The sequence below is a fragment of the Aulonocara stuartgranti genome (assembly GCF_965226115.1).
Source record: "Aulonocara stuartgranti genome assembly, chromosome: 6".
Lineage (NCBI taxonomy): Eukaryota > Metazoa > Chordata > Actinopteri > Cichliformes > Cichlidae > Aulonocara > Aulonocara stuartgranti.
The window spans coordinates 41,980,383-42,118,544 of NC_138944.1; the positions used below are offsets into that span (position 1 = coordinate 41,980,383).

The window sequence follows — 138,162 nt, forward strand, 5'->3', positions numbered from 1 at the left end:
CTGAGGAAAGACAATAAAAACAAAGCACAAATATAAATATCACACACGTCACTTATTGCATTGTATGATATTGTTATATCATTTAGTAACATTACAGCATGCTATATTATCATTGCATTTGATGGCTCACCTGGTCTTGCTCCACAATCGGTGTCCCCCTTATTCTCATGCAAAGCTCTGTAGTGCCTAAGCATGGATGAGGTGTTGTTGTTATATCCCAGCTCCCTGGCACATAGCAAACACCTCACCTTGTACAAAAGTACAGACAGCTTAACATAAATTGTATTGCACCATCAGTATTATGAAAATACATCTTCTGTGGAAATTTACATACCTTGTTGGGAGATATGAGCTCAAAATGTTCCCACACAGGGGAGGACATCCTCCTCTTCGTAGCTGGCTCCATTCTCTCCTGACTTTCTCTCCTCACTCTCCTAAACCTCCAAACTCTCTCCAAACTGTCTCCAACTCTCTCCAAACTGTCTCTAACTGTCTCCAAACTGTCTCTAACTGTCTCCAAACTGTCTCCAACTCTCTCCAAACTGTCTCCAACTCTCTCCAAACTGTCTCCAACTCTCTCCAAACTGTCTCTAACTCTCTCCAAATTGTCTCCAACTCTCTACAAACTGTCTCCAACTCTCTCCAAACTGTCTCTAACTCTCTCCAAACTGTCTCTAACTCTCTCCAAACTGTCTCTAACTCTCTCCAAACTGTCTCTCGCTCTCTCCAAACTGTCTCTAACTCTCTCCAAACTGTCTCTAACTCTCTCCAAACTGTCTCCAACTCTCTCCAAACTGTCTCCAACTCTCTCCAAACTGTCTCTAACTCTCTCCAAACTGTCTCCAACTCTCTCCAAACTGTCTCTAACTCTCTCCAAACTGTCTCTAACTCTCTCCAAACTGTCTCCAACTCTCTCCAAACTGTCTCCAACTCTCTCCAAACTGTCTCTAACTCTCTCCAAACTGTCTCTAACTCTCTACAAACTGTCTCCAACTCCCTCCAAACTGTCTCTAACTCTCTCCAAATTGTCTCCAACTCTCTACAAACTGTCTCCAACTCTCACTAACCGCAACTCTCCATCAAACACCCACATTTTGAATGAAGTCTGAGGGGTTTATATCGCTGTCATAGCTCGCGGCAAAGTTCGAACCGCTTCCTGAACCAGTCACGTGGTACAGCCGGGCAGCGAGGCTTCGGACGTCATCATTTTCAGCTCCTCCCATAAATGAAGCAAGCCTCGATACGCGCTTCGCGGAAACGCCCCCTCCATTACTCGACACACGTTTCGAAGCCTCGATGCAGAACGTCACATCACTACAAAATTGCAAAGCTTCTGAAGCGTGATCATCGAACAATCAAGCGTTTCATTCAAAATAGTCAACAGGGTCGCAAGAAGCGTGTGGAAAAACCAAGGCGCAAAATAACTGCCCATGAACTGAGAAAAGTCAAGCGTGCAGCTGCCAAGATGCCACTTGCCACCAGTTTGGCCATATTTCAGAGCTGCAACATCACTGGAGTGCCCAAAAGCACAAGGTGTGCAATACTCAGAGACATGGCCAAGGTAAGAAAGGCTGAAAGACGACCACCACTGAACAAGACACACAAGCTGAAACGTCAAGACTGGGCCAAGAAATATCTCAAGACTGGTTTTTCTAAGGTTTTATGGACTGATGAAATGAGAGTGAGTCTTGATGGGCCAGATGGATGGGCCCGTGGCTGGATTGGTAAAGGGCAGAGAGCTCCAGTCCCACTCAGACGCCAGCAAGGTGGAGGTGGAGTACTGGTTTGGGCTGGTATCATCAAAGATGAGCTTGTGGGGCCTTTTCAGGTTGAGGATGGAGTCAAGCTCAACTCCCAGTCCTACTGCCAGTTTCTGGAAGACACCTTCTTCAAGCAGTGGTACAGGAAGAAGTCTGCATCCTTCAAGAAAACATGATTTTCATGCAGGACAATGCTCCATCACACGCATCCAGTGTTGAGAAGGTTACTTTTAAAATGTATTCCATTACAGAATACAGAATACATGCCCCAAAATGTATTCTGTAACGTATTCCGTTCCGTTACTCAATGACAGTAACGTATTCTGAATACTTTGGATTACTTAATATATTATCATGCTTTTTACAACAACGTGAATGTACTATTGCTGTGTGATTTATTACTATTACTGAAGGTCCGCAACTCCGAACTGTAGTAAAGGGACCTCTGACTAATACGGCGGGGTCCCTGTCGGCTCGTAGCCGAAAAATAGCTTTACTTTGTTGTGTGGGTCAACTTTTCTTGCGAGAGACAGAGAGAGGCGTTGAAAGGCTGCTCCAACGGAACTTATTGTTTTCGGAGGAAAACACGAACACGGTGTACAGTCGAGTCTTAATAGCTTACTTACAACTGGGCTCGTCAGGCTCTCTTCTTGGCTGAAGTGGTTATTATTATATTTACATGCTTCCAGCTCCCGTTTTTCCTCGATGACAACTCATACCTTTCCACTCCCCTTTTTCTCCCTCCTCGCGCTCACAGACCCATAACGTGTATGGCAGTCCATTCTCCCTGCAGCACGGACTACACTGCCCATGATGCTACATTCTTTAGAGCTATGCTTGTAGCATTCTGCCTGTTAGCTTAGCACAACAACAACAACAACGAAAAGGCGCTCTCTCACCCAGGAAACACACAGTCGCAGAGAGAGAGAGCGTCGCCCTGTAACCATGGCAACCATAACGCTGCCGCCTGGAACAACAGAACGTAGCTGTCAAACAAAACCCAAACAGTCCTGACCCGCGACAAAATGAAACAGGAAAGTACCGCAGTGTAATCCATTTATTTCAACAAAGTAACTGTATTCTGAATACCACCTTTTTAAACGGTAACTGTAACGGAATACAGTTACTCATATTTTGTATTTTAAATACGTAACAGCGGTACATGTATTCCGTTACTCCCCAACACTGCACGCATCCAAGTACTCCACAGCGTGGCTGGCAAGAAAGGGTATAAAAGAAGAAAAACTAATGACATGGCCTCCTTGTTCACCTGATCTGAACCCCATTGAGAACCTGTGGTCCATCATCAAATGTGAGATTTACAAGGAGGGAAAACAGTACACCTCTCTGAACAGTGTCTGGGAGGCTGTGGTTGCTGCTGCACGCAATGTTGATGGTGAACAGATCAAAACACTGACAGAATCCATGGATGGCAGGCTTTTGAGTGTCCTTGCAAAGAAAGGTGGCTATATTGGTCGCTGATTTGGTTTTGTTTTGTTTTTGAATGTCAGAAATGTATATTTGTGAATGTGGAGATGTTATATTGGTGTCACTGGTAAAAATAAATAATTGAAATGGGTATATATTTGTTTTTTGTTAAGTTGCCTAATAATTATGCACAGTAATAGTCACCTGCACACACAGATATCCCCCTAAAATAGCTAAAGCTAAAAACTACTTCCAAAAACATTCAGCTTTGATATTAATGAGTTTTTTGGGTTCGTTGAGAACATGGTTGTTGTTCAATAATAGAATTATTCCTCAAAAATACAACTTGCCTAATAATTCTGCACTCCCTGTAGATGGTCAGTAGTCAATGGTCTGCTATTAATCACTGCCATGACTTCATACAGGAATGTCCTCAGAGAGGAGCTGTCGAGTTGTTTGGCTGATTGTTCCAGAATGGACGTGAGAACACTTCTTATGGTGCGAATATGTCTTTCCCAGACACCACTCATATGACTAGATGCTGGGGTGTTCATGAGAAACTCGCAGTCCAGTTTCCCTAGCTTGGTTTGATCCATTTCCTTAAATGCTTCAATAAACTCATTTCTAGTGCCGACAGAATTCATGCCTTGATCGCATCTTATCTGGCGAACTGTACCTCTGATAGCTATGAATGCACGCAAGGAGTTGATGAGGGAATCCGTAGAGAGATCGTCAAGCATTTCAAGATGCACTGCTCTAGAGCACATGCAAGTGATTAGCAAGTCATAACGCTTTAGCTCCTTGCGGCCTTCTTTGACATAAAAAGGACCAAAGCAGTCCATCCCACAGTAGGTGTATGGCGGTGTGGTCTCTATCCGATCCTCCGGGAGGTCTGCAATCTTCTGCTGCTCTGTGCGCCTTCTGAACCTTCTGCATTTTACACATTTATAGATGTAAGATGACACAATCTTGCTGCATCCAAGAATCCAGAATCCATTAGCTCGAAGTTCATTCATGGTGATCCCTCATCCTTTATGGTATGTCTTCTCGTGATAATGTTCGGCCAGTAGTGCCGACACGTGACTGTCTCTTGGCAGGATTGCTGGATGCTTGACATTGGGATGCAAAGCTGCATGTGTTAAGCGTCCGCCTACCCGAAGAATGCCTTGGTCATCAAGAAGTGGACATAAGAAGTGGACATAACTTGTGTAACTTGTTAATCTTGTCTTCAATCTGCATCACATTGTGGTGTTGCAAGGTTTTTATTTCCTGAACAAAGGCTGTTTCTTGAACCATCTTTATGATTGTTAACTCTGCTTCCTTTCTCTCTTGTAGACTACTGATGTCGTGTGATCTACTCTTGTGATCCATTGCTTCTTTCACATAGCGCTTGAGTCTAGCAACTGCCTTAATCATTCTCGACCAGGAAGATGGCCTCAACTGACCGAGTGCTCAGTGAATACCTCAGGCAGCAGAAACCCAAGAAAGAGGAGGAAGAGGAAGAACCATCATGGAAGGACAGGCCCCTGCACGGTATGTACCACCGGCAGATAGAGGAGGTGGCTGATATCCAGAAATCCTACCAGTGGCTGGACAAAGCTGGACTGAAAGACAGCACAGAGGCACTAATCATGGCAGCACAAGAACAAGCACTAAGCACAAGATCCATAGAGGCTGGGGTCTATCACACCAGGCAAGACCCCAGGTGCAGGCTGTGTAAAGATGCCCCAGAGACAATCCAGCACATAACAGCAGGGTGCAAGATGCTAGCAGGCAAGGCATACATGGAACGCCATAACCAAGTGGCCGGCATAGTGTACAGGAACATCTGTGCCGAGTATAACCTGGAAGTCCCGAGGTCAAAATGGGAGATGCCCCCAAGGGTGGTGGAGAATGACCGATCTAAGATCCTGTGGGACTTCCAGATACAGACGGACAAAATGGTGGTGGCTAACCAACCGGACATAGTGGTGGTAGACAAACAGAAGAAGACGGCCGTAGTGATCGATGTAGCGGTTCCGAATGACAGCAATATCAGGAAGAAGGAACGCGAGAAGCTGGAGAAATACCAAAGGCTCAGAGAAGAGCTCGAGAGGATGTGGAGGGTGAAGGTAACGGTGGTCCCCGTGGTAATCGGAGCACTAGGTGCGGTGACTCCCAAGCTAGGTGAGTGGCTCCAGCATCAGAGATCTCTGTCCAGAAGAGCGCAGTCCTGGGAACAGCTAAGATACTGCGCAGGACCCTCAAGCTCCCAGGCCTCTGGTAGAGGACCTGAGCTTGAAGGATAAACCGCCCGCAGGGGCGTGCTGGGTGTTTTTTTTTATATCAAATCAAAGCTAAATGTATCACCTCATCAGGAAATGTGGGGACACAGTGGGCAATGATAAGAATGCTGGCTGTTGCTGGGCCACGTGCACCCAATAAACTAACTGTGCTCCCTCAGATGAATTCTGAGTTACACTAATTCATATAATTTTGGTGCTGAAAAAACTCAAACACACTTGTTGCTGAGACATTATTCCAGTGCAAGTTCGGATAATTTTTTGAGTGAGTAGTTTTGTGTTTCTGTAGCACAGTTAGCTGTTCTAGTTAGAAAAGACCACTTCTACATTTGAAGAAAGCAGTCAGTTGGAGATAGTTGTCTCACTGGCCCTGGAGTTGGTTGTCACACAACTAAGTCCCTGAGTATAAGAAATGTTTTGCAGTTAGTCATGTAAAGGCTGTGATATTTTTTTTGTTTTGTTTTTGCCAGATTGGTTTGTGCTGAGCCATATAACGATAGCTGGCCCAAGGAACTATGGCATTCCTTGTGTTGTCAAAACTGATGTCACCAAGTACCCTTGGCAATCCATGGGTATACGTTTGTAATGACTGACTTGAGTGGCTGAGTAAGTTTCAGGGTTGCTAGATTAAGACTAAAAACTTTAAAATGGAAATCCCAAAAAGTTTTCATATTTAGATGATCAAGACTTAAAATGGAGAGGAGTTCAGTCACTTTGATATTGATGTGGTTCTTCTTTGTTCTCACATGTTTACACTGAATTGCTTATCATTGCTCGGGTTACCTCTTGGAAAATCTTGGACAAAATGAATTTTGGTAAATGCTAAATGAACTAATTTTGTTATGGCGCTTTTCTACTCTCCTGGAGCACTCATTCACACTCATCCATACAAGCCCTTTTTTATGCTTAAATGCTTTCATTTTAGCATCAGATATAAAAAACATCTGGCATATTTTTATGATATCAGTGATGCATCAATTCAAATTAGAGTCATCGAATGTGGATTCTGTTCTCAGTTGTTTTTATGGATCTAATAAAGCCTGATAAAGCTAACTGCAAAAATGTAAAGGATTCCCACTTTGAGCGAGTACATTAGGTTTTGACTATTGAACGATGAATCAATGATTAACAGTTCATGGAAGAATATGTGTCATAACCAGCCTGCTCTACCCTAATTATGGTATCAAGTAAGACTGGGAGGTATGTTATTTGTACTTCACCACCCTTCTCTGTCATTTGTAAAAAAAAAAAAAATGCTTGTTAACATGTTGACAATGTTTTTCAGCAAATGCCATAAAAAAGTTATAAAAATCAGTCCCTCAGCTTCTGATAAAAAAATCAGTGGCACAGCATTTCAAATTATGTGAAGCAAGCCAAATAAAAATTGGTGCTCAAAAGATAAATGAGAGAAGAGAGCAGACTTCAGCAAGGCCTCAAAGAGATGTTCTCATTGATGTCCAAAGGATGATGTTCTCATGGATGAGTAACTTGTCTTTGTGCTTTTGTAAAGGGCTCAAATACTGTTATGTTGAAAATACAGTATGCTCTCATGCTGTAAAATGTGTGTGATATAGAAGCTGGGAATTGTATAAACGAGTGTGCTTCTCTGGTGACTCTGTCTATTCAGTGGACTATACCTGTCTGTCTATACCTGTGGTTCACAGGCTTCTCTCTTGCTTTCCATGTTTACAGACATTTCAGTTTACTTTAAATTACTTTCCCAAAGCTCAATTGCTAAAGGGCTTATGGCAGCCTAATTGAAGAAAAAAGTGTAAGTTTATAGTATAAGTTAATAAACGTACCTTGTCCCCGATCACTGACTGGGGCTGATCAAAAGGTAGAATGATGTTATGTATATCACTGATTACTGCTGTAAGGTTTGGGGTGTTTTTGCACTTCCACAGTGAGCGAGTGAGTTTGCTTCAGTATGACGTTGCAGTAAGGGCCAATATAAAGCTTCAGGCAAAGAAACAAAGAGAGAAGCAATATTCCACCTAACTAAACCAAGGATTTCACATAGGGCAAACAGAGCTTTTGTTCCAACATGTAAAAAAAAAACTTGCCAGCTTTTGTTTGGTTCCCCTCTAAAATTTTATTTTGGACAGCTTATATTTTACAGCTTATATTTAGTGATAGCAGTGAGAACAGGCACTGCAGACATTGGTTTTCTTTTGTTCCACAGCAGGGTCAGTCCTGCTTCACGAAAATCTTCATGTGAAAAGTAGATAAGAGGATTCAGACCACAGTCTAGATATGACAAAATTGTGGACAATGTCCTTAAAAAATCTGGTGCCGGTGACAGGTCCATCTTAGCCAGCAGGATCAACTGAAGCAGAAGAAATATTCTGTCAGTGTTGATTTCAAGAACAACTGCTGTGAAAAAAATGTTTTCCACAAAGAAAATGAAAATAAAGTCACTTAAAGTTGTTTTGTAAGAACTGGAATTAGATAAGACAGTCTTAACCTGGGAATACACCAGGTGCATATAATTGAGCTGGTATCTCTGATACGATTTTGTATAGTCTTTCTCATGGCTTGAAACCACATTCGGAAAGACTACACAAAATCGGGCATTTAGTCTACACTTGTCTTTTAATTTAAAATTTACTGGATTCCCCGTGCTGCTGCAGCCGTTCACAATGTATGGTTAGTTAGGATTCTGTGATTCAGATGATGCAGCAGAACACGTGTACATGAATGCTTACTCCGTTAATTAAACCCCATCATAAATCTCTTTTTTTCAGTAGATATTTCCAGACCCTATTTTATTCCTAAAGTGTTATACTTTAGGGATACTAAAACTATGTAATCTGTATGTGAACAGCTATAGGTCCCAAATTTCAAAATTCATATGGCCTGGATCTGGCCCACACAGTGTGCTTTCACACAGTGTGAATGACGGCCCTTTGGTGGCCCAGACCTGGTTTCCCTGAGGTAGCCCGCACATGGGCCAGCACAAGGCCAGTTGCAGACACACTGGAGGTCCTTTGCTGGCCCATGTGTTACCTCTGGCAAACCTGACATGTATGACAGCAAAATAATTTCACATCCTTCTGCATGCTAGGCCAATAAAGATGGCGGCTGCATGTCTCCGAAGTACATCCTCACAGGTTTTACTCCTGTCAACAGATTGCACATCACTTTTATTTAATAGCGGATCGCAGAGGTCACTTAGAAAGTGGTTCACTTTTCCTTCTGGTTCCACAACTTTTTTGGCCCTAAGTAATCACACATGTCAGGAAAGCTTTAGGAAACTTTTTTATCTCAGGGAAGTCCACTGGGTAATCACTGGCTGACAGAGCAACTTTAAATCCACAAATTTTATTATGGACAATGATGTACCCATGTACACATTATCAAGGTAAAGCTTGTGTACCAGCAGAATCTCATCATCATATTTAAAAAAAAACAAAGAATTGCCACTGTACCTCAGACACAAAGAAGGGAGTGTAGCAGATCATACAACAGGACCCCAACAGAGGAGTAACTTTAGACAGATCTTCTGCTTCATTACTGACACGAAGAGAAAAATAAATTGGAGAGTGAAAAATGGTTAACCCATACCATGGGTATACCCCCCAAAAACCATAACAAAAACCAAATGTGTACCAAGGCCTAATCTTAGCTGAGAAGCAACAACATAAAGAAATAGTAGCACTTGTTTTGTTAATGTGCTAAACAATCTGTGGAAAAATTCAGTAAGTAAAATGTAAATTTTATCCTTGGATTTTAAGCTTTGTAATTTTGTAGCAAAAAAAACCCCCCTTCAATATACATTAACAAGTTTCATGCTTAAATGCAAAACGGAATAGATTATGACAAGTACATGAATATCAAATAAAATAAGCTATATTTACAATTTAAAGTATAAAGTATAAAATTAAATAAAAGCATTTTTATATTAGTCAGAGGCCAAAAATGGGTTCTGTCAGTACTGTACTTCCTGTATGAGATAGATTTGATGTTTGTTCATGTGTATCTGACAGGTGTGTTTCTGACTGAGTGAGCATGTGTGTCTGTAAGCCTTTAAAGGACCATGCAGTGGCTGCAGTGAGAAATAGTCAGCATATCAGCACTGTGAAGTTTTCCTTGTCTTTTGATGCAGCAATGGCAGTAATGAGTGGGCAATACTGTGGCCTCACAGCAGGACGGTCTTGGGTTCAAAGCCACCATTTGGGCCAGGCCTTTCTGTGTGCCTGTGTGGAGTTTTCTTGTTCTTCCCATGTCTGGGTGTGTTCTCTCTGGATATCCGGGCTTCCCTCTACAGTCCAAAGACATGCAGTTAGTGGGCCTAGGTCTGAATGTGAGAGTGAATGATTGTATGTCTGTCTGTGTTAGCCGTGCGACAGACCTGTCCAGGGTATATTGCCCTATGGTAGCCGGGATACACCCCCGTCCACACTAGCGTTTTCAGTCGTTTTCACAGAGTTGTGCGTCCAGATTGAAACGGCCGAAAACGCTTACGTTTCAGTACTGCGCATGCGTGAAGCGCAAGAAGATTCGCCCTGCCTCATTTCTGTCAGCCATTTATTTACTTTCCGGGTCGTTGAAATGTTGCGGCAAAATGTTGAAGAAAAGCATTTTTTAAATGGACTAACAATGAGGTGGGGTTGTTGCTGCGAGTAACACAAAAGTACAAAGTTGCCAAAGCAAGTGAGAATTAAATAATTTGAAGAAAAGCTATCTGGAGCATGTACAGACTGATATTAACCTTTAATAGGGCTGTCAGAATTGAGAGCAAACAAAACAACTGCTGCATAATGCCCTCCGCTATCTCTGTTTAATTGGTCACATGACTAAAATGCGTCATCGTTTTCAAGTGTCCACACTGCGACGGGACAGCTCCGTTTTGAAATGTCTGTGTTTTCGAGAGCGTTTTCAAAACGCTGCATTTTTCCTTGGGGAAAACGCCGTCTCAGTGTGGACGGGAGGCCGAAACGGAGAGAAAACGATGCGTTTTCAAATGAATGGTAAATGGCCTGTATTTGTATAGCGCTTTTACTAGTCCCGCCTAGGGACCCCAACGCACTTTACGCACCCAGTCATCCACCTATTCACACACTGGTGGAGGCAGCTACAGTTGTAGCCACAGCTGGGGCAGACTGACAGAAGCGAGGCTGCCATATCGCGCCATCGGCCCTTCTGGCCAACACCAGTAGGCGGTAGGTGAAGTGTCTTGCCCAAGGACACAACGACCGAGACTGCCCGAGCCGGGGCTCGAACCGGCAACCTTCCGATTACAAGGCGAACTCCCAACTCTTGAGCCACGGTCAATGATGAAAACACATTAGTGTGGACGTAGCCTCAGTCTGTTTTCTCCAGTCTCACCTGCCTGCCTCCCTGCCTTCACGGTCTGAAATCAAGGATCATTACTCCACTAGACTCACCCAGGCCTTGTTTCCTCGCTTCCCCCTTCCTGCATTACTCCACCTGCACTCAGTAAAAGGACCAGATGTTACAGTCCCTGATAGTGCATTGCTTTAAAAGGAGATAATCTTGGGGGATGGTTGTTATGTGAAAAGGCAGCCCAGAAACTTTACCAGCAGCACACATTGTTGTGTGGATTTTCTTTTGCACTCAACTTTCTCAGCTAGACACCTGAGGACCTGGCTGTGTCTCCATGTGTATCTGCCCTGAGTAAGGCTAGTCCTACAACCAACCAAGATGTGTTTGAGTGTGGCTGGGACTGTACACAGGGGGCAGGATGGGTCCTTTCAAAACCACAGCTGCAGATTTATTGGGGTAGGTAGCACATTGTATGTCACTCGGATTATGAAACTTAGTCTATTAGACTCCATTCCCCAGATTTCTCTCCATGAGGTTTCTGAGGTTTCCTCTTTTCCACACTCTCCCAATTCATCCAGCGACCCTGCTTGGCCAGCGCTACAGCTCTCAAACAAGTGAGACTGTTCAGACTGCCACTGTGGATTTCCTCTGTCATTACTCACCATCATCCAGTCTTGCACCACTGCCAAGCTCTGCCAGCCACGGTTCATGTTCCATCCCCTCTAGTGTGAAATACCATAGTCCATGTTCATAGCATTTTGCTACCGTAGTTTATGTTCATAGCTTTAAGCTCCTAGTCAGAGGACTCATAGTTCATATCCATGCATTCCAGCCTTGTTCTTAGTTTTAGCTTTTGCCTCCTCTGTATTTACCTTGTGCATGTAAATAAAGTTCTGTTCACTTCACTTTGAGCCTCCGCTTGAATCTGCTCCTGGGTCCACTTCTTGTTTCTGGGTCATAAGCCGTAACAGTTATTTGAAAAAGCCATGCCACTGCTTCCCTCCTCTCTCACACAGCTCAATCCACATGTACTGTCCATGGCACGTATGGGTCTTTCTGGAATGTGTAAGCAAACCTTGGAGCAGCTGGAGAACACTTCAGCTTACGTGGTTTATTGTTGGCATGGCTGTAAATCTTATACTTGCTACACTGAGGTCTGTAGTCATCAAGTGTTTTGAGTGCCTCAGCATATCAGAGACTGTCTACCCCCCTCCCAGAGCAAATTGGTCCATGAAGGATCACCATCGCCCTCCACAGAGCGCTGAGCCAAACAAACAAGCCAAACAAAGGCTTAGCACTGTAGGGCTTCGTTAGCATGTAGGACTCCAGAGGCAGCTGATGCACACTGGCAAGCAGAACATGACTCATGCAGTAGCTGAAACAAAGCCTCAAGTGTGGGAGGACTTTGGTGTGACCATGACTGGCAAACCATCATGCAGCTCTATATATCATAGAGATGTATGCCTATATTGCATGCCTTCAATATCATTTGAAGACATATGTAAGGCATTGACTGGAATAAATCACAGGGTGTCGCTGTTGAGCTGCATATACATTGTAGATTTAAGGTATTTTGACCATTTGTCCTCTGCAGGGGAAAGCTGCTGTCACGGCCAGGCGGATCAGCTGCACGCTGATCAGCTCTTTCTCTCGCCGGGGTGGAACTCATTGTGGGTTCACGCCCTCGACAGATGAGACACCTGGGTCTCATTAAGACGATCAGCATTTAAACCAGGAGGCGACTGCTGTTCATCACTGGATCGTTGTCTACCGCGCGTTAGTGAAGTCAAGCTACAGCAAGTCTAGTTAAGAGTATTTTCCTTTGTGCGTCGTACTTAACCCTGTCTACAGAGCTTCCTGGATTTTCCCCCGTGTGATTCCCGTGTGGCAGTGTCCCCATGGACTTCCCTGGAGACCCCTTCTTCCCTCACTCAGCTGTATATAGCACCCCCCCCCCCCCCCCCCCGCACCTTCTTGTATATACACCTGGTGAATTGTAAATAAATCCTTCTTGTGAGCATCAGAACCGGAGTCCTGTGCTTGAGTCCTCCTCCAAACCGTAACAGCTGCATCCCGCTGAGATGCCTTCTGCACAAGAAGCAGTCTGGGGGACGAGGAATAACTGGCCCATCTCTAGGGTAATGCCACTGAGGTAGCTAAACAGCTTCTTGTTGGCTGGAGCCCTGGGGTAAGCGAAGTTTTCCCTGAGTTCCTAAAGGCTTTAGATGTTGTAGGGCTATCTTGAATGACACATCTCTGCAACATTGCATGGAGATCTGGGGCAGTGCCTCTGGACCGGCAGACTGAGGTGGTGGTTCCCATCTTTAAGAAGGGAGAGAGGTGGATGTACACAAGAGGATCACACTCCTCAGTCTACCTGGGTAGGTAGGTCTATTCCACAGTACTGGTTGTTAAACTTCGGACACAGAGGAGCAATGGGGTTTCTGTCCTGGTCGTGGAACACTGGATCTGATCTTTATCCTCTCAAATATATTTGAGGGAGTGTGAGGGAGTTTGACCGACCAATCTACATCTGTTTTGCATTAAACAGCATCCCTCGGAGTGCCCTATGGAGGGGTGCTTCAGAAGTGTAGAGTGTCTGGTGTCCCATTTTCGTTGGGTTTTGGATTTCACCAGGACTGCCCTTTCTCACTGATTATGTTCATCATTTTTGTGGACAGAATTACTGGGATTAGCCAGGTGGCAGCAAGCTCCTACTTTGCTGGCCTCAGAATTTTATCTGTGCTTTTTTGCAGATGATGTGATTTTCTTGGCTTCATCACGTGGTGGCCTCCAGCTCGCATTAGAGCAGTTAACAGCAGAGTGTGAAGTGGCAGGAATGAAAATCAGCACCTCCAAATCTGTGGCCATGATTGTCAACCAGCAAAGGGTGGAGTGCCACCCTCGGTCAGAGAAGAGTTGTTACCACAAGTGGAGAAGTGGAGGTATCTCAGATTCTTGTTCACGAGTTAGGGGAGAGATTAAATAAAACCTTGATAGATGAAATGGTGGCCACAGCTGCAGTTATGCGGATAGCGTACCAGTCCATTGGGGTGACGAGAGAGCTAAGTGTAAAAGTGAAGCTCTCAATTTACCATTCAATCCATGTCCCTACCTTCATCTATGGTCTTAAGCTATGGGTTGTGACTCAAAGAGTAAGCTGGAGGATGTGGCTAGGGAAAAGGGGGGTCTGGGTTTCTCGGCTTAGGCTGCTGCCCCCGCAACCCAGCCGTGAATAAGTGGAAGACAATGGATGGGTGGATGGACAATTGTATTATTATTTATATCCGTACAATATTTTTTGGTAATGATGTAATAATGCAGCTTGATTTTTATCTTAAGGTGTGAAGAAAACGTTTTAAGAAGAGCAAATAGAAGAAGAACCAGGACAGTTGTGTCCTCCATCACAGATCGTGTGCCGACTGTGGTGAGTTAAGGGGTTTACCTGCAGGTTCAAGGTCACTGCATTCATAGAAGACTGTTCAAAGAAGTCCTACAATTAGTTAATGCTTCAATATTAAATATCTATCTATCTTAAAGATCAATCTGTCTCTATTAATTAGCTATATAACTCAGGCTTTTAAGGTGGCAGTAATTAGACTATTACTTAAAAAGTCATCCCCTGACCCAGCTGTCAGTCCATCTTAATTTCCCATCCCATTCCTATTTTATTGTCTATAATAAATGCGTAAGTCCATTTGGGTCCTCTCTCCATTTTTCCACAGACCTGATGTGACAGAAAGACCGGACCTGTGCCGCTATAATGGACCCAGTGGACCTCAAACTATACAAGCAGGAGCAAGCAGCGGTTTCCCTTCTGGAGGGGAAGCTGAGGTAGAAACCGTTGCTCAAACCCGAGTAGAAACACATTTTCAACAGGACTTGTCTGGCTCTGGGGTCCCTCAAAAGCTGCACTCCACCCCTGCCGCCCCACCTGCACCTGAGCCTCAGTAGTGGAAAGTGGGTGTCGCTCGCCAATCTTTGGCTGCCCCACTGCCTCCTCATCAACAAGGTCTTTCACCTTGACATGGCTCAGCAACTCTGCCTCCTGTCTTGGCATAACGGATGCTCCATAACTCAGCATCTCTTCTCTCTCCACGAGGCTCCTGCTGTCACTGCTGCTCTTCTCGTGCGGAGCAGTAGCCGGTGGTGAGTGAGACAGACTTTTTTCCTCTCTATCACCATAGGTCAACGGCTCCTGTTCACGCTGCTAAATAGCTAACGACTGTTTATGAACAACCTAAAGAACTGTTTTGCCCTCTGAGTGTATCACCAAGGACATTTACATCTTCAATCACTTCTCTCTTCCTGTGAACATGCCAGAACCTTTCTCTCCACCTCAGCTCCTGCATGACTGCTGGGCATGCTGCCGCCATCCAGAACTGTTTCGTCTCTATATATCATAGAGATGTATGCCTATATTGTATGCCTTCAATATCACTTGAAGACATATGTAAGGCAGTGACTGGAATAAGTCACAGGGTGTCGCTGTTGAGCTGCATCCTCTGCAGGACACCGTAGTTCAGGTTTCTCATTTCCGCCGGTGCCATCTTGGTTCAGTGTTCACTGTGGTTTGCAAAGGTAAGCACTGCCAGTGGCATACCACATTGGTTTTGTAGTGTTCTACTGTATGACATAGCATTTTTTTAATTAAACTAAGCATATAATGTGTTTATTAAGAGGTTCATGCACTTTCCGATTAGAGTGTGAGGAGTTTGTGTTTATGTTTCGTTTGGAAATATCTGCCACAATTTTGGGCTACATTTCTGCTTGTTAGCAGTGCACCTGCAAAGTAATGCAAGAAGGAGCACAGCTACTATTTGCTAGTTGTCCCGCTATGTTAATTTACCTGAACCCAAGGAAAGTTGTAAAGGTGCCTTCATCACATGAATACTTTTATGTAATGTGTTTTTTGTTGTTGTTGTTGGCTTTTGCTATGTGTTAATACTCACTGAGTGTTTACTGTGGTTTGCAAAGGGCCAGCAGCAGAGTTGGACTGGTTGAATGAATTTATTAATCTAGGCTGGGCTACTGTAATTCATTATTATCTGGCTGTCCAAAGAACTCCCTGAAAAGCCTTCAGTTAATCCAAAACGCAGCCGTGAGAGTACTGACAGGGACTAGAAAAAGACAGCATTTTTCCACATTGGTAAATCTAGAATCAAATGGGTAAATCCTTCCATTCACATAAAAGGTCTTGATTTCACTATTTATGTGCTTATAGATACACCACTCTTTAGTTCTCAGAATCAGAATCAGAGAGACTTTATTTATCTCCAAGGGGCAATTAAGATAACACACAGCCGCATGATGTTAAAGATAAGGACAACAAGAACAGGCAATAAGAGTGAGATAATAAATACACAGATAATCCAGTATATACAGTTTTAAAATTAAAGTGACTGAATAAGTGAATAAGTAACTGTAAGTGAATAAAGTGAATAAAGCGTCAGCAGTTTAAAAAAAGAGTGTAGAGTAGTTTATGTTTATGGATGTGGGAAATGGTCTGGAGTTAAAAAGCAGAGTGGCTTTGGCGATAAAGGTGGCTCTTCTCCTCTCGGTCCTGCATTTCCTGCAGGACTGAGCATTGACCAATGATTTTAGAGCACACTGATGCAGTGTGCTGCAGTCTGTTCCTGTATGAAGGCTGAGGGAGTGGAACCAGCAGGTGATGGAGGTCATGATGCTTTCCAGGAAGGCATAGTAAAAAGTCATCATGATGGGTGTGCTGACTCCAAAGCAGTTGAGTTATAAGGAGGTGTAGCCGTTGGTGGCACCTCCTGAGAATCTCCTCTGTGTTGGCAGAGAATTTCAGGTTGTCAAAGATGGTTCCCAGGTATTTGTACTCCTCAGCTACCTCCATTGGCTTCCCGTGGATGGTGGTGGTGACTGAAGCAGCCAGATCCCTCTGCCTACTGGAGAAGGTCACCACCATCTCTTTGGTTTTCCTCATGTTCAGTTCAAGTTTGGAGCTGTCACACCACTCTACAAACTCCTACAGAGCGGGCCCGTGGTGTTGTGAGGGGCCTGACAGCAGTGACAGGAGAACTGTGTCGTCAGCATATTTCACCAGGTGACAGTTGGGCTGTGTGGATCTGCAGTCATCGGTGTAGAGGATGAAGAGCAGGGGGGAGAGCATACAGCCCTGGGGGGAGCCAGTGGAGGTGGATCGGAGACCGGAAAGAGAGCTGTTGACCCGCAGTCCTGTTGGTCAAAAAGTCCAATATCCACAGGATCAGCTGATCATCCAGGTGAAATTGGGAGGAATGTTTAGTGGCCAGGATATGAGGCTGCAGAGTGATGCACGCTGATGAGAAATCAGCAAACAGAAGTCTGGCAGAGTCAGGGAGCTCCAGATGTTTGTGGATGGAGTCCAAGATGAAGATTTTTGCATCATCGACACCTCTGCGTGCACGGTAAGCAAACTGGAGTGGGTCCATCAGGGGGTCAGTTGCTCTTACGATGTGCTGTTTTATGATCTTCTCCATGGCCTTCATCACCAGGGAGGTGAGGGCCACGGGACGAAGATCATTCAGAGACTTTGTGTTGTTTCTTTTGGGGATGAGGATGACTGTGGAGTGTTTCCACAGCTGGGGGACGGTGTGACTGTCGACTGAGGGTTGAAATAGAGTCCAGAACACACTTCCTAGGTGCCCTGCACAGTGGCTCAGAGCTCGACTGCTGATGTTGTCAGGGCCGGGTGAGCTCCTCTCCCTGGTCCTTCTGAGGGCTCTCACCACGTCCTCAGTGCTGAAGGTGAGTGCAGAGCTGCCAGGTTTGACTGAGGATCTGGACTCCTCAAGCTCGGTGATATTGTCCATCTCAAACCTGGTGTAGAAAGCGTTGAGGTCATCAGGGAGGGAGGAGGGGTTGCTGCCCTCCACCTGGATGGTTCTGGGGGTGGTGACCACAGTATCCACAGAGGCCATGGTTTTGAGGCCCTGCCAGGCTGAGCAGAGGTCCCATGTGGGGAATTTGTTTTTCAACAGTGTTTTTGTACTCCATGACTTGTTCGTTGATGTCATCAGAGGGAGAAAGAATGCTGTCCCAGTCAGTGGCTTCGAAACATCCTTGTAGGATGAGGATACTTTCCGCTGTCCACTGCTTGATGTTTTTGGTGACCTTTTTAATCCTCTTGATGACTGGGGTGTAAGCAGGGGCCAGCAGCACGGTGTGGTGGTCTGCTGAGCCGAGAGGGCGGAGGAGTGGGGCTTTAAATGCATCTGGTACAGAGCCGTAGCATTTATCCAGAGTCTTCCCCTGATGTGTGCTGCATGTAACATACTGTTGGTATCCTTTAAGCGACTTGTCAGGGGAACAGTGGTTGAAATCACCCAGGATGAACTTGGGAGAGTCCGGTGATAACTGCTCCAGTTTGTACATATCCATGTGTTAGAACGGCCCAGTCAAAGTCCAGATCTAAATCCAATCGAGAATCTGTGGCAAGATCTGACAACTGCTGTTCACAAACGCTGTTCATCTGATCTGACTGAGCTGGAGCTGTTTTGCAAAGAAGAATGAGCAAAGATTTCAGGCTGTAGATGTGCAACGCTGGTAGAGACAGACCCTAAAAGACTGGCAGCTGGAACTGCAGCAAAAGCTGGTTCTACAAAGTATTGACTCAGGGGGCTGAATAATTATGCACACCCCACTTTGCAGTTATTTGTAAAAAATGTTTGGAATCATGTCTGATTTTCGTTTCACTTCTCACGTGTGCACCACTTTGTGTTGGTCTTTCATGTGGAAGTCCAATAAAATTTATTCATGTTCGTGGCTGTAATGTGACAAAATGTGGAAAAGTTCAAGGGGGCCGAATACTTTTGTAAGCCACTGTATATAGTCAGTCTCAGCTGACTGTCAGTTCACCTTAACTTAGTCTAGCCCAGGGGTCGGCAACCTGTGGCTCTGGAGCCGCATGCGGCTCTTTTGTCCTTATACTGCGGCTCTGGGTGGTTTGGGAAAATAAATTAGAAGTATTGAGCTGAAGTGTATTTTATTTGTGTTTAGTTCTGTTTTTTAACTTGTAGTTCTAAATTGGAAGATTATTGTGATTTTGAAATATAAAAATAAAATTATATCTTATTATTTTTTCATCGTCAAAATAAGCGTCACACTCGCAGAAGCCGGTGTACCCGTCGAAACGCCATGCATTTATCGAGACTTTCGACCCCAGGTAGGCCAATCGTGGATCTTCGGATCCACATTATGTCGGCAGCTGTTCTCCACCGTGAACTATGTTAAAAATAAACACCGCTCACGCCTCACAGATGACAGCTTACAGTCCTGCGTAAAGATGAAAGCCCCAATTTGCAGACGCTGTGCGCAGAGGTTCGGGACCATAAGTCTCATTGTAAACATATCACGGCAGACCCGACCATGTTTCCACGAACACGCTTTTCAGCATCTCTTTATTGACCACTTTTCACACACGGTTGCTGTACGCACACAGCCGGCTGTAGCTTTGCAGCTCACAGCCCGACACACACCAACACAACCAAGGTGCGCCCGCCTCCCCTTCAGCGGCGCTGCAGACCACGCCCCGCCACACACATTAACCAGGCAAAATACATATTTAGGCAGAATTTTGCAAATATCTATTTTTTTTTCAGCAGCATAGTGCTTTTTTTCCAATTATTTTTTAAAAGTCAGGTCAAGGCTCCAAAAGCCCAAAGGCGATATGAGGATGGCTCACAACAGTTTTTGTTTGCTGGATCATTTTAGTTCAGCTGGGTGTCTTTCCTTTTGTTATATTTCTTTAAGAGTTCAAAATGTGTTAATTACATAAATAAAATGTAATTTTCTCTGCAACTTCATGGATTTAAGCAACACACCTTAGTTGCTCTGTGGATTCTTTTAAAAAGCAGTTAAAAACTTTTCTGTTCAAACAAGCCTTTTGTTGATCCACGTATTTTATATTCTTTACATTCTTTACATTTGATCTTTTACATTCTGTATAATGTCTATTGATTGTATTGTTTATTTTAATATTTGTGTACAGTGCTTTGTGACTGCCTGTCTGTGAAAAGCACTTAATAAATAAACTTTACTTACTTTAGTTGTTCACACAAAGTATAAAGGTAAAAAACAATATGTACAGTGTTATCTTCATTTTAGATTTCAAAAAGTATTTGCGGCTCCCAGTGTTTTCTCTTGCATGGAAACCGGGTCCAAGTGGCTCTTTGGGTGTTAAAGGTTGCTGACCCCTGGTCTAGCCAGTACCACTAGCTTAAGATGAAATCTTAAACTCAACACAGATAGCTAAGAATCACATAAACCTCAGAACGCTCCTGATTAACTCATTCACACAGCTAAATGTCTCTACATAAGAAAGATATTCTCAACAAATCATTACATAGTCCTGAAACAAACAAAAGAAAACATTCCTATTGAAAAAACCCTTCTCTTAGTTTAGCCTGGTGATGTCAGACATGACATCATCAGCACTTTAAAAGTCAGGAAATGCTGGGCAGGCCCTTTCCAACACCTGAGCTACATGGAGACTCAGAACAAAGAAACAATGGTAAGAATGAACAAATAAGTTAAATGTGCAACATAATGAAAAAATAAAATAACTTGTGGCTATTTGAGGATTTCACAGCATGAAACCCAGAGGATTTATTGTTCCCAACTCACTGTAGATCACAAATAAAATTTCCTAGTTTTGCTCACTGCCATTGGATCGGAACTTAGATGAATTTTTGGGAACTTTGTAAGGAGGTTTGCCTCCTCAAAATGGATTATATCCTGCATGGGAGAAGAATTAAGCTATGACCAGGGTGTTCTCCACGTCCACAAAAATAAGCAAGCAAAACTGGTAGTAGATAAATAGCAACAGTTTAGATTTGATTATCTTAAGCTTTTAGTTTTTTCCTAAATTTTTTAAGAATTTGATTCTGTGATTATTTATTACTGACTGAGCTGTTTGTATGGGTATTAACATCCCCTCTTTTGAAGTTCTTATAGGTTACATTAACCTTTAAAATAAACAGATTCCTACTTTCCAGGCCACTAAAGTAAATCCTAGCAAATTTCCAAGTGCTATAGATCATTAAGGAATTAATGAATGTGGCTGTTGACTGTAAGCAAGCTTATTTATTTATTTATTTATTTATTTATTTATTTATTTATTTAGCACTTTTCACAGATAAAAATGACAAAGTGCTTCACAATAAAACCAGAAATAAAAATAAAATAATAATATCCATCCATCCATCCATCCATTCGCTTCCGCTTATCCTTTTCAGGGTCGCGGGGGGCACTGGAGCCTATCCCAGCTGTCATAGGGCGAGAGGCGGGGTACACCCTGGACAGGTCGCCAGTCTGTCGCAGGACCAACACACAGGGACAGACAACCATTCACACTCACATTCACTCGCACATTCACACCTAGTGGCAATTTGGATTATCCAATTAACCTATCCCCACAAGCTGCATGTCTTTGGACGGTGGGAGGAAGCCGGAGTACCCAGAGGGAACCCACGCAAACACGGGGAGAACATGCAAACTCCACACAGAAAGACCCCGGCCTGATGTTGGAATTGAACTCAGGACCTTCTTGCTGTGCGGCAACAGTGCTAACCACTGTGCCACCGTGCTGCCTAGAATAATAATATAAAACAATAAATTGAAAACATAAAACAACAAATGGATTAAAAACGTGTCTGTGTAGAAATATCTTCAGCTGCTTTTCAAAAGAGTCAGTGGAGAATGTACAGCGTAAAGACAATGGAAGAGAATCCCCACATGTTTGGATCCTAGTACATGGGGCCAACAGCAATCCCTGACCTGAAGACCCAAGAGCTGTAGAAGAAGCATGAGGTTATATCTGAGGTAATATCTTAGAAATTACCACATATCATGTTTCTATTTTCTGCCTTTTTACCCTACTGTTACCTTTTTATTACCAAGTTGTAATAGAAAGTGTTACCAAAGACTGTTACAGTAAACCACAAAAGAAGCAGTAAAAGCACGAATAATCATCTGAAGTTCCACCTGTGACACCAGTAGTCGGAGTTTAGAAATTTCTTAGGTCATCAAAACTATTCAGAACAAGTTGTTTGTGGTGGTTCGCAAAACGACCTTACCTGTCAAATATGACGCCCAAATTTCTGAGACTTTATTGAACAGAAGAGTCTAAGAAGCTGATTAATTCCTGAGATTATATGGCCAGGAGCAATAATCAAACGTTCTGTTTTATTTGTATCTAACTGGAGGAGGATGTCATTTAACCCTTGCTTGATTTCTGTCAGACAATTAATAAACTAGGCTTTGAAAGAATAGTATAACAGTATAACTGACAGTCATCAACGTCTGATAAGCAGTTGCTACTATTCAACATTGCCTCAAACTGTTTTTGCACTTCTTTCAGCTGGTTTACCTGTCACTGAAGTGGCAGCCAGTAGCCATTATTACAGAGCAGCCAAAGATGAGCAGTAAGGGGAAGAAGATGCAAATGGAGAAAGCACAGAGATTGTAGACCAGCATGTCTGAGGAGCTGCTCTCCCAGAACACAGTACAGAGAGTCTCAGCAGGATCGTACCTGGAAATCAAAGACGGTAAGACTGACATGGATATAAGAACAGAGAACTGCAAAGCACATGTGAAGGCTTTCAGTTAGCTACATACCTGATCCAAGCATAGACAACAGGGATGCTCCCAAAAACTACCCCTGTAACCCAAGAAGCCAAACATGCTGTCACCATGACAACAAAGATGGCGCCATCTATCGAATTGATGCCAATTGATCTCTGCACACATAGGACTGCTGTAAGATAAATAAAGTATATCTTAATTTACCTTAAAATGTTGTTACAATGGCCCAAACATGAAAAACAACCTAGATTCATGAAATAAAACAATACAAAGTCATTCTTATTGTGTTTTAAATGTTTTGCTAGCTCTGGTTTATTTGTATTAAAGCTTGTGTAAATTCAGAACTGTTTTAGCTTCACGAGTTTCAGAATATTCTGCCAGATTATGTTTCCCAAACCAAAAGATTGACTAATTGACCTAATTAAGTATCCTGACAAAAGGCTGTATAGGGCCAACTGGCCGTCATGGTGTGGTGTGGTGTGTGGCAGGAGCTTCAACTAGCAAGGCCTGTACGAAACGTGCAGGGTGTGTCAGAGATTGAAAGGGCAGGAGGGCGCTGGAGAGGAAGGTCTGGGAGCAGAGTCAGTGAGACTTGAGTGTGGGCTGGTAAAGTCTGGAGCTTGAGCTAAAAGCTGGAGCAATGCACCACAGCCTGTTGGATCCCTGTGTTGTGTCAAGTCAATATACACTGTGAGATCGGCATACGTGTAGCACAAACACAGCTGACGCTGTTAGTGATGCTGTTCCTTTCTCTTCAAAATCACAAGGGTCCAATGAGTAGTGTAAGTCAACTACTGGTAAGGACATAATAGAATGGGGGGCACATAGACCAATCACTGTATTGGACCGGGACTATAAAATGTATACTACCATTTGGCAAAAAGACTGGAAGTGATGTATTTTTTAATCAATGACCAGTCTGGAATCACCCAGTATAGGAAGACTCATGATAATATAGGAAGAGCTTTTCATCCCACTGAATGTGTAAACAGAGAAGAAGTGGGGGCTATGTTTGAGTCTGGCTGTAGAAAAGCAGCATTTGATTCAGTTGGATGGGAATTTCTTTATAAAGTTATGGAAAAGTTTGGTTTTCACAAGACGTTCACACACAATACAGCAAGCTTGCATGTTCGTTTGTGTATGTTTTGTTTTGTTTTTTTGTTTGTTTGCTTTTCATGTGTGTGGTTACAGGTTGCTGACCTGTTTTATTTTACTTCTGCTCTGTCATTTTATTTTTTACCTTTTCTTCTTGTTTCTCTTTAAAAAACCTCATTTAGATTTATTTATTATTATTACTACCTACAAATAGGTACTGTGTATTGATTTCAAAGGACAAACGTTATTTTTTATTAAATTAAAATTTTTTTTTTTTACTGGTTTAGTCTTAAAAGGGTAGACATTTGTACACAGCACTGAATGAAATAAAGCATGAAATAAAACTCAGTAAAAGTTTTCAGTTAAGTAGTTGTCTGGTTCAGTTATTTACCTCATAACATTTGAATGGAACATCTACCTTACATTAAACTCAGTGCCCATTATGTTTAGCCAAGCTCCATTTTCAAGGGTTTAAACACAGAACAGAGCCCTGTTGTCCTATGTGTATGAAGCTGTGTAGTACCTGTACTCCCTATAGATGAGCTGACAAGCACAAACTTTAGCAGGGTGACCACCTCACACCACGGGGACGTTTGACCTCCTGTGAGTATGGTCAGCATGGAGGACGAGATGAGGAGGAGGCAGGAGCCTTGACAACACAGTTCATTATCAGAAATGAGTTAGTTATCATGACACTGAGAAACCAACAAACAAAGAAAAGTATAAAAATGATTATAAATATTATTATTATTATTATTATTAATTAATCAGTAGTATTATTTATATTTATTTAGAACACCCTTTAAAAACGGCCAAAGCCAGCATACAATAAATGAACAAATGAAATAATGGATAGCCATTGGTGTTGGTGCATTTTTACCCAAGTCTGAGAGGGTTAGACTCATAAAAGGAAACCAGCAACGACAGCAGAACTTTCCTCGGCACTTAGAATCAATGACACAAGAGGAGGAGTGAACATACAGTCATCTTTAAAAAAGTGCTTACCAAATTAGAAGCTTATTAAAGAAAAACACACTGGTTGACATGTAAGTTAAACCAGTTGTTTTGATGCATAAACCACCTTGATTTTATATCAATATTTTTAAACAAGCTGTGGACATGGACATTTATTCAGCTGACAAACACCCTGATTATGCAACAGCACCGCCTACAACTGCAAAGCTCTCCAGCGAGTAGTGCGGTGCTCTGAACGGATAATTGGAGGTGAGCTTCCCTCCCTCCAAGACATCTACAGGAAGCGCTGCCTGAGGAAAGCGGGGAGGATCATCAAGGACTCCAGTCACCCCAGCCATAAACTGTTCAGACTGCTTCCATCAGGAAGGAGGTTCTGCAGCATCCGGTCCCGTACCAGCAGACTGAGAGACAGCTTTTTCCATCAGGCCATCAGACTGCTGAACACGTCATAGACACCTCAGCTTCACTACTGGAACTTTAACATTATGCACTCCATACTGTACAGTAATGCCACTGTTTTGCACATGTTCAACTCTGTATATTTTATATATTTTATTTTATTGTTTACTCTATTTAATTTGTAAAATATGTACACACACACACACACACACACACACACACACACACACACACACACACACGTAGAAAAATATTTAGTATACACATCCAGAAATGCATATACTATTATATATTGTACATATATTTATTAGTTTCAGATGTAGCCATTCTTGTATTTTGCTTGTTTACGTTCTTGTATTTTGCACAACTCTGTTGCTTGTGAAGCTCGCACACAAGAATTTCACTCACATGTGCTGTACCAATGTACCTGCACATGTGATGTGACAATAAAAGTGATTTGATTTGATTTGATTTAAAAGGATTATGCTGCCTCTTCATTTGTACATTGAAATGTTTTTTAGTCCCATTGCCACAGGTGCATAAAAGTAAGGGCCTAGCTCACTGAATTGAACTGAAGAGTTACAACTCTACAGACCTTAGTTAGCATGTTAAATGTAAAAGTTAATGACAGTGTCAGGATGAGGTCGTGGACGAAAGAAGGAGGACCCAAACGCTGGACTCACAGGTAGGTGAAGATTGGTGTTTTATTGTCAACGGAGTAAACAAACAGAACAGAAGTAGGAAACGGCTGGACGACTGACTGAATGGATGAATGAAAGACTGACTGACAACTGACCGGCTGACCTGACGGAACTGAACAGAGGACAACCTAACAGCGGCGAGAACAACATCACAATAACATCAATGACACGACATTGGACTGGTTGAACTGAGGGACATAAATACACAGGCTGAGTGATGAGAGATTAGAACCTGGTGAGTACACAGCTGAACATAATGACCTAATGATAAACGGGAAGAGGACGGAACATAATGCACATGGACCAAGGCTAACACAATAAAACAGGAGGTGAAGCAGACAGAATATAAACAGTGAACATGAACTAAGAATACTGGGTCAAAGACCCAGAAACCCTGACAGACAGTTCTATTAGAAAAAGACAGAACTGGTATGACTTGTTTGTCAGAAGAAAGCCTCTCCTCTTTAAAAGAGCATGGCAGCAGGTATTAGCTTTGCAAAGTTTCATCTTAACAAACCTCAAGATTTCTGGAACAGGAAAACATTTCTTGTTGATTAAGAACTTAATTTAAAATATTTAAATTAAAATCTGCTAATAATAGATAAGGTTTTACTAGCAGAAGGGTGTTTTCATAATGAGGCATTGCTTTTGATACAATAACACAATTGAATAACAATTAAACCACTGGTAATTGTCAGTTAATGGTAAATATTGATTTCTATAAGAATAACATTGATAAAACTTCCTCTAGTGGTTTGGTTTTCTACACACAAAGATATCTAAGATGAAACATCAGTGTGAGGAACAATCAAACCTCCTTACCAGAACTTTGACAAGCAGAGCTAAACTGTTTCCCATAACACCCATGGTCATCTCCAAGCCCAACACAGTCACCAGAACCCACTTTTCTGGATTTGACCATGGAGAGTCAATGAATGCAGTCCCATTAAGCAACCCAGTCACTGTCACACAAGAAATACACAATACAGCAGAGTTTGTTATAACATTCGTGCTTTTGCAGGAAAAAGTCAAGTTTACCTTTTGTTTTCTTTTGTGGTTGTTTTGTCTCAAGCAAGCAACTGGTTACCTTTATGGCAATAATGGACCAATTATTATAGTTATATATTGATAATTATAATAATTGAATTAATTATAATTGTTATAGTTACATTTACTATTATTACTTTGAAAAGGAAGGTTTAGATTTAACTTAGAAAGTAAATGTTTTGAAAGTATATTTTTCTAATATACAACGTTTATATTTAAGGGTTTATATCAAAACTCTTTCAAATTTTGACAGCAAATAGGCTGCACTTACTTGTATGATGAGTCCTGTGTCCACAGCCTTCAACACTGGTTACTGGGTAGTTTGTAATAAGTCAGCACTAGCGCTCAGATAAAAGTGTCATCAAAACCATTTTCAATTAAAATTCACATGCTTCATTAAGCTCATAGAGAATGGCTCTGATGCACTTTCTGTGTGTGCTTTAAATGATCTTCTACGAACACTAATATTACTACTAGTTAACACCATCATCACATAAGTGAAAACAACACAGTGGTAAAATGTTATGCCATAAAATAAATGTGGAATTTTTCCAAATGAACAGGGAATAAACATCACTGTAATAGCAAATGCAGACACTATATTCCCAAAAGTATTCACTCACCATCCAAATCATTTATTTCAGGTGTTCCAGTCACTTCCATGTTGTTTAAAATCAAGCATTAGACTGCTTCTGCACAAACATTGTGTAGAAGTGAATTCCAGCATGGCACTGTGATAGGAGGACACTTTTGAAACAAGTCCAGTCATAACATTTTCCCACTACTAAATATTCCACAGTCAAATGTTAGTGGTATTAAAACAACGTAGAAACAAATGGGAAGAGCAACTCAACGATGACGTTTTCAGCCATGTAAAATCAAAGAGTTCGGTCAGCAGGTGCTAAGATGCATAGTGTGCAGAGGTCTTTCTTTCTGCAGAGTCAAACGGTACAGACCCCAAACTTCATGTGGCCTTCACATTAACTCAAGAATAGTGCGTAGAGACATTCATGGAATGAGTTTCTAAGGCCGAGCAGCTGCATCCAATTCTCACATCACCAAGCACAATGCAAAGCATTGCCAATGGATTTGATAACCGTGGAGACGTGCTCTCTGGAGTGCTGGCTCACATGTGTCTGTCTGGGTATGATGGTTGCCAAGAGAATGGCACTTATTGTGCCAAGTATAATGTCTGGTGAATTATGGTGTGAGGTTGTTTCAAGAGTTGGGCTCTGTCCCTTGGTTCCATGAAAAGAACATTTCATGATTTAACATGCAAAGACATGCTTCCGACTTTGTGGCAAGATTTTGGTCACCACCCTCACAGTGACATGTGACGACTCTGTGCCAGGGTCTTTGTGTAGCCCAATTATCTGCAGATGTTTCATCTGTGGTGAAATGACTATAGCCAACTAAGCTTGTAGAAGATGAAGATGTTTGTGGGGATGGCCCCTAACTGTGCATATTCCTGATCCTAACCCGGTAGAACAGCTTTGGGATGAACTTCTGTGAGCAGACCTCATCCAATACCAGTATGTGATCTCACAAACGCTGATCTGGAAGAATGGTAAAAAAAAAATCCCATAAACATACTCCTCAACTCAAACCTTCCCAAAAGAGTTGAAGCTGTTATAGGGAATGTCGACATCATATTAAACCCTATCAATTATTAATGGGATTGCACTAAAGTTCATGTGCTTGTGGAGGCAGATGAGAAAATACTTTATGGAATACGTAACAATGATCCTTGAAAATAAATCTTATATCACTGCAAAGCCTGCCCTTAAATGGTGCAGCATTTGTAAACTTGGCCTTCAGTCTGGACATGGTAATGCACTATAGCTGGGTCCATGCTCACTGTGCTGCTAATCAGGCACCTGATGTGGGCTGGCATAAGCCTCCTTGGTGCGAGGAGAAAAATTGACTGACTGCCTGCAGTTAGCTGAGCTGAGCTCAGCAGTAACGCAAGGTCGTCGACTCTGTGGAGGAGGAAACGGCTTTCATGGGAGACTCCAGCAATTCAATCCACAGAAGATTTTACACTAGAACAACTTGTGACAACACTGATCAAAATCGTTGGTCACATGGATGCAGTGTTCACATTGCCATACTTTGTGATGATTAGGGACAATTTGCAACGATTTTATGTGCACGGCGCTCGAAAATCTGTCACATGTTTCAGTACGACTTTGCTGAGCTACGAAGCCGCACCGCTTGATGGATTGTGGGAGCGTTACGGCTATCGTAGGCGGAGCCTCGCGGAGTGATACGTACTGTGCTTCAACATAATGTTACCGTATTGTGTGTGTATAAGCTCTTTTTAAGTTTTGTGGCTATTATACATGGTTATGCTGAGGATGTGTCGGCCAGTTTCCACTGGAAATGCCTTTTGGTTAAACTGTCTGCGAGGAGTTTGCACTGTTACATTTTTATATAACTTTAATGCACATAAACAACAGCTGCTTGTTTAAGTGAAAATACATTGATGGGGTTTTGCACTAACAGTTGTGGAGTTGTAAAGTATTTTGTCTCGTGTCAGTTATATCTTTATCGCAAATTTTCAAATGTACATCGTGATAAATATTTTTGGTCATATCGCCCTGCTCTAGAGACAACTGTTTATAAAATTTATAGTCATACTCAAAAGGTCTCATCAAGTCCATATTCGATGTATGCTGTTATCAGTGTTTGAATGATAGCATGGCTGTGGTGTCATATCAGTGTATGCTCTCGATGTTTGCTGATATCAGACTGTGGTATGAGGACCACTGTAGGTAATCTTTGTAGTGATACTCAGAAGGTTTATCTTATAAAGTCCTTCTTTTGTTTTATTTAGACCTGGTTTAATTCTGGTATAGAACCAGTTGAATATTTGTATATAATCCCTGCAGCTGACTCTATAACAGTCACCAGGCTTTTTAAAACTAAGAGCTAGATCTGTGAACAGTCTGGTTCATCTTTAGTTATATGATAATAACAATTCTATCTTGATATGCTGTCTTATCACAGGTTCATTTTCAAAACAGGCCTGGGTCGTGTAGCAGCCAACAACTCCACAGAGGCTGTCCTGGTGAGGGCGATGGCCCACTTCTCAGCGGAGGGAGCAGCGTCTTGGCAGCCAAAAGAGCAGCCCATTTGAAGTCCCAGCGACTTCCCCACAACGGCTCTGAGCCACCCACAAACCTCTGAAGAGCTTTCCTGCCTTTTTAAAAAAATTCTTAATAAATGGAGCTTGCCTCCAAAATAACCTAACCTCTCTTTATTCTCTTAAATAACTGGCCTTCACTGTGTTCCTAGTATATTTTTTCATTAGTATAATATGAAATCAATTCTACATGTCAAGTTGTGTGCCAGTATTTGCGGTGTAGTAGAACTGAGACATTAGTCATTACAAAAATGTATTTGAAATAATATTAAACTTCTCAAACATTAAACATAAATATATCAAATATAACTATTTACAGAGAGACAGGAATAAGAATGGGGGGGAGAATGATTTTAAATTTAAACATTTTAAAGACAAAGCCCAGCTTTAAACCCAGCTGTATTCATTCAAGAAGTCAGATGACACAAACTAGTTAAAATAAATATATGTATTAAAGAGATGAAGAGTTGAATAATTTCCTGCTGCTCTCCTGTGGAACCAGCTGCTGGGGACTTGGACACCACTATTTTGACACTGGTGTTTAATTATGTAATTAATTATTAAATAATTAGACAAATAATAATTCATTAATCACTAATAAGTGTGTAATGATTAATCTTTGGCCCTCTCTATCAGAGTGTGTCCTGTCTCCCTCTGCTCTCTTTCCCCTCACCCCCACCCGGCCACAGCAGCTGGCTGCCCCTCCCTGAGCCTGGCTCTGCAGGAGGTTTCTTCCTGGGTCCATTTCCACCCTGGCAGTCAGCCGGCTGACTATATTTATTTATTGCTAATGCTCATATTCTCAGGGTGTTCCCTCCTGCTCACTCCCAGTATACACACTACTTTTGCTTTCTTCTCACGTGTCGCTCTGTTTTCATCGTTCCAGGTCGTCTGTCTTCTCACCGTCCTCCTGCATTTTCCTCCTCTGAATCAGTGCTTCGGTGTAACTGGAGACTCAAGCTTTGACTTGTGACCCAGTACTTCCTGCCATCCTGCAAGAGAGGGATATCCCTGGAAGCTGCCACACTGACTGTCTACAAAGAAATTTTCCAGATAGTTAAATACCAGTTAAATTATGCAGACATGAAAACTGGGAATGCCAGATGTTTTATTTACCGTCATTGGAAAGCTGAGGCATATGTCTCAGTTTTATCCTGTTAGTTCTGTGTGATGATTTTTTTTTAACCCTTGTTACCTTAGTGGGAGAAACGAGGGAGGAATATATTTGGTCCTCTGGGTATGGATGTCTGAGTGAGGTAATAAAAGTTAATGTTGTGTGTGTGTGTGTGTGTGTGTGTGTGTGTGTGTGTGTGTGTGTGTGTGTAATGCTTAGGTGGGAGGGAGTGAAAAGGAGACAGAGCAGGGTCATAACACTTCAAACTGTGCTGCCTGCGAAGGGAAGAGTGTTCACTATTCACAGTTTAACTCCCTTGCTGTGAAATGTTTCAAGGTTAAATGTTTTGGACTTATTAGCTCTTCTACACTTTAGCTTTGGTCTGTCTTCCCTTACTTTAAACACCTCTAAGACTCTTTACCAGACTGTGACTCAGACAGAGTGCTCAGGAGATGCAGAAGACCGGCGGGAAGAAGCGAGTTCCAAGGACCAGCAGCAACCTCACAAAATCAGCTCCTTAGTGAGTAACAGACAAGAGTATCATGGATACTCAGGGATATTCTTATTAGTAAAATATAACAATTATACAGAAGGAAAAAGAAAATTTAATAGGGTGTAACTTAAACTTAAGAGGGGAATCTGGTTTAACAGCGTTGGGTGATTTATTCTTTATTTACAAAATGTTTCCATCTGGTGAAATACCTAGCGTTGTGTAGACTGTGTAGAAGGTTATTTCCCTTTTTTACCCAATACTACACGCATGTAAGCATGTATGCCTATTATATTTATATTATTGTTATATTTTTGTAAGTGATAATGTGATAATAGGAAACTCATACCTTCCAAGATGGTAGTGTACTAGTGATTCTGCCTGATCATATACACACATATGTCTCATATGCATCTCAGTCGGGTTTAGTTCAGCATCAGAGCACTTCCTCCCTCTGCTTGTTGGTCAGTTTATAGGGCCTGTTCTGTCTTTTTGTCCTGCTATGTTCAAATCAAACAGGATGTTACGTCAGAGAACAATGTTGTGGTTAAAATGTGTCTTCTGAATGAATGCTTGTCTACATGTGTCATGGTGTGAACAAAAAACATTTTGGGGCCTTTTTTGGGGCTTAAAACAAAAAAATTACATTTGGCATCAGACCAAAGTCAGAGCTTCACTGTCCTAATGTCTGTTCCTCGTTTTTCTTACTTTCCATCAGTAGTTGTTTCAGACCTCATTTCAGATTGTGAGGCTCTGACATCATCCTGTGTACATGAGAAAGTGAGATTTCTCTTTATTTAGCTGGGGACGTTTTGTCATATGGATTACTGCAGTAGTTGACTTACGCTACTTTGTTTTTGTTGTACAGCAATATTACCTTACCACAAGAAAACTGTTGATTTAAACATTAAGTAAGAGGCACTACTAACGCATTAGGATTTTTCTCTGTTTTGCTTTGACCATAGGAAGAACCACGCGTAATTATTGGATCATAAGCTGTTCTGTCCACTAACAACATCTTATAAAGAAAAGAAGACAAAGATGTTGGTATATAAAGACCGAAGTGTCAGAGCAGCGCCTTCATGAGTTTATTTTTGCTGTAAGAATTCACCCCTGTCTCTGGATGTGTTTTGATACCAGCATCAGTTAGACATATGCATCAATTTTAACTTCATATAAAGATAAAGCTCATTGTTAGCTGGAGATAAATAAACTGGTACGCTCACGTTAAGGTGAGGAAGGAAGTTGACAGCACGCTCTCCTCGTGATGCTGTTTAAAATGTAAATGGATGAATAACATGAGCCAACAAGAAAAGATGTCGAAACTTTGAAATGTTGTTAGAAAACAGAGTCTCTGCTCTTTCTGCCATTGTTGGTGAGATTTCTTAAACTGTGATAAAAATGCTGTATTCAGACAAGACTGGCTCACTTTATGTTTGCTTCGATTAGTGGCCGAGATTTGAACAACATCTGCACATGAAATGGATGATAACTAAAGGAATATGTTTCAGGTGTGAGGGTGTAACTAACTGCTGAAGGAACACCAGATTTCAGCACAAGACTTTGCTTCATGTCATGATGCATGTTCAGTCATCCGGGTAAGGAAATCCCAAAAGCTGATCCTGTTCATCTGGACGTTTTCAGTGGGAGAAATGTTTCATCACTCATCCAGGTGACTTCCTTAGTCTCAGCTGACTTCTAAACAGTACATCTGCACAATGACTGAAGCTATCGCAGTGATCGCAGCCACTCGTGGTCTTTTCAGTTCTCCCACTGAAAACGTCCAGATGAACAGAATCCATCTTTTGAATTTGCTTCACATTATTATGAAATATGGAGAAAGGTTTATTATACATACTTACTAATCTTATACTAGATTGTTTCGTGGTTCTGTAATCTTAAATAAGCTGCATTACTCCTGTTTCGTAAAGACATAGGCTTTGTGTTGGTGTCCACTTTTGAATAGCATGCCTAAAAAAACTACGACTGATCGGTATGTATATTTCACAACTACTAAAGCACGATAATCCAAGAGATAAAAGGTACACGTCTCTAATGTTTTTCTGTTAGCTGTCATCCCACGACTTCTGTAATTATATTTCAGACATGTGTGAAACACGATGTGCGATCCAACCCCTTCACTGGCTCGCAGTGATGACACGGTCTAGTGTTACATATCTTTTACTTCATCGCTGCCATCATTTCTATTTTTGGGTCGGGCATGTGCATTTGTACTGGGATACACTGGCTACGATATGGTGAATGCAGCCTTTCTACACTCTTTTTTCCAGAGACACTTTATGTGATAGTTTGTGCATGTAACATGTAACTTCCCTGTCTTTTGCAACACTGCTGAACACTTTTATTATCAGAGTAATGCCCATATGGTAGCTACGGCAGCTTCTGCTCAGGTCAAGCCTCAGTGCAGCCCAGTCCAGTTTAGATACCCTGAAGAGCCTTAATGACAAGTTTTTAACTGCTTGTGAAATTGTTAAGACTAGGGACAATAAATAAATAATAATACATAAAGTAATATATTTATAATAGCACACATATTCTGATATATAGGTTGATATGTTCTACTTGCAAAACATACAGAATCTGGCAATTTATGTGCAGTGATGGGAATAACGGCGTTACAAGTAACGGCGTTACTAACAGCGTTACGTTTTTCAGTAACGAGTAATCTAATTACTATTCCTATCGTTACAACGCCGTTACCGTTACTAACAAGAAACTGCGGCGCGGTCGCGTTACTATTTTACAGCAAACAGACGGTTGAAGCTGTCTGTAGTTTACAGCATCTTATATCAGCTGCACAGAAGTAGCTGTAAGTAATCTGGGCGCTGCAGCTTTAAGCAGCTGCGCTCCCGCGGACAGCGATCACTTTCTGCCCGACGATCACTTTTTGGCACAACACCTGGAGCTCAGGGGGCAAAACAATGGCATGAGTGCTGCTGTTTGACTGAGGAAGAATAAAGTAGTCGTGGTAAGCCGATCACATGACCACTTCAAGATGACAAAGCAACAAGGTGCCAGTTTTTAAATTGTGCTGATAGGCCACGTAAAACCAGACTCATGATAAACAATATATACGTGTGTTTACTGTCTGAGGACAGCGCAGCGAGACCTCTCTGCTAATGAGCAAAAAAGAAAAATCAAACCAAAATCAGCCCGTTCATGTTGGTGCAAAAATGCACCATGTTGATATGGCAACATGACATTTGGTTGTTTAGGAAGATTTAGGAGTGACGGCGAGAGAGAGAGAGAGTTTTGAGATGTGAGAGATGTTTGGAGTGTGTAGTTAATGTGTTGTCTTGTGTAGTTAGTGTGTAGTGTTGTGGATAGTGTTGTGTTGTGTGTCAGAACAATGAGGCGACTGCTGTCTCCAGGTAGAAACAGCAGTGACACACCTGCTGCTGTCAGACCTGCAGGTATCAGGCTGTGATGTTTCCTTTATAGTGGACAGAAATTATGTTTTTGAAGTGACACAAATAATTTGTGTGGCATCTTATTGAATTTTGTCTGATTTTAGATCAATTGTGTTAACACAGTAGTCAAAATGAAAACATAACTGTAAATTCAGACACGTGAGGTTGTGCTGAAAAGAATGACACCAAACAAGGCAAAGTAACTAGTGAAGGTGAAATGTAGAGGAAACATCAGAAGTAGTTAAAAATGGCCGATTATACCCTGGACCCCAGAGGGTTAAACACTTTTTTAAAGTAACACAATAGTAAACGCGTATGGCTGCATTCATGGGTGTAGATGTCCAAAAAGCCTATGGCCCATAATAATAATAATGGATTGGATTTATATAGTGCTTTTCAAAGCGCTTTACAATACCACTATTCATTCACTCTCACATTCACACACTGGTGGAGGCAGCTACAGTCGTAGCCACAGCTGCCCTGGGGCAGACTGACAGAAGCGAGGCTGCCATATCGCACCATCGGCCCCTCTGGCCAACACCAGTAGGCAAGTAGGGTAAAGTGTCTTGCCCAAGGACACAACGACCAGGACAGAGGGCCCAGGGATCGAACCGGCGACCTTCCGGTTACAGATGCGATTCCCAACCCCCTGAGCCACGGTCGCCCCCGATAACAATAATAAATCTGACTCGTCCTATATATTACACAAACACAGTGGACGTTGTTCAAAGTGCCATCACTTTCACTGTCTGATGAAGCCAATGTTGTTACTTCTCGCAGGTCTTAAGACAGTAATGCTGCTGTCAACACCACCTGAGACATGCATCGTGTGAGATCAGACACGTGTGTGTAGCACTTTTATTTAACTTTAAAAACAAATGTTCTTGGCACTATCAAATAATCAGGCATCGGTAAAGTTTCCTGCTGCTTGTTGCGTCTTATATAAAAGTCAAAGGCTACAGCAGACGCAGTTTGGCATTTAGAGTCCACAAGAGAGGAGCGGGCACCTTGTGATCCCCCTGCTGCTGCAATCACAGACAGCTTTACGACGAGCAGCCGCTTTGGTCCGTCCTGTCCAGACAGCTCTCGGACGCCGGTCACAAGACAGACAATATGGGAGCCATTTCCCTGGACACACAGACAGGGAGGGAGGGAGCACTTGAGCACATCCTTTCACGGTTTCTTGGACGGTCACGTACATGGAGACAATCACATCCAGTCTCAGCCTTTTTTGAATTACAGTTATTTTAGTGATGGCGTTTGAAGCTTCGCCATCTCTGACTAACTGCTTAATCTAATTTTTACAGACAGACAGACTCACACCACCCATATCAAAAATGATTTGTCCGTGATCATCAACCGTATCTAAACAGTGGACATGCACAGCTTCCAGTTCTGAAATGTGAAGCCAGCGCAAAAGCATCATAAACCTGCTGTCACAGTCTGGCAGAGGCAGACTGAATGGGGTGACAAAGAGGACTCTAAACGCACACACCAAGGAACGTGGAACAAAACTTGAATGTTAACAAAAGCGAGCCGTTTAATAAGGCTGAAAAAATAAAAAATAAAAACATTGCAAACCAAAAGGCACACGGACACCGGGGGGAAACTAACTCGAACTAAACTTGGAAAACTGAATGCTGATCAAAAATACAAAGAGCAAAACCATAAACATGGAGAAACATGGAAACATGACGAAGAAAAGCTGACGACCTGACAATGAATGAACAGACTAAATTCACACAAGGGTGGTTAGGGGAAATGGAAACAAATGGGGAAACAGCTGACACTAATCTGACATAACGAGACAAAGGAAGCAAAGCTGACTACACTGACATAGGACAAAGACTTTCAAAATAAATCAGGAGACATGACAACACAACTTCACGACATGGACAAGAAGATAAGAAACATGACAGACTAACACAGAAGATCTAAGAGAAACATAACTAATACCAAACTAGAAGCAGCCAAAAGACAATCCACACCTGCATTCTGTCTAAAGACCATCAGAAAGTGACTGCTGTCATTGCTTTGGGCCCATTGTTACATAACTTGTGCCATTTAAGCATGCTTTGAAGTCATGTCTAATCAATTTAACAATCAGTGGAACCATAACAGCTGAATGGGCTTATCAAAATGATCCATTCCTGTGAGTCTCTACAGTGAAACGGCACCTGAGGCCCACACAGGTCTGGATAGATGGTCGAGTTGAATTATCCCTAATCCTCACTGTGACTACATAAGTCATAAAAGTTAAAGACACACAGACAGACACTATTTGACCTTCAGACATCAAGGAAACTGACAACCATTTAAAGTAGAGAGTCATGGTTCTGCTGTCCAGCTCATGTGGTCCACAACTTTGTTCTTGTTTAGACAGACTCTTAAAATAGTTGTACTAGACTCACAGCTGTCACTGTAAAGTCAATACAGAGTGGAACATACCAGCCAAAGTCAAACTTGCAGTAAATTCATGAATTCAGTTCAATTCAATTCAATTTTATCTATATAGCACCAAATCACAACAAAAAAGGGAGGGGCGGGGCCAACTGGTTGGGGATGATGGGAGGAAGACAGAAAGACATGCTGGGGAAGGGAGCTAGAGGTTAATAATAACTATTAATTAAATGCAGATGGGTGTATAAACACATAGAAAAAGGTGATAGAAAAAATAACACCCAGTGCATCATGGGAATCCCCCGGCAGCCTACACCTACTGCAGCATAACTAAGGGAGGATTCAGGGTCACCTGGTCCAGCCCTAACTATATGCTTTAGCAAAAAGGAAAGTTTGAAGCCTAATCTTGAAAGCAGAGATAGTGTCTGTCTCCTGAATCCAAACTGGAAGCTGGTTCCACAGAAGAGGGGCCTGAAAACTGAAGGCTCTGCCTCCCATTCTACTTTTAAATACTCTAGGAACAACAAGTAGGCCTGCAGAGCGAGAGCGAAGTGCTCTAATAGGGTGATATGGTACTACAAGGTCATTGAGATAAAACAGGCCCCACTGCAGTGCAGTACCTGTAATACCTACAGCATGTTCTAATCGCTCTAATAGGATATTATGGTCGACAGTATCGAACGCTGCACTGAGGTCTAGCAGGACAAGCACAGAGATGAGTCCACTGTCAGAGGCCATAAGAAGATCATTTGTAACCTTCACTAAAGCTGTTTCTGTGCTGTGATGAGCTCTGAAACCTGACTGAAACTCTTCAAATAAACCTCTGCAGATGATCTGTTAGCTGTTTGACAACTACTCTTTCAAGGATGTTTGATATAAAGGAAGGTTAAAGATTGGCCTATAATTAGCTAAGACTGCTGGGTCTAGAGATGCTTTTTGAGTAAAGGTTTAACTACAGCCAGCTTGTCTTATTAAAGACTCACTCATTTAAAAAATTTAGTGACCACTGTTTGTTGTGGTGTATAGACTTTCTAATTAGGCTCTTTTAAACACACACACTTTTTATAAATACTTTATATGAACAAATGAGAGCAAACACAACACCAATGATTCAGTTAAATTCAGATAAACCCACCGTTAACTGCAGTCCAAAAAGGGAAACCCTAACCCTTCACTATAATGTAAAAAACTATAATATAAAATTACAAAGACTTTGAAGATCACTTTAAAAAAGATTCCAAGAATCTGGAGGAATCTCAAGGCTGAAAATCAACAGTGGGCCTCCGTGATCTTCAGGCTCTGCATTTAGAAACAAGCATGATTCTGTCGTGGGAACCACTGCATGGGCTCAGGAACAGCTCCACAAATCATTGCCTGTGAATACAGTACTGTGCCTTCCTGCAGGTTAAGATAAGATAAGATAAGATAAGATAAGATAGAACTTTATGAATCCCTCGGGTGGGTTCCTCTGGGAAATTTGACTTCCAAAAAGCACAGCAACGACCGAAGTTACAGTTACAGAATTGTTATATATATATATATATATATGTATATATATATATATATATATATATATATATATATATATATATATATATATATATATATATACACACACACACACACACACACACACATATATAAATACAGAGACAAATATAAATAAAATATACAAAGGGGATAAATAGAATAAAAGAATAAAAAATAAAAATACAAGTGAATTGCACATTTCAAGTATTGAGTCTATTGCACTGTTGACTATTTACAAAAGTATTGCACAAGGTATTGTACAGTGAGGTGCAGAGGCACTACAGCTTAGTTGTTCCCCCCTCCTTTGTCCTCCTGTCTCCCCTCCCTCTCCCCTCCAGAGAGGAGTTAAACAGTCTGATGGCGTGTGGGACAAAGGAGTTTTTAAGTCTGTTAGTTCTTGTCTTTGGGAGAAGCAACCTGTCACTGAACAGACTCTTCTGGTTGTTTATGGCCGTGTGCAGAGGATGCCCAGCATTGTCCATAATGTCCAGCAGTTTCTTTAATGTCCTTTTCTCTGCCACTGTCACCAGAGTGTCCAGCTTCATGCCGACCACAGAGCTAGCCCTCCTGATCAGTTTCTCCAGCCTGGATGAGTCCCTCTTTGCTGTGCTGCTCCCCCAGCACACCACAGCATAGAAAAGTACTCCAGCAACCACCGACTGGTAAAACATCCTCAGGAGCTTCCTGCAGATGTTAAAAGACCTCAGCCTCCTGAGGAAGTACAGTCGGCTTTGGGCTTTTTTATACAGGTGCTCTGTGTTGCATGACCAGTCCAGTTTATTGTCCACCCACAGCCCGAGGTACTTGTACTTGTTGACCACCTCCACCTCCTCCCCCTCTATCTGAACCGGCAGTGGACCTGCTCTAGACCTCCCGAAGTCCACAACCAGTTCCTTAGTCTTTGAGGTGTTGAGTTGCAGGTGGTTTGTGTGACTCCATGCGACAAAGTTCCTCACCAGACTTCTGTACTCCTCTTCCTGATCATCCCAGATACACCCCATGATGGCTGTGTCATCTGCAAACTTCTGAATGTGGCATAATTCAGAGTTGTAGCAGAAGTCAGAGGTGTACAGGGTGAAGAGAAGAGGGGACAGCACAGTTCCCTGTGGTGCTCCTGTGCTGCTGACCACAGTGTCAGACGTGATGTCCTTCAGCCTGACGTACTGTGGTCTGTCGGTGAGGTAGTCGGAGATCCAAGCCACCAGGCAGGGGTCCACCTCCATCCTGTTCAGTTTTTCCTGAAGCATACAGGGCCGGATGGTATTAAAGGCACTGGAAAAGTCAAGAAACAGGATCCTGACCGTGCCTTTTCCCCCATCCAGGTGTGAGTGGGCTCTGTGTAGGAGGTACAGGATGGCATCCTCCACTCCGACACCCACCTTGTATGCAAACTGTAGTGGGTCCTGGGCATGTTGTACCTGTGGTCGGAGGAAGTTTAGGAAGAGCCCTCAAAGCTAAAGGTTAAAGCTGCAGTGTGAAAAGAAGAAGCCACATGTGAACATTGCCGTCTGCGTCTCTGCACCAAAGCCCATTTAAAATGGACTGAATGTTCTGTGGACATGGAAGCTGCAGAGTATCGTCAGAACCAACTGACTGCAGCTAGAATCAGTCACTATGTCAGACCACAACTGAGCCATGTTGCTTTCCCAAAGTTAAGCAGCTACTGCTGTGAGATAGTGGATGTGTGTAAATACTGTGACTAGAGGAAAAGCTGGGAATATCCTGAATATTGCAGAGACAGAGTGACAACCCTTCTTGCTCACATTCACTGCTACAATCAGCTTAGATAAACACGCTTACATGCATGTTGTGACTGTGGGGAAAAGACTCTGTGGTACCACCAACTCAGAGAAACTGCACCACACTTCCAGCCTGTTCTGCTCCATTCAGGTGACCTAAACAGTGGTTGTTATTCCTGACAGCATATTAATCTACTCTCTACGCAAACACTCGATATGGATGCGCTAATTAAGTCATCTGGATGACTCAAGGCAGGAATCGTATCTGGGTGTAGATACAGGTATCGAGTTGAGTGGGAACATGAGGTCTAACTCCACAGCATGTGGCTCATCCTGAACAAGACTCCATGTGTCCAAGTATTCTCAGTGGTAGTGTTATTTAAGTCAGCAACTCAAATTCATCAAACTAATGGGAGTTATGTTGAAAGCTATAGTAAAATAGACAGAGCCCTGACGAGCTCGATTCAACCTCAAAACAAAGTGTGAGAGACATGACAGACAGAAACCTCAGTCACAGCAGACAAGAAGCCATAACGCATCGCCACAAGGCTAAAACACACACACACTCAGTGAACAGTTGCTGATAAAGTTCAACCCCTGACATTCAGTTTAAAATGAGCCAGCAGTGCAAACTCATTGCAGAAACAGATGACCACATTGCAGCCATTAGACTTGAGTCTCTCACATAACACATACGTTGCATAATTGAACTTGAGAGAGTTGTTTTGCTTTATTTTTAATGTCTGACTGCTCGACAAAGACTGCAGTCTATATACTCTATAGTGGTAAGATTCTAAATCAGCAAGAAGGCCTATTAATCATAGTGGCACTAACCAACAAGTCATCTATGAAATGTAGCTAGAGGGGAGTTTGCTACTCTGACATTTGAGTCAAATATTATCCAGAGGTGTGCTGGACACTCTAGTTTACAACTTCAAACTGCGCCTCAGAATTTGAAGTAAGAAAGAAATAGAACTTCTTAACACTAGGTGTCACGGTTCTGGGTCCGTTGGACCCAGTATTTTGAGTTCATTATGTTTTGGTACTTTTGCATCATGGATTTTCCTTTATGTTTCTCTGGTACTTGGTGTTTCAGTTATCTTGGTGTTTTTCTATATTATGATTTATGATCTGATACTGTTGTGATTATGATTATCATTTAGTAGCCTTTGGTCAGTGTCAAGTCTGTCTCTGTCTAGTCTGTGTCTTAGTAAAGTGTGTTTTGTTTCCTGTTTTACTTTGAAGGTTCTTGTTCCTGTCTGATGTTAGTATGTGCAGCTTTGTTCCCCCTGTCTCGTTAGCCCTGATCTCTCCCAGCTGTGTCTCCCTCCTGTTGCCGATTTCCCCGTTACTACCCTGTGTATATAAGCCCTGTGTTTTCCCATTCTCAGTGTCGCGTCGTACCATCAGTTTATGCCTGTGTGTTCTTGGTCTCAGTGTTCCGGCCTCACTTTATGTTTGTTTTCCTGCCAGCAATAAAGCTGAGGTTTTTTGAGTTACATTCCATTTTCCGAGTCCTGCATTTGGATCCTCATCTCTGCCTGCCCGCACACAGAGCCTTGACACTAGGTCTTTGAGTTTGGACTTTTTCATTCTTTGTAATCTAGATTTTCATTTGCTCTTGATCTGTTATCATGCCTCCTGTTTCAGGTGCTCTCCGACCTGTTGCTTGTTTTCTCCCTCGCTGTTCGATCCCTCTCAAAAGCTCAATTAACCATTATCTACACGGTGGCCCTCCTCAACTGAGTAACGAGTTCCACCACAGGAAATGGGATAGTGTTTTCTTTTCTGAAGAAGTGTGTGTGTGTCGGTCCGCAGTCATCCAGGTCATGGTAGTCTAAGGAGCTTGGAAAGAAAGCGACTGGACTTTTTTAAGTTGCTTGAAGACGTTTCACCTCTAATCCGAGAGGCTTCTTCAGGTCTAAAACCGAATGCTGGAGATTCCCAGGTATTTAAACCCTAGTGGGAGTTCCATTAGTATCTACTCGGATCGACTAGGTTCATTGACCCGCTATTGATCATCAACCGCACCACATGAGCCAAGGTGTGAAAATCAGCAGAGGTTTCGTGTGACACCTCCTGTGAGAGCTTGCCTAACCCAGTCATGTGACCTAGTGAGGTCACCTGACCCAAGATGTGCGTGGGAGGCTGTGGCACCTGGGAAGTCATCTCAAAACTGCATCATAAGTTGCAGACAGTTGTCGCAAGCCACACCCTATATTCAAAGATGGTCGTTTACGGCGTACATAAAGGACCTCTCTCAAACCGTCATGTCTGTCCAAAATGTGAACTATGGTGTTAGGTTTATGTTGGCACAAACCTATTGCTGGAACAGCCGAGACAATTCTACTACAATGGCAAAAGCAAGACACAAGTCACCAGAGCTCTTCGTGTGATCTCGTGCACGAGGGAGATGACTGAGACTGGGACAACTCCCACTAGGGTTTAAATACCTGGAAATCTCTACCACTTGGTTTTAAAACTAAGGAAACCTCTCGGATTAGAGCTGAAACGTCTTTAAGAAACTTAAAGAATTTAAATCGCTTTATTTCCAAGCTCCTTAGACTTTTTTTGATGAAGCTTTGTTCATTAAAGTTCCACTAAAGCTTGGGGGCGACCGTGGCTCAGGGGGTTGGGAAGCACATCTGTAACCAGAAGGTGGCCGGTTCGATTCCGGGCTCGTTGTGTCCTTGGGCAAGATACTTTACCCTACCGCCTACTGGTGTTGGCCAGAGGGCTGATGGCGCGATATGGCAGCCTCGCCTCTGTCAGTCTGCCCCAGGGCAGCTGTGGCTACAACCGTATCTTGCCTCCACCAGTGTGTGTGAATGTGAGAGTGAATGAATAGTGGGATTGTAAAGCACTTTGGGTGCCTTGAAAAGCGCTATATAAATCCAATCCATTATTATTATTAAAGTGCACACTTTGCCTCTCAGTAGCTGCAAATTGCATCTAGTCATTAAAGTACACTGTTTTTTTTTTCTGCCTGTCCCATTTGGTTCTTTAGCCATCAGAATTGTTGTCTGAAGACCAACAAGGATACCCAATGGATTTACTTGATATTTTGCCAAATGGATCATCGTGGCATTGCCGTATTGGTCCATTTGATCAACCTTTGTTTTTATTATTTATTTTATTTTATTTTCAGTTGTTACAGACGAGACAGATATGAGTGAGGGATAGCAAAGGGAGAGAGAAAGAGGAAGGAAAAGAAAAACAGAAGGGGAGAGGGACAGTGAGAAAGGGGAAAAAAATCTCCTGGATCACCTGTTGAGAGAAAAAGAATAGAAAACAAGCAAAAAAAAACAGAGCAACATACTAAACACAACACCATCGCATTAATCTAGCTAAGTGTAAAGAGCAGTAAATACTAAATATTGAATGTTGTTGTGCAGCACGCAGGACAGACAGCGCACAATGTGCTTTGAAGTAGCAGCCAAGAAAGGTGTAATTTAAGTCTATGAACAGTGAACACGCGTGTGCACACCTGTGTGGGTCAGCGCGCTTGTATTCAAAAGGTTTCCCCGTGTAATGGTCTGCTAGAGGGTCTAGAGAGCCATAGCCCCATCCCCCAGGGCACGAAGCAGGCATGGAGGAGATCCAGGACCCAGACATCCAGAGGCCCCAGAGTGCGAGAGCTCAAGGAGGACCACCGGAGGGGCATCCGTGCCACCCTCATGGGAAGGGCTGAGGATCCCCAGACGAGGGATCACCCAGTAGCCACCGAGCAGAGGCTAGAGGGGGCTGCACCGGCGTGCTGTTAAAAAAAATCTTTGAAAAACGGTCATATTCCAGCAGGGCGCCAAAATACTACCGTAAACTAACAGAAAATAACTTCCTCATGAAAATGCGGTTATTTTCAGTAATGTAAATAGGGTTTGTTGCGCTAATTTTACATGGGATTCTGCCTTTTCCAAGTGCTTTTAGACATTAAATTAGGAACATTTTAACATGATCAAACAATGAAATTACCTGTAAACAAGGTCACTGAATGTGGCAATATGAATCATAATACGTAAATGTACAGAAATATACAGTTAACGTAAATAATAATGGATTGCATGCCCTGGGACAGACCGACAGAGGCGAGGCCTCTTTATTGTGGTTTATTTATTTACAAAACTGTAAAATGCAGTAAAATACTTTCACATTAGGATTTTCCTACAGCGCAGCCATACCCGCGACCTTGTGGTTGTTAGTTCACATTCATTGGCCGATGCTTAGTGTCATGTTATTATGTGTCCCAACATCCAATGGCATGTCACATTGTTTTCATGGCCACACCCTCACCCCAGGTGCAGAGGCCTCTTTCTGTTCAGGAATGTTGGGAATACTTTGAGATTCATATTAATTGCAATTCCTACCTCTACATTTATTTTTTAAAATATATAATTAGCACAGCGTGGCCGTGCAATGTTTTATGTTTTTATTCCTATTAATTATATTTTCACTTGTTACCTCTGAATTATTGAATCAGACCTGGATGACATGAACTTTTCAGCAAACTTACAATTCAAATGCTCCTTTAATTATTGATTATTCTCATTAATTTTCGATCATTTTATATATTTTTCCATAGTATTACATTTGAATTTAACAGATCATTCTCTCACATAACAGACAAATATTTGTGAGATTATGATACATTTCTGAATGTATCTTTACAATCTAAATATGCACATGTACAAAAAATATATTTAAAAAACAAGTAAATTGTGTTTTGCTACACACTCAGAAATTAAAGTACAGAAATGTACCTATAAGGGTACAATGGCTTGTCACTGGGGTGGTACCCTCTAAGGTACCGTTCTGTACCCTAAACTGTGGGTACTGATTTGTACCCTTGTAATTTGTACCTTTTACACGTCAAACCTGTACTTTAAAGGGCAAAGTTGTACCCTTAGTATAAAGTACAAAAAAGAACCCTTAAAAGGAGTACAAAAATGTCTTTCTAAAGGTTCAGTATCTACACACAGATTTCCTATATTTTTCCTCTCAAGATTTGAAAAATTGAAGATACAAAGTCAAAAATACTTGTCACATTTATTACCTTCTTAAATACATTGCTTAACTGTTACATACAAACTGTTATCAACACAGTATGTGTCATAAGCTGCAACATCAATTTCCTGTCCAGGTTTTAGCAACGTCCATTCACTATCAACTCTAACACTGTATGAATGAAAATGGTTGTCATTTAACAGAGGAATGAGAATTTTTCCACAAAAGACCCACATTGTGTCAATATTAACACAACACCTGTTCTCTGTGTTTCCTATACACATGTCGTCTGAAAGATTCATATTTTTTGAAGGAAGAACAGCAGTCACTGAGTCCACAGGTTATATCAAAATTGGCATCACCTATGTGCTGAATAAGCTTTGTCAAACTAAAGGTTCTTCTGCCACATTTGGAGCACTGATATGGCTGAGGCATGGTGGTCAATACAGAAGATTTATTTGTCTGGTGACTGTGATTGGTAGAGGCCGGTCCTCACCCTCATCTATTTTCACAATGTACTTTTGGAGAAAAATCAGGGTGTTCTTCAGATGTTTTGGGTAAGCAAGGTTGAAGACAAAATACAAGCAGAAAGAAGAGATGATTGCTTCAAAAATACACGAGCTTCTGCACACTTCACTGCCATCCAACTTCACAATGTTTGGAGCGCTTCTGGAGAACACTGGTTTCCAGTCTTCATAAAGTAGCTGAACAGTTGGATAGGGGGTTTTAGGATAAACCTTTGAAGTCAAAAGAGAAGGTAGAGGAAAGCAATATCTTAGTCTCTTAACAAAAGATACATTTGTTTTCCTTTTATATAGACTAAATATTTTAATACACACACCTCTCCAAGTATGACAAAGAGATCCAGTTTCTCCTTGAAGACGTATGGCAGGAATAAAAGTGCAGCCCTTGTGTCAAGATCTGCCAAAAAAACAACAAAACACAAGATCACCCATGCATTTTATCTGGCATTTCCAGTTACCTATAAAAATTATATAAAATGGAAGCCTTGAAGTTAAAAAAAAAAAAAAAAAAGCAAATACCTGGTAGGTCATCAGTGAGAGCCTCCTCTCTTGCATCAAGGTAGAGCTGGTAGAGTGGGGTTTTCCCTCGTGTAACGTCAATCACCTTTGCTGCAACACATGAGAGCCCTTCACGAAATCGCTGGCTTACATTACCCGTTGTTGGTTAATTAATTTTCAGTACAAAATAACAGTGTATGAAAATGAAATAATCTAAAGTTGATATTAATTATGTATGGTGCTGCATAATTATTTTTTTATAGAATTTAACAACAATACTGTAAGAAGTTACATGAACATAAAAAAAAAGGAAAGAGGGACAGATGAAGAAAACAAGGTCAAGGGCAAATAAAATTTACTACTATAAACATGTTAAATGTGACAGCTATTTCCAAGTTCAATTCAGCTTTCTGACTTACACCAGTAGGCATCCCTAAGAAGGGGTACTTCTTCAACACATCCTCCACAGGCATACCATTTGCAATTTCTTTCTGCCGCCAAGCAAACGTTTGCTGCATATGGTTATGAACCACCATGGTATCTGGTTGCATCTTCTGATATTGGCACTGTAAGACCTTTAAGTGGGCGTCTATGGATAATAAATCCTCTCCTTGGACGCATGGTCCCTTGAAAGAAAGCAAGAGTGAGAAGAGAAAGTCAAAACAGATTAGAAACCCAACATAAGACTAAATATACAATTAGAGCTGACACGATCTGTGCATCACAAAGAACTCGTATCGGTTAAAGTCTCAAAGTATTTTCATTGCTGTGAAAACAGTTAAGTGTTTGTTTTTATTGCATGAATTGAAGTATAAAACACTACAGTAACAATACATATGGTAGAAACAATGATCATATTAACTAAATCCTAAAAGTGCATAACGGCCAACATGTATGTTTCAGACATACTAACTTCATTATAAATAAGAAAATACCTTATTGAAGTTGACGAAGTAGATGGTTGCCAGTCTTCTGGAGAGACAGTCTGTAGAGTCAGCGTCACTGAAGATTCCTTCATCCTTGACACAAATTGGTTGAATTTAACCTGCTTTTTGAAGGATCCTTGGAAAAGGTATGCAACCATAGTCTCAGTAAGACCGCAGTCAACTGTGTCACCATCAACCTCATTGTCTGCAAGATAAATGGTAGTACAAACTCTAAATTCCATGTAAGAATATTTATCACCACATTTTTACATGGGTAAAAACCGTATATCACACACATTAAAACCTTTTGTAATACTTCTTTCAGTTCAAAGAAATATTCATTAAAAAAATCAGTAAATTAAATAAAATAAACCAAATCTTTAGAGTGAATCCTCTCGATATGCAAAGTTTTCATTTTTAAATTTAGATGTTTGTTTGGGACTACTGGACACAGGAGAGCAGAGTCTGAGCATGCTTTTGTGCCCTTTCAAGTTTGGAAGAAAAAAAAAGACTAGAATGCTGTAATTTGTTAATATTCACTACTAAGGTGACTCCTTTCTCCAGATTTCCGACAGTTTCTGCCGTCTGTTCTTTCAGACCGATTACTTATAGCGATAACACCCGGAGGACCGTATTACAAGCTCAGATTACATGCTGAAAAAGTTCCCACATTGCTGAAAACGGGACTATCAAACCCCAGCTGCGACACCCTTGTTATATTTTAAACAAGTGCGGCGTCAAGATATTTCCTTTAAACGTTATATTCAGCCGCCCATGTGTGTTGATGGCCTTGGAATGGATGTAAAAACGTGATTTTATTAAACCATTAATACACTAACGGTAAACTGCATTCAGCTACCAGGGAATCAAATTTTGCGCCGTTCCGCTGCGCAGGGGTTACCGAACCTATAGACTGTGGCTGAACCACATATATAAGTTCAAACTTATACAAATACTATGTGTACACATTTTTCATTTTTCAGAACTGTGACCTCAACTTTACACATGAAACGTTTGTAAAAACGTTTGTAAAAAGACATAATTTGAGCTAAGAGAGTGCCGAAACTAGCTAAATTGCTAATATACGTTAAGCTAGGCTAAACCAATAATTAGTAATTATGCTACATTTTTCTTTAAATAAAACTTACCTCTGAAACGCTGAGCTTCAGCTTCAGTGACATCTAAGCCCCACTCTTGTATTTTTGTTAAGAGTTCCTCAGACAAGTTCGTAATTCATCTCCCTCCGTTGATAAAACAAAATGGCACCTGCTGCATTTACAGAAAGTTCTAGAATCCACCAGCTATTCGTTGAGTTTCTTCTTCTACTTTTTGTTTGATGTTGTGAGGATGGGCTCAACTCGCACTCCGAGTTCAATAAGGGTGCTTTTTTTTTAAGGGTGCTTTTTGTCAAAAATAATAAAAATAAAAAAACTCTAATCAAAAAGAGCTTAATCAACCTGTACTTTATCTTTTGAAAGAATGGGTACAAATAAGTACTTTTCACAATTAAGGAACATGTATGTACCTTTCAGACACTAAAAAAGGTACAGATAGTTACCCCGAGGTCCAATATTTGTCCTTAGACTGTATTAATGTCATTTTTGTACCTTGGGGCACAGTAATGTACCCCTTCCGTACCCCTATTTCTGACTGTGTATATTTACAGTGATGTTATTTTACCTTTGACATGTAAAGTCACAGTCTACTTATGTAAATGTAATGATATTCTAGAAAGACAAAACTGTAAAATATACAGTAAGATACTGTGACATTACTATTTTTTGGAACAGTGTAGCTACCAACATATTGTAATGAGTAGCCAGATAACAATGTAAATAGATGTAGTTTAATATTTTTCTACCATGTCAAGTTGAAATCCTCCCACAAAATTGTGGCAGCAGTATAAATGTATTAGGATCAGTTGTGAGGTAGAGATTATTATCTATAAGGATTAACTTGGTGAAGCAGATTTACTAAATTAAGGTTAACTTAGTAAATTGGATCGGCGTCTTTCAGTGTGTTTAATGATGTCTGAACATTTTCTAGTAATTTTTAAAAAATACAACTGTTCTGGAGTCCCAAGGAGCAGCCTATGTAAATGAAACTTCAATTATTATTTTCTATTCGTGCTAAATTGAAATGTCACAGAGTATCCAGGGGGACAGGCCCACTCTGTCGGTCGTTTTTAAGAAGGAAAACGTAGATGCAGTTGCTGCATTCATCAAACTGATGCTGAACTTTGATGTGACGACTGAAAGCCTTTTTCCTTCAATGCTCAAACAGTGGTAACAGTGTAAATTCAAACACAGTAAATTATTGTACATTAACTGTGTTTCCCTGATCATGAGAAGCATACATTTACTACATTAGAAAGTTTAAAAAAAATCTTTTCAACATAAACTCCGCTGTGTAAAGTAAGAAATCCCGAGCTATATCACTGCATCTGTCACATTACGGGACGAGCATGACTTGTGTTGCTGTCAACATCTATCAGAATCAGAATCAGAATCAGAAAGGGGTTTATTGCCAAATGTTGTGCAGGTTTACAACATTAGGAAATTGCTGCGGTGCTTCAGTGCAAACATACTGTCATAATTGCGATTAAATAGACATGAAAAAAATGATTCAGACATTTAAAACTGTGCTGACCGTCTCGCTCCAACAGTTACCAGGACTGGTTCTTTCATTTACTGTTTTTGACTGTTGTGCTTAAGTTAAATAAAGGATGGTACTAAGTGCACATACTAATATCAGTTTGACAATATAATACTAATGATTATAGTTACAACAGTAAAAACACACATTAGTGAGTCCTGAGGAACAACAACAAATAATAAGAAGGGTGTAGCTACAGAAAGGTCATCTCGAAACCAGACAAGGAGTCTGAACCCAAACACGGAGGGTCTGCCGCCCTACTCTTAGAAACTATAGGAACCAAATGTGCACTGTGAGAGTGAAGTGCTTCACTGGGATATTATACTATGAGGACTTTCATATTTCACGAGCATCATGTGACAAGAACATTTAAAGTTAATAGACATACTACGTAGAAAGTGTACGGCCATATTCCTCACAGTAACCCTTTCTGTCATGAGTTAAAGCAAACTAATCAGACTTTAAAAAGAAGTGTAAATGAAGACACTGCTGAGCAGGTTATCTTCTGCAGTTACTTAACTGTCCCACACGAAAGAGATCATTGGGTTTACAACAGTCCAAACATAAATTGCAAAGCTGATTTGTACAGAGGTTCATGAAGTCATTAGTGCTGAGAATTAAATGAATACGAGGCTCGACACTACGCTGTACAGTGTTTACAGGACTGAAAAGTAACCTGGGATTGTTTTCCTCTATAAATGATGAAAATATAGCTGCTTGTTCAGGGCACGTAGAAGAAAATGATAACAGAATGTATGTCCTATCTGAGCTCAGTGCATTTCCACAGCCTCGTGCATTTTGCATGATAACGTATTTAGATTCACGTTCTCCAGTGGCAACAACCCAGGAACTGTCGTCTCACACTTTTCACATACCTAGACTGTGCTAGTTGTTATTTCCATCCAGCCATTCTGTAGGTTTCTGTTTTCTTGTGTAAGGCCAACAGGCAAGTACCTGTGACAGGTGCTCCGTCTTTGCACATACTAATATCAGTTTGACAATTGTCGAGGAGGGAAATTATTTTACGGCTATTGTTAAATAATTGTCATTGCATTAATAATATAATCTGCAGCATGGATATTGCATTCCAAGGTTTAAACAGTGTCTCTTTCAGAAAGACTGAGTTGCAGGCTGACAGGAAGTTGTATGCAGAAAGAAGCAGGAAGTTATTTTGAGCCGCAGGCTAAGACGAGGCTTTAACAATGTAACAGATAGCTTTAAGAAGGCCTTAAGCAGCTATGACTATTTTATACACAATGCATATCTGTGCTTATTAAAGAGTTGGAGCTCGGTCAATTAATTGGGGGTCGGAAGCTTTGTTCGGCGCGATGTTCGGACAATCTATTGTGCAAGTGACTTGAAGCCATAGAAGGAATTGCAATACATGCTTACAAAACACTTATATATCAGATCATTTTATATTAAGGTTTTAGTAGAGGTTCTTGATTAAAACATTTATTTAGTAGAAGACATACACATAGTCTCAGTGAGCTTCTGGTCTGGTAAAAGGTCAGAAGTGCAACAGGTGAATTGAGAAAGAGCATTTGAGGACGAGACACAGACAGTAGGTGAAGAGGTGACACAAAGAGCATGTGAGGTCAACACACACACACACACACACACTTTAAATTAGATTTATTTAGAGGAGAGGTTAGTTATGTTTGGCTGTAACTGCAAAATTGTCTTGGTAAAAGAGGAACCGTTTCTTGGTGTCTCGGCAAGAAAGAGGAACAAGACAAGAACTGAAAGGTAGACAGGAAGGGCTAGCCATGAAAATAGAAGATGATTTTCTAGGTGAAAAGTCATGATGATGTTGATCTGATCTATGTATAAAATGTATCTGTGACGCATGAAGGGGCGTCAGTAAACAAACCCTGATGCTATAAAATATCTGTTCATGCTTTGATTAAGTCGAAGACTACTTCCTGTCTGCGTACAGAGTTGTCTTCCCACGCGTGTATTCATTAAAATCATCGTTTGACTACACCCGGCCGGATCGGTGTGGTTATTCTTCGATCACCTCTTGTACCCTTCCTCAATATTGAATCTTAACATTTGGGGGCTTCGTCCGGTTATTGAGGAGGGAGAGTTGGAGGTTTGGACGGAGAAATCCGGGGTCTTGGGTGGTCTGACGGGCAGACATGAATTCCAGTGGTCTAAGTGAGTGGGCATAAGCCGGCTTATCCAAAAGGTAAGGCACTACCTGTTGAATTATTTCCAAAGTGTGCCAAATTGGACATGATAAAATTTAAGTCTACTCACTGAAGTTACTGGTGGATGTCTGTTTTGATTTTGATGAAAATCTCATGAGTTGAAGCAGTTAGAGTTCTGCTAAGAAGAAATGAAAGTAGTTAAGAGTCTGATAAGAAAAGTTTAAATACTGGGTTGAAGTCCCAAAGAAATTGAGTTAGAGTCTCAAGTAGTTTGGTAGGGAATTGGTTATTGTGTTGGTTAGAGTCCAAATTTGGTCATAAGAGTGGACCTGAGTGGTCATTTTGTGAGTTGGAGTCTCCATTTGACCACTAGGTTGCACCTGCCTCAGTTATACACTTGTTTCGGGTGTTGATTGTTGTTTCAAAGTATTATAAATTATTCTAGAACGGCAGTTCGAGTCTGCTAGGAAGCGCAGTTCTCGGAGGTAACGCTCCCTCCCGGCCAAGGACGCTTGGCCCTGACCTATCGGCGAATAGGGTTAGTACGGTTGGCAACCGGGGAGAACTTGGGAACCTCCAAAATAGCTAGGAGTTAGAGTCTCCTTACCGTTTGAAACGGTATCTGCGCTTTTTTGGCCAGCAGAAGTGGATTTCGGGCGTGTAACTTTAACCTAAAACTTCAAAAAGTTTGGGTTGGTTGGACACTTTTAAATTGAGTTAGGGATTTTAGAGATGAGGCCAGAAACTGTTGGACAGATACTGGTTAATTGATCGTAAAAAACTCAGGGAGTTTATCGGTTAGACCGTTAACTTAAATTTTTCGAAATTCGGTAGGTGTTAAAAGGCATAAAATCTGTGCAGTTGTAAATATAAGACGTCTCTGTAATAAAAAAGATCTCTGTGGGTCGAGTCAGCAATGCACTGACTGCCTGCTGCTATTCTTAGATGAAGAGTGTGTGTGCATGCAAATGAGGCAGCTGATGCAGAGCGCATGAGAGGACTATGCTTTCGGTTTTGTGTGTCATTGAGCTCTATAACTATTGTTTGTAAATGTGGATAAATGTCTGTGATTAAAATGCTGGCTTAGTAAATAATAACATTGTAAATATATGAATGGTGACAGCGTTTCAAAATAGAATATAAGAATTGTTTGTGTTTAAAACCAACGTTTAGGTAAGAAGATTTAAGGTGGATTTGAAGGCATAAACAAAAAATAAAAGGGTTGTTAATGCATGAGCTGACTGGATGCAGAGTAAGTGGAGTGGTCATCCTGGGAGGATTGAATGATGCTCTAACTCTGTGGTCAAGTCAGACATAGGCTTTAAGCAACCATGAGCCACTAATAAGCGTGACAAATTAATGAGTATGTGTAAATTGAACTTGTTAAATAGTTTTGATAGAAGTAACTCAATGAGCACGCAATAAAGTGGACTTTTTAGGGGCAGTTTATCACTGACACAATAAAAAGCAACTTAATTAGTAGTTCAATAACAAATTGTAAAGATAACCTTGGTTATTTGATAAGAGAGAGAAAATTCAGGTTACATATAGTGAATAAATAAGGAAATGTTAATCTCTGCGTCATTCCACACTGAAATTTCAATTGTAGGGGATCATTTGGAGGTGAATTGTGTAGGACACGGGGAGACAGAAGAATCTCCCCATGAGTTTTCAGTGTGCATAGAAATTGAGGAGGCTGAACTGGAAGCCTGCCTGGGTCGTTGTTTTTGTTTATTTGAGGGTCTGCTGGAAGTTTGTGAAAACGACCACCTTGATATGTGGGAGCCTTCTCGGGCAGCGATTTTTTTGTTAAACCTGTGGCAGGCTGTGCAACATGGAGAAAGCTTTGACATAATGTCATAAAGGTGATTTCTTGGTTTTAGACTTATTAGTACGGGACAAGTTGAGGGACCCTTGAGGGTGTGTTGCTGTAAAGTATATAAGGGACGCGCAGCGCCGTTAATGGGTTTAAAATAAATGAAAAAACACTAATCCGAGGAACTATTGGAGAGGTAAGTATACGGAGGTGAGCGCGTTGCGCATAAGGGTTGCTGGTGTCATATATTAACACTTTGAGGGCGAATAATTTTGATTGAGTGTCAACGCTTGAGAACGCGAGGACAGCGTCTAAAGTGCTGGGTTAAACTTTGTGTATCACCGAGCAGGGGAAGAGGAGCCAGTGGTTGCGAGAACAGCGAGACGAAGATTGAAACCGAAAGTTAAGCGTGTCTGGGTGACCTAGACCAAGAAGGTGGAGTCGACCAACGCCATTGGAAGAGGTAAGTCTGTGTTTCAGAGAATGGCTGACAGCTCGGGTGCAACACCTAGTGGGAAAAGGGGATGCAAACCTCTGAAGGATCAGCTTGAACAGCTTAAGAAAGCTATTCGTTTGGCTTCACCTGGAGCACTAAAATCAGCAGAGAAAGAGTGCCAAGCGATGGAGGTTGAGGTAAGCAAACTTATTACATCCCAACAGAAAGGGCTGGGTGATAAAATACCTCTGAGCTTGGTGTTAAAAACTGAAGGAGAAGTGTATGGACAAATGCATGAGGCCCTACGTGCGTCCATAGAGGCATTAACGGCATTGGAGGTTATAAAACAGAGAGTAATGCAGGGAGGGCCAGAAGAGGAGAATGAAGACCGTGCGACGTCATCAGAAGAAGAGGATGATAAGGAGGACGAAGATGGAGGAGCTGAACCTCAACCAAGTACAAGCCTAATTTTGAGGAAAAGAAGTGTGAAGAGAGACCAAGCACAGAGACGGCCCATATTTAAGAGCTCAAAGAGTAGAAAAGTGAGTTTTGAACAAGGAGCTCCTGACCCTGGTTTAAGTCTGCCTCTGATAGCAGGTCCAAAGAACGAACCAGTTTATCGCGCCTATAAGGTGAGAGATTTGGAAGCATTGGTTAAACAACTTCCACCAATAACCAAAGGAGAACATTGGGAAGGAGAAGAATTAGCGCTGGGCGACTTTCGCACTTTGGCCGGACGTTGTATGCTGGGTGGTGGGTTAGCAGATGTAGAGCAGATAGCTCAAACAACTAGATATGCAAATGACCTGAAATATCATGAGGTGCAGAGTGACTTAGCAGATGCAGTTCGGGAGAAGGACCCAACTCCTAACTTTGGAGCCATTCCAAAAATTATTTGGGATCCTAAAAACACTCCCCCTTTTGTGTATATTTACAGTGATGTTATTTTACCTTTGACATGTAAAGTCACAGTCTACTTATGTAAATGTAATGATATTCTAGAAAGACAAAACTGTAAAATATACAGTAAGATACTGTGACATTACTATTTTTTGGAACAGTGTAGCTACCAACATATTGTAATGAGTAGCCAGATAACAATGTAAATAGATGTAGTTTAATATTTTTCTACCATGTCAAGTTGAAATCCTCCCACAAAATTGTGGCAGCAGTATAAATGTATTAGGATCAGTTGTGAGGTAGAGATTATTATCTATAAGGATTAACTTGGTGAAGCAGATTTACTAAATTAAGGTTAACTTAGTAAATTGGATCGGCGTCTTTCAGTGTGTTTAATGATGTCTGAACATTTTCTAGTAATTTTTAAAAAATACAACTGTTCTGGAGTCCCAAGGAGCAGCCTATGTAAATGAAACTTCAATTATTATTTTCTATTCGTGCTAAATTGAAATGTCACAGAGTATCCAGGGGGACAGGCCCACTCTGTCGGTCGTTTTTAAGAAGGAAAACGTAGATGCAGTTGCTGCATTCATCAAACTGATGCTGAACTTTGATGTGACGACTGAAAGCCTTTTTCCTTCAATGCTCAAACAGTGGTAACAGTGTAAATTCAAACACAGTAAATTATTGTACATTAACTGTGTTTCCCTGATCATGAGAAGCATACATTTACTACATTAGAAAGTTTAAAAAAAATCTTTTCAACATAAACTCCGCTGTGTAAAGTAAGAAATCCCGAGCTATATCACTGCATCTGTCACATTACGGGACGAGCATGACTTGTGTTGCTGTCAACATCTATCAGAATCAGAATCAGAATCAGAAAGGGGTTTATTGCCAAATGTTGTGCAGGTTTACAACATTAGGAAATTGCTGCGGTGCTTCAGTGCAAACATACTGTCATAATTGCGATTAAATAGACATGAAAAAAATGATTCAGACATTTAAAACTGTGCTGACCGTCTCGCTCCAACAGTTACCAGGACTGGTTCTTTCATTTACTGTTTTTGACTGTTGTGCTTAAGTTAAATAAAGGATGGTACTAAGTGCACATACTAATATCAGTTTGACAATATAATACTAATGATTATAGTTACAACAGTAAAAACACACATTAGTGAGTCCTGAGGAACAACAACAAATAATAAGAAGGGTGTAGCTACAGAAAGGTCATCTCGAAACCAGACAAGGAGTCTGAACCCAAACACGGAGGGTCTGCCGCCCTACTCTTAGAAACTATAGGAACCAAATGTGCACTGTGAGAGTGAAGTGCTTCACTGGGATATTATACTATGAGGACTTTCATATTTCACGAGCATCATGTGACAAGAACATTTAAAGTTAATAGACATACTACGTAGAAAGTGTACGGCCATATTCCTCACAGTAACCCTTTCTGTCATGAGTTAAAGCTATTAAACAAAAAGGCTGTGCTATTAAGGCAAACTAATCAGACTTTAAAAAGAAGTGTAAATGAAGACACTGCTGAGCAGGTTATCTTCTGCAGTTACTTAACTGTCCCACACGAAAGAGATCATTGGGTTTACAACAGTCCAAACATAAATTGCAAAGCTGATTTGTACAGAGGTTCATGAAGTCATTAGTGCTGAGAATTAAATGAATACGAGGCTCGACACTACGCTGTACAGTGTTTACAGGACTGAAAAGTAACCTGGGATTGTTTTCCTCTATAAATGATGAAAATATAGCTGCTTGTTCAGGGCACGTAGAAGAAAATGATAACAGAATGTATGTCCTATCTGAGCTCAGTGCATTTCCACAGCCTCGTGCATTTTGCATGATAACGTATTTAGATTCACGTTCTCCAGTGGCAACAACCCAGGAACTGTCGTCTCACACTTTTCACATACCTAGACTGTGCTAGTTGTTATTTCCATCCAGCCATTCTGTAGGTTTCTGTTTTCTTGTGTAAGGCCAACAGGCAAGTACCTGTGACAGGTGCTCCGTCTTTGCCTCAATTAATTAAAAAACACGTAATTCAAACTGTAGTATGAAAGAGGCTGTCCGGTTTGTGTTTATGAAGAAGAAAAGTAAATGGAGTCCAGTTTATGACTGACAAATGTTTCTCACACCTCTTTCATCACACCAGCTGAAAGCAAAGAGTGCTTTAACAGATGTGTGTGTGGGGGGACTTTACTGTCCCTACTGGTCTGAATGCGGCATTGCAGTTTATCAGCAACAATATTTTTGAGAAACACACTCGGTTTTGTTGCTTTTGGTGAGATACAGATTTAACACAATGCACCCAAATTACTATTATGAATATTTTTTGAAATATGGTTAGAGGTAAGGGTCAGGTTGCTTTTATTTTGAAAAACTACGGCGGAAGCGTTTCCCGTTGCAGCCGATGGCGGAACACGGGCAAACACCAACTGGCTGAAGAGGATTCACGGTTTTCGACAAAAACAAAGACTAACGTCAACTCACAGTGAAAGGTATTTATTCAGATGCAGGGGCGTGTTCTGGAAATTGTATCGGTGGTTGTTCGTGTGACGGAACTGCTAGCATGCTTTCCAGTAGCAGACGTTAGCAGGTCTGCTAGCTAAAAACCAGTTAAAGCCAAAATGGCTGGTATGTAGCGAGACTCAGTGTTTTCCCGATTTTCGTTAGCACAAATATAGTATTCCGTTTACTCCAGCGCAGCCTGTTGTATTCCATTTAGGGACTCGATTGATTGTACGTCTGCACCGGTGTGTAAGCGGTAACGCTAAGGGTAAATAAGGTAGCTGTCCCCGGTTCAGAACACCAGCACCTCCCTGTGTAGGCCCTGCAGCGCGAGCGGATTTCTGCGCACCGTGCAGAAAATTCACGAAGTCTCTGTGGGGTTGTGAAAACCAGAAACATTAGACTACAAGACAGACATAAGAAAACATGCTCGCCCTGTGCATTCTGCATGTGCGCAGTGCAAAGGCCACATTGTCGCACTTGAAGCTCTGACTGGACGTGTCCGGAGGATTGTGCGCTTTCAGTCCATCTGCACCTGAAATTGCGGATAGTTTCACTTTTAGATGGTCAGAAAAGGGTGCTGCGTGAAATGACGAGGCGTGGCTCCTGTCCGAAATATCAAGCTGAGATGTCGATTTCTCCCAAGATCTACATTTGTGGAATCAGCAGCAGCTGTAAAAATCCTTATAACATATCTGCTGTGGGTCCCACAGGATCTTAGCTCGGTGGTGGTGTCTCCGTACTCGGCACAGGTGTTTCTGTATACTATGACAACCACTTGGTTATGGCTTTCCATGTATGTCCTGCATGCTAGCATCTTGCACCCTGCTGTTATAAAGGATGAACACCCTACAATAATGCAAAGAAAGTATAGAAATCCCAACAATCATCATAATTTATTTATATAGCACTTAAAAAACACACAAGACCAAAGTGCTGAACAATAGAAGTATCAGAGATGCAATAAGAATAATAAATACGATAAAATAATAAACACAGTAAAAACACTAAAATATGTAAAAGCAGTACCCTGCCTCTCGCCCTATGACAGCTGGGATAGGCTCCAGCGCCCCCCGCGACCCTGAAAAGGATAAGCGGAAGCAAATGGATGGATGGATGTAAAAACAGTAGAATATAATAATCATATGACCCCCTGTGAGCAAGCGCTTTAGCAATAGTGGGAAGGAAAAAATGATTTTAACAGGAAGAAGCCTCCAGCAGAACCAGGCTCAGGATGAAATGTGTGGCTCGTTCTCTCCACGGACAGCACCCTGTAGCACAGAGGGTACCTTTTCATTATCTGGATTAATTTACACTGACGATGTTGATCACATGAATGAAGTGCTCCAGGCACATCTAACCAATCTGGGTGTTTCATAGATCACATGACTCTTCTTCCACAGAAGATTGGTCATATCTACTTCAGAGACAATATCAAAGGTTGATGAGAAGTCTGTAAAGACTTCAATTGAGTTTTATTCATATTGTGCCGAATCACAACTTGTAGTTATATGTGTAAAGTAAGACCATACAGTAACTGAGAGAAAACAGAGACAACCCCAACAGTCAGATATCCCCCTATGAGCAAGTGCGTTGGCAATAGTGGGAAGGAAAAACTCTTTATACAGGAACAAGCCTCTGGCAGAACCAGGCTCAGGCAGACTCTGCTGCAGCCGGTTGGCTCCCAGCAAAGTGAAAAGATTTGATGGTAGAGCAGGGCGATATGGCCAAAAATATTTATCACGATATATATTTGAAAATTTGTGGTAACGATATAACCGACGATATAATTGATGCGAGACAAAATACAACTCCACAACATTACTAGCGCAAAAAGACAACCTTCCATTTATTTTCACTTAAACAAGAAGCTGGTTTTTATGTACATTAAAGCTTCATAAAAATGTAACAGTGCAAATGCAAATTCCTTGCTGAAAGTTTAACCAAAAGGCATTTCCAGTAGAAATGGGCTGACATATCCTGAGCATAACCATGTATAATATCCACTGAAGTTAAAAAGAGGTGCTTTGCAACATTAAACTGCAGTGTGCAGTACGCATTTTTCGGACCATAAGGTGCACGGGATTATAAGGCACATTAAAGGAAACAAAGCAGTCAGATAAATCAAACTTTATTAAACTCATTCTTCTTGCTTCCTCCACTTCTGTACCATTGATTCATTAATGTTGAATTCTCTGGCAGCTGCTCTATTCCCATGTTGTTGCAGTATATTAATGACTAACCTCGTATAGTGGATGGATTATCTCAGTTCTCCTGACTGAAGTTTGGTCTGTTTACAGCATCCTGCCATGCGACTGCATTTGTCTCTAACCATGAGGAACCTTCACGTTAACTTTTATAAGTGGAAAAGTGTTAGTGTTCATCCTCCAGCTTCACTGTTTATGTTATGCTAACATAGCTGTGTCGCTAGCGATCACGTAGCACATCATTATATACCAGCTAGCCCAACTTCAGTAACCCTACAAACGTCACTGCTGTTTAGTTTCCTGTCTTCATTTATGTTGGAAGTGATAGCAGAGCTGTGCGTTTGATTTTTTTCAGAAATCTCTCAGTCAGAACATGCTACATCATGCTTAGGTAACTAGCGAGCTAACTTCCGCTAGCTTCCTGCTAACTTCTAACTCCGTTAAATGTAATAACTTTTGTTTTCATGGATGCCTGGAAGTTAAACTTCATAGTTACACCTGGTAAAGCAGCAATGCTGATCGTTTTATTAAAGATGAAAGAATTTAGACAGTTTTTAACGCTCAGTGATGCTGCAGTGTTGTTTGACCTGAAGCATACGGAGTTTAGGACCCAGATTACTCCCAGATTTAAGAGCATCTTAGTCCGACAAATACGACAATAACGACGGCCGCTTGCATGTTCTGCAAAAAAATGTGCTTTGTCGTGTATCTGACGGACAAACACCAAACCAGTTCCACATCACTGAAGTTGCACCATTTTTACAAACCAATTCTGGTTCATCTGTTTCACTCAACAATCGGCCATGTGCGTATGAAAACAAAGGCACTGCGCATGCGCGTTTTACTCCCATTCTATCGCGATATTTCATTTTCCTATCGTTGCCTAACATTATACCGGTATTACCGTGAACGGTATAATATGGCCCAGCCCTATTTGATGGATTGAACAGGTGTATTTCATCCTGTGTGAAAAACACTCATCGGCAGACTGGAGTCAAGTAGAACAATACTTTATCAATTGCTACACAAGTTAATGCACAGATATTTCCTGGAGAATGTGATACACAGTTTGTGTTTCACTCATTGGCTTCAGTAAGGTACAACACATCATATCTGTGTTTTTCATGTGAGAAGGGGTCCCCTTCACCAAAGGCGTGAAAACACAAAGGAAAGAGACAGTGCTACCTGTATCTGGATGTCATCCTTTTCCTCCTTAAGTCAGGGCTCTAACACACAAAATGGGCTTAAAAGGCTGATTTATTTACAGTATTGTTGTAGTTACTGTCAGCAGATAATACAGACCCTCCCGTCTCCAGACAGTGGACAACAAGCTGGCTAAACAACAACAGCCGATATTATGTCAGCTAATGTTAGGCTTGAGGGTCCTAAAACCCACATTTTGCTCTGATAAACAGTTTGATTACATTCTCACGTTGAGTTTATTTCCTAAGTGCCCAAGTCCATGATGCCACTAATGCTGGATAACAGCAGCTAATAGTGTGCTTCATGGAGTGTGTAGCACTTTATTGTGTCGGCACTGTTAGACAGACACTGTGTTGGTGTGCTGCTTAACAGTGACTACATGACACAGCAGCTGTATCGGTCACATGATTTCGCTTGCACTGGTGCAGGCTTGATACATATGGTACATATCAACTTTGATTCCATAATTTTATTTTTTAACTTGAGTATCTCAGGGTCGGTCTGATGCTTTTTACATTTTATTTTAAGCAGTCATCAATTCCACGGAAACGCCTTGGATTACTGCACCTCTTCTAGCTTTAGGGCATGTTTCATAAATCTAACGGTAACTTTGTGTGCAAACTAATTTTTTTGTGCAGGGTAAGAATATTTCCATGCAAATATGAGAAAATACAGACCCGTTACAAAAATTAGAGTATCATGGAAACATTCATTTATTTCTGTAATTCCATTCAAAATGTTAAACTTTCATAGATTATAGATTTAGGGCCCACAACTTAAATGATTTTAAGTACTTGGTTGTTTATTGGTACATAATTTGGGCTTCCAGGTCATAAAACCCACGAAAACAGAATTAAAAAAAAATTCCGTTGAGTTTGCTGGCCAGTCAAGCACTGTGATGGCATGGCCATCAAACCAGGTTTTGGTGCTTCTGGTGTTATGGGCAGGGGCCGGGTCCTGCTGGAAGATAAAATCTGCATCTCCATACAGATCCTCAGCAGACGGAATCATGAAGTCATCTAAAACACTCTGGTAGACTGTTGTGGTGACCTTGGATTTAAGAAAGCAGACTTTACCAACACCTGTACCGGACATTACACCCCAAATCAAGACTGACTGTGGATATTTCACACTGGACCTCAAGCAGCTTGGGTTGTAATCCTCACCCGTCTTCCTCCAAACCCTTGGACCTTGATTCCCGAATGAAAAGCACACTTTACCCGAGGAACCCAACAGTTGTAGCCCATCTCCTGCATGCGTCTGAATGTGGTGGTTTTCGAAGCTGTGACTCCAGCCTCGTTCCCCTCTCTCTGGATCTCTGCCAGATTCATGAATCTTCTCTGTTTGAATTAAAACATTCATGCCCTGTAAAATTTGCGTTGATGTCTTCACAGTGTTCTAATTTTTTGAATTCCTGTTTTCGTGGGTTTTATAAGCTGGAAGCCCAAATCATGTACAAATAAACAACAAGTACTTGAAATTGTTTAAGTTGTGGGCCCTGAATCTATAATCTATGAAAGTTTAACATATTGAATGGAATTAGAGAAATAAATCAACTTTTCCATGATACTCTATCTTTTTGGAAAGGGTCTGTATTTGGTCTAATGTCATACTGAAAAATGGAGTCTTGTTCCAGATAGATCTAATGGCACTTTTCTTCTTTCATAATTCCATCAGTTTTGATGAGATCCCCAATACCACTGGCTAAAGGGTTGTAGGCTCCCAATTTTTCTTTTGTTATTTACTTTTTTTGACTATTTCAAAATATGCTGCACATCAGCCGAGATACACCTTGTTGTGTAAAACTTATTTTATGCCTATTAAACTATGTTACATTTAGCATTTTTATAGATTCAATTTGAGAAAATGGAACCAAGTTATGGGTTTTGTGGCAGCGTTCTAGTAAAAAAGTGCAGTAAATTAAAATTAGGTTCTTTGTTGTTTATATGTAGGCACAACACTGGTTTGTTCCACTAGTTAAGAGCCTTTTTTTATATTTGTGTGATTCATGTCAGCATCACGTGGATTAACAAAGAAGATAACATTTCTCTGAAAATAGTCAGGTACAAGAATTGGACTGAAAATAAATGAAAAAGCAGCCAATGTCCAAAGAAGGACTTTGAAAGACCGACGTCAAGGTAGTCAGTAGGGCTGTTCGATATAACGATATATATCGGATGACGATATAAAAACATCTATCGTTTCATTTTATGCTATCGTTTGCTTCGTGGTGTCGCAAAATAAACTGTTTACAGCAATATTTTTTCATGGTTTTGATGGTCACTGCAGTGGCTACATTAATTTCTTAAAGTTCTCTCTTTCTCTTATATTTAATATAACCACACTACGGACGGACAAGCGCCTGTTTTTATGCGTTGTCGTTAGCAATAGGGCTGCTCGATTATGGCAAAAATGATAATCACGATTATTTTCACTGAAATTGAGATCACGATTATTTGACGATATTTATTTAACCCTTTAAGACCTACTATAGAACCAAGTCCACCAGAGCTTATATTATTTTTATTTATTTTTTTTACATGCTGTAGTGCCATTTGTGGGAGCATTTCAAGTTGCTATACATCAATACAACTGTTATAGCCCATATTTTAATAATATGTATGCATTAAGTCCATAGTAATTACATAAATTGCAAAAAAGTGCAATAAACTACAAAAAAAATTGAAAATCGCGTTTGTTTTGTTTACATATATTTCTACTTGGAGAAGTTTAAGAGGTTTATCCCTCAAAACTTTAAATACAATAAAGTTGCAAAAAATAGTTTCCCACCACAGGAAATTTATTTTGAGTGTCTTCATAGTTTTATTTTGGAGATACAGCAATTTTTATATACTGCAGGAAAAACAAAAAACAATCCTATGATGCAAATTTGCAAAGAAAACAGCATGTGCATCATTTCACTGTGGGAAGTGTTACGAACAGCTGATAGGATCGGCAAAGCGTGTTTCTGGAATATTATGTTTTTGTTCCTGCAAGCGCTTTTTATGCAGTTTTTGCAAAGCTAAATGTGGAAGGAAACCGTGACCGAGGACAAGCTGATGGCATCAGATGTAAGTACAACTCCTCCGGTTTCATATGCAAAACAAATTATTGCGCTAGCTTACACAGTTCAGGTTCTACAGGGATTTAAAAATAGTTACGCAAAACGGAGCGTGCTGCTCTGACCGGCTTTAAAGGGTTAACAATGACTTTAAAAAAATAATATAAAATAGTGTGCAACACCACTGAAGTTTTTTTTTTTAAACTCTTTTCAACCAACGGCAGTCACTCTCCAAATAACTTCTGCTTAGCTTTCCGAGCTTCCCTCGGGTCCTCTTAATCAGCGGTCTCCAACCTTTTTTGCGCCACGGACCGGTTTATGCCCGACAATATTTTCACGGACCGGCCTTTAAGGTGTCGCGGATAAATGAGGGAGGGGCTAATAATCGGCTCAGTCATTTTTAATGATCGTTGAAAGCCCAGATCGTAATCGTGATTAAAATTCGATTAATTGAGCAGCCCTAGTTAGCAACAACGGCGGTAACACCATCGCGTGTCCGCTTGTTTATGTTCCACATAAACTTTCACAATAAAACTCAAGATCCTGTTGAGACTTTTCAAAATAAGTCTGCATCCATGCTGTGTCATGTTTTGTGTCAGGGTGTCAGTGATGTTGCAAATGTGTCCAATCCAGCAGTAAGCTTTACTGTCACTTGATATCGGTGTATCCATTTTGTTTTGTTTGTTTGTTTTGACAACTCAAGTCTCTGTTAGAGATGGAAAAATGTTGCGTTTGAAGAGCCTAGATTAGGGCTGTTCGATATAACGATATATATCGGATGACGATATAAAAATGTCTATCGTTCCATTTTACGCTGTTGTTTGTTTCGTGGTGTCGCAAAATAAACTGTCTATATTAATTTCTTCAAGTTCTCTCTTTCTCTTATATTTAATATAACCACACTACAGACGGACAAGCACCTGTTTTTATGCGTTGTCGTTAGCAACAACGATGGTAAAATCATCGTGTGTCCGCTTGTTTATGTTCCACATAAACCTTTCACAATAAAGCTCAAGATCCTGTTGAGACTTTTCAAAATAAACTGAATCAAGTGAAAAAGTATGCAGAGTGTTTATGGATGAGAAGCAAAAAAGAGCCGTCAGGTGCTAAAAAATAAACCTTAGACTCAAACGTTAGATCAGGCTTTTCCCTGCAGCACGTCGTGTAATAAATACTCACAAAGAAAACGGCGGCCGTTACATTGTACGTCTAAAAATGTATCGTTTCATGCATCGGTTAAAACACTCGACTCCAGCTACACGATGCCCAGCTGGAAACACTTCAGCTACCCAAGATTCACAGGATTTACGGAAAATGTTAAATGTTTGTGATTTATATCGTTATCGGGACGATAGATGTCTTATATCGGGATAAGAGATTTTGGTCATATCGCACAGCCCTAGCCTAGATTACCTTTTAGTTTAAAAACTGCATTGCTTTTAAATAACAAATGCTCTCTCTGTCCCTCTCTCACACACACAATTTGGTTAAAGGTTCTTAAGATTCATTCAAAAACATTGACCTCAGACGCAGAAAATTTGGTCATGCTATTTACTATAAGGATCATTAAAGAACGCAATGCTTACTCATGCTGTTTAAAAATCCATTCAACCCGACTAGTCCATCTTGTTAAAGGAAGCATATTTAGTTTATTAGCTTTAATATATCGTGTTTGGATTTCTATAGTGCTTTTTCTAATCATACAGACTAATCAAAATGCTATACAAGTACGTTGTTGTTTCTGCTTGATCATGTTGACTCTTTCAGCAAATGGTAAGTGTTAATCCTAATTTCTAAATATTAGAATGGTGGGAGGTAAAACTGCATTATGCACTTGTAGGGTGATTTTGTTCTGTACATTTTACCCAGGAGATGACTGTCATTATAGCCACATTGCATTGTGTTTAATATATATATATAGGAGGGTAATGATTGGTGCTTTGGATGAAATGTTCAGGTTTTTACCTGTCAGGTTAGATTAACATGTGTAGTGTTTAATTTGGTTGTTTCGTTAGTATTTGCTGTTTGGGGCCATCATTCTCACTGTTAGTTGTTTGTGCATAATGTTGCTTTGCTTTTCCATGACAAAGGAAAAGCAGGATGGGCGACACGCTCCACTACTAGACTTAAAGCTGACCAAATTTCTTAAAGTTTTCAAGAAGGCACCGCAAACACAGCGAGGACTGGTAAACTTTTTCAAGTGCCTGGAAGATAAAACAGAGACTTTATTTAAAAGCTGCTGTTGAAATGAAAAATGAACTCTCGTTTATTTGTAATAGTATATTTCTGCTTTTCACCTCAGCCTCGCTGTCCGTACAGACAGTAATTCACATCTTACTCCTGTCCTTAATTTGGAGCCCAGTGCAACATTCAACATCGCCGACACTACCAGAGGGACCCATTTCATATTTGGGCCTACAGCTGGTCTTGCTGGAGTGATAGCTCTCCGATTGGCGCAGGTTGAGACCGAGGCACAGATTGCTCTTCGGCAGCTTGCTGCTTTAGCCACCATCACTTTCGGCAGCCAGTGTCACAGCAACTGGTTTACAGCAGCGCTACCTCCTCACCTGGCCCTCCTGACTCTTTTCAATCGACCTCAGGCTGTGGGGTACACAAGCTATAAAACCTACAGAAACACACGGCCTTGTCTGTCTGCTGCCATGTATCACCAACACCCACAGGGCTCACAGCCATTTTCTAATGGGGGCAGACCACCACCTCGTCAGCCACCTCCGAATCAACATCAGACTCGCTCTAATATGCAGGTGATGGGTTTCCAGTTTCCTCGTCCGACCCAACTACCTGATGAGCTTGAGTCTGCACTGGCAATCCGGGGTGCCAGGGACATGGACCACCGCCAGATTGATCACATGACCCAACCAGATCCACACCAGAACCAAGGTTCTGGGACCAGTCAGCATGGAAACTTTGGCTCTAACCCAGTATCCCTCCCCACTGACAGTCAGTCTGAACACCACCAGAGAGTAGATTGGTCAAGCTACCAACCTCCAGCTAAACTGTTTGCTGCTCCTCCACCTTCTTCAAGTCATCAGTCACAACAAGGGGCCCAACAGCCTCAGAACACCCAAGCAGGACCAAGACTCTCAATTTGGACTCCATCTGTATGTGAATCTCTTTCGAACCAAGTTCGGCATGTCCATGGTGCCAGTGGGGAGGGTCCGAGTTTATACACACCAGAGAGCGCAGGAAGTATCTTGGCTAGCTTTGGACTTTCAAATGAGGACTTGGAAGTCCTAAGTCACTACCCTGATGATCAGTTAACCCCAGACACCTTGCCGTTCATACTCCGTGATATCCAAATCAACAAGTCAGGGAAACAGAAGACTTCGGCTTCCACTAGCTCATCCTCATTTTCACACAGCGCCCATGACATGCCATTGCCTCCTTCCCACTCGTCTGCATTGGCATGTTCTCATTCTCCAGAAGTGCCCAGCCTCCTTACTGTTACACAGACAGCTGGTAAAGTCATTGACTATGGGCATGCCAGTCGCACCAAGGACGAAAGCACTAACATGGGGAACTTCAAAAGAGAACTACTGTCTAGTGAACGGACAGTTAAAATGTTCCCAGCCTTGTCCTCTTCATCAGCTACAAAAGTAGATAAAAGTGAAAGACGGCAGGTTCATTTGGAACACACTGAACCAAGCAAGCATGGAGACAGTGACTATCGCAGGACGAGCAGCCTCCAGCGCGAGAGCAGTCATTCACCAGGGAAAGAACTTTCTCTATCTCCTAGATCCCGTGATCTAGACAGAGACTACAGGCGTGATGGAACCAAACAAAGACTGCCATCCGAAACGAGGAGTGACGTTTCTTCGAAAAGGTCCCTGTCCTCTTCGTGTGGGTCAAAACCACACAGCAGCGGCAAGAAGTTACCTACACCCACCATGATAAGTGATTTCTCAGCTGTGTCTCCAAAGGTGTATCCCCATACCTGCTCCCTATGCCACATAGTGTGTGACCAGGAAAAGGTGAGTGCCCTCGTGAATGCCCATTTAACAATGTCCAACAGTTTTCCTAAAAGAGTACCTCTGAGTAATAAATTGTAGTCCGCAATCTTCACCAGACAATTGTCGAGATGTTGTCTTTTATATATTTTTGCATGGATGATGTTTCCTATACACAAAAAAGGCAGAAATCATCAATAATTAAGCCAGATATTTGTACTTCTGACAGCTACACGTGGCCGTCACTGTCTTGGATATAAGCTGTTGTCACAGCTGAAGTTCCCTTAAGTGTTGCTAACATACCCTACCACAGGGATAAAAAGAGAACTGTGGAGGTACAAGCATCAGTAGGTAGGACTTAACAAGCTTTAAATAAAATTCATTGGGACTTCATGTGTTTCCCCACTTTAAAGAAAGCAATCCCACACTTTCAAATTACTCCGTTATATTTAATTACTCTTAAATATCAATGGAGTGCAGTAAATGGTTATTTGAAAACATAATTTCCTTCCTTAGGGATGATTAAAGTATTGTAAATGTTGCCACATCCTGTGAACTTTGACTAAGATGCCTCTCACTGACCAACTTTTAGTCAACTATTTGGGGACAGGTAAAAAAAAAACATTGGTGATGGCAAAGCCTCATGGAGAATCCATGATGCTAAATCACAATAGTAATTAAATCGAGGTTTGTTTATTTTTTTTGTTTTTTGCTTGTTTGGTTCTTTGACTGTTTGGGAAATCAACTTGCTAAGATGGCAACAACTTAAAGACCTATTTTTCTTTACTTCCTTTTGTCTCGTAATGATTTCATTGATACTTTAGAACAACCATTAGAGGTGGGGGTTGATGTGTAGTCATCCGACAGCATCTGCGTATCCTCGCCCAAATTAGGAGGTGCTTCCACAAACAGAAGAGTCAGACGTTTGGTTTTTCCTCTTCAGAAACCTCAGGGTCTTGTCACTACCAGGTTTTCTTCAAGAGAAGAGGCAACTGTCTGGTGAAGTTAAATGATTTGAAAGCGTTGCCACTATGGCAGGAGAAATCGGCTGTTTCTTAACTGTGAAACATGTTACTCCGCAAACTTATCAAAAGGTTAAACCTGGAACTGCTTTTTCAAAAAGTACTCTCCCGATTAGCTGTTTTATATAAAACTCCATCGAGTTATTGCTTAAACAGGATACTACTTCTTGGTTTTTTAATAGCTGTAGTAATAAGCGTGTGTACTGAATAAATCCTTTTAAAAAGTTGTTAAAACTCAGGAAAATCAAGGATAATGAAATAATTCTTAAAATTACTACTGTTAAATAAACTCTTTTACTCAGTGCTTTAGTTTTTGGTTTTGTGGTGGGTATCCCTGTAGATTGTGTTTTCATTGAGACATCAAAGTTTGAAAATTGTTTGTACTCTGTCTTTCAAGCACCTCGAGGCAACTGTTGACATGATTTGGCGCTATATAAATAAAGTTGAATTGTCTGTAATCACCTATGTTTAGGCTTATAATTAATATAACTTTAAGAACCTGTATAGTTGCGAGACACAAAAACATTTCCCATATTTGACAGTTGGTTTAGCTTTTCTTAAAAAAAACACACAAAAAGACAGAATAAGTAAGGTGGAGACCATCTAATCACTTGGCATAATGACCTTTTTAAATGGTTGAATATATTCATTTTCATACATCCCAGGATCTAACAGGGATTCCACAGCATAGGAAAGTGATTGGTACATAAATAATGCTGTTCAGACCAATCCAGTGTCCGAAAAAGACATTGGATTGGTCTGAACAGCATTTGCCTTTTTCTCTGGCAGCGAGGAAACTTCTGTTAGTTTGAAGATGAGTAACTACACTTCAGATGATGGAAATAGAAGAGTGCAACCAGATAAACAAATGATGTCACTTCTGCCAGCATCTGTAACATGATGTGAGCAGAAAGACCAAATCACAGACACGGGCCTTTGCACACCATGCTGCCAGCTGACACAAAGATCCATTACGCAGAATTTACATTAAATTTCTTTGACTTTCTGTCTTTGATGAAGATTTGATGATTTTTTTTTTTCTTTTCCAGGACTGGGTTAAACATGTTAACACTGTCAACCACACAGCTGCCTGCAGAGATCTGCGCAACAAGTGAGGAATCTTTAATGTGTTCCTGAAACCTTCTACCTGCAGTGTAGCAGGATAAACAGTGATGACTGGCTCTCTGTTGTGCTTTTTTAGGTGTCAGAAAGTAAGAAATGCATGCAAAGTTACACACATATTGTTTGTGAATTACTTTGTGACAGATGAATACCGGGCCAATAAGTTAAATGCTCTGTCATGTAAGCTCTATTGGTGCTGGTGGTCAGGACAAAAAGAGCTGATACTATTAGAAAGGAAAGGCCAACAATCAGACGCTCCCCTATGACAGAGCATGTGGCAACAGCGGGAAGGAAAACTCCCTTTTAACAGGAAGTAACCTCTGACGGAACTAGGCTCCGGGAGGGGCGGGGCCATGTGCAGCGATCAGTTGGGGTGAGCACCAGTAGTGACCTTTCAGGGGAGAATACAGTTAGAGAGGGGAAGGGATGAGGCCAACAATGATTCAGCTGTCAAAATAATAATAATGGAGTGGATTTATATAGCACTTTTCAAGGCACCCAAAGCGCTTCACAATGCCACTATTCAGTCACTCTCACATTCACACACTGGTGGAGGCAGCTACGGTTGTAGCCACAGCTGCCCTGGGGCAGACTGACAGAAGCGAGGCTGCCATATCGCGCCATCGGCCCCTCTGGCCAACACCAGTAGGCAAGTAGGGTAAATTGTCTTGCCCAAGGACACAATGACCAGGACAGAGAGGCCAGGGATCGAACCGGCGACCTTCCGGTTACAGATGCGATTCCCAACCCCCTGAGCCACGATCAGGACAATGACCTTTTAAACAAATACCTTCCAGGCTATTGAAGGTATTTTTCCTCAGGATATGATCGTCTCATCATATACCAAGGAAAAAGACCTAGAGTCTTGTATTTGATAGGTTCCTGACTCTCTTGATAATCTCATCTTCTTGTTTTTCTCTAAAGGTACCCTGGCTGGAAACCAAATCTGCCAAGGTCAGTCAGACCTGTCCTCTAATGGTTCTGTTTTTAGCTGCACAACCGGTGGAAGTCACTTTAATCAGATGGCTTGAAAAGGTTTCACATAACTTGCTAGTGTTTAAAAAAGGAGAAATTACTTAGAAATCGTGTTGCTTATACATTTGAAGGTGGTTCTGAATTGTCTTGTTCCATAAATGAGTCCATATGTGATGGATGAGTAAAAGTAATCTTCACTACAGTTTGCTTCCTTGCATAGAATGTGCTTTATTGGTATTAACAGCTTTATCAAATTGTTATTGTTCAGTATGGGCACTTGAACACTCTGTAGGGTTAACTATACACAACAGTGGAACCAGTTATAAAAAATCACATGTCTGTGCAGTATTGGCTGCTGTTAAGAAATTGAGGACAAATAGAAAGAAACAGCAAACAGAATTTCATGAAGCTCCTCCTGCATCGCTCTCCTGATCCAGATATGTGTCCCATCATAGAGCCAAAGCCCCCTGCAGTTAGAAACAGGAGCCTGACCTTTGATTGGGTCTCTCCATAGTGTGAGACCTGGCTAAAACGAAGGGTCATTACAACTTAATGTCTTTTTTTTCTTTCTGTTTCTAGTCGGAGTGGACGATATGGCAGCCGTGCTCTGTGGGATCCCAAGGATGGCTCTCCATCCCGTTCCATGTCTCACTCCCTGTCTCGTTCTCCAAGTCCTCCTTCAAAAAAACGTCGGGTGGACAGCCACCCATTCAGGCCACAGAGGAGGCGTAATTCCCCTCAGCGTTACCCACAGCAGACGCATGACACAGGTACATCTCATGCCAGAAGGGAACATGATGTACACAGTTCACAATGTGTAACCACGCTGCACTCCTCTGAAATATAATTTTGTGCCATTTCAATTCAGTTTTTGTTATATACAGTGTTGGGACTAACGCGTTATTAAGTAACGCGTTACAGTAACTACGTTATTATTGTGGTAACGAGCACGGTAACTAGTTATTATGCCAAAATCAGGAACGCGTTACTCGTTACTGGGATTTAGATAGGGTCGTTACTCGTTACTTCGAGTGGTGGCTATCACGGAGCTTCCACAGATTCAGTAACATTAGTAAGTGGTGGAGGCCAGCAGGTGGATGAAGGAAAGGGGACCCGAGGCGGCCGCCGGTCCAAGTGTGAACTGAACCTCAGGTAAGAAGTTATGACCTGCAGTCTCTCTGGGTCAGATATGAACCAAGTTTAGGTGGAGTTTATTTTCGTTATTCTGACTTTTTCCTACTGCGTGCTAGCTAGCATGACGGAGTTTCTATACAGCTGGGTGGTGCTATGAAGTTAATGATGTTGAACTTTATTTTGTTCATAAGTTATTAGAGTTGCCAACCGTCCCGTCTGGTATTCAGAGAAATATTACGCGTTTCTTATTGAGGTGAAAAGGAACAGTTTGTCCCGTAATTCAGCTGCAATGAAAAAGACACAAAGCTGGAGTTATTCTGTGTTTACGCTGCACAGCTGCCTCTTCTTTCATTCTCCCCCCTCCCTCTCCCGTTTCTACTTCTACAATCATGAAACTGATCAATGATCAGCTGATCGGCTCTCTTGTTTGTTTATCGCCCACTTTGTGCCAGAAAGAGGAAACCAGCGGATGTCGCGCTAAACAACAGCAGCACGTTTAAGCTTGATCAGCTGTTGTTAGAATTTATTTAATATTAATTTCTAGTATCAGCTGATGTTTGCTGGAGCCACAGCTGTAAAGCTGCTGGTCATGATGTTGGTTTGGATATGTGGTGAGAGGGAAACATGAAGATGAAACCAGGAGATGTCCTTACTGAATCATCAGAGCTGAACAGGTGATGGAGAAACAGGTTTACCTTTTAGGTGACATGAATGAGTTGAAGTTATGAACTGTTTCTGAGAGACAAATAACACCAGGATCCTTTTCTAAGCAGCTGACAGCTGGTAACTGTGCAGGTGCGGATCTAGCAAAGTGTTGCCAGGGGGGCATGTAGGGCATTAACAGGGAGAGGGGGGCACAAAGAAATACTTTTCTTTCTTATTCTCATTTAAAATGTCTCGCTTTTAAAAAATAATTATCTGAATCTTACAACAAACGATTGATAGATTGATGCATATATACCATCAGAACAGTGAACATCACTGTCACAACAGTGTTTATTTTCATTCAAAGGCTTTATGATTTTTCCTATATTGGTGGGCCGGTCTCTAGTCAAAATGTCCGGGCCGATTTTCTGTCCCAGTCCAGCCCTGTATGCAGCTCATCTGCAGTCTGGTGTTACCTACATCTTCCTATTCAGAAGGCAGAATTTCTGAGTTCTGAGTACAATCGAAAGCACCACGACTGCAGTTTTTGTGTTGGATGTAAAAGGTGCACATGACTCTGTGACGTAGGCTAGAATCATGGCAGCAGTCAATGACGGTCCAGGCGTGGGATTTCTCTCGTGGAAATGTGCACATTATCTTTTCCTTTCTATTGGTCGGTGGCACAGTGCACTGTGGCAAGTAAGCAAGCTAGAAGACTGACAAAGTTATGGAAGCAACACATTAACAAGAGAATTCTGAGTAAAACCAAAGTTACTTTCCCTAGTAACTAGTTACTTTGAAAGTAACGAGTAACTTGAAGTAACTGAGTTACTTTTGAGAGAAGTAACTAGTAATGTAACTAAGTTACTATTTTAAAGTAACTTACCCAACACTGGTTATATAGCCCAAAATCACAACAGCAGTCACCTTTTAACAGCTCCCAAACTGAGTTCAGCTGTTCACTAATCAGTTTTTAGGTTTGGTTTTAAAGATGACTTTTGTTGCATTGAGCCGTAGTTTAAATGCATAGGCTCTAATTATATTGTATGGAGGCTTGGGGTGTTTATTTCCCACTAACAGGCAGCTTTTTATTTATCATGAGACCACTGAAGCACGGCCAAATGAAGAGAGGTGTAGTCTGTCTTAATTAGTGGATATATTTGGACTTGTTAGCCGCATAGTTAAACAAGTCAAATCTTTAATCACTTTTTAACTTTCTGGTAACAGTTAACAGGACCAGTAGCCTAATGAAATCCATTTACATAGATCAGATATGATGCAACCTGTGGCTTTTAAATAAGGTGTGCACTATGCTTTTGTTATGTATGAGGTGCTGTGCTGGAAAACCACTGACTTCACTCATCTTCATTTTTTGCATTTAGAACACAGGGATCGGTTGAAGTACCACCACACTGGCTCACGCAGTCCTTCTAATATGAACCGAACATTCAGACAGTACTGGAGCGCCAGGAGGGACAGGGTTTCAACAGGTTAGTACCCCTGTGTGGTGGGTTTTTGTTTGTTTTGGTCAGAAAACACCCAACATATGATATATAGGGATGGGTATCGTTTAGGTTTTATCCAATACCAGTACCAAACTGGTACTCTTGAAATGGTGCTGGTGCTCGAACCGGTGCTTGAACCGGTGCTTAAAGAATGGAGAACATAAAATTGGTCCAAAAACCTCTCATGTTCAGCTGTTTTTTTTTTTAAAAAGGTAACAATGTTAGCCTTTTCTGCAGCTATGGGGCATATATGGTATCACTCTTGGCTGGAAGCAGTGCTTAAACAATGGAAAAAACACAAACTTTGTCCAAAAACCTCTCATGTTCAGCTGTTTTCCACTTTTTCTTTGGTCATTTTAGCCTTTTTGGCCAGGGTGAAGGGAGTATCTGCCATCAAACAAGAAGACAGCCGCATGTAGCTACGACGGTGTTTGCTAGTTCACCTTACATGCATTAATGTAATAACGTGGTTAGCCTACTCAACATAAATTACACACGAACAACATTAAGCTACTCACGCAGAGAAGAACGGCTGCTGCTGCATCATCATCCTCATCATTTCTGCTACACTGGCAGGGCTAGGGGCCAGGACTCTCCTCTTCGGGTTTTTGGGGGATGTTGCTAACTCTGGGTCCCATAACAGGCACCACACCCGCAGTAGATGCGCTCGGTGTGAGGTCTCGCAGCAAGCTATCAAATACGGAGCATTTCTCGGCTTTTAAAAAAACGCTATGCGTCGCCAGGTGTTTCATCAGATTCGAGGTGTTGCCTCCTTTGACAGTATCACAGTATCAGCTTAAAGCACTTGTTGCTGCTGAGTTTGCATCTTTTGCTGTGAAGTACAGCCAGACTTTGACCGCTTCGCCTTGGTCATTTTTAATCTGTAGCTCTGCTCTAAAAGAACGTACGTACCTGGACCCGCCTACTACGCTTGCAAAGGTAAAATGATTGGCTGGAATCCAAAGTGTGTGACATCTCAGGAAAATAAAGCACCGAAATGTGCATCTCTAATATATACACTGGTGTAACTGTGTGTGTTTGCACATGAGAAACATCCTGGTTTGGTTCTGGTGTCCGTCCCACGTTTTCTACATTTACAGATCCTGACAGAACAGTTTGATATTATTATACATGCACTAGCTTGTAGTAATGAAACAAATACACGGTACAACATGCTGTCCTTTTGTTTTCCCGGCATATCCGTTTCAGCGAGTTTCTCTCGCGTTGCTGTGAAGCGTCCACGCGGTGACTCAACCAAGCACTACACTGACACTAGCCGAGATCGAGCCTCACGCTTGGGGGGTCACGGCTCCAAGCATGGGTCATCACAGCCCTCCACCAAAGGCCTTAAGGCTCTGAGCAAGCATGGACCTAAGACGGCTAAGATAGTAAGTGACAAAACTAACATCACCTTTAATATAGTTTATTTTAGTCTTGACAAAAGCCACAGTTCAGACACACCTCAGTCCACATTTTCAGTTTTAACTTGGTAACACTTGTTGGGTAAATGTTTAACTGATAAAAAGCAGAACAGATGGAGATGTTCTAGAAAACATTTAGATCATGTAATCCTTACGCTTACACTGCATCTCTGTAGCGTAATGTAGTGTCAGGCATGCGGTGCTGCCTACCCAGTTGTTCAGTCTGACGTCACTAGCCGTGTCTGGGCCTAAACTCCGCTGCAGGTCCATATATCAAACGATCACTGTGGCATTACTGAGAGTTAAAAACTGTCTAAAGTCTTTCATCTTTAATAAAATGATCAGCGTTCTGCTCTACCAGGTGTAACAATTGAGTTTAACATCCAGGCATCCATGAAAACGGAATTTATGACATTTAACGGAGTTAGAAGTTAGCAGGGAGTTAGCTCGCTAGCTTCTATCTAAATACAATATAGCATGTCCTGACTGCGGGGTTTTGGAAACAAATTCAAACGTACAGCTCTGCTATCACTTCCAGCATAAATGAAGACAGAAAACTAAACAGCAGTGACGTTTGTAGGGTTACTGAAGTTTGGCTAGCTGGTATATAATGATGTGCTACGTGACCGCTAGCGACACAGCTATGTTAGCATAATATAAACAAGCTAACTTTTTTTCCACTCGATAAAAGTTAACGTGAGTGTTCTCGGTGGTCAGGAACAAATGTAATCGCATGGCAGGATGCTGTAAAAGGACCAAACTTCAGCCAGGAGAACAACTGAGATAATCCATCCACAATACGAGGTTAGTCATTCATATACTGCTGCATGGGCTGGGCTGTAGTTACATCCTAAGGTTTTAAAAACTGAGCTTAAATAAATGATTAGCGGTAATAAAAGCCGAGGGAGGTCAACAGTGATCACTGACTGTTTTAGGAGCTTTTTGAGATTAAATAGAAGAAAATACAAAACATTAAACATGTTAACAACACAAAAGCCATATTAAACGCAGACTACTTTAGACCCGGAAGTAGGATTCGTCACGTCATCACTGAACAACCGGACAGTGGCAGCCGCTGGAAGAGCAAGGACTAGATTATTTAATTTGAGACAACACAATAAAAAAAGTTACCTTGGCAAAAAAGGTAACTAAGGCAGTAAAGGTGTGCTACAGGTTTCCCTCCTCACCTGTGTAATTTCATCCAGATCTTGTTCAACTGGCAACTATATTTCCAACTTAAACCTGTGTTCTTTAACCCATATTGACTGTCATGCTCATGTTTATCACAAACTGAGGTTAAACATGTGCTGTTGCTTTCTCTTTGGCAAGTCTGCCAAGCCTCCACCGGCCAAGAAGAAGAAGAAAACTGTGACTCCAGCCTCACAGGACTCTCAGTCTGTTGCCAATCGTCTGGTGTATCTGACGGGCATCCCAGAGGACGCCTCTGAACAGGAGGTCACCGATTTGGTCGGGGCCTTTGGAAAGATCAATAATGTCATCCTCATGCCGTGTTCAGAGGAGAGCGAGAAGGGCCAAGGACAGAAGGTGCGGTTGAAGTGTCAGATGTGGGTCAGTGGGCGGGGTGTTTCTGATAAGTAAAAATAAAAAGTGCGGTTGGTTTTTGTGTCATCTATCCTTTCTGTAAATGTGGTAATCTGTTAGTTTGCTGCATGTGTTCCTTCTTTCTGGCTCGTCTAATCTCTTTGCTGGTGTTTCAGGCCTCTGTATGTATGGTGAAGGCTGAAGACGCCCAGGCTCTGGCCACCTCCACAAACCTCTCCATCAGAGAGCAGCACATCACAGCTTCAGTAGCTAAGGTGTGAGAAATGTTTTTCCTGTTTTGAATCATGTCCGTGTAATAATCCAGACAATGCCGGCTTTCTGGCCTTGAGATGGTTCCAGAGCAAGATGATAATCTAGAACTTTCCTCAGTGAGGCTTAAAGCTGGAAAACAAGTGTTGTGACAGCTACAGAAGGTGTTCTGTGCCTCCCTCCTGTAGCCTGCTGATGCAAAGATGAAGAAGTGTTAATACACACCTGTTTTTCACTGCTCCGCCCTCTTTCTTACAGAAACCTGAAGGAGAACAGTCTGCTGATGCTAACAGGTTTGTCACAGTTATTGGCTCAACACTAGAACTACCAAACTTCATGTAATGTGTTTCTGTTTGCAGTCAGCTGTAGGCCCGGTGTTAGAATGTAGCCAGTCAGCTGTTCAGTCTGTCTCATCTTTATAACGAATGCCACACGTTGTCCAAAACTTCAGTGTTCTTCCTCTGTAATAATGACATTATTTAAATCTCTTATTTATTGAACCCTTTATTAGTTTCTTCTAATCTCTATTTTAACTTTATGAGAGGTAAAAAAAAACCCTCCAAACATGTACCTAAATACTTGTTTTGTCTTAATTAAAATGTAAAGAAGAATATGATTAAAAAATGAAAAACGTGACTGGACAGGGTCAGAATGACCCCTCCTGATGGTTCTTTTGAAATCCTGTTTTTCTTTAATCTTCATATCATTGGTCGCTGCTTTCATTCACAGCAAACCGTCCGTAGAACAGAACAAAGATGCAGCTGGAACGGACACAGGTAGGAAACATCTGCAGTACCGCCAAAGACATGAGTCATGGTTTACTTAACTACCAGCTACTGCCATAAATGTTAGTTTGTGTTTTTAAAAATTCAATTCAGTTTATTTACATTTTTATTTATACAGACCCAAATCACAGCAGGCACTTTATATTGTAAGGTAGGCCCTACAAATCATGTGACCCCCTATGAACAAGCACTTTGGCGACAGTGGGAAGGAAAAACTCCCTTTTAACAGGAAGAAACCTCCAGCTGAACCAGGCTCAGGGAGGGGCGGGGCCATCTGCTGTGATTGGTTGGGGTGAGAGAAGGAAGACAGGATAAAGACATGCTGTGGAAGAGAGACAGAGGTTAATGACAGATATGATTCAATGCAGAGAGGTCTGTTAACACATAGTGAGTGAGAAAGGTGACTGGAAAGGAAAAACTCAATGCATCATGGGAATCCCCCGGCAGCCTACGTCTATTGCAGCATAACTAAGGGAGGATTCAGGGTCACCTGGTCCAGCCCTAACTATATGCTTTAGCAAAAAGGAAAGTTTTAAGCCTAATCTTGAAAGTAGAGATAGTGTCTGTCTCCTGAATCCAAACTGGAGGAGAGAGACCTAATATTTAATAATCCACATTTCACTGTTTTACTCTTTGGTTCAGATGTGGATACTGTGTTGTTCTTTCTTAGGAGAGAAGCTGCAGAGAGGCGTGTAAGACTGCAACTCTGCTTCCTGGTCCCAACTCTGGTCATATTTTGGGGGGTTTAATAAATTCGTCCATATTTCTAGAAATGAGAGCTGCTCCATCCACATTGTTTTGGCAAACTTTTAATGTAGTCATAGTAACAGAAGATAAGACTCAGTCATCACTACATGATCCAAATACCTCACTTCAACAAAATCCAAACATCATGACTTCCACTGTCTGTCTTAGATGAATTAAACACCCAGCTGATGTGCAGATGTGTATTTCATGGCTGCTGCCTTTGTATCTGGAAGCTCTGTTTAACTCATGTTGTCGCCCTCTCACCTCAGCTGCAGAAGGCAACACTGACCAGAAGACATCTAGTGAGGTACATAATCTGTATACTGAAGCTTAGTTAGTGTAACATATTCCACTATGTCTGTCTGGGAAAAGTAGTAACGAGAAAGACATCGGTTAATACAAACAAGCCTGTCTCATACAGAAAGGCAGGCTGCTGATCACAGGACTTCCTGAGAGCGGCTGGTCAGAATGTGACATCATTAACTTGATCCAGCCCTTTGGGACTCCCTCTGACATCATCCTGGCAACACAAATGGGAAAGGTTAGTAATTAAACTTTGTTGTTTCTAATAGATGAAGAAGTGCTTTGACACAGCTGCACAGCGACGTGAGACAGACATCCTCACCTGAAAAGTCTCAGGTTAAGAGAAGTGTCGTCTCTCCCATCAGTTTGCTTTAGATAGTACATCTGTGCATATGACTGATGACGTCGAGGATGTCACGTTTCATCACCAAGCAGCAACTCACAAGTTTGTTTTATGCAGCTAGCAGCAGTGAGTCATGTGACCTGCTCTTATTAGTGACCATGCATGCACAGATTTCAACCAACTGAAAGCAGAGCTGACAGTTTCAGGTTCTTTTTTTACCTTTGTTGACTAAACCAACTCTTCCAGGCTAATGTTACACATACATGGGTTTGGCTTCTGTAGGTTAACTCTTAGACTAGCCTCAACTGTCTCTGTGGTTAGTTTCTCAATAAATGTCATAAATACAAAATGATATTTCTGCCTGGCTGCGGATCAGCTCGCACTAGGATGGTTAAAGCCAGTACCTGGAACTGGATCAGTGGGATTTCCCCCTTCGTCTTTTTGCATTAGTAAACACATTTCGTAAGAGTGTGTTTTCACTTTTAATAGTGTCCATAAGCAATATGTCTGCAGACTGTTTCCTGTATGGATTCCTTTTATATTGTTCAGTGTCCTTGTTCAGAAATGTTGAAAGTGGAAAATGATGATGCTGTTTGTGTAACAAATGACTTTCCTTTGGTGTGTTAGGCACTTGTGTCAGTGCCAGACATGGACGTTGTTCAGGAGATGGTAAAGGTCCACACGTTTGTGCCTGCCAAGGTGAAAGACTGTGAGGTTAAATTGACCCCCCTGAAACAACACATCAGCTTCAACACACCGGTACGACTGTGCTGTGGATTGTCTTTACTCCTCTGTTACTTCTAGTTTTCTGTGTCATGCATCTTAAGTTTGAAAGAAGTGATCTGGTTTCCTTAAACAACGATTGATTTAAAGACAACACTCTTCACGCAGGTGGCGCTCTACAATCTTCTGATGGGACCAGTGGATCCATTAGTGAGTACATCTTCATGTCCTTCATTCCAACATTATGAGGTCTTTTGAGTTTTCCCCCTGAGTCATGAAAGGCTGGTGGTGGTTTGTAAATCAGATAGCTCGAGAGCGAAGTGACGTAGGAGTTTAAATTAATACCAGAAGTGTGTCTACAAAAATCACAGTGACCTCCAGAGCAAAGGTCAGGCTTCCCGAAAGTCACCTGTTAACACCAGAGCTCTGTGTACTGTAAAAAGGACCATTTTGAATCTCAGTGACCTTGACTTCAAGGTCAGAGCAGGGGCGCATCTAGAGACCAAATCAGAGCCATTTATTTTACACTCATATGCAGGTGTTAGCTCTGTAATGTGCATTCAGTGTGGTTCAAATGCAGTAAGTACACACGTTCATATACATATAGTCTATAGCTTCATTTTCTGTAGCCCATATCTTTGGTGCCTATGTGGTATATTTAAGGTTTGTTGTAGCCATGCTAAAAGTGTTACTGTCAGCTTGCTTTAATAAACTGCACTGTCTGCACTGGAGTAGCTGTAGGGGGGGCACCCCTGTAGATCCCCGCTGAGTGACAGGTCATGTTTCTGAACATTGTGTGAATGCAGGAAGTTGAGAAAAAGGCGAAGGTGGATTTTGAAATTTTGAACACATTTTTTTCCATGTTCCATATATTTATTCATTATTTACTCGACCTAAATAAAATCTAATGACAAAAATACAGTTGAAGGAAATGAAGCAACAACCATATCCGGTGCTAGTTTGCAAGTCATTAAATGTTGCTGTGTGTTACAGAGTCGAGCTCCAGTCGTCTGGAACAGCCTGCTGGTTATTGGGAATGTTCCCGACACACCAAGCGGGTCCTCTGAAGTCGAGAAATTGGTGCGACGCTTTGGAACAGTCATCAAGACCCTCGTGCTCAGCAGCATGGTGAGAGCTATGCGTCTGTGCAGCTGTGCACCACTTTGTTCTCCAGGACTCGCACTCAGCTGCTCGGCTTTAAAAACCTGCGAGTCCATTCACCTCGAGGAATGTTGTAAAGACTGACATAGGACTCAACTTTATAGCATTAAACAGGTGTTTGCCCGTGTGTTGCAGACATACACTTTATGGATGCAGTTTGCTAACAAGCTTGTTTGTCTTTGTGGTTGAGAGTAAGCATTTAAAATGCAGTGGGTGACGTCCACATGAACCCCTCACAGTCCCGACAAATATTTTGCAAAACAAAGAAATCTCATGTGCTTAACGTCACGTTTTCTTTTCCTGCTCAGGTGATTTGTGAGATGGCCACTGCAGCCATGGCCCTGTCCGTGTACAAGCGCTTTCAGGCGTTTCCGTGTATAATCCAGAACAACCCGCTGTTCTTCTCCCGCAAGCCTGACCCCAAAGCCAGCACGCAGACCAAAGCCATCACTGCCCCTCACGATTCACCTGAGGTCACTACCACTGATATTTGGTTATAGTTAAGAGGGTCCATGTACATTTACTCATTTCTGGAGATTCAGCTTTTCTTAAATGCTTGTGTGTGTGTGTGTGTGTGTGTGTGTGTGTGTGTGTGTGCGTGCGCGCATCTGCAGGATACACCTGCGAATGGCCAAGCAAAGCAGACGTCTGCAGACAGAGAGGAAGCAGCACACCAAGACAGTTCAGAGTCTCCCGAGGAGAGGATTGAAAAACACTGTGATGGAGATGCTAATAAGATGACGGGCAGGGAGGAAACAGTTGAAGAGGTTTTAGAAGCGTGCAAAGACGGTAACGTGGAAAAAGACGAGCTCACGGTTTGTGACTCTGCACCGGAGAATCAATTAGAAGCAGACACAACGGGAACGTCAGGCATTGACATCAAGACGACAGAGGAGAGTAAAGTCAGTGCATCTGAAGCAGAACGTGAACAAACTCCTGCAGAAGAGTCACAGCCACCTCGCCTGGATGGCAAAGCAGATTCTGAGGAAGCAGCCGAGCTGCCCAAGGTGTGTACGCACAAAACGTGTGATTACATGCATACAAAATGATCTTTGACAATTAAAACAGTGTTTCTGCTGTAACGTCACCAGGTAACTCAAGCCATGGTTAATGCGCTGCTTGTGGAGTGCAGAACAGGACCCACCGGCCACTCCAGCAGCAGAGCAGCACCCCCCAGTGGAGAAAAGGGGGAAAACCAGACAGAGACTAAGCTGGGCCAAAAAACAACAGAGACTAAAGAGATGACCAAAAAACAGATGGGTGTGGAAGGTGAGGTGAAAAGGCAGGAGAAGGAGAAAAAGGACGCAAGAAAGGAGAAGGAGGTGAGGGAGAGAATGAAGAGGCAGCGGGAGAGGGACAGAAGGGGCTGGGAGAAGGAGGAGAGAGCTAAGAGGGAGTGGACTGAAAAATCCAGGAGGGAGAGGAGGGAGGAGGAACGAAGGGAGTGGGAGAGGAAGGAAAGGGAAAGAAGGGAGAGGAAGAGGGCCCACGGCAACGGTTTATCGGGGTCGAGGTTGTCCTCCAGGTCGGAGGGATCCAGGCAAAGCTACGGGAGGGATGAGCGCCACAGTATGGAGGCTGAAACCAAAGCGGTGAGGAGACGCAAAGGCTGAAGTTTAAAGCGTGTGGAGGGCATCGTTTTATTCGCAATTCTGTTTCTTTGTCCTTCCCTGAACGTAGGAGGAGGAGCTGGATGAGTTCCCGTTCGACATGAGTGACTTTGTCACAGTGGACGAAGTCGGAGATGTGGCCGAGCTTCCACTTGAAAGATCAGAAGAAGGGGAGACCCCGCCCACATGTGTCCCACAGGACACTCCACAGGTAGCTTCACCGTGGCTGTGTGCACATAGAGCTTGAAATCGACAGGTAGGGACTTTTTATTCTCCTGCGGTTATCACTTGTGATTAAGGACGTTTCAGCCGATGCTCTGTTCTCCTATTAGCCACTGGTGTTTTTATACTCGGTGAATTCTGAAGTCCAACCTGTCACTAGGTGTGGCAGTTCATTTAACCTTGAAATGACATGGAGGCTCTCGGGGATTATAAAGAAGAAATACCCAGAATATGTTTTTACCCCTCAGCTGTAAAGGCTGATGGGGTGCTTCCATCACCCTGCCAGGCGGGTGGCACGGACACCTGTGTGAATTAGGGCTGCCACGATTAGTCGACTAGTCACGATTACGTCGACTATCAAAATCATCGACGACTGATTTAATAGTCGACGCGTCGTTTGAAGCTTTGTAAGATCACAAAAGACGCAGGAATAAGTAGCAGGATTTAAGAGTGTAATAACGGACTGAAACAGAAGATGGCAGCACTGCATGTACAAGGATGCCAGCTGCTGTTAAACCCCGAAGAAGAAGAAACTGTGTCCCAGAATTCATAGCGCAGCCCAGCTCTGTTGTCAACAATGGCGGCAGCTAGTTAGTTTTAATATTACTCTTATTATTCTTTCCGGGTCACAAAATAAACGTTTAACATATTTTCAGGCGAGAATGTAGCTGTGTAAACCTCAAATATCTGCTCAGTTTATCAGGACACCACATATTTTCAAAAGCGCTCCGACGTTTTCAGAGACGTCTGTTACCCACTAGCTCGATAGCGAGCCGGGGGCTAGGCTAACTAGAGCCGTGAGAACACCGGACTCCCGGCAAATCGTTTTCAAACCCACCGCCGTCACTTAGCTTAAAATGTTATTGTTTGGCTTTTTTTAGTATTTTATTTGTTCCTGAGTAAATCTGCTTGGCTGAGATTAAAGTTATAGTTTTTACACAGCTGAATAAACGTCAAGCAGACAGCTGATTATCAGAAGTGTGAGAATTTACTCCGGTGTCCTGTTATATTTTAGATAGCAAGGAGTTTATTAAACTTCACCGAAACAATCTGCAAACTTCATTAAACTTTAATAAACTATCATCTTGTCTTTATTTTTAGTTAGCACAGACCTTAAACACTTCAAGCTGTAAGCTAATGATAGTTATATAAGAGCAGATGCTGCTGGTGCAATAAGCTGTAGTTTTACGTCCAATGGATGATGATGTGATTAGTCGACTAATCGCAAAAATAATCGGTGACTAGTCGACTATCAAAATAATCGTTTGTGGCAGCCCTAGTGTGAATGCAGTAACCAGAGAACGAGCTTTAGGAGCTTCCAATAGATACCACGGGTGTTTGTACTAGGAGGGTGACCGGTAACACCGCCATTATTTATTTATGGGTCTGTTTGGTTTCTTGTCACCACAGACCCTCCTGGTTTTAGCTGTCCACAGGCTGGTTGCCTGTCTCCATCACTCTATCCATGTTTACACTTTAAGTCTCCTAATCTTCATGACTCCACTGCTTCATCTGCACCCACAGACATCCAATAATAATAATGGAGTGGATTTATATAGCGCTTTTCAAGGCACCCAAAGCGCTTTACAATCCCACTATTCATTCACTCTCACACACTGGTGGAGGCAGCTACAGTTGTAGCCACAGCTGCCCTGGGGCAGACTGACAGAAGCGAGGCTGCCATATCGCACCATCGGCCCCTCTGGCCAACACCAGTAGGCAAGTAGGGTAAAGTGTCTTGTCCAAGGACACAACGACCAGGACAGAGAGCCCAGGGATCGAACCGGCGACCTTCCGGTTACAGATGTGCGTCCCCTGAGCCACGGTCGCCCCAGAATGGATGCTGCAGGCTTGTGGTAAAAACAAAGATCCTGTGTTTCAGTTCTTTAGTCAAACTGAAACTAAATCTACACCAGAGCTCAAAGAAGACTTTAAAAGCCTGATATGAAGCTGGAGTAAGGGCTGCTACAAATCTGGGAATTATTAAGCAGGCCATTCTTTCGGTCAGTAATTGCGATCTTAATGACTTTTTAATTATTCATACATATTTGATAAGAAGCAATCAAAAAGATCTGTTGGGGAGTCTTAGAACAACAGCTGCTAGTCTCTGGACTGCAGCCTGTTGTGTAGCAGCACAAGTGTTGTGTTATAGAGAGTCACAGAGAGCCAGCATGTCTAATCCACTCAGAGGCTCTCAACACTGAAGGAGTTTTATTTTTACAGAACTAAATTACAGAGACAGTCGCCTCACTGCATTTTTGTATTATAGGCTGGGACAATAATACAGAGAAACCCCACAGTGGGAAGCAAAAACTCCTTTATAACAGGAAAAGCCTCTGAAACTGGCTCCGCCTCCCAGTCTACTAACAGCAGTGTGAGAGCTCTGTGGGGCTGATGCAGCACCGTCTAGAAGATGAAATGGAGCCTGAAGATTCACTTGTATGTGAGGAGAAGGATTTTAAATTCAGTTCTGGATTTACTGCCACTGTGGGAGAAATAGTTCCTGCTGCAGTATTTTGGATCAGCTGAAGAGAGTTTTTAGGACGTCCTGATAATAATGAATTACAGTCGTCCAGCCTGGAAGTAATAAATGCAGGAACTAGTTTTTCAGCGTCACTCTGAGACAGGATATTTCTAACTTTAGAGATACTGAGAAAGTGATTTTAATGTGGGTTTGGTGTGTGCATTATTGATCCTTGTGTCATTGGTACATGAGGTGGACCTGAGTGTGAGTGAGAAACTTTACAGCAGCATGTGCCGCCTCTTGTTTTCTACTTCTAGGACGCAGCCATTGATGTCACAGCAGCTCCAGCGAAGTGTGAGCTCACACCTGAGGGGGATGTAACAGCTGATCTGCTTCCCAGTGCTGCTGTGTCCCCACCGCCAGCTTCACAAGCCAAGCCTGCACACAGCCCAGTGCATAAACCATCCGAGGCTGACATCACACCTCAGCCAGGTACTCTGAATAAACCATGTTTTTTTTCAGCCCTTTTGTATGTGGCATACTTGAACCTGAAGTCTGTCATTGCCCTTCAGATACCTCATTAACTGCTGAGTTCACCCCAGAGGACCAAAGTGTTCCCATCCCTGTCCCTGCAGCAGCTTCCTCCTTAGCAGCAGAAAGAAGCCAAGATGGCGATGAGGAGAATCCTCTGAAACCTCGTGAGTCTGTTGAAGAAGAGAAGATGGGATTGGTCAAGCAGGAGGAACACTTGAAGGTGCAGGATCAGGAGAACAAGGACAGGAGAGAGACAGCTGCAGAAACTGGTGAGGTGGATTCATTTAGCCTCTTACATTTAGCACCTTAAGAAGAAGAAGTGGTTGGCTGATGGTGCCATACACAGATTTGCCCCCCGAAGAAATCACTGGACTCTGTTTGAACAAACAGCACTGGTCACCTGGGATAAGATCGAGGGGTTGAGTTAAGCCCTGTTTTTGTCCGGTCTGTTGCAGGGAAACAGGAGCAATCTGAAAGAAACTCCAATGCTGAAGAGGAGAGCGAGAAGCCCAAATTAGAAATGGAAATTCCCAGAAAAACAGAACATTCCCTCCCTCCTTTTGACCCCAGCAACCCAGTTGGTAAGAAACTGTATTGTCTGTATTTGTTTAGCATGGCTCATTCACAGCTGTTTGGATGTCCTGACATCTGAATTTAAACTCTGAGTCAGCAGGATTTATGCATTACTGCTAAAATGCACCCCACAGTTAGACCAAGAGTCATTCTGTGTGTCCATCCACAGGTATGGAGTTCCTGGTCCCAAAGACGGGTTTTTTCTGTAAGGTGTGCGCTCGGTTCTTCAGCGGCTCCAAGGAGGCTGAAATCAGCCACTGCAAAACCCGCAAACACTACGAGACCCTGCAGGTAGCAACACGCAGTTATTAGTCTGGATGTATGACGATGGAGCTCAGTCTGGTTTTTGTTTCCTACTTATTACCAGTCTGAGTGCACCTTTAAATAAGTAGGACTTAAGTAGGCAAGAAGTTTGCTAACGTGACCAAAATAAAAGCCTTACAGGTAAAACACACCTGGCGTAGGTTAGATTCATCTTATACTTTAGGCTCTGATTGTAACAGACCATTTTACATGTCCACACATTTGTTTGATCACAAAGAACTTGTTCTGCTCTAATCGGTTTCTTATGGATTCTGTCCACGTTCTCCTAGAAATACTTGAAGACGTCCAAAACAACGAGCGAGACTGCCAAGCCCGACTCCAGCTGAATGTGCTCCTGATACTTTGGGTCCAGATTCTCATGTCGATGTAGATTTAGTTTGTGTCACATTTTAAACTTGAACGGTTAAGTTTTTTTTGTAATGTTTGAGGTTTCATTGATCACTTTAACTACTCGAGCTAATTCTAAAGACAGTGGCTGTTTGCTTCACGGCGGTCGCCACATCCAAATCTGATGTTTATTTTGGTTCTTGATGGGTGGGGGATGCTGAATTTTGATTGCATCTGATAGATAACATTAATGATGGAAACTGTGCGGCTGAAGATGAACTCCATCAGGAATCGTACACAATCGAAATGTTTTTAGTGAACTGTTGTTTTCCCCCTGAGTCTCATTTCAGTTGTGAAATAAAGATATCAATATTCTGAGCACCCACATCTGTAATATTTGATTGGCCAGATTTGTCCATCACAAGCTGTTATCCAATAAGCATGCAGCGTTTAGGTTTCACAGTCAGGGTAAAAAGTGTAAAAATGTTCTGCACACTGACTGGCGAGCGTTTGGAGCATCTACGTACATCTGAAGAGAGAAGGAGAACTCGCATTATAGAATAAGGGGAAATGCACAGTACAGCTGCTGATCAGTGCTGAGTAACAGAGTCATGGAATACTAGAAGCTCAGTTACCAAAACAAACTTGTTGGTCAGGCTGTACAGCTGTTACTGATCAGAGATTTCCATAACACAGCCTAGCATCACACACAGTCTGTGTTTGCAGGAATTGTTTGCCATGTTTGCAAACGATTCCCTTATCGATTCCAGTCGATTATCGATTCCAGAACGACGTCACCACGTTGCGGAGCGTCATTTACCTGGCAGGAAACATGGCGGCTCAAACGCTCAAAAGTTTGGTTATACTTCACGAGAACGGATGACAACAGGGCAACTTGCAATATTTGAAAAGTAGATATTTCATTTAAGGGAGGAAACACTACGAATATGCAAAAGCATTTGCTCACAAAACACGCGATGACCTTACATGAATGTCGTGTTTTTAATTCCGCTCCGGACTCGTGAATCTCAACCCAGCAGCAGCGGTAACGTTTGCACGTCCTCTCCCGTTAATGCGGCAGGTAAATAATCAACTAACAGTGCATATTATGTTAGCGCGATCTGCCTTATTACAAACCTGCCATTACTGTGCGTTTAGTGACCATGATGAGACAGAGTCTGGCTCAGATGCTGGCAGTTCTCGCTGCAGGCTGCCGGTAGCGTCTCCTTTCAGGCCAGGATAGACGAATGTCACCGAGCAGTGACTGTTTGTGGTCAAAGGCTTGCACCCATTTGCCACAGCAGGTGATTTTCAGTAAGTGAATGTGTTTAATTGTAGGCAGGGACATTACTGGATATTCTTGTGTAATTGCTACTGAAGAATATTCATTTTATTATTTTACATTTACAATGTTTTTCCTGGGGATCCTGTGACACCCCATTGAAGAGCCGTAGGCTGGATCTCTTAAGATCTCACTGTTGGGTTTGTAAGGCCATGTTACTCCTAAATGTCTATCGTGTTCAAAGAGAAGATATAAAACACAGTTCTAAGCTAATCGACCTTAGTGTTCTCCTTTTTTAAAAAGAATCGATAAAGAATCGAATCGTTAAACAGAATCGAAAATGGAATCGGAATCGTGAAAATCTTATCAATACCCATCCCTAGCAGCAAGAGTGAAACCAGTACAGTCTACAATAAACACAGTTAAATAAAAGTGCCTTATACTCTGAGATAATACAGAAATGTAAATATATAAAAAAGTGATAAAAGTTTAAATGAAGTTGGTTAAAAACAGTAAAATTAAGACTGATGTGTAGGAGAGAAGTGCAAATTGCTTTAAAGTCTTTTGCCTGACAGGCGTGTAAACCTGTCCCAGAATGAAGTTATTGTACAGCTTTATAGAGAGAGGTTTTCTAAAGTGTTCTTTATGGCAGCGAGGCTGAATCACTCTGCTGCCTCAGAGGTGTGGAGTGGGTGTGATGGGCTGTCTGTGATGGAGAGGGTAGGTTCAGTGACCTCCTGGCCCAAATTCTGACCAATGATGCTTCCGGCCTCGCAGAGTAGTTTGTTCATCCTGCTGGCATTTCTGGCACTGACGCTGCCCCCCAGCAGACAGCAGCAAACTAGATGGTACTCACTACCACAGAAGAAGATCTCCATCATCAAAGGATATGAGCTTCATTAGAAAGTACAGTGTGCTCATCCCCTTCTTGCTTGTATGAATGGGTGAGTAAGGCAATTGTATCAAGTACTTTGAGTGCTCAGGAAGAGTAGAAAAGCGTTGTAGATGAACATTTGCCATCAGCCACCTGGGAAATGATTTACTAACGGCTTTTTTGGCACCAATAACTGGTTGTGCTCTTCCTGTGAGTGAGTGTCGATAAAGTCCGTCCCTAATCATTTTTAAAAATGGGAAGCGCTACATCAGGGCGCAGCAAGACATTGACAGGTTGGTGAAAGTTAGGAGGTTTAAGAAACAGTGGAAGAAGGCATCAGAAATGGAAAGGAGAAAACTTGAAGCACTTCAGTGTGAGGTGGAGAACATAGTGAACCGTGCAGGCCTAAATGGGCATTCCTTATCGTCTCTGCAAGCTAAAAAAAGGTGGCTTGGAGAAAGAAATCATACCAGGACTTGTGGAACGGCAGTAGAGATCCTAATTCATCACACAGTTCAGTTAATCAGTCTTAGCTACACCCAGGTGCATGTAATGAAGCATCTCAAACAGACTTTATCTCTTTATTGCTTCAACTCCCAGAACAAACACGCATCATGACAGTGTGCAAAACTCTGATGTGGGCATCAAGTGTCCTGTATGATTTAACAGACAATGTGGAGATACAGAAATTCTTATATTGCTGCCATATAACCTGCATCATTATAACTGCATTGATAACATTCTTTACAGCATTATTCCATCTAATAATATTTCTCACAGTATTGATACTGCATTACAGCTGTTTATTGAAGATGTCCATTTGAGGATCCTTCCATTATGTTAACTTTTATTACAGGTACGGTTAGAAGTATTTTATACACATTGCATATCTGTGCTTATTTTGAGTTGATGTTCGGTTCATTAAGGGTCTTAAGCTTCACTGGCGTGACTGTCCAGGTGATCCATGCTGAGGGAAACTAGAACATAGAAGGATAGCTGCAATGCATGCTTACAATACATATAATCTAGGAATGTGTCAGACCTGAGGCCTTAACTCATTTGGTGTCTCACTATATTTTATTCTACTTGGTAACAGATGATCAGAGTCAATAATTAGCCTCAGAGACCCTGAGGGCTTGAAGTTTATTACCTTGTATGGAAGGTGTTATAGAAAAGAGAAGTTCTATGTCTGCTTATAGCTATTAAAGATGTACGATTGACTGTGACTAATGTCTGGAACCTATTTTAATCTGTCATTGATGCCATGGGGGGCGTGTACCCCACTGCTTTATAAGTATCCACAACATGTATGTTGGTCAGAAGACATATGTTGATGTTTTCTCCGGGCTGTTACAAACTCATCGTTTGATTGCACTTTTCTGGGGCCTCCGTGGTTTGTGACACTGCTCTACATTGATTGATTTCGCGACAGTTTCTTGAAATAAAAAGCATGGGCATTATCTAATTAGAGCTGTGTTTGCTAAAGAGCTGTGAGACAGAGTTGATCTAAAACAGCATACCTCTGCAGCTGCACCTGTCGAGCAGGTCTGTTTGGATAAATGTCGTGGGTGGGGTGGGGGGGTTAAGAGGAGGGATCAACAAAACAATGAAGGAAAAATGACACGAATGAGAAAAGTGAAATCCAGACTGACAGGAGCAAGAGAAGGAGAGGAACGAGCTACAGGGAACATCTCGTACAAACACTCAAATACAACCTCTCTGCTGAAACTGCAGGTAAGACATGTTCACTAACATGTGAACTGTGGACTCTGTTCCTGTTGTTAGTTGGTGTCTGAATAGGATCAGTTCACCCAGCAGCCTGTAGAGCGTCATCTGTCTGTGCACATGTCAAAGGAAGCTCTGTATATGCCTATATGTAACACAAGTACTGATATTTAATGTTATCATGCAGTGTGTGAAAGTGTGTAAAAACATGCAACAACACACGCTACCTGTTTATACTGCAGCTTTACAGCTTTAATATCAAAGCTAAATGATGTAACTTCAGGAAATGGTTGTGCAGGCAGGTGTTATCGAGCTGTGTGCCTGTACGGTCTGATACTCCAAATCTGTTTCATGACGACGTGAAAGAAATCAGCAGAGAAAGGCAGCCGTGGGTGTGGGTCGCTACGCCACATGAAACTTTATATAAGCCTTTGACACCAGTGTGCTCAACAGTTATACAGTCTGTTGTTGACATGTGTGCGCCGTCACGATACTTTTACCAAAGCTGGATTTATAAACCAAAAACATTAACAGAATCACAACGACAGTGATGGGTCATTGTCGGTCACACTGACTGTTGATCAGGTTCAAATTCAGCCTTTTGGTTTTATACCAGTGTTTCCCCCAAAGTCTCGTCAAAATGGTCAAATTTCACATGGTCTTTGTGTTCTTATTGGTCAACAGTGATTCTCTGTCATGATGGCCATTTTGGCACTTTTTCACATAGGACTGGGTAGGCGTGGCTAAATCACTATTTAAAAACCACGTTTTGTATTCAGTTCATCTTTGTCTGATAAAAAAAGTGATCATTAATCTCACACGTTTAATTGTGACCTATACTTTTTCTTAGCACTGAGGTTGTGAGAACAACACAAAACCTCACCTCCATCATAGGTTCACCAGTGTTAATATAAAGCACTGGTATAAAGTGGTGCACACAGATTTTACACATTACTTTTCATAAATGTTATCATCTTCTCTGAGGAAGCTTTCGGATACACGACAGCTCTGTGATGTCTTGCATATTTCAGTAATGACCACTGTCTTCGGATTGTTTACCACATGACTGAGTAATGGCTCAACAATGCTGGTGGTGCTTCCTGTACGGTGGCTGCTCGCACGTTTTCATGAGCCAGTAAATCTGTCTGTTATTTATTTTATTTTGCTTCTTTACTTTCCTAAAGCACTCATATATTGTGTTCCATCATTTTTTCCAGTGCTGTACAAAAAGCAGCTGATGTTTGGATTAGTGAAGCTTCCACTCTGCTAATTTCACACGACAGCACATTTCTGCCTGGTATGAAGAAACTAACAGAAAGATCGCTCTCATGAGGTCACTGTGACAGAAGCAGGCTTCCTTTCACTTCTCTTATTCATGAAATAACAGTTTATTGTTGAATGCTGGAGCGAGGTGCTTATACGACATAAATACATATTATCCTGCCAGTCAGAGTCAGCTGATCTCAGTACAGCACACACTAAAGAAACACGAATGACTTGCAGTATTTTTTCCTCATTGCCTCGTTTAACTCGGTAATGATGACGTCCTGGCCGAGAATATTCCAGCCGAGCCTGAATTTCTTGATCTTGCGCAACTACTCCTTTGTATATTTTCACTGTGTGTTTTAGCTTTAGTGTGTTTAAGTTAAGGAAGTGCACACTCACACTGAGAGTCTCATGCTGCCAGCAGCTCCAAAGAGCTTCTGAATCAGTTGATGGATTAGGCGAACAATGAATGTTTTAGAGTACACTTAGGTTACATGTTACCCAGCAAAAAGGGGCATGAATCCTCTCGGTACCTGTTTGTCCTTCACTTTTGGTTCTTGATGGATATTGCTGAAGTCGAGCTTTAGACCGGTGATAATGAGATCATTTTAATGATAGTAATATATGAGCTAAGACTGGGGCTGTTAGGCTGTATCAGAGTGCAGATATCCAGGCTGGACGAGTGAAACCAGCCTATCAGTCCAGCTCGTCCAGGTTTCAGGATGAAGCGAGTGTTTGCAGCACTACTGTCACTGTTCTGTATATTATTGTGTAACAGTGACTGTTCCTCGTCTGCGGTCATGAATTTTGAGTACGTTAGCTGGGCCAGGACTTGCTGAATGGAATATGGCTCCCATCTTTCATAGCAGTGACCAACAGGTGCTTCGACAGGAAATGAAGGAAGCTGGTCTGAGGGCGTGGCTTGGGTGTGTCAGACACTTGAAGAACAGGTGGATGGATAGATAAAAACATCTAATAATTCAAAGTTTATCACTTCAGCTTGTATTGGAGAGGTGGATGTTGCCCAAGATAATACCTCCATCCACTCCATCACTCACTGGCCAATCACAGGAGCAGAATGAGATTACCCATAATGCACCACTAAATGACAGGATATCATTCCTGTCTCTGGATATCTCTGTACAACTCCTCCATTTCATTCACAGCACACAGTGCAGTAGTTCCAGCATTACTACTGCATCCTCTACAGAGAAAATAACAAAGTACGGGATCTTAACCATACATATCCATGTATATATATTTAATATTCTCTGCTATTAGTATCTCTTAGAGCTATTTTGTTTCTATTTTGTAACTTTGTAACATATTGTATTAATTAGTCGGTTACTGTTCTCACTGCCTCGAGTAACTGGGAACACATATTTTCAGGGATAATTAAAGAGTTCTGGTTCTGATTCAGCGTAGTTTGGAGTTCCCATGAACAAGCTCCAGACCAGTTCTGTATAAACTCAGTCTTTTCCTGTGGCAACGAGAATTAGATGAGATCTGAACAGTAAAGCTTTTGAAAGTCATGTCTGCTGATGCACACGGTTTAATATTTTTCTAATCTTCTGTCTGTCTCTATATGCAGCTTAAAACTAAATGGCTATGTCACTACCTGCTGCCTTCCTGTCTGAAGAACAGTTCACCTGCCCTATATGTCTGGAAGTATTTACCAAACCGGTCACAACACCATGTGGACACAGTTTCTGCCAAACCTGCATTTCCTCCTACTGGGACGGAAACAGTACAAAAATGTACCAGTGCCCTCTCTGCAAAGAGTCCTTCCTCAAGAGACCAGCTCTCCATATCAACCTGACCCTGAAGGAAATAACTGAACAATTCAAGCAGATGGCCGGCTCTCCTGTGGCTGACAGACTTGGAGGAACGGAGCCTTCCAGGTCCCCTTCCCATCATAATCAACCACTGCCACCCAGATTCCAGAGGCAGGGGGAGATGCCCGAGAACATCTTTGCAGAAATGATGTCACGTTTTCAGCACCTGCCAGACCCCGGGCTGCCTCACGCTGCACTCCCCCAAAGCCAGAGTCGAGATGGTGCTCCCTTTGTCAGGACGGAGCATCACGACCCCCCACCACCTTACCCCAGGTACCGAAATATACTGAAATATTGCATTACAATATATTTGACTGAACCACATTAATAGTAAATGGACTGGATCTTATGTTTTCCAAGTGCTTTATACATGCCTCATTCACCCGTTCATGCAGCCACCTTTTTCTACACTTCAGTGCTTCCCATGTAGCAGTCACACATTCACACTCTGATGGATGCGTCAGCAGCTTGGAGTTACTGTCTTCACTGAGGACATTTGGCACGCAGACTGGTGCAGCCAGGGATTAAACCACTAACACTGTAGCTAGTAGATGACCTGCTCTACTGTTCAGTTTTATTCATATATCTCCAAATCACAGCAGCAGTCACCTGAGGGCCACAAAAAGTCTGTAAAGTTGGACTCAGTAAATGACTTCACATTTGTAAAGAGACGTTCACGAAGTTACCAAATAGTACCAAACAATCATCCAGATTTCTCTGGATGATTGTTTGTCATTAGTGTGTCAGCGGGATGTTTGTGAGAGTAGTGCCACAACAAAGCATAAATTATTTAATTTTTTTTTTTATTTGTTCCAAATTTGACTTTATAACTTTTCAGGTCTATGCCTGTAGTGGTGAGGTATGTGGGGGGACATTTCATATCCTCTACACAGAGTCATGTGAATGTTTGGGCACCCCTGATAATCCTCATATTTTTCCTTCATAAATCATTATTTGTTTGGATCAGCAATTTCATTTCAATGTGTCATATAGGAGACACACGCAATGATATTTGAGAAGTGAAATGAAGTTTGTAGGATTTACAGAAAGTGTGCAATAGTTACTTCAACTAAATTAGGCAGGTGCATAAATTCGGGCACCCTTGTTGTTTTATTGACTTGAATACCTTTAGCACTAATTATTGAAACATAAAATGTGTTTGGTAAGCTCATTGACCCTTGACCTACATACACAGGTGAATCCAATCATGAGAACGGGTATTTAAGGTGGCCAATTGCAAGTTTTTCTCCTCTTTGCATCTTCTCTCGAGAGTGGCTACAAGGGAGCCTCAAAACAGCTCTCAAATGACCTGAAAACAAAGATTGTTCACATCATGGTTTAAGGGAAGGATACAAAAAGCTGTCGCAGAGATTTCAGCTGTCAGTTTCCACTGTGAGGAAAATAGTGAGGAAATGGAAAACCACAGACACAGTCCTGGTTAAGGCCGGAAGTGACAGGTCGAGGAAAATCTTAGATAAGCAGAGACGAAGGATGGTGAGAACAGTTAGAGTCGACCCACACACCAGCACCACCGGCGCCAGTGTCTGGCAGCCTCGCCTCTGTCAGTGCGCCCCAGGGTGGCTGTGGCTACACAGTAGCTTACCGTCACCAGTGTGTGAATGGGTGGATGACTGGATGTGTAAAGCGCTTTGGGGTCCTTAGGGACTAGTAAAGCGCTATACAAATACAGGCCATTTACCATTGTTCAACTATTCTGCACACTTTACACAAAGAGATGCTGTATGAGAGAGTGATGCAGAGGAAGCCTTTCTGTGCACCTGCCACAAACAGAGTCGCTTGAGGTTTGCTAAAGCACATTTGGACAAGCCGGCTTCATTCTGGAATAAGGTGCTGTGGACTGATGAAGCTAAAACTGAGTTATTTAGACATAACAAGAGGTGGTATGGAAACAGAACACAGCACTCCAAGAGGAACACTTGCTGCCCACAGTAAAATGTGGTGGCACTTCCGTCATGCTGTGGGGCTGTGTGGCCAGTGCAGGTACTGGGAAAAGAAACTGCTGATCCAAACAACCAGTGATTTATGAAGGAAAATCATGAAAATGATCAAGGGTGCCCAAACTTTTGCATACCACTGTAAATGCTACAAGGCTCCCACAGAGAGGACCAGATTTACTAAGTGGACACATTAGCTTGATGCCACAACAGCAGAAACGCTTTGATGGGAGGATTCAGCAGCAGCAGTGGACAAGCAGACCCGATGAGGGAGCGAGAAATCGGAAAATGAAAAAAACAATCAAGTACATGCTCAGAGATTTTACGTGAATAAACATCCATCTCACACAAATCAATTAGTTAAACTACAGACACGTCTTAAAAACATATAGGCCTAGACAACCTGCTAATACTTTTCATTCCTCGTGGGTTTGTAAACTAATAACAGTGTTATATGACGTTTGGCTGCTCTGTGCTCTGCTGTATGGAGAGATCAGCACCTCGTGGCTGTTTGGTAGTTTAAATGCTTCAGATAGTCTCCGACCCCTGCTCTCAGGGAGTCCTTACCACGCCGACCGTTTACAACACTTTACAACAAAACTACTTTCCAGTATTAAGCACATTTTATGTTTATGCCTGTTTGATAAACAGTCCAAAGCCACAGAGATTCCCTTTGTTACGATGAATAGCACGAGCCGTCATTTGCGTTGGAACGACCTGAGCCCCTCCACTCCTCTTCTTTGGAAAAAAAGAAAAAGGTTCAAATGTTTCATCACTTATTGAAATATACATGTTATTAAACCAACTCAGCAGTTTCAAACGATTGAAGAGAAGGCGAGTGGGCTTCTTTAGGTTTGTGAAGACATCCGGCCTGGCATCCACGAGGCTTCTTCACTTTTAAAACAACAGACGCAGACTCTAGTAATGGTTGTCCTCTTGGAAGGAGTACTGAGACTTCTTAACCATTACTAATGGTATTAGTCCTCAAGTGAGACAAGGTTTTAGCACTGATGTTTACAACAGAAACATTTGTATGGTGCACGTTTCTGGCCTCCCATTCTCATTTTTAGACCACTGGAGTATTTTTGCATTACTCACAGCTCAAAAGCATCTTTTGTTTTATACTGGGTGTTGCTCAGGTCACCCACTGCCTAAAACAAGTGTTTCTTGACTGGTTGGCCATTGCAAACAGGAGGTTTGAACAGGAGGTGAGTGGTTGTGCTGTGTTCACAAAGATATCTCGTCAGTATGACATCATGAACGGACGGGAAAAAAACTGTGTGAAACAGATTGTTTAGAGGAGTGTTTGCATGTAGTATCAGTGTACATATGACAGGAAATAAGAAAAGCAGAGTAAGGAAACCTTTTGTGTTAACAGCTAAATGTAACCATACACGTGTCAAACTGTAAACGACTGAATAATATGTCCTGGAAACCAGACGACAGGTTAATCAGTCACTTACATGTTACGGCTTTATTCAAATGTTGACATGTCCAGTGACTCGGATTTGCCGCCGTGCCCCATCCACCTGAGAGGTCTGGAATTCTTCTGTCGCACTGATAACGTGTGCGTGTGCAGCACGTGTGTGGGGACGTCAGATCACCTAGGACACAACATCACCCCCGCCAAACGAGAGTGGCACTTGAAGAAGGTTTGTGCATGTGGTGGTTGGCTCACAGCTAACTGGGCCTCACTGACTGGTTTAGTAAAAGTTCTCTTTGAGAAGATTAAACCATCATGCTGCGGGGATTTGTTGCAACTTTGTTGTAGGGTTGGGAATTCTTACAGTTATTGTGATGTTGATATGTATTTCTTTAATTTTCAGAATGTTGAAGGTTTTTTTCCTCACAGGCTCCTGATATGCTGTCATGGCATGATTCTAATTTTCACAACAGAATAACTGGAACGATGGATTCCAGTTTGGGCTGGCATGTCCAAAGGTCAGAGTATCAGGTGGAGCTGTGAACATCCTCACTGCTAAACTCTGGGCTGGACCACACAGCTGTGCTATCATGCACAGTCTGTTAGAACTATGTCTCTAGGTTTGTGTCTGTGCAGAACCACAGTGGATTGAGATGAATCCAGATGTGACTGCAGGCTTTCAGCTTTGATTCAGCAGCTTTAGCAAAACTCCTGCACTCACTGTTCAGGAATTAGAAGCTTTTCTACACAGTCTCCCTTTTTCAGAGGCTCAAGGTGAACGAGAGTATTTTCAACATTTTAATTTTTAAAAGTTGAATTATGTATTAATATACACACATTTAAATATAACACTTGTATTTAATATTTTAATGAAAAACGGCTCCCTGATGTTTCGAACCCTAAACTGTAACCATCTCCAGCTGCTGCTTGTTCGTGCATCTCTGTGCCTTCAGTTTTGTATTCAATAAGCTGCTCTATAGAGTTCAGTTAGGGTGACTGACTTTGTTATAATATCCCATTTCTTTATCTTGATAAACTCTTCGGCAGAGATGGGCAGTAACGCGTTACAAGTAACACGTTACTGTAATCTGATTACTTTTTTCAAGTAACGAGTAAAGTAAGGGATTACTATTGCAAAAACGGTAATTAGATTACGTTACTTTCCCGTAGGAACGCTGCGTTACTGCGTTACTAAAACCGTGATTTTTTTGGGAGAATGTCTCACGACAGTGACGTAAGCGAGCGTGTCGTTCGTGACAACAGCTGTGTGCAGATCAACAGTGGATCATATATCGATTGTGGGAGAGAGTATGAGCGTGCAGCGTTTAAAGCGTGGAAGTACTGACCTTACTTTGAGTTTGATTCCATAAAAAGTGACAAAAACATTAGTGTCCGCTGTGCGTGGGAAGAAAACTTCTTTTTACAGCGAAAAACCCCTAAACTTCCAAACAAGCAACAAGTGCGCTACGACGTAATGGGAAACTCACAGAGAAACTCGCGGATTCTTCCACTGACTGCTGCGGCTCACCTGCACCAGGGTAAACCTCCGCCTGCCCCACTCCTGCTTTACAGGTGTCAGCCGGGGATCAGCTGATCACGGGGTCGGGTTTAAAAGAGAGACACCACCCACCTTGTTCGCCGCTCAGACATCATTCTCTTCATGTCAGGAGCTCCGAAACTCTGCCGACATCAGTCTCCGCCTGATTCAACAACCGTGAGTGTTTTTCCCTTCGATCCTCTTTTTCATCCCGGCTCCGCTAGCTCTCTGTCTGTAACGACAGTTCCGAAGCCACGCTTCGTACACTGATCGTTACTAGAATAACTGCGTGTCTGTTCCAACCCACCGCTAGCCTTCGCCGCGTTTGGGTCTAGCCAGCACACCACACGGGCACACCGTCCTACTGTGTGTAGCTCGCCCCGCTGTGACAGGATGTCTGAGCCTCCTATAGACCCAGCGGAATTCGAACGGCTGAAAGCCGAAGTGCTATATCTTCGCGGTGTGGTAGATCGGATGTGCACAAAAATGGAGTCCCTCACCGAAACCGTCCTCCAACTTTCCACTTCCGTCACTTCGCTGCAATGTCAGCCAGTGCCGGTGAGCGCGGAGCCCCGGATCAGACTGCCAGACAAGTGGAACGGAGTTGATGGCCGGCCTGATGGTTTGCTCACCACTTTAGACATGCTGTTCGAGTGTCAGCCCACTAAATACACCACCGCCCGTGCAAAGGTCACACTACTAACCTCTCTCTTGTCTGGCCAGGCTCAGGAATGGGGCGTGGCTCTCTACAACAATAAATCGGCAGCTTGCAATGACTATGCCCTGTTTGTGGAGGAATTAAAAAAGACGTTTGTTCCCCCTAGCAGCGAAGTGGAAGTGGAGTCACAGCTGCTTCATCTACGCCAGGGCAGTCGACCCGTCTGCCACTTTGCTTCTCAATTCCGTACCCTGGCCGCTAAGCTACAGTGGGGGGATGCTTCTCTGTGCTCTATTTTTCTGGAGGGACTGGCTGATTACATCCGGGAGGAGATGACCGGCCATGAGGCTCCTAAAACCCTGGACGAGGCCGTGGACCTCGCCCTGAAGATCGACCAACGAGTGATGTCGCGGCCTCACCACACCCCTCGGGCCTTCAAACCCTTCCAGCCTCAGAGGACCACGTCTTTGCGGTCACCTCCCCCCTCTGATGGAGCCACTGCTAGCCCAAGCAGCACATCCAGCGAGGAGCGCATGCAGCTGGGTGGACTCCCCAAAGAGGAGAGAGAGAGACGCTGGTTTGAGGGTCTCTGCGCCTACTGTGGATCAGCTCGACACCGTCGTCCCCAGTGCCCGCTACGTCCGGGAAACGACGACGCCAGGTAGACTGCGGGGGAGTCCCACCTGGCCCTTCCCACTCCTCTGACCCCTCTCGTTTCCTGTTACCAGTAATATTTCTCCTGACACACCAACAGTTCTCATCTGAAGCCCTCCTGGACACCGGAGCCGCTGAGAACTTCATCGATCAAAAACTAGCCACTCGACTTCGCATTCCGTTAACTTCCGTCGATCGATTTCTCCCGGTGACCTCAGTGGATGGGTGACCACTCCAACCCTACCCGATCCAGTTCCAGACCCAGCCGGTTCGCATGTCTATTGGGGATCATCAGGAGGAGATCCGGTTTCTAGTAGTCTCGGCCCCTTCCTCTCCTCTCATCCTCGGATACCCCTGGTTCCGTCAACATGACCCCCACGTCTCCTGGTCTTCCTGCCAGATCCTGGACTGGGGTCCCCGGTGTCCACGCCGCTGCCTTCTCTTCCGGACTGAAAAGGACTCTAAGTCAGAAGAGGCGTCACCCCCGGAGCCCATTGATCTGGATAAGATCCCTCCGGCTTACCATGACCTAGCTGAGGTCTTCAGTAAGAGGCGAGTCTCTACTCTCCCTCCACATCGTTCCTACGACATGGCCATCGAGCTCCTCCCGGGAGCGGTCCCTCCTCGTGGTCGCCTGTTCTCGCTGTCACCCGCAAAGAACAAAGCCATGGAGGAGTACGTTGCTGAGGCTCTCCAACAGGGCTTCATTCGCCCTTCTACCTCCCCTGCAGCTGCGGGATTCTTCTTTGTCAAAAAGAAAGACGGCGGGCTCCGCCCCTGTATAGACTACCGGGGCTTGAATAAAGTCACTGTCAAGAACCGCCATCCTCTCCCTCTGCTATCCACCGCACTCGATTCCCTCTCCCAGGCCTGCATCTTCACCAAACTAGACCTACGCAGCGCCTACAATTTGGTGCGGATTAGGGAAGGGGACGAATGGAAGACAGCCTTCATCATCCCCAACGGACACTGGGAGTACCTGGTGATGCCCTTCGGCCTCTGCAACAGCCCTGCTGTCTTCCAACATCTGATCAACGATGTCTTGCGGGATATGCTAGGCCGGTGGGTGTTTGCTTATCTGGATGACATCTTGATCTACTCCCGCACCGAAGTGGACCATATTCGCCACGTGCGGACCATGCTGAGCAGGCTGCTCGAGTACCAGCTGTTCTGCAAACTGGAGAAGTGTGCTTTCCATCAGCGGTCCACCACCTTCCTGGGCTTCACCATCTCCTCCAATGGCCTGACCATGGACCCGCAAAAGGTCCAAGCCGTGACCCAGTGGCCTCAGCCCTCCAGCCTTAAGCAGCTACAGAGCTTCCTGGGCTTTGCCAATTTCTATCGGCGCTTTATCCTCAATTTCAGCACCATTGTTGCCCCACTGACATCCCTCACCAAACCAGCTAACCTGCCCAAGCCCTTCTGCCTCTCCCCAGGTGCGAAACAGGCATTCAGAGACCTTATCCGCCAGTTCACTACGGCTCCCGTCCTGCTCCACCCTGATCCTGCCAGAGATTTTGTGGTGGAGGTGGATGCCTCCTGGGAGCAAAAGAACCGTTTCTGATCTGGACTGATCATCAGAATCTGATCCATATTTGTTCTGCCAAGCAGCTTAACCCGAGGCAGGCCCGTTGGGCCTTATTCTTTGAGCCGTACAACTTCCACCTCGCCTACCGCCCTGGTTCCAAGAACACCAAGGCAGACGCTCTCTCCAGGCAGTTCGCCCAGGGCGGCCTCACGTCGGACCCTGCACCTATCCTACCAGCTCATTGTTTCGCTGCCCCCCTTCGGTGGCCCTTGGAGGACTCTATCCGGGATGCCCTGACCGCTGAACCACCTCCGCCTGACACCCCGGCTGGGAGGCTCTCTGTACCATCCCGGTGCCGTCAGGAGGCCTTGCTCTGGGCTCACTCCTCCCCGCTCTCTGGTCACCCGGGGCCCGACAGGACCCTCCAACTCCTCCGTCGTGCCTTCTGGTGGCCCTCCATGACCCGGGATGTCCGTGACTTCGTTTCCGCCTGCGACACCTGTGCTCGGGCCAAGTCCTCCACTCAGCCGCCCGCTGGCGACCTTCGCCCTCTCCCTGTGCTGAGACGTCCCTGGTCCCATGTCGGCCTTGACTTTGTTACCGGCCTCCCATCCGTGGACGGTCTTGACACCATCCTCACCTTTGTGGACCGGTTTTCTAAGGCGGTGCACCTGGTCGCTCTGGCCAGCCTCCCTTCCGCCAAATGGACGGCCGAGCTCCTCCTGGACCATGTCGTCCAGCTTCACGGATTCCCCAAGGACATAGTCTCCGATCGGGGGCCCCAGTTCACCGCCAGGTTCTGGAAAGCCTTTTGCCGCCTGATTGGAGCTTCTCCCAGCCCGTCTCCGGCTTCCGCCCGCCATGAAGGTCCATCCGGTTTTCCACGTCTCGCAGCTTAAACGGCGCGTCACTTCCTCGCTGGCGCCCCCCTCCCGGGCCCCGCCCCCGCCCAGGTTCGTCGATGGGGGTCCTGTCTACACTGTCTGGCAGATTTTGGACTCCCGTCCCCGGGGTCGGGGGGTCCAGTATTTGGTGGACTGGGCTGGCTACGGTCCTGATGAGCGCTCCTGGGTGCCGTCCCGCTTCATCTTGGACCCTTCCCTGATCTCGGATTTCCGTCGCCGCCGTCCTGGCCCGTCGGGTGCCGGTCCTCGGGGGGGGGGGGGGTCCTGTCAGCCGGTGATCAGCTGATCACGGGGTCGGGTTTAAAAGAGAGACACCACCCACCTGTTCGCCGCTCAGACATCATTCTCTTCATGTCAGAAGCTCCAAAACTCTGCCGACGTCAGTCTCCGCCTGATTCAGCAACCGTGAGTGTTTTTCCCTTCGATCCTCTTTTTCATCCCGGCTCCGCTCGCTCTCTGTCTGTAACGACAGTTCCGAAGCCACGCTTCGTGCACTGATCGTTACTAGAATAACTGCGTGTCTGTTCCAACCCACCGCTAGCCTAGCCGCGTTTGGGTCTAGCCAGCACGCCACACGGGCACACCGTCCTACTGTGTGTAGCTCGCCCCGCTGTGACAACAGGTGAAAATAGAGCAACAGGACCGCTGAGTCTTTGACTTTATTTATTTTCTGCTGTGTTTTACTTGCATCTATTTGAAAGAGTGAGTGTAAACACAAAAAAAAAAATTTATGTGCTGGAATGTGCAGAAAATAGGTTTAAATGTTAAACAAATTTCTTCAAGTCAGAGAATGGTGCATATAATTAAATTTTTGCTTGATGCATAAAGTTAAAAGATTAAAACTAATAAAACAAGTTTTAAAAAGAGACTTTTCCATTTGATTAAATTTTGTATGATGGATTATGCAGAAAAAGTAGAATTGGGCTGAAAGATCGATCACTTTATCACCTCTTCAGGTTGTAAATCGTGTTTTTAAAAAGTAACTAAGTAACTAAGTAATTAATTACTTTTGAAAAAAGGAATCAGTAAAGTAACAGGATTAATTTTTTGGGGAAGTAATTGGTAATTAGTTACTGATTACTTTTTTTCAAGTAACTTGACCAACACTGCTCTTGGGTTGCTTTTGCTTTGGCCCATTATCCAATCATGTTTGCTCTCACTCATCAGAATTCATACTACTTCTATCAGCAGTAACACCTGGCTCCACCGTTTTTGTGAAACACCTGAATTAAAGCTGAAGATCTGCACTTCAATCATATTTTCAGTGTTTGTCAGTTGACACAGTTGATTTTAAATCAAAGTCAACTGTCATTGACAAACAAACTGTGCATCTAATTGTATATAAACATGCAACTGCAGCAGAGCATGTTTAATGCGTTGGTTGTTAGACACACTGTGTGTTTTCTGTCTCATTCAGGCTAAGTTAGGTGTTACTGAGGCGGAGCTAAAGGAGCTCATCAGTGAGAGAGAGAGAAAAGTGGAGGAGGTACACAGCTCCCTGCGAGAGATAAAGGTGAGTGATGTGGTGTCAACACGACTGCAGGAAGAAGCTTCGCTTATGGATCGTATGTATTTATTCTCTCACACGTGCACTTTGTTTGTTTGTTTGTTTTGTTAAGATAGCATGCTACATTGTTCCAGGAGCCAATCAGAGAGCAGAGATCTTTAGCTGACACTTGTCCTTAAAAACTGTTCATGTGGCCGAGCTGTTCATGTCTAATGAAATATCTCAGAAAAGAAAATGACAGAATAGATACCAAAAGTGAGCACACTTTAGTTTGTCACATTTTGCATTTATGGTTGTCTCTGAATTCTTCTTTTCTACTTTTCCGCTGGTTGCTGTTCGTGCTTTAATCAGGATAGTGCAGAGAGAGAGACGGATGAAGCCGTCTGTGCTTTTTCCAAGCTGATCTCCAGCGTGGAGCACTGCCAAGCTGAAGTCTTGGAGGTGACCAACTACAGAGACAATCATACTGCACACACTATTTTTGTCTCAAAGTAGACGACACATTTGTCGGCATATTCATGAACACACCCTTTCTGTGGCACCCAGGTGATAGAGGTGACTCTTCGAGCGGCAGAGCGCAGAGCTCAGAGCGTGCTGAGAGAGCTGGAAGAAGAAATAGCTGAGCTTAAACGGAGGAGCTCAGCACTGAGTCAGCTGGCTCTGTCTGAGGACTACATATTCTTTCTCAAGGTATGAATAAATAATGAAATGAGGCACCAGATAAAATAATACAGACGTAATACATTTGCAGTGCTCCACTAGTTACTCCCAGTAACAGATCCAGAAAGTAGCTATAAGTCCAGTTAAGGAATATACTGAGAATTGAGATGCAGAGATGTGAAACCCTGGATCAGGATTACTCATCTTGCTAGAGGCACTAGCTGCTGGGAGACATGAAAATGTCTTCTCCACTCACTTTTTTTTACTCCTGATGCTTTTATGTTATTGTTTGCATAAAACTACCAAATGATTGTCAGAGAATTGTGAGAGCCACGGTTATAGTACTAAAAGCTGGGGCGCCCCAGTCACGCTCACAGAACAGTTCGGTACAAGCAGCGTTTGTTAGGGTGCAGACACGTGACCAGGGAGGAGAGGGTTGTAGAGGTGCTCGTGGTGGCAACAGGAACGAGTGAATGAAGCTGATGAGTGTCGCCCATTCAGTTGCTAGAGGTTGCTGTTAGTCAGTGGGAAATTTCTTCCTCAAGCCTTGGACCAGTCATTAGAAAAGAAGCCTTCCCCAACCAGCTGGCAAAAAGTTTGTGATTCATTTGGTCAGCAGCATATTGTAGCACTGTGGTTTACTGGAATCGACAGATTCTCTGAGCTGAAGCGAAACAAGAAAAAGAGAAGATTAGGCTTAAACGAAATGCTGTGTCTTTTGAAACACATCGGCTGTGGCTGAGGCACGACTTCTACTTTGTAGGCATTTCTGGTTTGTGCCACACCTTATACTCCTGCTCAGCCAGTAGGTAGTCAGTAGCAATCTGCTAGCAACCAAAGCATTTACTGGGAGGTTTTTGGTGCAAACTCCAGGAACCACTGCCAACTACCTTTCCAGCAGAAACTACTGATGTTTCCAGATGTAATCTGCAGTGAGGGGAGGGAGTGCATGGACGAGAGTCTGAAAACAAGCAGATATGTTCTGGAGAGAAGAGAGAATGAAGGTTAGTAGAACCTGGACAGAGTTCAATGAGAGGGAGACAGGTGAACATGTAAGGAGTACATGGATGAGTTTGAAGGACAGTGCATGAGAGAGGTGCAGAAGAGAGTGCAGCCAGACCTTTTCCTAAACCGCCGATGAAAATGAAATCGGTGATTATTGGAATTTGTTATTTGGCCCTAAGTAACTGGAATTTGGCTACTTTGAGCATATAGTATGATTAACATGATATGTAACATAGACTGTATGTCTTTATGACATTCCTATCTCCCTGCAGACGTTCCCTTCCCTGTCTGCACCTTGGCAGGCTAAGAACTGGTCCGGAGTCTCTGTGTCATCTCAGCTGACGTCAGGTGTGATTCTCAGGTCTGTCAATCAGATGATGGAGCAGTTTCACAAAGAGCTGCAAATACTGCCAGAAATCTGTAAGTCTTCATTCCCACCTCAAGTTAAACTGGGCAGTAAAGTCACGTTGAAAATTCAAAAGAGCAAATAGTGTCTCTAAACCTTTGCAACTCAATGGAACGTCTGTACAATAGCAACGTAGCCAAAAACAGACCATCCTAGCATTATGTAATTCTAAGTTCAAACTCTGCATGATCGTGTTTTCATTAACAAACATCAAATATTAACTCAACATTACAAAAATGTGTCTCTCCATACTGGTAGGTCAGCAATCGTCATCAAACCAGTCTTTATCTAGACCCAACCCGAGTAAGTGTTTTAATGACAGCACACAATTCTTTACATGTTAATATTCTTCTTCAAATAAATGACTTGAAGAAAATGTCGAGAAGTCAATTTATCACATTTTCTTTGCAGAGGTTAAGAGGGTTCAAGAATATGCAGGTATGGACTTAAATCCTTTTAGCGTTTACTTTTGTTTGAGCCCCGAGCTAAACTGGCGGGTTTTTAGAAACTCCATTTCAAAGACGTTTTGGCATTTACAGTTTTCTGTCCAACTTGTGTACCGGACATCATTCATCTTTAACCCGAACTCAAGTCAGCAGTGTTACAGGGTGGAGGAACTAACCATTGCTCTATCACTGTATCTGTCAGTTGACATCACTTTGGATCCCACCACAGCCCACCCACGTCTCACCGTCTCAGCAGATGGGAAGAGGGTTTACTGCGGAGATCGCCATCAGGTGGTACCAGACAACCCGAAACGCTTTGACCGGGTAGTGTGTCTGCTGGCCAACCAGGGCTTCAACTCAGGGCGCCATTACTGGGAGGTAAGCAATATGGAAACAAGCTCTTTTAGTTTAAACTCTCAGTCTCTGTGTACAAACAAAGCAGTCCATCTGATGGGTACGTGGAGACATGAGCGAGGGGAGCTTTATGACATCTTGAGTTTAGTGAGAAGATTTTATGTGTTTCTTTTTGCTAAATTACTGATTAATTAGTGTTTTTTATTTCTTTTTTTAACATATGGGGGATCTCCCATCATAACTGGAAAAACTATGGCATCCACATTAAAGATCAAAGCGCACTGCAAATTCGGTGTCGAATATCTAAATTAATCATTACCATAATGTCCTCTTACAGGTGGAGGTAGGGGGGAAGACTGATTGGGACCTCGGCGTGGCCAGTCGGTCCATCAACCGTAAGGGTAAAATCACCGTGAGCCCCGCCCATGGATACTGGTTTCTCAGCCTTCGGGATCAGTCCGAGTTCGCCTTCAGAACAGAACCATCGACCAACTTGACGGTTCACATCAGACCATCTCGGGTGGGAATCTATGTTGACTATGACAAGGGACTGTTGTCCTTCTACAACGTAGATGCCAAAGTGCTAATGTTTACATTCACAGATAGTTTTTCTGATACCATCCATCCATTCTTCAGCCCCTGTACAAATAAATCGGGACGGAATGAGGCTCCACTAATCATCTGTCCTGTTGCAATGACAGAATGATCAACTATATCAAGTGCTTTAAAGTACTGCTTCAAGACTTGGATACAGAAACATCTGCAACTAATAACTGATCATTTTATTCTTTGCAGCACAATAAAGAAGAATATGGCCTTTGGTTAGCATATGCTAAAGCTGCCATTGTGATTAATATTGGCAGAAAATGTGAAATTCTTTCAGGAAAATACGGACTCTGCATCCGTCAAACTAAAGATGAGCGATGAGCCTCAGCTCAACGGCCTGCATTACCGATGGCATGGAGTCGCATGTGGATTTGGCAGTTTACACTTCTGGAAAGGCACACTTACTACATCATGAAACAAAAATGACACCAAAGAAGAGCCAGGACTGTTCAGAAAGTGCTCTCCTTGGCCGTCAGACGTTTGAGACTGCTGCAGAGAATCCTGAAAGCTGCGTCCTCAAAAAGAAACACTTCATTGTGTTGCTGTCATCACATTAAAAATGAGAAAATATTTTCCTTAAAACATTTATAGTGGCCATATTTTGATCATGAATCAGTGTGTGTTGGTATGTCTGGACTACATTTTTTATGTGTGCTCTGTGCCTTTAAGAGTCTCTGCAGTCTCTCCTTTTTCTGATTGGCTGCCGCTGTCTCCGGCAGACCTGTCCTCAGCTGCCCAAGTCATAGGCTGTATCCCAATTCAGGGTCTGCAGCCTTAAAGTACGCAGCCTTAACGATCCACAAGGGCCGCGTACTCAAAGACCGCTAAGGCCGGAAGTGCGAGGCTTGTGAAATCGGACAGTCTAGCCTCCGTCGCGCTGCCCAGGTTGCCTAGCAACCATGATACTAACAGCTGGAAACGTGTCATACAGCTGTGTTTGACAGAGATGAAGGAGAAAATCTTTTGTTCATTTGTTTGTTTCTACATGAGCTTTGATCATTCTCTGTGAGATTAAGCTCAGCTATTGAACGGCGTATATTTTAAAGTAAAGGCTTTAAAACCAAGTTAGTACAAACGTCACTAACGTCACATGACTTTGCCGACATGTGGCCAACAGGAATGTTTTAATGTTCTTTGTTATTAAACATTCGCACATAAATAAGTGACATAATATTCACTACTTACTTTTAAAAGTTTACTCTTCGGCCGCCCCTCATCCGCTGTTTTTTTCTGCAAATTTATCCACACCCACCGCCGCGCTATGCATTCTGGGATATGTTGGGCCACGAAGTCTACACTGCCACAGCCTTAAAATTCAGGGACATGAAGGACGCATTTGAGGACCGCATTTCGAGCAGCCTTTGAATTGGGACAGCTTTCGTTGCGTCGCTGTGACGTAATCGGCCTTAAAATGTGGCCTTTAAGGCTGCAGACCCTGAATTGGGATACAGCCCTAGTATTTAATCCCTCTGTGTGTCCTGACAACAGCTAGGACAGTGTATAGTACTGTAAATAGCTTTGTCCACTTATAAACAGCACTGAAGCCCACTTCCTCTTGTATGTTTTCTCTTGTTTATTAAATTTGGGAGTTTGGGGTAGCGCTTGTCCTCGTCTAGTTTAAGTAGCACTTCTTTGGAAAAGCTTGTTTCTTTTGTTACTTTAGCTGATTTTGGTTCACCCTGGAGTTTCTGCTTTCAGTTTTGGTATGACTGATGTAGCAATAAACCTCACCTTCATCTGTGACTTGGCTGTTTCTGACTTTGGGGACCAAGGCACCTTTTTTTAACCCTTGTTGCGCTCCTGTACCCCCAGAGCGGGGCGTGACAGTATGTTCTCTGTGTTAATGTCCTATTCTGTGTTCTACTGATGAATCATCTAGAGGTAGAATCAGTGGAGTTTTTGAATGAGGGTTTTACACATATGCAGCACTGATGCCACCTCTGTCACTGTTCGTGATTATTATTTTGTCTTTATAAATTCTTAGATTAATTAAATAAGTATACTTGATGTGATTTGATCATTATTATGTGATTATGAATATAATTTGATTCTGCTTTTGCTTTTCTTCTTTAAAATACTTAAAAAAAACTCCAGCAACTAAAAGACTAAATTGTGGACATTCCCTTTTTAACCCTTTGTGAAGGTAAGAATTTGAGCATTAACCAGTTTTAGTGTGAATAGCTCTTACTGGTTACAGGCCCATGTGACCTACTGTCCAGAACCCAAAAATGAACCCGGTTAATTACAATTACAAAGCTGCCATAATGAATGTGGCTGACGGAGGCTCGGCTTTCTTTTATCAGACAAAAGCACTCGGACAGTGGGGCAGTGAGAGCCGAGCGAGTCCCCTCACCCACATCTGCTCCATCTGAACTCTGCACTGGCTGCTGGGTAATACTCGTAGGATCAGGCATTAGGACTCTGGGAACAGAGATCCAGTCCAGACTTCCTGTACAGGGGCGCTGGTCAGAGGTCGATGTACTGTGGGAATGCACCCTCTCTGTGGGTCTCTCTGTCGTAGTTATCTTAGTGACTTCAAACATGTCTTTGTCATTTCCTTGTTCCTTTCTGTGACATGTGACAAGCATGGTTTGAATGTTTGGAATTATTTCCATGGATGACTTTTAGACGGTCACAGAGCAAAATGTTGATGCTATCTGAGACAGAGAGAGGTTGTTTCAGGTTAAAGACTTTAAGGTGCTTAAATTTGGTGCTACACACGTACACACACACACACACACACACACACACACACACACACACACACACACAGATACTGAGAAGAAGGATGCGAGTTTTTGAATCTCAGCACAGATGTACAGTAGGTCTGTGATGTATTACCACTGGATGTGAGTTGTGATGTGATTAGAGCAGAGTGTAGAGGGCGATAGCAGCCTGCAGGGAGCTGCTGGTGAAATTCTTCCTGATTTTTAGATTTTACAGGTGAACGTGTGGATGTGATGCTTATGGCAGTCATGTGTATGTATGGCAGAGAAATGACTAAATATTCCCTCTAATATTATAAACTTTGTTTAGAAACACTCATCACTGAAACAGTTGATAGAATAATTACAATGATTAAATCGTTTATTGATGAATGGAAATAAAAAAGCCTTTAGCTTAGTTTCATAGATTTCAAAATGAATTCATTGCTCCTTCTTGTATTCAGCAGATTCTTCTTCCCATATTTTCAAAGTTTCTCCAGGATGATTTAGGTGGACCATGTTCTGTTCTGACAGGAGCAATATGATCAATAACTCAAGAAGGTGCATTAGAGAAATCATTTTATAATAACAGTACAGGTAACGTGTAGCTTTAAAATGTACTAATTATTAATCCTTTATTTATCCAGGTAAAAATCTCATTGAGATTAAAAATCTCATTTCCAAGAGAGACCTGGCATCATAGCAACAAAAGTCACATACCACATAGGTATATAACATTTAAAACAAATACAATATCCCATACAAACATGTGTAAAATATACAATAACAGATCAAATTAAGAGTACATTAAAAACAATCACACTGAGTAAAAGAGCTGTTCTCTCGTTCCTTTAAGACAGACTTAAACTCTCCCAAGGTAACCAATTCTGATCATTTCAGTTCCTTCTGCAGATTATTCCAGGAAGCAGGGGCAGCGTATTTAAAAGCCCTTTTCCCCAATTCTGTTCTGATTTTTGGGACAATCAATTGTATGATTTTGTTCGAACGAAGGTTGTATTGGTTGTGGTTTTCACACATATAAACACATAAATAAGATGGAACCAGCCCAAGGAGAGATTTATAGATAAAGATCAACCAATGGGAGAGTCTGCGAATATGCAAAGATGGACATTTAGCAGCAGCATACAAAGAACAATGATGTACATGATTAACTAATGAGTGTTTAGATGGATGAACAATAAGCTTCTGAGAAAATGCTGTAATGATAAGAAATGGCAACATTTGTGATGTGATACTGATACATCTGGAAGATCAAGGCTGTGGTTTTGTAAAAGGCCACTCCTGATTGGTTATTTGAGTTTATAGGCAGAGGATGTCAGCCGGTGATCAGCTGATCACGGGGCCGGGTTTAAAAGAGATGCCACCCACCTGTTCGCCGCTCAGACATTGTTCTCTTCATGTCAGGAGCTCCGAAACTTTGCCGACGTCAGTCTCCACCTGATTCAGCAACCGTGAGTGTTTTTCCCTTCGATCCTTTTTCTCATCCCGGCTCCGCTCGCTCTCCGTCTGTAACGCCAGTTCCGAAGCCACGCTTCGTACACTGATCGTTACTAGAATAACTGCGTGTCTGTTCCAACCCACCGCGAGCCTTCGCCGTGTTTGGGTCTAGCCAGCACGCCACACGGGCACGCCGAACTACTGTGTGTAATTCGCCCGATCGTGACAGGATGTCTGAGCCTCCTATAGACCCAGCGGAATTCGAACGGGTGAAAGCCGAAGTGCTATATCTTCGCGGTGTGGTAGATCGGATGAGCACAAAAATGGAGTCCCTCACCGAAACTGTCCTCCAACTTTCCACTTCCGTTACCTCGCTGCAATGTCAGCCAGCGCCGGTGAGCGCGGAGCCCCAGATCGGACTACCAGATAAGTGGAACGGAGTTGATGGCCGGCCTGATGGTTTGCTCGCCACTTTAGACATGCTGTTTAAATGTCAGCCCACTAAATACGCCACCGCCCATGCAAAAGTTGCAATGTTAACATCTCTCTCTTGTCTGGCCAGGCTCAGGAATGGGGCGTGGCTCTCTACAACAATAAATCTGCAGCTTGCAATGACTATGCCCTGTTTGTGGAGGAATTAAAAAAGACGTTTGTTCCCCCTAGCAGTGAAGTGGAAGTGGAGTCACAGCTGCTTCATTTACGCCAGGGCAGTCGACCTGTCTGTCACTTTGCCTCCCAATTCCGCACCCTGGCCGCTAAGCTAAAGTGGGGAGATGCTTCTCTGCGCTCTATTTTTCTGGAGGGACTGGCTGATTACATCCGAGATGAGATGACCGGCCGTGAGGCCCCAAAAACTCTGGATGAGGCCGTGGACCTCGCCCTGAAGATCGACCAACGAGTGATGTCGCGGCCTCACCACACCCCTCGGGCCTTCAAACCCTTCCAGCCTCAGAGGGCCACGTCTTCGCAGCCTCCTCCCCCCTCTGACGGAGCCACTGCTAGCCCAAGCAGTACATCCAGCGAGGAGCCCATGCAGCTGGGTAGACTCTCCAAAGAGGAGAGAGAGAGACGCTGGCGTGAGGGTCTCTGCGCCTACTGTGGATCAGCTCGACACCGTCGTCCCCAGTGCCCGCTACGTCCGGGAAACGACGACGCCAGGTAGACTGCGGGGGAGTCCCACCTGGCCCTTCCCACTCCTCTGACCCCTCTCGTTTTCTGTTACCAGTAATATTTCTCCTGACACACCAACAGTTCTCATCTGAAGCCCTCCTGGACACCGGAGCCGCTGAGAACTTCATAGACCAAAAACTAGCCTCTCGACTTCGCATTCCGTTAACTTCCGTCGATCGATTTCTCCCGGTGACCTCAGTAGATGAGCGACCCCTCCAACCCTACCCGATCCAGTTCCAGACCCAGCCGGTTCGCATGTCTATTGGGGATCATCAGGAAGAGGTCCGGTTTCTAGTAGTCTCGGCCACGTCCTCTCCTCTCATCCTTGGATACCCCTGGTTCCGTCAACGTGACCCCCACGTCTCCTGGTCTTCCTGCCAGATCCTGGATTGGGGTCCCCAGTGTCCTCGCCGCTGCCTTCTCTCTCAGACCAAAGTCAGAAGAGGCTTCACCCCCGGAGCCCATTGATCTGGATATGATCCCTCCGTCTTACCACGACCTATCTGAGGTCTTCAGTAAGAGGCGAGCCTCTACTCTACCTCCTCATCACTCCTACGACATGGCCATCGAGCTCCTCCCGGGAGCGGTCCCTCCTCGTGGTCGCCTGTTCTCTCTGTCACCCGCAGAGAACAAAGCCATGGAGGAGTACGTTGCTGAGGCTCTCCAACAGGGCTTTATTCGCCCTTCTACCTCCCCTGCAGCTGCGGGATTCTTCTTTGTCAAGAAAGATGGCGGGCTCCGCCCCTGTATAGATTATCGGGGCTTGAATAAAGTCACCGTCAAGAACCGCCATCCTCTTCCTCTGCTATCCACCGCACTCGATTCCCTCTCCCAGGCCTGCATCTTCACAAAAACTAGACCTACGCAGCGCCTACAATTTGGTGCGAATTAGGGAAGGGGACGAATGGAAGACGGCCTTCATTGATTGATTGATTGATTGATTGGTAATTTTTATTTCAACATGTGAACAATATACAAGTACATTTAGAAAAGAAATAAGAGAGAAAAAAATACTATACAAATTACATACAAAAAAAACCATTCTGATTAATTTACATGTTGAAAGGGAAGAAGTATACACTTATTTAATCCCACCCCTGTCCCATAAATTATCAGTGAATATTTAGTCAGCTTCCTTACTGATATAATTTGTAATAAAAATAGTGAACAGATTTCTGATATACTATATACTATAATATCACATCATGAATTGTTTGTTTGTTTTTAAATAGAGACATTCACTTAATTTAAATATTTTCCTTTTCTTTATAGATCGAGAAGATCATATTTTTATAACTCTTTTTGAACAGTTTTATGTTTGGACGTTGCTTTAATTCCATATTCAGTTTGTTCCATAGTTTCACTCCATGAACAGAAACACAAAAGCCTTTTCTTGTAGTACGTACCTTCATTGTTTTGAAGTTACAAAAACCCCTTAAATTATAACTTCCTTCTTTCAAAAAAAACATACTCTGAATATTTCCTGGCAGTTCTTTATTTTTTGCTTTGAATAGAATTTGTGCTGTTTGGAATTTCACTATATCGTCAATTTTCAATATTTCAGACTGCAAAAATAGTGAGTTTGTATGTTCCCTATAACCTGCATTGTGGATGATTCGAATTGCTTTTTTTTGAAGAGTAAAAAGTGAATGTAATGTTTTATAGTTATTGCCCCAGACCTCTGCACAATAGCTTAAGTATGGTGAAACCAGTGAACAGTAGAGAATATGAAGTGATGTTCTGTCGAATACCTGTTTTGCCTTGTTTAGTACTGCAATGCTTCGTGATACTTTGGAATGAATATATCTTACGTGAGCTCTCCAGTTAAGTTTTTCATCTGTTATTACCCCCAGAAATTTATTTTCACTGACTCTTTCAATATCAACACCATTTATTTGAATCTTTGCATTTGTATTTAAACTACTATTTCCAAATAACATCAGTTTAGATTTATTCAAATTTAATGATAATTTGTTTTTATCAAGCCAGAACTTCACTTTACTTATTTCATTAGTCATATCCTCCAATAAATTCTGCAGATCATCACCAGAGCAAAAAATGTTTGTATCGTCAGCAAAGAGAACCATTTTTAATACTTTGGACACTTTACAGATGTCGTTAATGTACAAGTTGAAGAACTTAAATAACTCCAGACCCAATCTAAAACTACCCCTCTGACACCATAACGTTCCAGTTTTCTTATTAATATATCATGATCTATAGTGTCAAATGCCTTTGTCAAGTCTATGAATAACCCAGCCACATATTGCTTTTTGTCTATGGAATTTGTGATGTATTCTATTGAATCTAATAGTGCCGATGATGTTGATCTGCTTGATTGGAATCCGTACTGACTCTCGGTGAGTAGTTTATGTTTATCTATAAATTTTTCCAGTCTGTTTTTAAACAGTTTTTCAAGAACTTTTGAGAATTGAGGTAGTAAAGCGACAGGCCTGTAGTTTGTGAAATGGTGTTTGTTCCCAGATTTGTATAGAGGTATAACTTTTCCTATTTTCATTCTGTCTGGAAATCGACCAGTTTGAAATGATAAATTACAGATGTATGTAAATGGTTTTATAATAGCCTCAATGACTCTTTTAACCACTATCATATCAATATCATTACAATCCAAAGATTTGTGATTTTTACATTTTTTGACAATTTCAAGAACTTCATTTTCATCAACGGCTGTGAGAAACATAGAATATGGATTTCTGTCAATCAGTGTATCGGGTTTTTCCTGTGCTTTCCCAGGATGAGTGATTGTTCTTGCTAAATTTGGTCCAGCAGTTACAAAGAATTCATTGAGACTATTTGCCACAACATCCATATTGTATTCTTCATGGTCATTACAAATGAAATACTTGGGATAGTTCTTTTGTCCAGTCCCACGTTTTATAACACTGTTCAGGATTTCCCATAATCTTTTATTATTATTTCTATTTATATCTAATTGCTTCATATAGTATTCCTTTTTACTAAATCTAAGTATATTAGTTAACCTATTTTTATATCTTTTGTATCTGATTTCAGCATCTTTAGTTCTCGTTCTTAAGAACTCTCTGTATAGAGCATTTTTCTTTGTACATGCATTTTGCAGACCTTTTGTTATCCATGGACAGTCCATATATTTCTGTTTCCTACTATATTGCTTTATTGGACAGTTGGTATTGTACAGTAATGTAAATATTCTAAGGAATTTATTATAAGCACTATTAACGTCCTGTTCCTGATATACTTCACCCCAGTTTTCCTTCAATAAATCTTTTTTAAATGCATTCATTCTTTCTTCTGTTCTTACTCGTCTGTACTCTTTTTTACTGTCCATTTTATTGATCTTGTAATTCCTATCATAGATTGTAAAAATTGGAAGATGGTCACTTATGTCGTTAATCAGGAGTCCACTTACAGTCTTATTTTCAATGTCATTTGTAAAAAGGTTGTCTATGAGAGTTGCACAATGTGATGTAATCCTGGTAGGTCTAGTAATTTTAGGGAATAGGTTCATACAGTGCATTGTGTTTATAAATTCCTCAGTGGTTTTATGTTTATTTGGGTTTAGCAAATCAATATTGAAGTCTCCACAAATGAAAACTTTTTTGTGAGCTATTTCAATAAATGTTTCTTCTATCCAGTCTTTAAATGTCTCAATACTACTACCTGGAGCTCTGTATATACAGCTAATGATTACATTTTTACTTTTTTCTTTACAAATTTCAACTGTAATACATTCTAGTACATTATCAATCACCATCGTCATCTTTTCCACCACATTAAATTTCAAGGATTTGTCCACATACAAGGCCACTCCTCCTCCTTTGTTTCGCCTAGTTATAAATGTGAATTCATAACCCTCCAGTTCAAAGTCTGTTCCTTTTTCCATATTGATCCAAGTTTCTGATAAGGCAATGACACTAAATGGATGTGAAAACTGGTTAAGATATTCTTTGATTTGACTAAAATTAGCATAGAGACTTAAACAGTTAAAGTGGATAATTGATCATTTATTCTCAGTTTTAATCCTCTGATTGTAGTCTTTATTTGTATAGTAGCAGCAATTGTTATTGTTAGATGAGAAAAAGTTGTTGTCTGGATCTATTTCATATTCCAAGTCATGTGTATTGTGATCCATGTAGTTAAATGTTTTCAGTTCCAATTGATCATATTCTGCAACTGTCTGACTGATGCAGCTGATTCTTCCAGATGTATCTGAGTTCTTCCTTCCAGTGTGTGTCATAAGTGAGTGTGTGGTTGTCTGTTACCTTGTTTGCCGTCCAGATCGTGTTGCTCACTGATATTTTTCGAGATCCGCCATATTTTTAATGGTCAGAACTTTGGCTTCCTCTGGTGATCCGTTTAGTTTAATGAATATTTTGCAGTTCGTCGTCCAAGTGCTTTGGATTTTTCCCAGCTTCTTAAGGTGTCGCGCTTTTTTGGCTATTTCAGCGTTGTGTTTGGTTAGATGTTCATTGATAAAGACATTAGATCCTTTTAATTTTCTTCCTTGTTTCAGCAGCGTAATCTTGTGCTTTCGATTTACAAACCTTAATATAATAGCCGGTGTGTTGCCGTTCCTCCTGGGAAGAGGGTGGCATGCTTCGACAGAGTTACAGTCCAGGGCAATCCCTTTGGACCGCAGGAAAGCAGCCACCTGTTGTTCCGTGGAGCTAATGTCAAGCTCTCCAGGTTCCTCATTGCTGTCAGCGGTCACCGCCTGAGCATATGACCAGGGTTTAATATGGAGCCCAGTATTCATCACCCCTAACGGGCACTGGGAGTACCTGGTGATGCCCTTCGGCCTCTGCAACAGCCCTGCTGTCTTCCAACATCTGATCAACGATGTCTTGCGGAATATGCTAGGCTGGTGGGTGTTTGCTTATTTAGATGACATCTTGATCTACTCCCACACCGAAGTGGACCCATATTCGCCATGTGCTGAGCAGGCTGCTCGAGTACCAGCTGTTCTGCAAACTGGAGAAGTGTGCTTTCCATCAGCGGTCCACCACCTTCCTAGGCTTCACCATCTCCTCCAATGGCCTGACCATGGACCCGCAAAAGGTCCAAGCCATGACCCAGTGGCCTCAGCCCTCCAGCCTTAAGCAGCTACAGAGCTTCCTGGGCTTTGTCAATTTCTATCGGCGCTTTATCTGCAATTTCAGCACCGTTGTTGCCCCACTGACATCCCTCACCAAACCAGCTAACCTGCCTAAGCCCTTCTGCCTCTTCCCAGGCGCGAAACAGGCATTCCGAGACCTTATCCACTGGTTCACTACGGCTCCCGTCCTGCTCCTCCCTGATCCTGCCAGAGATTTTGTGGTGGAGGTGGATGCCTCCGATGTTGGCGCTGGCGCCGTCCTTTCTCAACACGGCCCGGATGGAAAACTTCACCCGTGCTGCTATTTCTCGAGGAAATTTTCTCCCACACAGCAACGGTACGGTGTCGGAGACCGAGAACTCCTGGCGGCATTGGCTCCTGGGAGCGAAAGACCCTTTTCTGATCTGGACTGATCATCAGAACCTGATCCATATTCGTTCTGCCAAGAAGCTCAACCCAAGGCAGGCCTGTAGGGCCTTATTCTTTGAGCCTTACAATTTCCACCTCGCCTACCGCCCTGGTTCCAAGAACGCTAAGGCAGACGCTCTCTCCAGACAGTTCGCCCAGGACGGCCTCACGTCAGACCCTGCACCTATCCTATCTTCTCATTGCTTCACTGCCCCCCTTCGGTGGCCCTTGGAGGACTCTATCCGGGATGCCCTGACCGCCGAACCACCTCCGCCTGACACCCCTGCTGGGAGGCTCTATGTACCATCCCGGTGCCGTCAGGAGGCCTTGCTCTGGGCTCATTCCTCCCCGCTCTCTGGTCACCCGGGGCCCGACAGGACCCTCCAACTCCTCCGTCGTGCCTTCTGGTGGCCCTCCATGACCCGGGACGTCCGTGAATTCGTTTCCGCCTGTGACACCTGTGCTCGGGCCAAGTCCTCCACGCAGCCGCCCGCTGGCGACCTTCGCCCTCTCCCTGTGCCGGGACGTCCCTGGTCCCATGTCGGCCTTGACTTTGTTACCGGCCTCCCATCCGTGGACGGTCTTGACACCATCCTCACCTTTGTAGACCGGTTTTCTAAGGCGGTGCACCTGGTCGCTCTGGCCGGCCTCCCTTCCGCCAAACGGACGGCCGAGCTCCTCCTGGACCATGTCGTCCAGCTTCACGGGTTCCCCAAGGACATAGTCTCCGATCGGGGGCCCCAGTTCACCGCCAGGTTCTGGAAAGCCTTTTGCCGCCTGATTGGAGCGTCTCCCAGCCTCTCGTCCGGCTATCACCCTCAGACCAATGGGCAGGTTGAACGGACCAATCAGCAGTTGGGGCGCTTCTTGAGGTGCTTCGTCTCCGCCCAACGGTCGCTTTAGCCTCGTTACCTGTTGTGGGCTGAGCTGTCTCATAACCTTCACGTCTCTCCTGCCACCGGTCTCTCGTCCTTTGAAGTCTGTCATGGTTTTCATCCTCCTATCTTCAGCCATCAGGAGGCAGAGGTCGACGTGCCTGCTGCTGAACAGATGGTCCGCCGCTGTCGTCAGGCCTGGATCAAGGCGCGGGCTGCCATTTCCCGAGCCAACGCTCTGTACACCCGGCAGCATCGTCGCTGCCACCGCCTGGGTCATCCGTTCCAGCCGGGGGATCGCGTCTGGCTCTCCACAAGGCACCTGCGGCTCCGCACCGAGTCCAAGAAGCTCACTCCCAGGTTCGTTGGCCCGTACGAGATCGCTGCCCGGCTCGACCCCGTGACTTATCGTCTCCGGCTTCCACCCGCCATGAAGGTCCATCCGGTATTACTCGTCTCGCAGCTTAAACGGCGCGTCACTTCCTCGCTGGCGCCCCCCTCCCAGGCCCCGCACCCGCCCAGGTTCGTCGATGGGGGTCCTGTCTACACTGTCCGGCGGATCTTGGACTCCAGTATTTGGTGGACTGGGCTGGCTACGGTCCTGAGGAGCGCTCCTGGGTGCCGTCCCGCTTCGTCTTGGATCCTTCCCTCATCTCGGATTTCCGCCACCGCCGTCCTGGACCGTCGGGTGCCGGTCTTCGGGGGGGGGGGGGGGGGGGGTGATCAGCTGATCACGGGGCCGGGTTTAAAAGAGACGCCATCCACCTGTTCGCCGCTCAGACATCGTTCTCTTCATGTCAGGAGCTCCGAAACTTTGCAGACGTCAGTCTCTGCCTGATTCAGCAACCGTGAGTGTTTTTCCCTTCGATCCTTTTTCTCATCCCGGCTCCGCTCGCTCTCTGTCTGTAACGGCAGTTCCGAAGCCACGCTTCGTGCACTGATTGTTACTAGAATAACTGCGTGTCTGTTCCAACCCACCGCTAGCCTTCGCCGCGTTTGGGTCTAGCCAGCACGCCACACGGGCACGCCGAACTACTGTGTGTAATTCGCCCGATCGTGACAGAGAATTTTAGTTCTGGGACATTATGAACCTTTTCTGGAGTCATTTCCATCAGTAATAATGTTTGGACAGAATATGCAGCGTTACACGATGTGGATGAGGGCCGTGGTTCAATTCTTTCTTGTTAAATTCCTTTACTGTGATTCACTCATAATCCCCTGCTGCATGTAAATGTCCTGCTGTGATTCTTACCAACATTTATATGAATTTCATGTTTGTTTTCAGAACTACACCCACTACAACAGACTGTAACAATGAAGAAATCATTGAAATGTCATTTTAATGACATGTGAGCAGTGCTTTATTCACATAAACAGACACATGATCAAGTCACCAAGGCAAAGAAAGACATGATGTTAGTGACACCACAGAGCACCATAGTGTGCACACCAGAGGCCACACATTCACAACCAACATGTTTATACAGATCACACATGTATGTGAGCCACGAGTATCATCATATTTAAGACGTTAAGAAGACCGACCTGTTCAGTCAAATAATATCAGCAGCACTTTCTATTCCTACTCATCGTCTGCTTCCAATATTGTCCAATGTTACTATGAAATGTAGTAATAGTAATTTTGTATTTTGCAGACCTGATTCAAAGTTATTACACATACTTTACCACACATATTTCCAAGTAATCATTACACTTCTTGAACTCTGGTTTAATAACTTATTAAACTGAAATTAGATTTAATAATGAAGTTACTGAACATTTCCAGGTAATTCCAGGCGCTTCCCTCCGACGTCTGTGCTCGTGCTCCCCGCTGTTGCGTTTCCGCACACCCCGTGCGTGCTGCCTTTCTGGACCACTCTTCCTCCTGCAGGGAAACCATAGACGCAGCCATCAACACTAACCCTCAGCGGGCATATACGAACAGCACAGACATATGCTGACACACACTGACTTGGTACGATAACTCAATGATCCCGCGCCGGTGGGAGCTCCAACACTCTCCTAAGTAGCTCCCCCGACGAGCCCTGATCACCAACAGGTGTGGCAGGAACTTCAGGTGTGGCCAGTCCTTCCGCAGGGCCACACCCATCAGGCCTGCAGGTGGCTGTACTCCATCCTCCAGCCACACCCGCAGACATACACGGGTACACACCCACACCCTGCCTATACATACGAGTGGGACACAGACTAACACAGCATTGTACAGAAAAACACACACATCACCAAATAATAATAATAATAATAATAATAATAATAATAATAATAACAATAATAATAACAACAACAACAACAGTCAAAACTGCTCATGGACCCCCGAGTCCTCCAGAGCCGGGTCCGTGACAGTACCCCCCCTCTAAGGGTCGGCTCCCGACGACCCTAAAACAGTTCAGGTGGCCTACCTCTAGTCCATTGGTGGAAGAGCAGGATCTCCGACGGGCGGCCACGGGTCCAGCAGCAGCAACGAAACAGTTCTGGGGGCCTGCCACTGATCCAGTGGCGGCGGTGCTGCATCTCTGGTGGCCTGCCACGGATTGGGTGGCGCCAGCGTTGCAGCTCCGGCGGGCGGCAGAGTTGAAAGGCTCAAGATCCCCGACGTGCTGGACGTGGACGGCGTGGTGGGCGCGCTGGACGCGGACGGCGTGGTGGGCGCGCTGGACGCGCTGGACGCGCTGGACGCGCTGGACGCGCTGGACGCGCTGGACGTGGACGGCGTGGTGGGCGCGCTGCACGCACTGGACGTGGACGGCGTGGTGGGCGCACTGGACGTGGACGGCGTGGAGATGCATCCTGCACGCCGACCTCCGGCTCTGGCCGAGCGGGTCCCTCCGGCCTGCCGAGCCCCTCTCTCGATAGTGGCCACTCCTCCGGCAGTGGCGCTGGCTCCACCGGCTCGCCGAGCTCCTCCGGCAGCGCCTCCGGCTGCGCTACAGCTACTGATGGTCGATCCGGAGGTGAAGATGGTGATGCAGTATCTGCAGGTGGGGAAGGTGAAGGTAGAGTAGGTGATGCGGATGGTGAAGCCGAGAGTGCTGCGGTTGCTGAAGTCTGATGGGACGCTGGTGGAGAAGTAGCTGCAGAGGGCGGAGGTGATGATGATGTGGCAGCTACTCCCGGTAGACTGGACAGCGATGCAGGGACAGACGGGTGAAATGATGGCAGAGGTGGTCCAGCAGGCATATCAACCTCCAACTGAGGATGAAGGTGAGAGGCTGACTGGACTGAAGACTCAGTTACCAGCTGGGCAGCAGACTCCGTTACTAGCTGGGCAGCGGACTGAGTTGAGGGTGATATGGCTATGATGGAGGGTGGAGAGGATGAGAATGTTACAGCTGGCTCAACAAATTCCAGGGGTCCAGAGGCAACTGAGGCCTCCAGTTCGGCCTCTGGGGAGAACTTCTGTCTCCATATGGCCAGACTGAGCCAAAAAGTCATCTGGGTCTGTATGCTGTGAACTCCCTAGCTCCCAGCTCACAGTCTCAGAGTGAACATCTTCTGAGTTTTTGGAGGTAAAGCAAACAGTTTCTGACCCCACCGACTCTGAGCTAACTACCTCAGGGCTGTCTAGGCAAAATTCTGCCCCAGCATTAGCACTCAGGCCACATTCGTCCGTCGGTGGTCCAAAAATCCCCACTGGGAGTTCAGTTACACCTCTTACAGTTTCTCCATTGTTAATTGCCGTAGTGGCTATAGTCTCTATGTCCATGTTCACAGGAAGGGAATTTACGACACCGGCAGAGTCCATTTTACTTACTGTGGCGTCCAGAGCCGCTGGTCCTGAGTCTTCGACCAGCACAGGAGTGAGTGTAGATGTGGCTGAACGCTGCTTGCGAGGACGCCTTCTCCTCCGTGAAGGCGGGGCCGGGTGTAAGGAAACTGTCCTCTGCTGTTCATCTGTGTTTTGATTTTCAATGACAGGATTAATAGACACAAATGAGTCGGGTTTACTCACTGCGGTAATGAATGCTGTTGGTCTGTTGCCAGCTGACCGGGCTGAAACTGGGCATATATACCCTCAGCGGGCATATACGAACAGCACAGACATATGCTGACACACACTGACTTGGTACGATAACTCAATGATCCCGCGCCGGTGGGAGCTCCAGCTCTCTCCTAAGTAGCTCCCCCAACGAGCCCTGGGCCCTATTTCAGGAAGCCAGTTTAGAAAACCCCGAGTGAAAAACGATACTCACGGTTGAGTAACCCCGAACTGTCCAACTCGGAATATTCGGTTTCAGAAAGGCTGATAACAATTAGTTCAGTCAACGCGGAGTTGCTACAACCCCAAGTCAAGCGCGCGCACGAGGATACATAAAGCCCCGATTAGTGGAGCACAGATTAAGCGAGTCACCATGGAGACGGAGGGAAAGAAGGCGCGGTCGACATATTTCACAGCGCTTGAGGCGGAAATTCTGATGGCAGCATATGCCGACAGCATGCACATCATGCAGAAAAAAAGTAACACAGCCGCAGCTGCAAAGGAAAGGGAGCATGCATGGCAAAACATAGCCGACAGAGTCGATGCGTGAGTGTTAATCTCAACATTGATCTAGGGATCACCACCCATTTAACACGTCATCTCAGTATATGTCATTTCATTGCCTATGTCATACATTTTATGTTGTGATGTGATGTGAGCGCAGGTGCAACCCAACAGGCCCCAAACGTTCCTGGCAGCAAGTAAAAATGAAATATAAAAATATAGTCCAAACAGGTAAGGTGTAATTGTATTATGAGTCATAGTGCTTGGTCTGTGTGTCCTATGTAAATCAATTGCAGTTAGAGGCTACAGTAATATACCTCCTGTAAGCACATATTGAAATTATCTGAGCACATCACAAGTACACATTTGCCTACTCTGTATGCTCAAATGTGTGCCGTCACAGCCAACAGAAAAAAAGCGGAGGCCCGACAAACAGGTGGGGGTCCTCCACCACCACCACTCACAGAGGCTGAGCAGTTGGCCCTCAGCCAAAACAGTGGGCGCCCTGTGGCCGAAGGCATCTCTGCGGGGACATCCTCTGTGGCAATAACCCCACAAGACACAAGTGCCTACATAAGGGGTAAATCCAAAACAATACATGGCGTGCATACATCCATTCTGCACAGTCACCTTGACCAAAATGAACTATGTCGTAGTGAAGTTATTGTCCTACTGTCAGAGAATGAGAGTTATCAAACAGTCAGGTGAATAAACAACACTGAGACACTTGGAAACTGTTAACGTGCTGCACGGGTGAGGGCCCAGGGAGAGACTCACACACACCGAGCTGCAGTGGTACGTCTTTATTATGAGCATAGCAGTGTCCTTTAATTTTGCATACATGTGTGTGTGTGTGTTAACCTCCCACAGGGTGAGCTCCCTGTTCCCAGAGACAGAGCGAGTAGTACATTCCGTACCTTTCCCAATAAGTGTAACATATGAACATATACCTCAATGCAACATAAAGCTCATAAAAGCGTTTCCACCCTGACACCTACTGATTTTGCCTTCCCTCAGTGTCGGTTGTCTCTGAGAGCATACTGACAATGAGGTGTATGGTGATTGGTATGTCTGGTAATTGCCATTTGCGCCCACATAAGTCATGAGTGACCTGTATGAACCCCATATACTTCCAGTTGATGGTGATGGTGTACTGCATCTGGTGCAGCCCCCTGTTGAGCCAGACCGACATGCAGTCGTGAGTACTCGTAATACTCCACAGACTACATGTGTCAACAGTGGAACAGCAATGTTGTTAAATGTCTCCACCACAGGCATATGATGACGAAACAGTGACAGCTGTTACAGAGGAGGACGCAACAGAGCCACACTATGAGGTATACAGTGTACAGTGGAAAATATAACAACTGACTACAATGTGGTACTATGATGACACCATGGACTTACTATGTCCCTGGCAGAGTGATGCTGCAAATGAAGAGGAAGAGGGTCCAGCCACTCCTACAACAAACCTTACCACAGTGGGTTGTCCAGCACTGATTTACAACCAACCTAAGTAGGCATGTACTATGGATGCCAATGCTATGTCCTTTGTTGCAATAGCTCCCTGTAAAGCAGCTGTATAAGACATATCTGGCCAGGAAGATAAGAAAGTGCGACATGGAAATGGTGCACCTCCAGCTGCAGATCCAAAAGTCGAAGCTGGAGATTGTACTGCTGGAACAACAGTTAAGGGTGGGTGGAGTGATCATAGATGGACGAATCATGTCAGTGTTTGTACAACATACTAATATACGCATTTATACTTTGTGTACAGGACATACAGGGTGACCAATAAAGCCAGTTGACCACAGTATCTGTGTATTTGTCATGTAACATGTTGGGGTGACGGGTCACAGGAAATGGTTGTGGCATATGGTCTCTCTGACTGCTCTTCCATCCTGTACGTTCGTGGGTGGGTCAGGATGTTCATCGTGTGGATCACTGCTGATGTCTGGTTCAGCTGGACACTGTTCACCTCTAATCGTGGCAATGTTGTGTAGGATCACACATGCCACAATGATGTCACATGCCCTTTCTGGGGTGACCCTGAGTCTACGAAGGCACTGGAACCGGGCCTTGAGCATTCCGATGGTCATTTCAACTCTGGCCCGTGTCCTGCAATGGGCCAGATTATAACGCTGCTGTGGGCCCGGTTCAGGGTCAGGGTAAGGGGTGAGCAAATAGGGTAGACATGGGTACCCCCTATCACCAAGCAGGTGGCCAGTGAACTCTCCTAGGACAGAAGAATACATGTCAGTGCAAACGTCCCTGTGGCAATTGGTCTCTGTATATTTCACAGTTACTTCGACCCACATGTCCAAATTTGGTGCTCAGTGTACATTCCCGGAAGATTCGTGAGTCATGGACAGAGCCTGGCCACTTGGCTTCCACATTTATGATGATGTTGGCAGCATCACATATGATCTGCCCAGTGCAGAGAACACATATTAGCATCCATTACCATGATGCCATCACTTGTTGGTGTGAAATGCTACAGGGAACTATGTACCTGTACATTGATGCTGTGGAAAGACTTCCTGTTCACATAGTCTCCTTCATTTGCTGAGGGTGCAATGATTGGAATGTGGGTGCCATCTATACAGCCAATCACGCCTGGGAACCCTGGAAATTTTTGTACCATTTGAGTGGTAGTTCACGTATCACCACATCATGCATTGAGTTTTCTTCATCCTGATACCTGCAATTTTGTGGAATCCCTCTTTGATGAATCTTGTGGGTCTGTGACCGGGGAACACCACAAACGAGTACAGGAGACGTTTCAGTGCAACTGTAACATTCCTGACTGCCCGACAGACGGTAGCCTTGGAAACGTGCTCAGCGTCACCAATATTATACAGAAAGCTCCCGTTTGCAAAGAAACGGAGTGCAATACAAAGAATATGTAATGGACTGAGCGCATGTCCGCGATGTGTCACATGCGCAATATTAGGCCTGAGGATGTTATTCAAATAACTTATAGATTGTGCTGAGAAACGGTAACGTTCGCACAGAAAATCATCAGGTAATGATAAAATGTCCATACGCGCTCTGATCACTCTCTCCCGGCGGAGAGCTCTGCGGAGTATTTGGGCTTCACGATCTACTGGCTCTTCAAGGAAGGGGCACGCCATGTCTGAAACTTCCTACTGTCAGGTTTCCGACAAAGAGGCGGGGACAGTCAGGGTTAGTTGTAGTAAACCTGCTAGGGGGCAGGTTAGCTTCACGGCGTGTGTCGTCATAGTGACTCACTCAGGCTTCAGCTGAACTCGCTTTGTGTAACCGAAAAACCAGAGTTTTCGTTAACTCAGGGTATACTTAGTCAGACTTTGCACTAAACCGGCTTCCTGAAATAGGGCCCAGATCACCAACAGGTGTGGCAGGAACTTCAGGTGTGGCCAGTCCTTCCGCAGGGCCACACCCATCAGGCCTGCAGGTGGCTGTACTCCATCCTCCAGCCACACCCGCAGACATACACAGGTACACACCCACACCCTGCCTATACATACGAGTGGGACACAGACTAACACAGCATTGTGCAGAAAAACACACACATCACCAAATAATGATAATAATAATAATAATAATAACAACAACAGTCAAAACTGCTCAAGGACCCCCCGAGTCCTCCAGAGCCGGGTCCGTGACAACAGAAGAAAATACAGTCAGATGATCCTGACTTCTCAGCAAAGGTTCACATCATTCATAAACTCATTAAGACAGTGCACCATTTAAAGAATGTTTCGGGGGACGTTCCTCCTCCCTCTCTGAACAAGATAGCTCACAATCTAATGACTGTGATTAAGCCAGCTATCCCCAATAGAGAAGTGCAGACTCTAATTGAGGGCAATGCTAAGAACTGGGCTCATACAACCATGATAATCCTTTGGGATCATTATAATGAATGCATGGAGGAGGCAGTTAAGACTCTTTTTGAGTTTCCTGAACAGGACTGGAGAGGCCCGTTTGAGATAGCAGCATCCTGGGCCAAAAGGAATCTGGGCCGCCGTCTTCAGCCTGAATCTTTGGAGCAAACTGAGGCTGTAATTGTGGCGAAGCTGGCAGACGTGTAGGCAACTATTGGATCGACGGAGCGGAGCAACGCCATCAATGAACCAGATCATCAGCCACAAGTAAATGGAGAGGTGGACATGATTGCACCCCTGATTGAAGCATCACAATCAGCTTCTCTGCACACACAACCCGCAGCACTGCAGGCCACTACTGGCCGGATCGTTTCTGTCACAGCACAAGTTCAGGCTCCACCCACAGCTAACACCGCACCCAAAACTACGACTGCTACGACGTCTGACCCGATTGGAGGTGAACTGTCACTCTCCAGTAAGACGGAGGAGGGAAGAGACGGCGATCTGAGACCTGCCACTCCTCCTGTGCATCTACAGGAACCAGGGCCCAATCAAGTGGCACCGAGAGACCAGAGGGTGAGGAGAATCCCTACAGCACTTCATGGGGCTTCTTCTGAGGGGAAATCTTCTCCCGCCATTCAGCTACAACAGAACATGGAGGCGATGGACCTCATACAGGGGGAATCCACCCCCAAGAAGACCAACACAGCTTCAGTTGGACAACAGGTATGCACCTCGACGAGACATCCAAGCACAAAGAAAAAGCTCAGAGAGTGGAGACTGCACACAAAGGAAGCATCGGTGATCACTGGAGACACCAATGTGAGCTTGATTCCTCCTAATGTTGCGGAGGGAGTCCAAATTGACAGCTTCCCAGGAGCCAAATGGGGCCATGCAGAGATCCTTGTGGATAAAGCAGACAGTGACACATCGGTGGAGAAGCTGGTTCTCTCCTTCGGCCTGAATAACAGGTGTCAGAGGGATAAAAATGTACCAATAAGGGAGCTGAGAAGAACGCTGAGGTCGGCACAAGAAAAATTCCCCCAAGCTCACATTTATATTCCAACTTTTCTTCTGCCCTTCCCAAAACAGAACAAGACACATTATTACACATAAACAATTTTATTGCAGGTTTAAAGGAGCACATACCTGCTCTACCTGCTGATAAGTTCAGCACAGAATCGGACAATCTTCGCTGGACGGACAAGACTGCAGAGCACATGTTGGATCATTGGAATGATCATGTTAATGAAGCATCTCCATGAAACCAATTTGAGTGACTGATTTTATGTACTTCTGTGCTTGAGGGAGGCTTCAGATGCCATTTTGTGAGAGTTTAACCCCAATATAACCCACTAGAGGGTGCTGTAACTCCATTTAAGGGAATTTTCCCCTCCTCTTTACTTTTCTCCTTGTTTCTTCATTTTTTATTTGCATAGGCCCTTTTATGGCCATCCCATTATAAACTCCTGGCCCTGAAGCCTTCCCTAACCTTAACCTTTTTTAACCCCATGCAGGGATTTCATTCCGGCCCTAAACCTAACCGCCTAGAGCCCTGATTGAACATTGGGCCCTAACTTCAACCCCTATCTTCCGGCCCTAAACCTAACCTCTGGGTTCCCTAAGCCCACTTTCAAACCTCTTTATTTGGGATAAGAGAGGACACTTCCCTCCTGGAGAGCAATCTGTGGGTGACGTGGGGGCCCGGGATGGGAACAGGTGTGGTCTGTGCATGGAACCTTCGGTGGCCAACCTCCCAACTTGAGCTCCCCCTAACCCGCCCGTGCCGCCTGGCCCCCCACTCGGGTTACCCTATGTCCTCACATTGCAACAACTGAGAGGAAAAGAGGTCCCCAGTAAGGGGCATCGGCTGAACTGGACCTCTTTTCCTCTCAGTTGTTGCAATGTGAGGACATAGGGTAACCCGAGTGGGGGGCCAGGCGGCACGGGCGGGTTAGGGGGAGCTCAAGCCGAGAGATGTAATCTCTCCACCGTGTCCTGGGTCTGCCCCGGGGTCTCCTCCCGGTGGGACATGCCTGGAACACCTCACCCAGGAGGCGCCCAGGGGGCATCCTTGTCAGATGCCCGAACCACCTCAGCTGGCTCCTTTCGATGTGGAGCAGCAGCTGCTCTACTCTGAGCCCCTCCCGGATGGCCGAACTTCTCACCCTATCTCTTTTTTTTTTTTTTTTTTTTTTCTTAAATGACATCAGAAACAGCAGTATGCGACATTACGTGATGGCAGAGCTTCAGTTCATCCTTTGTCTTTTTTTTTTTTTTTTTTTTTAATAAATAGGACAGGGGGAATGAATGAGAGAAAGAGGGGGAGAGAAAGAAAGAAAACCAAAGGGGAGAAGAGACGGTGAGAAGGGGGGGGAAGAGAGAGAAAAAAAAAAGAACTCCTGGGTCACCTGTATGGAGAAAAAAAAAAAAAAACAAACAAAAAAAACAAACAGAGGAGACAGCAAACAACAAAGAGCAACATAATAATAGAGAAAACAAAGCACCATCACAATAAACTAGCTAGTCATAGATATCAATATTTACTAAATAATAAACGATATTGTGCAGCACGCAAGATAGACAGCGCACAGTGTGCTTTGAGGCAGCAGCCAAGAAAGTCCGCGTCTGTGAATACCCATGTGTGCATACCTGTGTGGATCAGCATGCTTGCATTCCAAAGGTTTCTCCATGTAATGATCTGCTAGGGAGTGTGGGGGGGCCACAGCCCCGTCCTCCAGGGTGTGAAGCGGGTATGGAGGAGATCAAAACTCCAGACATCCAGAGGCCCCCAGAACACAAGAGACCATGGAAGACCAACAGAGGGGCAGCTGCGCCACTGTTCCAGTAAGAGCTGACTCACCCTATCTCTAAGGGAGAGGCCAGCCACCCTTCGGAGGAAGCTCATTTCTGCCGCTTGTATCCACGATCTCGTTCTTTCGGTCACTACCCACAGCTCGTGGCCATAGGTGAGGGTAGGGACGTAGATCGACCGGTAAATTGAGAGCTTTGCTTTTACACTCAGCTCCCTCTTCACCACGACGGACCGGTGCAGCGTCCGCATTACTGCAGCTGCAGCCCCAATCCGTCTGTCGATCTCCGGCTCCCTTCTCCCATCACTCGCGAACAAGACCCCGAGATACTTGAACTCCTCCACTTGGGGCAGGAACTCATCTCCGACCCGGAGTGGGCACTCCACCCTTTTCCGGCTGAGAACCATGGCCTCAGATTTGGAGGTGCTGATCCTCATTCCCGCTGCTTCACACTCGGCTGCGAACCGTTCCAGTGCGAGCTGGAGGCCCTCACCCGATGAAGCCAACAGAACCACATCATCCGCAAAAATCAGAGACGAGATTCTAAGGCCACCAAAGTGAAAACCCTCCGCCACTTGGCCGCCACTACTAGAAATCCTGTCCATAAAAATGATGAACAGAACCGGAGACAAAGGGCAGCCCTGGCGAAGCCCATCACCCACCGGGAACGAGTCCGACTTATTGCCGGCAATGCGAACCAAGCTCTTGCAACAGTTGTATAGGGATCGAATGGCCAGTAGCAATGGGCCAGACACCCCATACTCCCGCAACACCTCCCACAGGACACCCCGAGGGACACGGTCGAATGCCTTCTCCAAGTCCACAAAACACATGTAGACTGGTTGGGCAAACTCCCATGCACCCTCAAGTATCCTCGAGAGGATAAAGAGCTGGTCCAGTGTTCCGCGACCAGGACGAGCGATGCAAACAGTGCTCTTTATTTACAGTGAAAAGCTGTAAACACAATAACTCCCCGTTGCTCCCTTGAACCCCGTGTGAAGCGCCTTGAGGCGACTTTTGTTGTGATTTGGCGCTATATAAATAAAATTGAATTGAATTGAAATTGAATTGAATTAATAAGCCACAGCATTAAACATAATAGTTAGATTATTACCTTCACACAAAGAAGAATCCTGGGGACACAAATCAGGGCTCCAGCACTGAAATACAGTAACTGTAATACAGTAATGTTAATGCATTGACCTTATAATGATGAGGTTACCACCACAAGTCAATAAACAAAAAAGTCCACAGCACAGATTTTTTTTTTGCTAACAGGTTACAAATATGTAAGACTGCTTTCTTCCATTTGTGCAACATCTCTAAAGTTAGAAATATCCTGTCTCAGAGTGACGCTGAAAAACTAGTTCATGCATTTATTACTTCCAGGCTGGACGACTGTAATTCATTATTATCAGGAAATCCTAAAAACTCCCTGAAAAGCCTTCAGTTGATCCAAAATGCTGCAGCAAGAGTCCTGACAGGGACTAGAAAGAGAGAGCAGATTTCTCCTGTTTTGGCTTCCTGTTAAATCCAGGATTCAAAATCCTGCTCCTCACATACAAGGTCTTAAATAATCAGACCCCATCTTATCTTAATAACCTTGTAGTACCATATCACCCTATTAGAGCACTTGGCTCTCGCTCTGCAGGCCTACTTGTTGTTCCTAGAGTATTTAAAAGTAGAATGGGAGGCAGAGCCTTCAGTTTTCAGGCCCCTCTTCTGTGGAACCAGCTTCCAGTTTGGATTCAGGAGACAGACACTATCTCTACTTTCAAGATTAGGCTTCAAACTTTCCTTTTTGCTGAAGCATATAGTTAGGGCTGGACCAGGTGACCCTGAATCCTCCCTTAGTTATGCTGCAGTAGGTGTAGGCTGCCGGGGGATTCCCATGATGCATTGAACGTTGCCCTCTCTCACTTGTAGAGTCTACCTTACAATATTAGCTCCTTGACGTCACTGTTGTTGTGATTTGATGCTATAAAAATAAAACTGAATTGAATTGAACTGAATTATAATATATAACCAATATATTGCTATAATATTATCATCACTTGGTGTCACAGTCACATGTATTTCCACATTATTACACTCAATCTCTGGTCTGTTAGAACTCAGTTATATGAATTTCAGTGTAATGTTACGCAGCTACATTCACTGTTCATACAGGCTTATTACTTGGCTGTTATTGAAATGTTACTCTGTGAGTAGGAATAACTCACACTTCCATATGATTACCTTGTTTCTACCTTATTACACAATTATTAGCATATTATTACTGAGCTGGAATAGCAAGTGTTAGCCTACATTAATAAATCATTGCTCCAGCATTCAACACAGCATTTCAGTTTACAGTATGATTAAATGGAGAGACAGAATATCACCCAAACAAAACAAACAGATCACATCAAAGTTATAAATAGACGTGCTTGTCACTGCGTGAATTAAGTATTTGAGCAAATTATGTCGTAGTGCATATCTGGAGAAACCTTGTTGACACAGCAGCAGTTAGACATCTGTAGCTGGTCCCCAGGTTTGCACAGATCGCTCTCCTCTTTAAAGAAACTCTCTTAATCTTTCAGGTTTCTTGGCTGCCACCTGGAAACTAGAAGCTCCAGTTCACGCCACAAATGTTCTGTATGAATACTGAGGCCTGAAGACATCAATGTGCTTCTTCTGTAACCACTTGATTGTGGCCTTGGTGGTATGTTTTGTGTCACAGTATCCACCCACAAACACAAACTGTGTTCAGGCTGATGGAAGGAGGCTCCTGCCCAAGATGTGATGGTTTAATGTCCAGGTGAAGTTGCTTTAGCAGAAAACCAGCCCAAAGAATAAATTTTCCACCTCCGTGTCTGTGGGGTTGTTTGGTTTCATCTGAACTAAAAACCTCTGAATCATTACTGTTCACTGGAAACGTTAAAAAACATGGCTTCTTCAGCAGAGAAATCCATGAAACGGTAAATGGCCTTTTTTATACAGCACGTGCTGAGCACTACAAGCATCATTCACCCATTTGACCGCCAGTATGCACAACATTCATTTAGGACCTTAGTGCTTTGGTTACAAAGGATCAAACTATTTCACTCAATGACATGCAAATCAATTTATAACATTTATGTAAGGATTTTTGGTTGATACTCTTCATTAAAATAAAACTACCATGAAAATGAAGAGACTGTTCATTTCTTTCTGTGATCGTTTGAGTTCAGAGAAGAAAACGTCAAACTTGAGATTCAAACTTGTTCAGTATGTTTAGTAGATGCAGCTGTGGTGTCATTGTCATCCAGGGAAGGACGGATGTTGTTTTGCTGTGCTGTATTTTAATGTGAAGTGTACTTATTTATTTTTTATATTGCATGTATTGGTTATATTTTGTGCAGGGTTTTATTTAGGTTGCATGTTTTAGTTACCGTCAAATTGTCCTGGAGAGACTCCGCCCTTTCCCCCGTTTTTACTAATTGGACACACCTGAGAGGAAAGGCAAGGTAATTTACAGAGAGCTCAATGACACATAAGAGGGTTGGAGTTGGCGTTTGACAGGAGGTGACCAGCGACTGGGGACGCGCCACCACCAGCGACTAGGGACGCGCAGCGGGCAGTCAGACGGCAATAACGACAAGAGCCAGCTTGTGCACTGCGGGAGAGCAGAAGCAGTGAGACAGCTGGTGCCGATTGCAGTTTTAAAGAAGCGGCGGGCGGAGTTGAGAGCTCTGCCCACCCGGGGTAAGTCTTTGACTTATCCCTTTTATTAAAGTAAAACTGTCGAAAGGAATAGTGACTGCCGCTCCCTCCCTTCCTTCAGTGCACCGGGACGTGGAATGCGAGGAGGAAGGTGAGGACTCCGCTGGGTTTCCCTCTTTTACTACTACGCTGGATTTCTTAGTTTTTTTGTGACTTTTATGCCGTGGTGGATCCCACTGGACTTTTAATGTTGTGTTTTATTGATTTTTATTGTGTTATCCCTTGGCCAAGGTTATTTTAATTCATTTTACATTTTTAACTATTTAAATATAATAAATTATATTTTTAATCTTACAGTTTAAATTGTGTGCTTCCCTTGGCGGCTCCACTGCTCTGCCCGTTTTTAGGAAGGTTTCCTTCCTTTTAAAAACACAAAACATCTTGGAAATAAAATCAGCCTTTCCGCTCCGTTACATCATTTTAACAATTCTATGGTGCCTTGTTGTCAAGTTACTGCGTTCAGGAATTTGGGTGCCCACGCTGCCCACTGGGGAAAAAAGTACATTTCACAGTGTGGCAGGGGCGTGGTCTGTGGCACTCAGCAGTCACAGTCTCCCCTTTTTCAGGAACGCAGCAGGAAAGCTGACTGATCCAACAAAGAAAAACACTGAAACTGGGGGTCAGGATCGCTTCACACAAGTGAACTTTTTCAACATATTAAAACACAACAGTGCCACAGGAAAAGGTTACACAAGACACGTTTATAGCAATTAGAAAAAGAGGTCAGCACAAAGGAAAAGGCAGTGAGGCTCTACTTCTATTACACATGTCAGAGTCAGGCTTGGTGCCAGTAATGTTGGGGGTTTAAAAGGTCTACAGTACACACAGCTGTATGGTTACATGATAACTTCAGAGTCTGTCATGACCAATGTTCCCTCTAAACTGTGCACGTGCGCAATTGCGCACTGCTGGCACGTCTCTGCGCACAAAAAAAAATTGAACCTGAATTGAAATTAAAATTAATACTTTAACGATTCTGTTTTGCAGTGTGAGTCAGTGACTGGCTGCTCCTGTATGGGATCAGAACGATGCCACCTTATCCCATAGTCCAGCCAATGATGCGATTCACATTCGTATATATGCAGCTAATCAACGTCGCTGACAGGCTATGACAGCGTCCTTATGTGCCGGTGTTTTAGCGAGCAAAGCGGCTGATGTGGAGTGAAGCCACGTTAATGACAACGTGTACAACCATTGGAGATGTGAGCAGGACAGACGGAACAACTGACGAGAAAAGTGTGGACTTTATACCAGTTTTTAAATTGTGTTGATCGGCCACGTAAAACCAGAGTTATGATAAAATATCTGCAGTATTTGTTTTCTTCCTGAATACTGTCGTTGTTTATATTGTTTATTGTTTATATAAGAAGTAAGTATATAATTAACTGCCCAGCATTGGTCATTATTTACTGTATTTTGCAGACAGAGTTACAGACTCTCTCCCAGACCACAGACTCATAATACAAGTCAGAGCTTTATAAAAAAAAAAAGAAAGTTGTGTTTTCAAAATTGGAGTTGAAGTTATGTCTGTGAAGGTTCTCAGTCATCCAGGTCATCGTAGTCAAAGGAGCTTGCAAAGAAAAGCGTCTGGACTTCTTTAAGTTGCTTGAAGACGTTTCACCTCTCACCCGAGAAGCTTCTTCAGTTCTAAGGTCAAATGGTGGAGAGTCCCAGATATAAACCTAGTGGGAGTTTCCCCCCACAGAGGGACAAAAGGACCCCTGATGATCCTCTAATCGCCTGAGCCAAGGTGTGAAACTGGGTGTGAGTCCCAATCAGCCAGAGTTTCGGGTGTGTTCATTGTGAAACCTGGCCCCACCTCATACGAATTCCTGAGATCAGATGGCCCAGGATGTGAGTGGGCGTTAAGGCGTCTGGGGAGGGATCTCAAAACTGGATTATAGATGGCAGAGAGTTGGTGTCGTAAACCCCGCCTCTGTTCAAAGATGGTCACTCACAGTGGACCACTTCACGAGCGCATGGCACAACACAGAAGAGCCACCTCCACAGGACAAGACTCAGCAGTCCATCTGCATCTTAAGGATAAAGGACACTCTTTCGAGGATGCCAATGTTCACATTTTGGACAGAGAGGACAGATGGTTTGAAAGAGGAGTGAAAGAAGCATCTATGTCCACTGTGAGCGACCATCTTTGAACAGAGGCGGGGTTTACGACACCAACTCTCTGCCATCTATAATCCAGTTTGGAGATCCTCCCCAGACGCCTTAACGCCCACTCACATCCTGGGCCATCTGACCTCAGGAATTCGCATGATAAGGTGGGGCCAGGTTTCACAATGAACACACCCGAAACCCTGGCTGATTGGGACTCACACCCAGTTTCACACCTTGGCTCAGCTGATTAGAGGATCATCAGGGGTCCTTTTGTCCCTCTGTGGGGGGTCACTCCCACTAGGTTTATATCTGGGATTCTCCACCATTTGACCTTAGAACTGAAGAAGCTTCTCGGATGAAGGTGAAACGTCTTCAAGCAACTTAAAGAAGTCCAGACGCTTTTCTTTGCAAGCTCCTTTGACGAGTTGAAGTTATTTTTCTTTCCAATAGTGTTAACATGCTGCAGGTCATGAACAGGATTTTTTTAATTTTCATTGTAAGTGGGCTAAAGCAGTTAATTAAAAGTCGTCTAACATAAATGCTGTAATTTGATTATTTTAATAAACATGTAACTTGGATGGATTGGATGCTGGCGTGACCACAGTGCACACGTCTGCTGCTGCTCACAGTGGTCCAAGGGACGCTCAGGGAGTTTGTGTGCTCGCTCAGACACATGAAACATTAGAGGGAACATTGGTCATGATACAAGAAGAGTATACAGGTGAGTCGGTTAATTAAGCTGCTGT

The 138,162-nt window shown here is 43.3% G+C and overlaps 4 protein-coding genes and 2 long non-coding RNA genes across 10 annotated transcripts in view; 3 read left to right on the top strand and 3 right to left on the bottom strand.

The window, feature by feature from the left end:
• Nucleotides 1-302, bottom strand: part of LOC309708775 (E3 SUMO-protein ligase ZBED1-like) — a gene marked incomplete at its 3' end in the record, with an annotated part of 2,092 nt that extends 1,790 nt beyond the window's left edge. The window contains exon 1 of the mRNA XM_082537064.1: nt 131-302. Coding sequence (XP_082393190.1) covers nt 131-194 — 64 coding nt within the window. The 5' untranslated portion in view covers nt 195-302. The remainder of the gene's footprint in view (nt 1-130) is intronic.
• Nucleotides 303-13,514: 13,212 nt separating this feature from the next.
• On the top strand, nt 13,515-15,324 carry LOC309708770. Its single transcript, XR_014277326.1, has 3 exons — nt 13,515-13,701; nt 14,099-14,183; nt 14,482-15,324. It is a non-coding gene; the product is annotated as an uncharacterized lncRNA (long non-coding RNA).
• Nucleotides 15,325-45,438: 30,114 nt separating this feature from the next.
• On the bottom strand, nt 45,439-46,973 carry LOC309708776 (sterile alpha motif domain-containing protein 3-like; the record flags this gene model as incomplete). Its single annotated transcript, XM_082537065.1, has 4 exons — nt 45,439-46,152; nt 46,257-46,336; nt 46,459-46,603; nt 46,857-46,973. 4 exons carry the CDS (start codon nt 46,971-46,973, stop codon nt 45,856-45,858), a joined length of 639 nt encoding a protein of 212 aa, XP_082393191.1. The 3' UTR covers nt 45,439-45,855.
• A 209-nt stretch (nt 46,974-47,182) lies between these two features.
• Nucleotides 47,183-48,748, bottom strand: LOC309709029. The gene is made up of 3 exons (XR_014277402.1): nt 48,512-48,748; nt 47,373-47,568; nt 47,183-47,203 (listed from the first exon to the last, which is right to left on the bottom strand). It is a non-coding gene; the product is annotated as an uncharacterized lncRNA (long non-coding RNA).
• An 8,837-nt stretch (nt 48,749-57,585) lies between these two features.
• On the top strand, nt 57,586-88,425 carry LOC309708241 (uncharacterized protein). Of its 3 annotated transcripts, none has more exons than XM_082536073.1 (25): nt 57,586-57,839; nt 66,600-68,312; nt 70,360-70,421; nt 71,357-71,386; nt 71,987-72,177; nt 74,569-74,676; nt 75,901-76,079; nt 77,442-77,657; nt 77,831-77,929; nt 78,183-78,217; nt 78,654-78,700; nt 79,726-79,763; nt 79,878-79,997; nt 80,730-80,861; nt 80,994-81,035; nt 81,819-81,953; nt 82,295-82,459; nt 82,601-82,993; nt 83,078-83,578; nt 83,667-83,807; nt 86,600-86,774; nt 86,855-87,085; nt 87,272-87,397; nt 87,559-87,680; nt 87,983-88,425. In XM_082536073.1, exons 2-25 carry the CDS (start codon nt 66,981-66,983, stop codon nt 88,037-88,039), a joined length of 4,677 nt encoding a protein of 1,558 aa, XP_082392199.1. In that variant the 5' UTR covers nt 57,586-57,839; nt 66,600-66,980; the 3' UTR covers nt 88,040-88,425. The 3 variants fall into 3 exon arrangements, with proteins under 3 accessions (XP_082392199.1, XP_082392198.1, XP_082392200.1); XM_082536072.1 differs by having other exon boundaries at nt 66,623-68,312; XM_082536074.1 differs by having other exon boundaries at nt 66,623-68,312; nt 86,918-87,085.
• Nucleotides 88,426-91,803: 3,378 nt separating this feature from the next.
• Nucleotides 91,804-110,409, top strand: LOC309708245 (E3 ubiquitin-protein ligase TRIM39-like). Of its 3 annotated transcripts, XM_082536084.1 has the most exons (11): nt 91,806-91,930; nt 94,779-95,295; nt 98,476-98,629; nt 105,100-105,195; nt 105,541-105,630; nt 105,736-105,879; nt 107,127-107,274; nt 107,519-107,563; nt 107,672-107,698; nt 107,909-108,084; nt 108,398-110,409. In XM_082536084.1, the coding sequence occupies exons 2-11, from the start codon at nt 94,790-94,792 to the stop codon at nt 108,764-108,766; spliced, it is 1,755 nt and encodes a 584-aa protein (XP_082392210.1). In that variant the 5' UTR covers nt 91,806-91,930; nt 94,779-94,789; the 3' UTR covers nt 108,767-110,409. The 3 variants fall into 3 exon arrangements, with proteins under 3 accessions (XP_082392209.1, XP_082392211.1, XP_082392210.1); XM_082536083.1 differs by having other exon boundaries at nt 91,804-91,930; nt 107,672-108,084; XM_082536085.1 differs by lacking the exons at nt 107,519-107,563; nt 107,672-107,698 and having other exon boundaries at nt 91,805-91,930.
• Nucleotides 110,410-138,162: the final 27,753 nt, after the last annotated feature.

What these genes read in the sequence shown, in the direction of transcription:
- LOC309708241 (XM_082536073.1), top strand. Translation starts at nt 66,981, where the DNA reads ATGTATCACCAACACCCACAGGGCTCACAGCCATTTTCTAATGGGGGC. An exon ending in GACCTAAGACGGCTAAGATA is followed by an intron (nt 76,080 to 77,441) that starts GTAAGTGACAAA and finishes CTCTTTGGCAAG; the next exon opens with TCTGCCAAGCCTCCACCGGC. An exon ending in TGGAGGCTGAAACCAAAGCG is followed by an intron (nt 83,579 to 83,666) that starts GTGAGGAGACGC and finishes CCCTGAACGTAG; the next exon opens with GAGGAGGAGCTGGATGAGTT.
- LOC309708245 (XM_082536083.1), top strand. Translation starts at nt 94,790, where the DNA reads ATGGCTATGTCACTACCTGCTGCCTTCCTGTCTGAAGAACAGTTCACC. An exon ending in GAGAGTGGCACTTGAAGAAG is followed by an intron (nt 98,630 to 105,099) that starts GTTTGTGCATGT and finishes TGTCTCATTCAG; the next exon opens with GCTAAGTTAGGTGTTACTGA. An exon ending in ACTACATATTCTTTCTCAAG is followed by an intron (nt 105,880 to 107,126) that starts GTATGAATAAAT and finishes ATCTCCCTGCAG; the next exon opens with ACGTTCCCTTCCCTGTCTGC.